This window comes from Nuphar pumila, chromosome 5 (assembly GCF_984573655.1).
Source record: "Nuphar pumila chromosome 5, dmNupPumi1.hap1.1, whole genome shotgun sequence".
In the NCBI taxonomy this organism is placed as follows: domain Eukaryota; kingdom Viridiplantae; phylum Streptophyta; class Magnoliopsida; order Nymphaeales; family Nymphaeaceae; genus Nuphar; species Nuphar pumila.
In genome coordinates this window covers 135021422-135165600 of record NC_143253.1, presented here as the reverse complement: position 1 = coordinate 135165600, position 144179 = coordinate 135021422, and the positions used below count along the sequence as shown (strand labels likewise).

The 144179-nt window shown below is 37.7% G+C and overlaps 4 protein-coding genes, 1 long non-coding RNA gene and 2 pseudogenes across 10 annotated transcripts in view; 5 read left to right on the top strand and 2 right to left on the bottom strand.

The window, feature by feature from the left end:
* Nucleotides 1–36015: 36015 nt before the first annotated feature.
* LOC149838884 (zinc finger CCCH domain-containing protein 18-like) lies at nt 36016–40027 on the top strand (annotated as a pseudogene). The gene is made up of 4 exons (XR_016432000.1): nt 36016–36141; nt 36824–37138; nt 38381–38441; nt 38880–40027. The product of XR_016432000.1 is annotated as a zinc finger CCCH domain-containing protein 18-like (transcript).
* A 765-nt stretch (nt 40028–40792) lies between these two features.
* On the bottom strand, nt 40793–48900 carry LOC149838883 (ephrin-A3 protein). Of its 2 annotated transcripts, none has more exons than XM_090006855.1 (2): nt 48662–48900; nt 40793–41426 (listed from the first exon to the last, which is right to left on the bottom strand). In XM_090006855.1, exon 2 carries the CDS (start codon nt 41390–41392, stop codon nt 41090–41092), a length of 303 nt encoding a protein of 100 aa, XP_089862981.1. In that variant the 5' UTR covers nt 41393–41426; nt 48662–48900; the 3' UTR covers nt 40793–41089. The 2 variants fall into 2 exon arrangements, with proteins under 2 accessions (XP_089862981.1, XP_089862982.1); XM_090006856.1 differs by having other exon boundaries at nt 40793–41408.
* Nucleotides 48901–54172: 5272 nt separating this feature from the next.
* LOC149838882 (uncharacterized) lies at nt 54173–59437 on the top strand (annotated as a pseudogene). Its single transcript, XR_016432250.1, has 9 exons — nt 54173–54549; nt 54684–54746; nt 55059–55502; nt 56254–56325; nt 57403–57528; nt 57662–57874; nt 58141–58194; nt 59010–59170; nt 59243–59437. The product of XR_016432250.1 is annotated as an uncharacterized LOC149838882 (transcript).
* A 5391-nt stretch (nt 59438–64828) lies between these two features.
* On the top strand, nt 64829–65752 carry LOC149838881 (uncharacterized). Its single transcript, XR_016431999.1, has 2 exons — nt 64829–64978; nt 65305–65752. It is a non-coding gene; the product is annotated as an uncharacterized LOC149838881 (long non-coding RNA).
* Nucleotides 65753–69690: 3938 nt separating this feature from the next.
* Nucleotides 69691–75012, top strand: LOC149838880 (uncharacterized protein At4g37920-like). 2 transcript variants are annotated; one of them, XM_090006859.1, is made up of 6 exons: nt 69691–70011; nt 70149–70429; nt 70939–71104; nt 71314–71558; nt 74129–74316; nt 74525–75012. In XM_090006859.1, the coding sequence occupies exons 1-6, from the start codon at nt 69912–69914 to the stop codon at nt 74739–74741; spliced, it is 1197 nt and encodes a 398-aa protein (XP_089862985.1). In that variant the 5' UTR covers nt 69691–69911; the 3' UTR covers nt 74742–75012. The 2 variants fall into 2 exon arrangements, with proteins under 2 accessions (XP_089862985.1, XP_089862984.1); XM_090006858.1 differs by having other exon boundaries at nt 70149–70474.
* A 1337-nt stretch (nt 75013–76349) lies between these two features.
* On the bottom strand, nt 76350–82469 carry LOC149838879 (HMG1/2-like protein). The gene is made up of 8 exons (XM_090006857.1): nt 82274–82469; nt 80070–80100; nt 79168–79272; nt 79023–79080; nt 78895–78939; nt 77232–77312; nt 77064–77132; nt 76350–76674 (listed from the first exon to the last, which is right to left on the bottom strand). The coding sequence occupies exons 2-8, from the start codon at nt 80090–80092 to the stop codon at nt 76663–76665; spliced, it is 393 nt and encodes a 130-aa protein (XP_089862983.1). The 5' UTR covers nt 80093–80100; nt 82274–82469; the 3' UTR covers nt 76350–76662.
* A 41692-nt stretch (nt 82470–124161) lies between these two features.
* Nucleotides 124162–144179, top strand: part of LOC149838878 (uncharacterized) — a 21270-nt gene continuing 1252 nt past the window's right edge. For both annotated transcript variants that reach the window (XM_090006854.1, XM_090006853.1), the window contains exons 1-4: nt 124162–125768; nt 137412–137491; nt 137606–137870; nt 137981–138257. In XM_090006854.1, the coding sequence (XP_089862980.1) occupies nt 124925–125768; nt 137412–137491; nt 137606–137870; nt 137981–138246 (1455 nt within the window). In that variant the 5' untranslated portion in view covers nt 124162–124924 and the 3' untranslated portion in view covers nt 138247–138257. The remainder of the gene's footprint in view (nt 125769–137411; nt 137492–137605; nt 137871–137980; nt 138258–144179) is intronic.

The window sequence follows — 144179 nt, the reverse complement described above, 5'->3', positions numbered from 1 at the left end:
CATGTCCAGCACTCAGTTTTGGCCACGACACTACGAAGGCCACCCCTCCCTATCTGAGCCGTGTGCTTAGACCGAGAGGTGCCTAAGGTTCAGTCTGAGCCAACTCGGTTCAGACTGAGAGAGAGAGAGAGAGAGAGAGAGATGATAGGTTCGATTAGGTGCAAGACCGAACCGCCACTCGAGCACTAAAGGGAAGATGGCAGCCTTGTTGTCGACCCTTCTACCATGTGTGGTAGCTGCAAAACAAGCAGACCACGCCCAGACCCAACAACTCCCACATAAATTAAAAGAAATACATGAACCCCAAAAGAAAACATAGCATTTAAAGAATAAGAAGATCATGCTACACCCCTATGCAAAGCATGAATCGAAACCACATACTACCCTTGTATCACATAACGATGAACAAGAGAGCACCATCATACATATTTTTCTTAAAAGAAAGCACAAACAGGCTAATGGAGGGTGGAGGAAATCTCACCTCCAAAGGCTTCAAAACGTCAAAGAGGGCATCCTCTTGCTTGGGCGTGTAGGGTGGAGTCCACTTAGTACCCAACCCTACACACTAGCAAGGAGGAGTAGGGGAGCTCGGCAATCAGGATGGAGGAAGAGCCCCACAGTTTGGGGGAATGAGGAGAGAGGGGAGAACAAGAGAGGAGAGAGAGAAAAGAGCCAAAATTGCACAACCTTCTCTCTCCTCCTTTTTTCAAAAGTATAAATACTAGGTTTGACTTAGAGGAGATAGAGGGATGGGATGAATCCCCCCCCCCCCCAAGCCGCCCAACAATCCAATCAAAATCCTCTTTTTGAAACCATTCAAAACCCTTTCAAAAATGCCATTCAAGAAGGTTTTTATTTGCCATTAAAGTTTTTGAAAAATTACAGGGGGAGCCCCAAGGTTGCCGCCCATTTCAGCTAATGCGTGTGTGCCCTTTTGGTACACTTGAAACTTTACGAAAATGCCATGGGATGCCGCCCACTTGGCCAACCCATGGCCAGCATTCAAAGGAAAGTTGGAGTATTACCTCCCTACCACCATCCAGACTGGTCAACCGCTTAACCAGTTGGTCCTCGTGGCCACCACCGTCTATTTTAAGGTCGCCCCATGGGTTTAGGTCGCCTTTGGTCAGACCCAACTCCAAAATGATGAGTAAATAAAAATAAAATGCTTATTTAATTATTTAAATAAAAATTAAAATTAGCATGACATCTTTTCATTTTAAATTTCCTAATTACCATTAATTTCTCAAAGCTCCTCTGTAAAATTTTCCATCATTTGCGAGAATTGCTCTTGTTACGACTCGTATACTATTGATATGCATTTTCCAGTAATTTACATGCACTGACGAGGTTTTTTCATCGTTTGGGTCTCAGATTCAAGGATTGTCTAATCCAATATATTATGAATTTATTATAAGGTTCTCGAAAATTTAAATTTTCATCTTTTGCGAAAATCGCTCTTGTTATGACCCACATCATATCGATATATGCTTTCCAGTTTTTCACATGAAATAACAAGGTTTTTTCCTCATTTGGGTCCCAAATTCAAGGGTAAACAACATATATATATATTATGAACTTACCTTAGAATTTTCAAAAATTAATTCATCCAAAATTGTACTCTTTCTACTTCGTACATCTTACGTGATTTCAGACCTCGCTCATCAATAGGTATATTATGAATCGAAATTCAAAGCATATTTCAACTTTGTATCTAATTATGTGTGTAACAACCTCGTAAACATATGAAAGTACACACCTCAAAATCACATCATACATTGAATTTCTCAAAAAAATCATGAGTCTTACAAATACCGTACCAAAAAATCGAGTCCAAATATGGTTTCACCTGAGTTCTGAACCAAACCTGACCCGTTGACACTAATGCTTTTAGCATAACTTGTCATGTCATAGGGCAAGTAGATACCGTAAAAAATGAGGAAACACATTCTGACGCACAGACTTTTCAAATAAACATTCATTTTATTAACAAAATATTAAAAAAATATTAATTATAAATACAAAAGTCACACCGAAAAATGTTCCAACTTGCAAGTGGAGCTCCGATCATTTGACAAGGGTGACTTGTCAACATCACAACTTTGAAACCAACAGGTGATGTCCTTTGTCGCAAGATTCAAGATGTTTTCTCTTAGGCAAGGAGGTCCTCAAGGGTTTGAACAGTTGTTAGTCAAGAAAGCGGAAGCGTGAAGCTATTTGAGAAGCAAAGTACTTCTATAATTTTAAAACGAGAAGACCTTAAGACAATTTATAAGTGAATCGATAATCATCTCGAAAGAAATAAGAAAAGTAAACCGAAAGTGATCTAAGAAGCTAACCGAAAACCAAAGCCAAAAAGAAAAAATCTTAAAATTGAGTAGAAAGTGAATAGGAATTGAGTGTTTTTAATATTAAACAAAAAATTTGTTGAATGTTTGGGGCCTTTAAAAAAAATATTGTCTAATATTAAGAAGCCAACTTCCCAATAATTGGAAATGTGTTTGTCATTTAAAAAGGTCATTTTCCCGCATATTTCAAAAGAAATGTGTTTCATGCTTTTGAAATGCATATTAGGACAGCGCTTTCCTGAGAGGTCTCCGTATGTGGGTCTGGGTTTTTTCATTAAATTATTTTTAAAAATAGTTTAAATTTCTTTTTTGTTATAATTTCATGACATGCACATACATTTAATTGAATTTCACATCATGTGCCAAAATCCTTGATCCGAAGAAGTTTTAGATATGGATCTAATTAAATCTTACAATGAAGATGTTGCACCAAAAATCTTGGAGAGCATGACAATGTGCCACAGGTATGGGACTTGGTGTGTGCATGCCACTGATAGTGCTCTATGCTGAAGTTGGCACTGAGCTGTGTAAAGGGGTATGGCATGTGCATGAGTGTGGTGCAACGCAGGTGCTAAAAAGGTGTGTGTGCATGTCACTAATTGTGTCATGTGCCTAAGCTTGGCACTGGATTGTGCAAGAGATGTGTGGCATGTGCACAAGCATGGTGCAGTGAACATGTAGAAGAGGAGTGTGCATGCAATGGATTGGGTCTTGTGCCTGGGTGTGGCACTAGGCTGTGCAAGGAGCGTGGCATGTGCACCGGCATGGTGCAGTGCAGATGCGACAACAGATGCACGAATGTGTGTGTGAGGTGTCGTGGAAGTGCCCCAGGAGTGATGGATTGGTTGGTTACAGCGTGCACGAGGTAGTTGGACCATCCCCATAGCAAACATGCTCTGCTCATGTGTGCAGAGCTTGGTGCGCATGGACAACAATGATGCCCCATGTTGCATGGGCCATTGTCATGTGTGATGCACTTGGTGTGCAAAGCACAACATGCGGTGAGCTTGGTAAGGACGTGGCATGTGCAGCAATGTGTGCACAATCTTTAAGCCGATAATCCAGCATGCATTTGAAGTTGTTTGGGGACAAGATCGAAGATTCACCGTGTAAATGGACTATGGGGAACACTTGGGTGAAGGCAGATTTGAAGAATTCCAAAGTTGAAAAATTTATGGTTCCCCAAGTGTTTTTCGGGTTCCTCTTGTTGGCAGGGGCCTTGCTCTTAAAACATCTATATAGAGGACCTCCTGTTTGAGCTGTTTGAGCTGTTTGGCACATGTTGCAGCAGTTTGGCATATGTACCCCCTATATCGCACGGGCAGCACTGGGAGTGCATGGGGGTGTTCGTGTGTAGTTCAAATCTCCCATGGAATGTAGGCAAAGGCCTTGGGTGCGCGGGTGGGCGGCTCTTGGTGTGGTCCCAACCATGCATGGTGGCATGGGGTTGTGCAAGTGAGTGCACAACGTCGGCGAATGAGTTTGGGTGGTGATGTTCGCTATGGCTTGAAATCATCAACTGGTCTTCGGACTGGGGGTCGAAAGACCTTGTCCCTTTGGTGGCGAGGTTATGGTAGGACTCTATGGCATGCGAGACTAAGGCATTATGTGTTGGTGGCATGGATGGTTGGAATTGAGAAAGGTTGGCTCGCAATGATAGTTGGAGGCATGGCATACATCGATTAAGGCTTTGGGATGTGACATGCTCTTCATGACCCATGTTGGATGTTGGTTAAGCCGGTAAATCCATGAAGGCACGTTTCAGCTATTGCCAACATGTGCTTGCTTGTGGGAGTAGTAAGGCATGGTTGGCTTGGCGGTTGAAGGTGCTAGCCGGTATGGGACGACTATGCACATAAGTGGCGATCAGATACGAGATGGACCATGTTCGAAAGGACTTATTAGAAAGATGAGTTTGCTAAGTTGACGTTCCGCTGGGTAAGAAATTTACGTGTGGAAAGCATGTGTTGTGAGACTGACTAAGATGCAAGGCCTAGTGCCGCACAGGCGTTCCTTGGCTTGAGATGCAAAAAAAAATTGGCCTTGAAAAAATTAGCCCGTGACAACTGGTATCAAAGCAGGAGCATACGAGTGCCTATGTGGTAAATGTGTTGGAGACCCTTTGGCCGGGTTTCTCTTCATGTTGCCAAAGCATGTTCGGAGCACTGAAGCCGGAGTGTGATGCTTCATGGTGGAGTTAACATGAAGGCTGGTTTGTTGGAGTTGGGTTTGGCTATGTGGAAGGCCAACTATATAGTCAGCTCGGGACAACAATGTGCAGTTTTTGTGTGGGCGAGAAAGATCTTTGTTTTCCTTCATGCCTCGAAAGCTTTGCGAGACACAATGGTATACAAAAGGTGTGTTTAAAAGGAATGAAGCCTTTGGGTCAAGATGACACTGAAGAGGGCAATGTTTACTTGTTACGAGCTCAACAACCACCAAGAAAGTGCCCTATGAATAAAGGCTTATGCGCAACAGAAGGTCGTTGTGGAATGCGGTGGACCGTTGTTGGAGTTGCTAGAGACATGCTAAGGTATGAGACTTAGTGTGTTCGAAAGTTGCAATAACTGTAAGTTGAAGCCAAAGTGTAGGCACGCCTTTGGGTTTGAGGGTGCCTTGTGTGGTAAGGGCAGTGCGAGGAGAAGCTCGATTGTCGTTCTGTGGCAAAGGCAGTACTTGAGCGTGATTAAACGACGACATTGCATTGTTTTTTGTTTGCGTGCTCAAGAGATTTAGTGGCGGTCTTGACTGCCATTAAATCTCTGGATGGAAAAACAATAATTAGCGACCGCACAAAATTGTTGCTAAATGTTACTTTTTTTTTGGAAAAAAAATGCATGACATTATGCCATGCATTCGAAGAAAAACCTGTTCAAAGATACAAGTTATATATGTATATATATATATATATATATCGCTAATGATAAGGTGCTCTCAGAGTACCTACCCACCTAATAGAAGCTTTAGATTTTCAAAAATTTTGGACTTTTTTTTGTTGATCATACCCTATAGATATAATCTATAAGCATTATTTAGTAGAAAACAAGTTTTGGATCATGTGATTATAGCATACATATATGTTTTTGAAGACCATTAAAAATCAATGGCTCATAATGTGTCAAAATTTTATGACTTCAAAAATCCTATTTTTATGTCCAAAAAACATGATCCAAAGCATGATTCTTATCAAATAAATTATGTTCAGTACATCAATAAGGTTTAACCGATAAGATACAACCTATAACCATGATTTCTAGTATGTGGGAGTAGGTATTCTAGGATCACCAGAGCTTTACTCTCTCTCTCTCTCTCTCTCTATATATATATATATATGTATAGATATAGAACGAGTGTGTGTAATACTCAGGGTGGACCTAGTCCAACATACTAGAAATCATAGTTGTAGGTTGCATCTTCACAATCAGACCATATAGATGTACTTAACACAGTTTATTTGATAGGAATGGTGCTCTTGATCACGTTTTTTGGACATAAAAATAAGTTTTTTAAAGTCATAAAATTTTGGTACAATGTGATTAGCTGATTTCTTAATATCTTAAAAAACTGCAAGCATGCAACAATCTCATGTTCAAAAACTTGTTTCCACTAAATAATGACGATAGATCATATCTTTATAGGGCTTGATAAATAAAAAACTCATTTTTTTTGAAAATTTGAACTGTCTATTAGGTGGAAATAGGTTCTCCGAGGGCACCCTATTAGTACTAACATATAGAGAGAGAGATGAAGATTTTTTACGTGAATCAAGCATTTTTGACAGTTTTTTTGTTTGCAAATCCGATCATGCGATTATGTTTGGTAAGGTATGCTTGCTAAGAATCAATTATTGGATGCTTGAACAATATTTAAAAATAATAATTGAGCAAATGATTTTCAAGTTGTAAAAATTCTTGCTTATGCTTGGTAATTGAATGATCTAAGTGTCAGCTCCTATAAACCCCAAGAGGATTTACATGGTGGGCTTGGGCCGAGTCCATCATATTGGGCAATCAAAGTTTGAATCCTATAGGCATCATATCTTGCGTAAGTCGACACTTAGCATAGCTTTGAGTGCAACGACCTTAGTGTTGAGATTGCGATAAGTTCTGTATAACCGTACATATTCGATTGAATCTCATTTGATTAAGGAAAATCATAATCTTACTTAAGAGTCCTATCAAATGAGATGTTGTAACCAACTAAGTTTTCTTTCTTTTTTTGTATTTCTACCTTCCTCTTATTATATATCTTGTAATTCTATATATTAAGCAATATACAAGAAATTCTTTCTTTTCATCTACGTTCTCTCAAAGTTCACGTGGTATGAGAGCGTGAAGAAATACCTGATCTTCTGGTCAAAGTGTGTGTGAATTAGGACCGAGATCAAGTTCGTTCGTTCACTGCTTCAACTTCATATTCCTTGCCAACTTGTTGTTTTTGTTTGTCGCTAACCTGGTCACATCAAGATCTATGCATCAAAGCCTCCTTGTCATCGATGTCCATAACCGTGAATCATTATTGGTGTCTTGATTTGTTGTTCATCAACAACCAAACCTGTTGCTTGTCAACAACCTTGAGATACACCTGACAAATCTAAGGCAAAAAAAAAAGTTAGTTGGACCCAGGTCGGATCCAGACTCCTTCTCTCGTGCCTATTTAAAGCAGTGAGGAGGGGAGGAGTTTCACATTTGAAACCCCTTTCCTCTCTCGCTCTCTTGTTCCTCTCTCAATCCCACATCCTCTCTCTCTTTGTTTCTCTCTCCCAAACTTTGACACCTCGCTCCTCGCCTCCTCTCTCACCCCCACCCGACCCCCTCTCCCACTCTCCATGTGTTTGCCGAGCAGCGGCCACCGGCGACACTCGCACACTGGCGACACTCCGTACGACAACCCCCAGGTATGTGTCTTCTTCTTCCTCAGTTGTCTTCTTCTTTTTCTCCTCCCTTTTTTCCTTTGGGTACGCTAGAGAGCCGACAAAAGGCCAATGCCCCCCTGTCGTGCTTTCCCTCTCTCTCTCGGTGCTTCCTTCGTGTCGGGGAGGGGTCGAGCCCCCTTCACTGAGTTCTCTTTTTGTAGGCAAGGGGTCGAGCCCTCCCCGCGCTCCCTCTGAAGGCAGGGGAGGGGTCGAGCCCCTCTCTGCTCCCTTTGTGGACAAGGGAGGGGTCAAGCCCTCTCCCTATTCCCTGTACCCCCTATATGCAAGGGAGGGGTCAAGCCCCTTCCCTACGTACCCTTTGGCAGAGATGGGGCCAAGCCCTACCCTGTCTTCTCGTTTTGCAAAGGAGAGGCCGAGCCCTCTCCCTGCACCCTCAGTTTGGGGGGGGGGGGAGCCCTCTCCCTGCGCCTTCTTCTAGTAGGCAGAGGTGAAGCCCCTTGCCTCCCCCTTTGTGATCAATGGGCAGAGGCCTCACCCTTGCCTCTTGGGTCCTCCAGCAGGCATGGGCGAAGCCCCTTGCCTCCTTGGTTATCTTTGTTAGGCAGGGGCTTCACCCCTACCTCTCTTTCACCTCGTTAGGCTGGGGTATAACCCTTGCCTACTCTCATTTTTGGATGGCAGGAGCGCAACTCTTGCCTCTGTTTGATCTCTGGGAAGGCAGGAGTGAAACCCCTGCCTTTGTTTGAACCATTGTCAGGCAGGGTTGCAGTCCTCTGCCTCCCTATTTTTTTTGGATGACAGTAGGTCAGCAGGGGCTCGCAGCCCCTGCCCTTGCTTCTTGCACTTGCAGTAGGTCTGCAGGGGGGGCGTTGCCCTTGCGTCTGCTTCTTTCATGACAGAACAACAACAGTGCCCCAGTCCTCTCTATTTTTTTAATTAAAATAACACGTTGACGTCTTGCTTTTGCAGTTCTTATGATGGATCCTTCTCATGCTCTGCAGCCTGAGCCCTTCATTACTTACGCACGAAGGCAAGCACAACTTCAAGACTCCTCAAGGTAGAAGAAGATTGCACAGAGGACTTGGAAAATTGAATTAAATTCAATTAATTAAGAAGATAATTAAATAAATAAATATATATGTATATATATTTATATGAGTACGCATTTAGCTCAAGGAAGCGGTTTCGCGATCTTGTTCTTTACTTTCTGTCATGTCTTTACTTTGTCGTCGTGCATTGTGCCTAGACTTTGTTTACGCATTTTTGCTTTTAGTCTTTCCTTTGCCCTCACGTTTTATGCATAGGCTTTACGTTTGCACTCCTACTTTCAGTATTTACTTTGTCGCCGTGCATTCAACCTAGGCTTTGCTTGCACATTCCTGATTTCAGCCTTTCCTTTGTCATCGCGCTTTGCGCACAGGCTTTGTGTTTGCACTCTTGCTTTCAGTATTTACTTTGTCACTGCACATTGTGCCTAGGCTTTGCTTACTCACTCCTTCTTTCAGTCTTTACTTTGTCATCGCGCTTTGCACCCAGGATCCTGCTTTTGCAAATGTATCGTTACCACCTTGCCATTGCACATGACGCTCATGATTTCGCCCATCGCATGCACTATTAGATGCATCATCGTGGAGTATGCATAGGCATTTACCACTCTCTCTCTTACGATAAGAGATGAGTCAAGGTCTTAAACGATACATCCTCGATTAAAGAGAGAGATCCCTAGCAACGATCCCGGCTTTTTGTGTGAGCAGTTCTGCAAAGTGGACTTAAGGATTTTGGGGAGTTGTGCTAAAACATTAAAGACAACCCAAGTCTATGCATTTGGAAAGGGGGTGTTTGTCTATTTCAGTTCATGCATCCGACATATCTCAGATAACCCCGAATTGGGGCTCGAACAAACTTATGGGTGGGGGTTCTATTGAAAAACCCGTATCCCATTCATTAAGGCCATAATCGAGTCATGTGAGACATGCAAATACTTCGATAACGGATGAGAGATTCTAGAAAATTGCATGTCATATGTTGGCACGAGTTGTTGACTGTTTCAAAAGATAAAGAATGTCAAAAGTAAAGTTTGAGAAACATTACATCTTTGCGAAACACTTATGTTGAAACTCATGTTAAGGAACTATATCCCTTTCATCATAGAGTACTTGTAGACGTGCACTGCTCATTAGTACTATGATGATTGGATGAGACAGTCATGTGACCTCGAACAATGCTAATTGCATAATGTTGTAATAACATAAAATAGTAATGGATCACCTTCACAAGCAAGATGATCGAATGGTTGAAAGACTAAAGCATGTAGAATGGGTCATCAGTTAAGCAATGCCTGGCACACCTATTTGCCTTCTATTTCTGTCAAGGGAGAGGGTGAATTGGTACAAAAACTCCAATGGATAGGTTGTTAACAACCGCCCCACGGGCAAAGATCTGACCTTCCTAGTCATTAGAGTTAGGGGAAGGGACTACCAGACATTATCCTAGGTGGTAGATCCTATAAACTTCTGCAGAAGTTGGATGCATCTGTTGCCATAATTGCCTTTGAAGAATCCTCTCTCAACCAAAAGTCGCCCCCTTAGAAACAGACTCAACTAGCTATTCGGGTTATTGAAAATATATAGAATAACAGATGCCCGAACTAGTCTCAGTTGTTTTTATGATTTGCGTCTACGCGTACCTACAAGCCAGTTGATATTGAAACATAAGTTTGTTTACAGTAGTAGATGAGTCATAAGACTTGCTAGTTGCTTGGTAGTTCACAACTTACGATTGAATGAATCGTTATGTTGTATTTGATAGTTATATTGCTTATCTGCCTTAAATTGTTTAGCATACTGAATCAAATATACTTAATTCAGTTTCATGTCGTCTCTCTTATGCACCTATCATTTTTTTGCAAAACTGGCCCATTTTAGAGGCACGGGTGTGTTATCATCGCAAAATTTTACTTTTGCAAGTCAAACTGACCTTTGAAAAAGATTTTGAAAATAACTCACCTCCATTTTAAAATGCAGGATAATTTCGAGGAATGTGACTCGCCTGTCGGTACGAGGTTCAACCGTTCTTGGCGCCTTTACCAAGGGTAATTGAACCAAGGATCAATTGTGTGCTTAGCTTTGCTCAACTTGTCTAAATCGTGTTCTATTTTCTAAATGCACAAAGAATCAAGCATGTGCTATGAATTTTCTGAAAATATAGATTTGAAAACATGATGTTTGCTCCAGAGTTGGGAAAATACTTGAAAAAGGAGCCCTTTGAAAATCGTGAATCATGATTGATAAAATGTTTCACAGAAAATAAGAATTGATTTCTGAAGAATCCAAGTGTTTTGTGAAAATGGATTTCTGAGGAATTTCAAGTAACATTGGAAAACTTGATTTTTCCGAATTCAAACTTTGAAATTGAATATATAACTTGGAAAATCGAATTTTGAACTTTGAAAAATACTTAAAATACCATTTGAAAGCTCAGAGTTTTGAGAAAATCGATTTTTGAGAAAGACTTGAGAAATTTTAAGAAAATTGATTTCTCTGAGTTGGAATTGGAATTTGCAAATGAATGAATATGGATTTGAAAGATATTTCTTTGAGGAATTGAGAAAATCCTTTTGTATTTTTGAGAAACGCAGTGCATTTTAAAGTTAGCCTAAGAGTGTAGGCTGAATGCGTCTAATACGAAGATTACAAATCTGGGTCTCATTCGTATTCTGACTATAGCCATAAATACAAATTCCACCAAGTTTGTCAACTCCATAAGAGCTAGTGTACATGCCATTCGTGTAGACCATAGTGAATTTGCAAAGAATATGCATGAATTGGCATACATTGCAGTTATATATTAAAGTTTAAAACTATATGCAATGCAAATCCTAGTCTAAGCAAAAATTGAAATTCTTATTCCAAATATTACATTTAATTTACATCACTAATTAAATTTAAATACAATAATTTAATGGAAAGTAAAGTCTTCAATGTCCCTGCAAAACTAGAAAAGTTGTTAGTGAAGAAATGTTGTCTTTTCTAGACTTATCCAACAATATCTAGAAATTGCTAGATTTTGTTAAATATAAGCCTTTTTCCATGATTCCCTTATATAAACTTGATAAAATATGAAATAAGAATGAATAAATAATGAAAATAAGATTTGAAAATTCGAAATTGGGGTCAAAATAACCAAAATACCCCTGATATCAAGACTATGGCCTTGAAATTAGGGTTTTCATAAAATATTTTGGGAAAAACTTTGGGTTTAGGGTTCAAATAAAGTCAAATGAACACCAAATTGATCATGAAACACCCTGACATGATTTTAAACATGACCAAACCCTAAAAATATGAACTTAGACACGAAAATCAAGAAATATCACAAAAAATCACAATTTTGGCAGTGTTTCTGGATCCTGTTTTGCAATTTAATCCATTTAAGCATCAAATGGATTCCAAATTTGATAAAAATCAACACCTGCACTTATTATCACCCTAAAAACATATTTTTGACATTATTTTAATTTAGGAATTGCATTAAAACCCTAAAATAAGCAATTTTCACCCATGTTCACAGACCAATTCCAATGTTAGACCCGAATCAGGGGCCAAATCACCATGAAAATTTCTGAAATTTCACAGAAGTAAACTAGACATAAAAAAAAAACCCTTTTTACATATCAGAAAAAACATCTCCGGTTAGGGAGAAACCCTTCCCGCAATCTGAACTAAAATTTAATAAATCTAACATTGGTTAAAACAGATACTTCGGGTTGAAAATACAGAAATAAATAGCAAACTTAATCAAAATTTTCTGAAATCTATGAGCAGTACAAGTCATGCATAGTAGATAGAAAAATAATGAAACTCCTTTTTTACAGATCATGAATCGAATCTGTGGTTTGAGATCTATGAGCAGTACAAGTCAGATTAGGGTTTTGGCAAACCCTAACGAGTTTTAAACTTAAAATCTGTTTCTCTGACAGAGGAAAAATATTAAACTGAGACCAAAAATTATTAAAATTTCACAGTAAATAGATCATCTCAACACGAATCCACATCACTTTACGGATCTCGAATCGGATATCAGATGAGAAAAATAACACAGCAGCAAGTTACATCTTGAATTTAAATAACGATTTTAAAGATTGAAAATCTCAGTTTGATGTCTGGTTTTTCTGATAGAGTTCCCGAATCCCAAAACATCCAAAATTTTTACAGTAGTTTACTGACATATCCATGTATCACATATAAAAAAATAAAAAAAATTCAGTGAGTTTCAATACGAAATAACATGTTCTTTGCTGATCCAAGCTTAAAACACACAAAAATTTGATAAAACCTAATAAATCATGCTTTAACTAATAAAAATAATATTTAAAACTACTAAACAGTAAAACAAGATTAATTTTTATGCTAAAATACATGTAATAAACATAAAGAAGTAAAAAAAATAAATAAACACAGGAAATCATTGGCTGGAATTCGATTTTACCTTTAAAACCATGGATTTAACCCATTAAAAGGGTAAATCTCATGTTTTATTGGTTAATAACATGAAAATCGATGCAATACTCGATTCTAACGGATTAGAATCTCTGTAAACACAGTGAAACAGAGTTAGATTACTTTCTTAAACCGTTCTTGAGGTTCTTGAACTTGAATCCATGGTTTAATCCATGCAAGGGTAGGCGCCAATGGCTAAATTGATGTTTAAATCAATAAAAGCATTAAATAAACTAAAGAAATTAGAAGAAATAATTACCTTGGAGTTGCAGCAATGGAGGAAGGGATGGAGAGGAGAGAGAAGCTCCAATAAATTCTAAAGAGGGTGAATGGAAAAATCGACCCCCTATGGGTCTCTATTTATAATAATTTTTTTAGGTTAAAAATCAAGAGTTTTATAAAAATTGGACTCTAAAGGGGGGCAATTTTTGGGTGGAGTTACTATTATACCCCTAACCTAATTAACCTAATTAACACCTAATTGAAGTCCTAACTAAACCTAAAGACCCCCAAATGTGGCGCCACTTGGCGTTTTTCCACTTTTGGTTTTTTTAAAGTTTTAACTAAAACCTTTAAAAACAATAGTTTAAAATCAAGTTTTAAAATAGGTTTTCAAAATGGATTTTGACTCTTTTAAACTTCTAAAACTAACCAAGACACTGACAAACCCTAGTCTAACACTGACTTTCTCAAATGTGGCGCCACCCTGATTGGGCCCCACTTGAATTTTCAAAAACGATTTTAAAACTTGAAATTGAGAGAATTTTCAAAAGATTTTCAACAGTAAACTTGAAATTAAAAGTTTTGAAATGGTATAGAGTTTCAATTGGGTCAGAACTCCTCTGAATATGGCGCCAACTGAGTGGGCCCACATCAGGTTTTGAAAAATTTGAAATAAACACTAAAAATATCTTTGAAAAGGGGTTAAAATCAATAATTGAAATTCAGAATTTTTGAAAATAGAGTCTCAAGCGAACTGGAACTTCGGGTTAGAGTCCTGAAATTTTAGGACTCTGAGATTTTGGATTTTAAAAAGCCAAATGATGGAGTTTTTGAAAGATTTTATCAAGAAATGATGAAATAAGTCAGAAAATGCAGTCAAGGTTAGACTCATAATTCGATCAGAACTCTGAAATAGAGTCCTGGATTAACTGGACTTTACAAAATAACCTAATTTTTTAAAACAAATAGAAAAGAATAAGAATGGGAGTAAAAACAAACTTCAAAACAGACTCCTGACTAGACTAGGACTCTGGGACAGAGTCCTGATCGGACTGAAACTCTAGATTTTTTGGTATTTTCTGAAAAATAGACGAAAGAAGTTGTAAAAACAATGTAAACAATAACAAATATTAAAATAAAACAGAGTTCTGATTCAACTGAAACTCTGGGGATAGAGTCCTAATTGAACTAGAACTCTCAGATTTTTGGATTTTCTGAGAAAACAAATGAGAGAATTTTGAAAAACAGTTAAAACTGGATAAAATTGAAGTTTTGGTTCAGAGTTCTGATCTGGTTAGGACTCTGAGAAAGAGTCCTGATTCGATCAGGACTCTAAGAAATTTTGGTTTTCTGATAAGTAAAGGATGAAATTTAAGCAAAGTTTTTGAAAACTATTAAAACTGAAGTGCAAAAACCAACTTTGGATAGAGTCCTAATTCGATCAGGACTCCGGGGTAGAGTCCTTATTTGATCAGGATTCTGGGATGAAACCTCAAAATTTTGAAATTCTTTGATAAAAGTGTAATAGTTTTGATAGATGGAAAGATTTTTGAAAGATTCTATCAAAATTGAAATCAGGATCAGAGTCCTGATCCAACTAGGACTCTCTGGACAGAGTCCTATTTTGACTGAAACTCTGAGTTTTTGACTCATTTTGAAAGATTTGGTTAAAAACAGGTAAAAATAGAGACAAAAGACAAAGTCTTAGTCCGACTGGAACTCTAAAGAAGAGTCCTAATCCAACTGGACTCTTGAAGAAGAGTCCTAATCCAGCTAGGACTCTGGGATTTTGGCCAAAATGAAAGATTTTGAAAGGTTTTCTCCGAAAACAGGTAGAAAAGGTATTAAAAAGTAGAGTTCTGATCCGACTGGACTCTAGAAAAAGAGTCTTGATCCAACTAGAACTCTAAGATTTTGGCCAAAACGGAGGAAATGGACAAGGGATATGACCATAATTGGTTTAAAATTAGAATGGTGTTTTAAAAAGGTTCAAAAAGATTCAAAAAGATGAAAATACAGAGTCCTGATCCAACTAGGACTCTAAAATTTTTGAGATTTTTGATAAATAAAGGAATCCAGAATCGACACCACCTAAATGGGTCTCATCTGAGAATTGAAATCAGTTGAAATTGAGTTTAAAATAAATCCAAATTATTTTTTGAGAAAAACATTTCAAAAAATAAGGTCCTAGGGATTGACAAATGACATAATATTGAGTAAAAACCCAGGTTTTAAAATTGATTTTGAAAGAAAAGTTTTAAAACTCGAATCTAGATTAAATATTTTGAAAACAGGAGTGCTGGATCTCGAAAATGAGATGCAATGCTATGCAATGCAATGAAATGGCATGCTGAATGCATGCAATAATATGCCATGACACATAAAATGTAAGCACTAGACAAGAGTGAAAATTTGGGGTGTTTACAGGGTGATGAATAGGTTGCGAGACAGGCGATGACGTGATTGCAAGATGATCTCAGGATCTCACTGTTTTTGTTAGCAGCTCGCGTTCTGGACTTTTGGGTTTTTGGCTAGGGTTTTCTCAAAAAAATTTAATTTTGTACTACTTGAAGTTATTTCTAATATAAATATATTATTAAAACGTTTGCAAGTTATATGTGTTAAAAATGTGGATTTTTACGCTAACGCGCCCAAGGTTGTCACCTTGCCTTTCTTATTCAAAGAACAAACATTTTCGCTGATTTGTTAAAAACTATAAAAAAAGAGATTTTTCTAGTCTGTTGACCATTTTGAAAAGGTTTATAAGTTTAAAATTTTGGGGCGTTAAAACTTGGTATCAGAGCATGAAGCAACGGTGGTTCTTGACCATCGAGCATCCGCATCACGTTGTAAGTAAACCCTTTTTCTTGGTTATAATTTGATTACATCGTTAGGCTAAAAGAACCTTGCATGTTTTAGTGAAGTTTTCTGCCTAACCATATAGACCCTTCTGACGGTGCGAGAAGTGGGTCGAGCAAAGGCGCACGATGAATGCATTGTCTCTCAGTTAGGGGTATGGGCCCTATGGTGGCAGGACATGATCGTCTAACTACTTGGTCGAAATGCTGGACCAAGAGGACACCCCCACCCACCTTCATTGATTCTTCAGGCTTTACACTTCCATAAGTTTATCAGACACCACTAGCTGTGACTTGGGCAGTGGTGCATTTTTTAGAGGATGGTCGCGTACCATCACATGTACTGCTTAGCTAGCCTATCGTACTAGAATCCTCCGAGGTGGATTCTCCCTGACAAGCCCAAGCAGAGTGCATTTTTTGTGGTGAAGACGGACACACGATGAGTGGTTGTCAACTCAAGGAATCATATGACAGAAAGGTGTCTGCAACACAAGATCTGGAGGACACATCTTCCTCACTCCCACCAGGTGCTTCAGGACTGCCTGGGACTGATGAGCTACTACCTCCCTCTGCAGGTCCTTCAGGCAATGTTTCGCCTACATACACGCCTTCACCTGACTCTCCATTCTACACCTCAGCTTCACCAACCTACGCACCAGATTCCTCTCCCAGATACACACTCACAACACACCTTCATGAGCCAGGGGTCTCAAATGCGGATATGCATTCCTCTTATTCTCGGTGCAAGTTCAGGCGCACGAGGAGGGAATACTTGAGACAGTTCACTAGTCGTCCCTGAAGGGAACTAGTACATGTTTTGAGTTGAAGTCTGCGAACTCCAAGTTTTGCGGATAATGTTTTCTCCTTCTACTTATTTACGAGTGTTGCTGGGTTTTTGTAAACTACTCAGGTTATACATGTACATTATGAATGTTTTGGCTTCTATCTCGAGCTTCTGGAATTCTAATTTTTGTATCCCTTGTTTACTTCAAGGATGGCGAGAAACTTGAATGAAGATTTTACTAACGAATGGTCAGATCAGCGAGGTTTCATGATGGATTCTTTGAGTGCCTTGATAGAGGAAATACGAAGCTAGGTCCGTTTGTAAGGGGGTCAAGCACCCTTTCTTGAGCCAAGTCAACATACGACAATATCGTATGAAAAGTTCTTGAAGCTTGATACCCCGACCTTTGCCAACAAGCCTGACCCAGACATGGCCAAGAACTGGGTTAAGGAAGTGGAACATGTGTTCCAAGTTCTGGCCATCCCCGATGACAATAAGACTTTATTTGGGACCTTCAGACTGAAGGATGACGCCCGCAACTGGTGGAATATGACCCAGAATGTGCAATTTTTGGGGAATTTCAGAGATTCCTTGGGAAGCTCTTAGAAAAGCTTTCTTAGAGTACTACTTCCCTCCTCACGCAAGAGAGAAGAAGAATGTTGAATTTTTAGAGCTCTCACAGGGCAACTCTAGTCTGGCGGATTACATTGTCAGCTTTCAGAGACTGGAGCGTTATTGCTCCAGCCTATTTGATGACGAGCGTGAAAGGATAGAAAAATTCATCCGAGGGTTGAAGGAAGGACATCGACCTAGGGTCCTCACCAGCATGCTAGCAACCTTCCCTGCGACAGTGGCAATAACCACACTCCTGAGTGAAGATTGGGAACGCTCCAAGAGCACCCAGAGTAAGAAACCACCTGCTGCGGGTGGCGACCAGAAGAAGATTCCCATTAGCGGCCAAGTCACACGGCAACCCTTTTTCAGGAAGAAGGATAGAGGTAGGAATCAAGCTCCTCCTTCCAAGCGACTGAGGTCGCAGGGTAGCCCCCCAGTCAGGCAACAGGCAGGTGACGTCTACCCCAAATGAGGACGATCTTACACTAGGCAGGCATGCCCGCTCGAGATAGGTGAATGCATGTATTGTGGCAAGATGGGCCACTACCTTCGCGAATGCCGCAAAAGGCAAATAATGATCTCAGGCAGAACAACAAAGCACCTCTGCTCCCACGACCACCACAGCCGCAACAACCATAGTCGAGCGATCAGAAGAAAGCACAAGGACACGTCTACACTACCATGGTCGAGCAATTGACCAAGGGCGAGCTCGTGCAAGGTACCCTTTTGGTTGCTAACGAAGCGACCTTTGTGTTTTTTTATTGCGGTGCCACACACTCTTTTATTTCGGTAAATTTTGCTGAGTTTTTTCACGTACCTATAAAACCCTTGCATAATGCCCTTGACATGTATAACTCTATTGGAAAAAATACAAATTGTGCGGCCTACGTACCAGAGTTGAACGTAGTCTTGGCAGATCAACATTTACCGGCTTGTGCTATCCTGCTAGATATGATGAAATTTGACGTCATCCTAGGCATGGATTGGCTGCACAAGTATCATGCAAAGATAGTATGATTGCCTTATCTCCACCAGGAATACCCATGGTGGAAATCAAGATCGTGAAACCTGTTCGGGCAAACAAGCTGATTTCGTCGCTAAAGGTACATAACTATCTAAGGAAGGGATGCACTGCCTTCTTGGTCAGTGTCATTCAGTGCGAGCCAACACGAGTCCCGATCAAAGACTTGGAGGTGGTTCAAGATTTTCCATATGTCTTTTTAAGGAGCTGTCAGGACTTCCCTGACATCGTGAGGTGCAGTTAAGCATCGAGTTGCTACCGGGTACCACGCTGATTTCTAAGGCTCCATATCGGATGATGTCAGTTGAGCTCGAGGAGCTTAAGAAGCAGTTGCAGAAGTTGATGGATCAGGGATTCATTCACCCTGAGAAGCACATGTTTTGTTCGTAAAAAAGAATGACAGATCATTGCGGTTGTGCATCGACTATCAAATGCTTAATCAAACGATAATAAAGAATAAGTACCTGTTACCACGCATCAAGGATCTGTTTGATTAGTTGCAGAAGGCTAGAATCTTTTCAAAGATCGACTTTAGATCTGGGTACCATCAACTCAGAATTAAGAGAGATGATATCTTAAAGATGACCTTTCAGACTAGATACGGGCATTATGAGTTTAGGGTCATGCCCTTCAGACTCACTAATGCACCAACAACCTTCATGGACCTTGTGAACAGGGTGTTCAAACCTTTTTTGGACACCTTTGTGATCGTGTTCATCGATGACATCTTAGTTTATTCTGAAAGTCGGGAGCAACATCGTGAGCACTTGAGCATTAATTTAGAAACTTTACAAAAGGCGCACTTGTTTGCTAAGTACTCTAAGTGCGAGTTTTGGTTCAAGGAGATTATGTTTTGGGGACATGTCATCTCCAAGAAGGGAGTGTCCGTGGATCCGGCAAAGGTGGAGGTTGTACTAAGCTGGCAACAACTGCGAAACATTCATGACATCAAGAGTTTTCTTGGATTAGTTGGGTATTACTGAAGGTTTATCCAAGACTTTTCTAAGATCTCTTTACCCACGACGAAGCTCAAAAAGAAAGAGGCTAAGTTCGTGTGAGACGATAAGTGCGAAAGCAGTTTCTAGGTGTTGAAGAAGTGTTTTACGACTGCTCCTATTCTGGCCTTACCTTCAGGTCAAGGCAGCTTCGTGATCTACACTGATGCTTTTGGGATAGGCTTAGGTTGTGTCCTAATGTAGAACGATAGAGTGATCGCCTATGCATCACGCTAACTTAAAATTCACAAGAAGAATTATCTGACTCGTGATTTGGAGTTAGCAACAATGGTCTTCGCGTTGAAGATATGGTGACACTACTTGTACGGGGAGCGGTTCGTAACATTTATAGATCATAAAAGCCTCAAGTACTTGTTCTTGCAGAAGGAGCTAAATATGAGACAACAACGTTGGCTGAAATTCCTCAAAGATTATGACTTTATCCTGTCCTACCACCCAAGAAAGGCAAACATCGTGGCCGACACCCTTAGTCGCAAGACTCCCAACATTTTTTATTAATTTGTTATTCGTTGTTTGGAAGCTAATCGAGGATTTGGTATTGTGGGAACCGTTTGCGGTCACTCAAAATTTGATCAGTCTATCGAGCATGGTAGCTCAACCTGAGTTAATGGCCAAGATCTTTATCAGGCAGAAGATTGATGCACAGTACGAGAAACGGAAGGCTGATACCCTCTTTCGTCTGAATAAAGAAAGAAGTATATGGCGTTAGGATCACCTATGGGTTCCAGAAGATTTTGTTCTGAGAGATGAGGTTCTCGCAGAAGCTCATAAGTCCAAGTACACGATTAACTCTTGCAACATAGATATTGGTAGAGAGGGATGAAGCGAGAGTGTAAACACCCCAAATTTTCTCTTTCATTTATAAAGTCTTTTTTTTTGCCACTGGGACCTACCCTCTGAAGCCTTCAGGGAACCAACTGATCGACATCCAAGGCAGAGTCATCCAGAACCCAAACTTTGCATTAATTTTCAATACTTCATCTTGAAATCAAGATTTGATATCTATTTTGGCTCGATTTGAACCATCAAATTTTACCTTCGAACAAAAGTCTTTGATTCTTTATCTCTTTTAGGGGTTTGCCTTTTGTATCATTTTGTAACATTCCATATCATTTCATATCATTTTATGTCATTTCATTGCATTGCATTGCATGACATTTTCGAGATCCAACACTCTAGTTTTTCAAAATACTTAATCGAGATTCAATTTTAAAACTTTTCTTTCAAAATTAATTTCAAATATCTGGGTTTTTAAATCAATATTTTGCCACATTCTTTTATTTCAAAATATCTTCTTTACAAAACGATCTGCATTCATTTTAAAATCAATTTTTAACTAATCTCAGTTTTCAGACGAGACCCATTTAGGTGGTGTCACTTATGGATTCCCTTATTTTTCAAATTTCTCAAATTTTCAGAGCCCTAGTTGGATCAAGACTCTATCTTCTTACATTTTAAACCCTTTTCAAAATTCTATTTTATTTTTAAGTCAAAGATATGCTTATCCCTTGTCCATTTCTGTCATTTTGGCTAAAATCTTAGAGTCTCAGTCGGATTAAGACTCTTTTTTCAGAGTTTCAGTCGGATCAAGACTCTATTTTCACTTTTATTTTTATCTCTTTTCAAGAAAATCTTTCGTTTTGACCTAAAATTTTAGAGTTTTAGTTGGACTGGGACTCTACTTCAGAGTTTCAGTCAAATTAGGACTTCATCTTTCGTTGCTATTTTTACCTATTTTTTAGGAAACCTTCTAAAATCTTTTAAAAGAAGTAAAAAACTTAAGAGTTTTAGTTGAACCAGGACTCTATTCCAGAGTCCCAGTTGGATCAAGACTCTGATCCTGACTTCAATTTTGAGAGAATTTTTCAAAAATCTCTTCATTTATCTTTTAAGAAACCAAACTTCAAAATTGTTACAATTTTATCACAGAGTTTCAAAATCCTGGGACTCTATCATAGAGTCCCAGTTGATCAGGATTCTGACCCCGGTCTCGTATTTTTCTCATCTTCACCAATTTAAGAAAAGATCTTTTAAAATCCTTTTGTTTTCTTTCAACCCCCCCCCCCCCCACCAAAAAAAAATAAAAATAAAATAAAGAGTTTTAAAATTTCATAACTCTGTCCAAGAGTCTTGATCGAATCAGGACTCTATCCTGATTTCATTTTCTTATTTCATTTTACTTGTTTTCAAGTTCTTTTGAAATCTCATCATTTGCTTCTCAGAAAACCAAAATTTCTCAGAGTTCTAGTCAAATTAGTACTCTTCCTTAGAGTCTTAGTCGGATCAGGACTCTGAACTTCACTCTAATTTCTATTTTATTTTCACCTATTTTTTAAAACCCTCTCATTTGCTTCATAGAAAACTCCAAATTTTAAAAAATTTAGTCGAATTAGGACTCTGTCCTAGAGTCCCAGTTGGATCGGGACTCTTTTATTCATCTTTCAAAAATGCCAAAATTCTAGAGTTTTAGTCGAATTAAGACTCTATCCTCAGAGTTTCGGTCGAGTCAGAACACTATTCTGATTTCACTGCTTGTCGCTATTTTCACTTGTTTTCGAAAATCCCTTCATTTGTTTGCCAAAAGAAGCAAATTTTTAGAGTTTCAGTCTGAACAGGACTCTATTGCAGAGTTTCAATTGATTCAGGACTCTATTTCAGAGTTTCGGTTGAGTTAGGACTCTAACCCTGACTGCATTTTCTGAATTATTTTCGCTAGTTTTGAGAAAATCCTTCAAAAATTTCTTCGTTTGGCTTTCAAAAATCTAAATTTTAGAGTTTAAGTTAGTTTAGAATTTTGGTCTAGAGTTTCAGTTCGCTTAGGATTCTATTTTCAAAACCTCTAATTTTCATTAAGTGATTTTAACTCTATTTTAAAACCATTTCTGATCTTTATTCTAACTTTTTCAAAATCCTGAAGTGGAGCCCACACAGTTGGCGCCATGTCTGGAGGAGTCTCGATCCATTCAGAACTTTAATGGATTCGAAACTTTCAATTTCAAAGCCAATTTTCTTTTAACCTCTTTTAAAATCTCTTATTTTCCAGTTTTAAAATCGTTTTGAAAATTAAGTGAAGCCCACTCTGGGTAGCGCCACATTTGAAGAAGTTAGGGTTAGCTCAAGGTTAGTCCATGTCCTAATTAGGTTAGGAGTTTGAAAAAGCCCAAATTGATTTTAAAACTTCACTTTACTTTAGTATTTTCAAAACATGTTTTTAACTTTTAAATTTAAACCTTTAAGAACCAAATATGGACCCAGAGGGGTTGGCGCCACATTTTGATAGGTTTTAAAGTTTAATTAGGACTTAGATAGATTAGTTAGGGCTAGGGTTAGATTAGATTTTTTTAAAAAAAATTGCCCATATAGGGATTATCCAAATTCACTTTAGAAAAGTTTTAAAAAAAAACCTAAAATTCTTTCTAAATCAGTGTTTTCAAAAATCTATTTAAAGAGGCCAAAAGAGGGGTCGACCCTTAGGCTTTTCCCTTTCCTTTTCTTGTTGTTTCTCTCTCCTCCCAGCACCCTCTCCTTCCTCCATTGAAGCCTCAACCCCCAAGGTAAATTTCTTCCACTTTATTTCATTAGTTTTATTAATTTTTTATGTTTATTTCATGTATCTTATCATTATCGCCCCTTGTGTATTGGATTCAAGCTTAGATTTCATTCAAGAACCATAAAATTGATTCAAGAAAGTGATCTAATGTCGTTTAAGGGCATTTTCCATGATTCTCACATGTTAAAATCATTTAAATTATTACTTTTTTTGTTTATGCCAAATAAAAGATGAGATTCACCCGTTTAATGGGTTGAATCCCTCTTTTCAAAGGCTAAATCAAATCCAACCATGTATACCCTGAATTTCTTCATTTTTTATCATGTTTATGTTTATTTTGGTCACTCAAATGCCAAATCCAAATTTGTGGTTTTATTTTCATGATATTCTTATTATTTTTCATATTCAGATTAGGGTTTTTAATGCTTTATCGATTATACATGGATTTTAATCCTGGGATTGCAAAAATCATATTATTTCATGTTTAAGTTTCTAAAAAAAAATATGATTTTTTTAGGGTTGGTCCACGGGTTTGTTAGTGACTTCCTGTAAAAAAATTGAATTATTTTGGGTTTTAAAACCCTATTAAAAAAACAGAATACCGAACCTTATTTTTTAAATCATGAAATTGCTGTAGGGATTCAGAAACAACTTGCAGATGCAATATCTCCCTTATCAGAGATCTGATTGATGATCCATAAGTTGAAGTGTTTTTGTCTTGATGTCTAGTATTTACTGTAATTTTTTTATATTTTTATGCATCAAGTTATTATTTTTCCTCTGCCAGAAAGTAAAATCAGTTGTTTAGAGCCTCATATACCTTGTTTAAACCCTAGATCGACTTGTGTCGATCGTATCTCCTTAACCAGAGATTCAATCGATGATCTGTAAAAGAAAAATCTTTCACTATGTATATTTTGTTTACTGCTAAAATTTTATAATTTTTTAATATGATTTATTATATTTCCCTGCACCCAAAACTGGATGTAATTATTTCAACTCGTTATATATTCGTCAAAATTTAGCCTATATTGCCAAAACAATATTTCCCTAACCGAAGATGGTTTTTTCGATCTGTAAAAAGAAAAATCTCTGTTTTTCTATTTAGTATATTTCTATAAATGTTTATAAATTTCTAAGGTGATTTGATCCCTGATTCAGGTCTGACACTATGTCAGGTATGTGCCCACAAGCAAAATAGCCTTTTAGAATCAAATAGGTTATATTCAATCCATACCTGTGGCCATGGTCAGGGATATGAGGCGAATTTACTTCATTGAAGTTCTATAAGGCACTTAAATTCTCTTTTTCAAATAGTTTTCTCAAAATTTCTTCAAAAAGAATGTTTTCACAAGATAGCATTCATGCATCATTTAGGTTAGAATGCATCATGAAAAGCTTTCAGAGGGCCACACGGCCATTCTTTTGATGTATTCCATCTCATAAAATCAATTTCCTCAAAAATCATATAAATTTCTTCAGAATTCGATTTTCTCGAAAAGTTCTCTTTTTCTTCAGAAATCGGTTTTTCTTTCTTCAAATTACTTCTCAAGTCCTTATTCACAATTTTTAATGCTTATACTTTTCCCAAATATTTCTAAGTACTTCAAGCATATATCATGTTTTTTTCAATCAAAATTTCTCTAAGTCATAGCACACACCTGATTCTTTGTGCATTTAGGAATAAAACACCGATTTAGACAAGTTGAGCAAAGCAAAGAACTGGATTGGTCCTTGGTTCAATTACCACTAGTTATGGTGTCAGAAACGGTTGAACCTCGTACCGACAGGCGAGTCGCATTCCTCGGAATTATCCTGCATTTTAAAACAAAGGTGAGTTATTTTCAATTTTTTTTTCAAAGGTCAGTTTGACTTGCAAAAAGTAAAATTTTGCATTGATAACAGAGACGTAGCCGAGTACATCTGAAAGTGCTTGACTTGTCAACAAATTAAGACCGAGCACAAACGACCAAGCAGAGTGATGCAACAGATGGAGATTCGATAATAAAAGTGGGAGGACATCACGATGGACTTCATTGTCAGGTTGTTGAGGACATAGAGGAAAAATGATGCGATTTGGGTGATCGTAGACTGACTCATCAAATCGATGCATTTCCTCCTTATCCGCCTCAGTCAGTCATTGGACAGTTTGGCGGACCTCCATGTTTGAGAGATTATGAGATTGCACGGTGTTTCAGTATCAATCATCTTTGATCACGACCTGAGGTTCACCTCAAGGTTTTGGGGGCAGCTTCAATTGCCTTTAAGTGCGAAGTTGAAATTCAACATTGCCTTCCACCCTCAGACAGACAGACAATCTGAACGTACGATTCAGACTTTGAAGGACATGTTGCGAGCTTTCATGATAGATTGGAAGGGAGAATGAGATTCTCATATTAGTCTTATAGAATTCGCGTACAATAACAATTATCATGCTAGCATCCGGATGGCCCCTTACGAGGCCTTGTATGGGAGACCTTGTCGATCACCAGTATATTGGGACGAGGTTGGTGAACGAAAGCTGGATTTGCCAATAGTGTTACAACACTATACTCAGCAAATGCAGATGATTAGGGAACGTCTTTGTTCTGCTCAGAGTCGGCAGAAGTGTTACGCTGATCGGCATCGTCGAGAACTTACTTTCTCGATAGGAGATATGGTTTTTGTAAAAGTATCTCTGACTAAGAGCGTCTTCAGGTTCGGGAAAAAGGAGAAGCTAAGTCCCAGATTTGTCGGACCTTCCGAGATCTTAGATCAGATCGGTGAGGCGACTTACCGTGTTGCACTGCCTTCTTAGTATGCTCAGATCTATAACATTTTTCATGTATCTATATTGAGAAGATACGTTCATGACCCATCACACATTATTCATTATGATGATATGGACATTCGAAAGGACTTGATGTTTGAAGAAAGACCAGTGGCAATCATTAATCATTGAGACCAAGTGCTCAGATCAAAAATGATTTCTCTTGTAAAGGTGTGTTTGCAGCACCATGAAATAGAGGAATGCACTTGGGAGCCTGAGTCCGGTATCAGAGAAAAATACCTTGACTTATACCTTGATCAATGAATCCAATAGAAATTTTGCGAACAGAATTATTTTAAGGAGGGTAGGATGTAAAATCTAAGGCAAAAAAAAAGTTAGTTGGACCCAAGTCGGATCCGGACCCAACCTGGATCACCCCCCCTCTCTCGCGCCTATTTAAAGCAGTGAGGAGGGGAGGGGTTTCATATTCAAAACCCCTTTCCTCTCTCGCTCTCTTGTTCATCTCTCAGCCCCCCATCCTCTCTCTCTGTTTCTCTCTCTCTGACTTCGACACCCCGCTCCTTGCCTCCTCTCTCACCCTCACCCGACCCCCTCTCCCACTCTCCTTGTGTTTATCGAGCAGCGGCCACCGGTGACACTCGCACGTCGGCGACCCTCCCTCCAGCACCCCCCCAGGTACACATCTCCTTCTTCCTCTGCTATCTTCTTCCTTTTCTCCCCCCCTTTTTTCCTCTGGGTACGCTGGAGAGCCGACAGGAGGCCAATGGCCCCCTATCGTGCTTTCCCCCTCTTTCTCGGTGCTTCCTTCATGTCAGGGAGGGGTCAAGCCCTCTCACTGAGTTCTATTTTTGCATGGAAGGGGTTGAGCCCTCCCTGCAGTCCCTCTGAAGGCAGGGGAGGGGTCGAGCCCCTCCCTCCTCCCTTTATGGGCAAGGGAGGGGTTGAGCCCCCTCTTTGCTCCTTTTACTTTCCAGCGATAGAGAAGGGGTCGAGCCCCCTTCCTGTACCCCCATGTATGCAAGGGAGGGGTCAAGCCCCTTCCCTTTGTACCCTTTGGCAGGGATGGGGCCAAGCCCTACCCTATGTCCTCATTTTGCAGGGGAGGGGTCGAGCCCCCTTCTTGCGCCTTCTTCTTCTAGTAGGCAAGGGTGAAGCCCCCTGCCTCCCCCTTTGTGACCAACGGGCAGGGGCCTCGCCCCTGCCTCTTGGCTCCTCCGGTAGGCATGGGTGAAGCCCTCTTGCCTCCTTGGTTGTCCTTGTTAGGCAGGAGCTTCACCTCTGCCTCTCTTTTACCTCGTTAGGCAGGGGCACAACCCTTGCCTACTCTCATTTCAGGAGCGCAACTTCTGCCTCTGTCCGATCTCTCGGAAGGCAGGGGTGAAACCCCTGCCTTTGTTTGAACCATCGTCAGGCAGGGGTGGAGTCCTCTGCCTCCCTATTTTTTTCGCTGACAGCAGGTCAATAGGGGCTCATAGCCCCTGCCTTTGCTTCTTGCACTTGCAGTAGGTCTGCAGGGGTGCGCTGCCCCTCTCTCTACTTCTTCCACGACAGAACAACAACATTGCTCCTATCCTCTCTATTTTTATAATTAAAATAGCATGTTGACGTCTCACTTTTAGAGTTTGTACAACGGATCCCGCTCGCGCCCCGCGACCTGAGCCTTTCATTACTTACACACAAAGGCAAGCGCAACTTCAAGACTCCCCAAGGTAGTGGAAAATTGCATGGAGGACTTGGATAATTGAATTAAGTTCAATTAATTAAGAAGATAATTATATATATATATATATATATATATAAGTACACATTTAGCTCAAGGACGCAGTTTCACGATCCTTGTCTTTTACTTTCTGCCATATCTTTACTTTGTTGCCGCTTATTGTACCTAGGATTTGCTTATGCATTTCTACTTTTAGTCTTTCTTTTATCGTCACGCTTTGCGCACAAGCTTTGTGTTTGTACTCCTACTTTCAGTATTTACTTTGCCATCGTGCATTGCTTCTAGGCTTTGCTTACGCATTCCTGCTTTTAGTCTTTCCTTTGCCATCACACTTTGTGCACAGGCTTTGCGTTTGCACTCATGCTTTTAGTATTTACTTTGCCACCATGCATTGCGCCTAGGTTTTGCTTATGCATTCCTGCATTCAGTCTTTACTTTTCCATCGCGCTTTGCGCCCAGGCTCCTGCGTTTGCAAATTTGTTGTTACCGCCTTGCCATTGCACATGACGCTCATGATTTCACTCATCACATACACTATTAGATGTATCCTCATGGAGTATGCATAGGCATTTACCACTCTCCCTCTTACCATAAGAGATGCGTCGGGGGCTTAAACAATACATCTTCTACTAAGGAGAGGGATCTCTAGCAAGGATCCCAGCTTTTTGAGTGAGCAGTCCTGCAAAGTAGACTTAAGAATTTTTGGAAGTTGCGCTAAAACATCAAAGACTACCCAAATCTACGTATTTGGAAAGGGGGTGCTTGTCTATTTCAGTTAGTGCATTCGACACATCTCGAGTAACCTCGAATTGGGGCTCGAACGAACTTCTTAGCGGGGGGGGGGGTTGTTGAGAAACCTGTATCCCGTTCATCAAGGCCAGAATCGAGTCATGCGAGGCATGCATATACTTCGATAATGGATGAGAGATTCTAGAAAATCGCATGTCATATGCTGGCACGAGTTGTCGACTGTTTCGAAAGATAAAGACTGTCAAAAGTAAAGTTTGAGAAATATTATATCTTTGCAAAACACTTTTGTTGAGACTCTTGTTAAGGAACTATATCCCTTTGATCATAGCGTACTTGTAGATATGCACTGCTCGTTAGTACTATGATGATCGGATAAGACAGTCATGTGACCTCGAACAATGCTAATTGCTTAATGTTATAATCACATAAAATGGTGATGGATCACCTTTACAGGCAAGATGCTTGAATGGTTGAAAGACCAAAGCATGTAGAATGGGTCATCGATTAAGCAACGCCTGGCGCACCCATTTGCCTTTTATTTTGGTCAAGGGAGAGGATAGATCAATACAAAAACTCCAATGGACAAGTTGTTAACAACCACCCCACGGGCAAAGATTCGACCTTCCCAGTCATTGGAGTTAGGGGAAGGGACTACCAGACATTATCCTAAGTGATAGATCTTATGAACTTCTGCAGAAGTTGGATGCATCTGTTGCCAAGTAACTGCCTTTGGAGAATCCTCTCTCGACCAAAATTCGTCCCCTTAGGAGCAGACTCAACTAACTATTCGGGTTATTAAAAATATATAAAATAACAGACGCCCGAACTAGTCTCAGTTGTTTCTACGATTCACATCTGCGCGTACCTGCATGCCAGTTAATATCGAAACATAAGTTTGTTCACACTAGTTGATGGGTCATAAGACTTGCTAATTGCTTAGTAGTTCACAACTTATGATTGAATGAATTGTTATGTTGTATTTGTCAGTTACACTGCTTATCTGCTTTAAATTGCTTAGCATGCTGAATCAAGTGTACTTAATTCAGTTTTTTGTCATCTCTCTTGTGCACCTACCATTTTTTCGTGAAACTGGCCCATTTTAGGGGCACGGGTGATGAATAGATTGCGAGACAGGCGATGACGTGAATATAAGATGATCTAAGGATCCCACTGTTTCTGTTAGCAGCTCGCGTTCTAGATTTTTGAATTTTTGGATTTTTGGATTTTTGGCTAGGATTTCCTCAGGAAGTCCTAATTTTGTACTACTTGAAGTTATTTCTAATACAAATGGCTTATTAAAATATTTGCAAGTTATATGTGTTGGAAATATAATTTTTTACACTAACGCGCCCAAGGTTGCCAACTTGCCTTTCTTATTCAAAGAAAAAATGTTTCCGCTGATTTGTTAAAAACTCTGAAAAGAAAAAAGAAATTTCTAGTCTGTTGACCCTTTTGAAAAGGTTTATAAGGTTAAAATTTTGGGGCGTTACACTACAAGCCCGTACTTCTTGCAACATTCAGGCAATCCAAGGACTGTTCTCATGTCCCAACTTTTTGATGGGGATAACTATGCTACCTGAAGTAATGCCAAACATAAGATTGACTTCATAGATGAATGTATTATAAAACCTAAGAATGGATAATCAGATTATCCTAAATGAGTTTGATGTAACAACATGATTATATCATGGTTGTTAAGCTCAATTTCTTGAGATTTGGCCAACAACGTTATTTATGCAACCACACGTAAAATCTCATGATTTTTTTCAATATTTTCATGTTCAAAAGTATAATTTTAATTAAATGATTACATTTATATGTCTAAAAATAATAATTAATTAAATATGGTTTGACGTCAATGCGAATCTAGTCCTGGTCTAAGGCCCATTGAAGATATCTATATATGATATGTGACACCTACAAATTTTATTTATTTCTAACTTTTAAAATCAAGTTAAATTTAAGTTAAATTCATGCAAAATTCGAGAGTTTAAAAAGATTTAGGACCCTAATTAGATCAGTTATGAATCGCGCATCTCATTAGAGATATGAATTGGCGATTTTAGATGTGGTTGGTTCAAAAATATATATTTTTCTAATTAGTCTAACCTCTATTTTGGGTATTTTTCAATTGGTTCATAGTCGACTGACCTATATACATTTGGGTTAACGTTAATATGGATCTGAACCTAGTCCAAGATCTGTATTGACTAGTGTCATGTATGAGTTGAAATCCAAATGGATATGGATTTAAATCATAAATCCAACCGAGACTCATAATACATCTATACCTTTTTAAACAAAATGAATTTAAAATTTTAACAAACATATATATATATATATATTAAAAGAAGTTATGATAGGTAGAGTTCTACTGTTCTACCTTGGATAGAACTCTACTCCAACCATGTCCATCTGGAAAGGGGTGTCACCCTTTAATGAGGGAGTCTGTCTCATTATAAAAAGAGAGAGGTTAAACCTCTCTAAAAAATATCAAGCTGGAAAATTAGAGAAAGAGAGAGAGAGAGAGAGAGTGAAAGAAGAGAAGAACATCTTCAATGTCTCCTCCTTCCTCTACATTTTCAGAATCCGAAGAGCAAGGAACAAGATTCTCTCTCTATTTTGATAAGTGGAGGGATTTGTGTGGACTAAATCAAGTATAGGTTTGAGAGAGAAATCAAATTTGTATATGTTTATACAGATCTATCAATTTTATCAAATCTAGAACTATGTTGGTTGAGTTGATCTTTCTATAACTCTCTCTGTCTCTCTATATGTTGTTAGTTTTAAACTGCCAATTTTTTTCAGTTAGTATAAACACATTTTTTTTAAGTCTGTGTGTTATTAAATTGAGTTAAAGTTGGAGGTATTATGACTTGTTAACCGATGTTTGTAAAGCTGACTTTTATTCACTATTAAAATCAACGTTGATTGAATTTGTGTATTTGTTCCAAAGTTGGTTTTATTTTTAGTATAAAAAAAGTATGATTACAATCTCATTTGGACTGGTGTTAGGTTTGATCTAGCGGCATGCAAACAAATTTCTAACATGACTAGGGAACTCGAGTTTTGTTAAAGGTATCTGCAAATAGACTTAAACAAACATGAGTTCTATTTTTTTAAATATAGTTTGACTCCTTTCTTGAATGAGGTACTCTATGACTGAAGCTCGTTCTGTTGGATCGGTGCTTCTGTTTATAAAATTAATTCTATTATATAGTCATAATCAATACATATTTTGTGATTAAAACTTTATTATTTTGATTAATTTGGATTCATGGTATGTATTTTACTTTAAAGATCTTGTATCTGACATTCCAGCAGAAAGGAAATTTATGCTTATTGCTTGGTTTATGATGAATTAGAAATCTTGTGCAGATTTTTTTTCCTGTTTTTACCCACTTGATTAAGTATGATTGGATCATAGTGTAAATCTGAAAGTTTAATCTATGTTTTTGGTTTATATCAGCATGTGTCAGTTTGCATAAAGAAAACAGTTTGACGTTGATCTGAACATAAACATATGGCATTTTGTGTGCTCTGATCATAAACATATGGCATTTTGTGTGCTTAAACTGATACATGTACCTTGAATTATCACGTCTTGGACTTTTTCCATTGTCAGCCTATCATGTGTTCAAGAAGTTAAGTTGAACGTGTGTTATTTTGAGAAATAAGTTGATGTATAGGTTGACTCTATTTAGATTTTTTTTTTTTGAAATATGCCATCTTTACAACACACATACACACACATATATATATGTGTGTGTGTAAAGTGTTGCAATCAATATATGCAAGAAACTTTCTGATGTATGATTCTTTTTACCCAATGATTTGGTTATGCATATTATGTTTTACTTTTTATTTTAATCAAGGCATGGAAAAAACTCAATTATGTGAATTACTATGTTGTCAATATGATTTCAGTGTTTATGTTTGTCATGCCTTTAGAAATATGACTATAGTAATTGTGGCATTGCACACATAATGATTTGTTTTATGTATGGGGTTTGCTTCCTTAAATATGAGTAAACTGTTTTGTTGAATGAATTAGAAATCATATATGAAAGGGTTTTTTGAAAACTAAAATTTTACTTATGTTATCCCTAAAATCTAATTTCTTTTAGAATTATTAAATCTAATTGGTCATGGGTATTTTATTGAATCTGAACCTAATGAGTGTCAAAACTGGTCGGTCTCAAAAAGTTTGGATTCTAGATCAATATAATAGATCTGATTGTGTTTTACAAAGTTTGTATTCACTCACTAGCCATGGATATGTTTTGGTGTCATGTTTTGTGAATTGTGAACATTAAATTATTCTTGTCTATGGATGGTTATTGTTACTGTGAGATGCACAATGTTATTTAATTCACGTAGTGGTTATGTGTGAACCACAAATAGGCTTTTAGAGGCCAAGAACATGTGTTGTTCATGCAGTAGTAAATTATAAAATGCAATGCAAAACTATTTTTGTATTGCTTATAAAATAATTATTGTAGTTATTCATGCATGTGCACTGATTCATGCATCCCTAAATGTTTGATTTAGCATGAAATTTTTTATTGTTTGTTTAAACTGCTTAGATGGTAAGTTTGTTTTGATAATATGTTACCTGTGATTCTTCTTAAATTTGTGTTTTATTTGATCTATGTTAATTTTTTTATTATTGGACTTTGAAAGAATCTTGTACGAGAACTTTAGTTCTTACCTGTTTTCTACAAATGTTTTTTCAGGTAATATGGCTCTGTGATGATGGGACTGGTTGTCTGGAGGACTCGACATTTATGGTCTGGTGGCACGGGTTCTGGCACACACGAGATTAGCTAGAGTTTATTTTGAGAATTTATTTAGAACTTATTGACATATTTGATTAAATAAATGAAGTTCAGTTCATGATTTAAATTTATTTTATTTATGAAATGGTTGATAGGTTGTTAATATTAAATCTGTAATGTGCCTCTGATCCTTGGGATGTTTTCCATAATTGTTTAAAAAAAATAATTTATATTTTGCAAGGGTCAATTTGGGATCATTACACCACAACTCACGAAGTCTAGGCAAATTTTCAAGCACCCAAGAATTGGTTTTCAAAATTTTCTACCACCTCGATTCAATATAGTTTTTTCCAGTTTAAAGTTGATTATTCTCTATTCACATTTTTTAATGACAATGTGTTTATAGTCGATTTGGTTTATGTGGATGATCTGGTGATAGTAGAAAATGATGATGCAAGTATCACTGGGTTGAAAAAATATCTAAATAATAACTTCTATGAAGGATTTTAGTCCATTAAAATATTTTTTAGGAATCGAAATATCCAGATCCAAGTCTGAAATATATTTGACTAAAAGAAAATACACCTCAGATATCTTAGATGAAGCAAGTATGTTGGGAGCTAAGCTACTTAATTTTCCAATAGATCAAAAGTTATCTTTGACATTCTCTAATGGTGAAAAATTGAAAGATCCCTCTATCTACATAAGATTGGTCGAACGTTTAATATATCTAACTATTACATATTTCCATATTATGTATGCGGTTCATATTTTAAGTAGGTTTATGCAGATGCCAAGAAAACCTCATTTAGAGGCCGCACTTCATGTGATGCGCTATTTGAAGGCCAAGGAATCCTATTGTCAGTTGTGTCTGATCTCCACATGAGGGCATATTGTGACTTTGATTGGGCTAGTGTTTAGAGTATAGAAAACCAGTAACTGGGTATTGTATTTTTATGAAAAAAGTTCAATTTCATGAAAAACCAAGAAGCAAAGCACAAATTTTCAGTCATCTACAAAAGCCCAATATCGGACGATGGCAAATGCAACTTGTGAAATAACGTGGCTGATGTTTCTTTTTAAAGACCTTCAAGTGAAGCTGACATGACCTGCTGATCTTATGTGCGACAAACAACTATTCACATTAATGTCAACACTGCTTTTCATAAGAGAACTAAGCACATAAATATTGACTGTCATCTTATTCGAGAAAAACTCATCAAAGGTGTCATTCAAACATTATATGTGCAGTCAAAAGATCGGATTGCATATCTTTTTACCAAAGTTTTGGGTTTCTCGTAAACAGACTGAGAGTTTTGGATATGCACTCTTCAGTTTGAGGGAGAGTGTTGAGATTATGATAATTTTTGTGTAATCGTACATATCTGATTGAATATTCTTTGATTAAGAATAATCATAATCTTACCTAAGAGTCCTATCAAATGAAGTTGTAACCGACTAAGTTTTCTTTATTTTTTTTTTGTATTCCTACCTTCCGCTTATTGTGTATCTTGTAATCCTATATATTTTGATTATATTTTATGATAAAGCAATATACAAGAAATTATTTCTTTTCATTTAAGCTATCTTAAAGTTCACACTTAGGCTCTTAGCCTCGTAGTTTTCCCCTCTCGATATATGATGTAGTTACTATTAGGACAAGAGTTTGTGTGCTGTAAAAAAAAGACTGATTATATAAAATCAAACATGTAGAGGACATCTAAAAACGTAAACAAAAAAACAAAATAACCCATAAAAATCTCAATTCACACAAAAATCTCTTAATAGAATCATACACCCTTTTCAAGAAATCTGTAAAGTTCTACTAGAAAGCGATATGTCCTTATGAATGGGTAACGTGCAAGCACACATCAAATATGATGACTGCAAATCTAGTAATAGGGATGTATAAGGTTTGGATTCGGGTCAGATGTAGCCAAATACCTTATCTGACTAATCCGATGTTAGCTAAATGGATTCCAATTCGAATTTGGATTTGAACAATGAAAATCTCATACCAATTATGTTTTTTTCATATAAATGGATTCAGATTTTTGTCAAATCTTGATATCCACGGATTCACTAACAAATAATCAAAGTCAAAACCATATCCATATCCGACTATAATCATATATAGTTTCTGCTTACCAAATCCAACTAAAAGGAGTAGGATTCAGTAGGGTATCAAATAAAATCTAATATATTGGCATCTCTCTAACGTGTAAGATGGGGACAAAACTCCTGTCAAAACCAGGACAAAACAAATAAAAATGCCCTCTCAAAAGTATTCTCTTGTTTGAATCAAATGGACAAGTTGTCGCATTTTCTTTCCTATTTGCATTTTTTCTAACTTTTTCCTGGTTCCAATTATAGCTAGATTTTCCTTTGCTGAGAAAATCTCGACGACAAGATTTGTAATGATATTTAAAATATTTCCATGACATAGGAAACAATATTCTAAACAAATCTTGAAAATGTTCGTGAAATGGATATAGAGCAATGGCATTCAAATCCATTGTTTGTCATTGCAAGATCCAAGCTTGAACTAAAATAAGGAACATGCAACTACGGTTGTCAATGGGTTGGGTACCCAACCCATCTGGGTATACCCAAACCCGGTCAATAACAAATTATCGGGTTCGGGTTTTGTTCGTTCACGAAAATGGAATTTCAAGCTTGGATTCACAGAGTTTAATAAAAAAAATATTTTTATTCAAAAATACATATAAAAATACTCAGGTCGGGTGGGGTATTGGGCAAAAAAGCCAGGTTGGATAACGTACTCGACAAAAATCCTGACCCAAACCCAGACTGCATACTGATCAGATTGGGTTCGGGTCAACCCAAATATTATTTTGGTCAGCATTTTCAATGGTCATATCCGAAAATTTTGGCTCAGGTCGGGTATCTGATACAAATCCGATCCATTGACAGCCCTACCTGCAAGCATCGTAAATCAAAACCAAACTTGGCCGATCAGGCTCAGGGTGGAGGCAATATCTCGAACCCGAACCGAGCTCCACAACACTATAACGAACCAAGAGGCAAAGAACGACCCAAATTAAAGATCGGATTGTTTCCTTTAGACCCGAAACCCAAACCAAGCCGGTTTCCCTTTTAAATATTTGGACTACGTTTTTTCCCGCATTCGCGTCTTTCGCGGAATTCGGAATTCCCATTTGAGATCGAGTTGCAGAAGGGAAGAGGCGATGGCGGAGGAAGACGACGAGGGCCTGGAGAAGCTGCTTGAGGCCCAATTGGTGGAGCAGCGGGAGACCCTGGCCTTTGTCGCCGATGCCCTCGCCGCCGACCCCCAAAACACCGAGCTCTTGAAGGTACCCTGCTCGCTCCCCCAATTCTAGAGTTTCTATCGCCTTCTCTTTTGCTTCTCTGTGCAATGGAATCTATGGTTTCTGTTTGCACTTTTTCTCTTCCATTTTTGTATTCAATGGCGAATTTCTGCCCGTTCTCTGCCCTAGTTTGTATCAAGCAGTAGATGATGATGATGGCGTAGCCTGGTTTTTTGGTTTCTATCGGTTCCTTTATTTGTGAAATTGGTTTCGAATGAATCTCTCTCTCGCTCTCTAGCTTGAGATTTGTCGATCTGATTCATTACCTAATGGATTAGGGTGTCATCACATGGTCTCTTTTGGATGTGCTGAACCGATTGTTGTCAAGATCAAAGGAATCAGTAGTGAGAACTTTAGTTGTCAAGAACGTCACTTATCATGGATTTCATCCCGTGCGGCAATTGATTACGCGTTTTTGTTGACGGGGGATTGTTATATGAATCTTGGTTTTCAATTCAATGTTTGCAGTTTCTGTTTTGCTCGTGTTATCGTGTGGGTTTTGCCTTGGATCGTCAATTGAATTTCTGGATAAAACGCTTGTGTCTTGATAATTTCAATTTGAAGGTTGAAATTCAAGAGTTGGAGAGTTTCTGGAAGATACTTTGTTCTGGATTTTGATTTTTTACTTTCCGGGTGTTTGATGTGCGTGGATGGTTTCATCTTGAAGGTTCTAGAGCAGCTTGTGCAAGCAATCAAGGATTCGGAAGATGGTCTGCTCGAATTGAAACGGGTACGCCTTTCGCAGAAGGTGGACTTAATTGCACGAGGTGCCCTCGAAGATTTGGTGAGTGAAGATGTGAAGCCAGAACCTCTACAACAGAACAGTGTTGAAGCGGAATCGCTAGAAGAAGGGTTTACTGTCGGATCAAAGTGTAGATTCGGTCGCACAAACGGTGGGTGGTATGATGCTTCTGTGCTGGGAATAGAAGATGCACGTTCTGCAAGGATCTCGTTTTTGACGCCTACGACTGAGAATATGCTGGTCTGTATGCTTGATTTACCTCTGCTCTCAAATATATTTACTGAGTATGAGTTAACTTCTCTATGTCTGTGAACGGCCTTCATATGCATGTTGTTAGTTTATCTGAGGATGGTGTCTTGTGAAGAGTTAAATGTTATGTTCTCAAAAAACAATTCTTGTCTTGACCCCCCTACCGTCGTCAGTTTTCATGCTATCTGAAGTTGGCACTAAGTTTTTAGTTATCTTTATAGTTTGTCTTACTGGAAGTTTAATTTTTTAGTTTTCTTTTGTGGTTTATCTTATTGGAAGGCACTGGCTTTTGAGTAGCTATTATCTGCTCTCTTAGATCTTATCATCCATCTGGTTGATAGTTGCTTATTTCAATATTTCTGGTGTAGTTTTTTATATCCATTTCTCTAGAACGGCCTCTTAAGTCTTAAATATCATCCATGCTCATGGTCTTGCATTTCGTACATGGACAAATATGCCTCTTAAGTCTTAAATATCATCCATGCTCATGGTCTTAAGCCATGTAGACTACAGTTCCCTACTTCCGTTCTAGATGTTCATTGAAAAAAATGATCTGACTTGATTACTAGCTTGCCATGAATCTATGGGGCTTTGAGAAAAAATACGACAGGTGAGGTGCGAGGATGTATCCTTCAAGTTGCAACTCAAACAACAAACATTCTAGACCTAAATTGGTTTCTTTTTATTTCATCCAATGTTGAGAACAAATCCAGATGTCTGGCAGAAACTACCTGATATAAATGGCGAATCAAAAGAATAGTTTATTTAGATAGAGGCACCGGATCCTGAAGCATAGAAGTGCAGTTTGCTACTCCAGTTAGAAGCTGCCTTTTGATTTTATGGTCCAATATATAATTCCCAGAAGAGAAATTTATACGGCCATGGGCATGAACAAGAACAGGGCAATGATTAAACGGCACTATGAAGTAGTATTGTTAATAATGATAATGCAGCAGTCACATTAGTATCAGTAGCAGTAATACCAGACCTAGTTTATCCTTTATATTTGCCTTTCCTAGTGAAACTCCAGTCTAAGATTGAGCCTTAGATAATATAAATTTTATGGGCTTTTTTAATATATTTTTCCTACCTAAGTTTAGCACCTTCCTTAGCTTCGTAGGAAGCGCTTGTCCTCATGCCTCTGTTGGTTTGATTCTGTTTTTTTCTTATGTTGTTGGAGATGTACTCTTTTAGTTAAATTGGCCAACTAACATGGTCTGCCCCAAAGTGCAGATGTGCAAGTTCTTTCTACAGAAGCGATGTCGGTTTGGTAGTAATTGGCGCTTGTCTCATGGTATGTTATTGTATTACTAGTATCTCAGTTTTGGATTAGTGTAAATTTTGGCAACAAAAGAAATTATGGCAATGGGAGTTCATTATTGCAATAGATGGTCATTATCAAAAGTTCCCTCCAATGTTTGACTTGTTTTTATTTTCATCCTCGAAACTCCAAAATCACAGCATAATATTCACAGCTAGTCCATTCACTGTTCTGTGTTCCACATGTCATTGTTTTAGTATTCTTCAAACCCTGGAATTATGGTTTATTAGATGCCTGTTTGTTTGCTGGTCCATCTTCGATAAATATACACTTTAGTGTTTCTTTGTGGGTTTGATACATGTGCCATGTTTGATATTGTCAAGTCCTGAACTCATGGATTGCTGCGCCGTGGTGGTCTTGTTTTTGCTTGCTGCCCTGATAAATACTTGAACAACAAGAACTCTTGTACAGGTATTGATGTACCACTCTCCTCATTGAAGCCATATATTCCAACAATATGGAGTCCATCATTTGTTGGGTCGAGTGTTTTTGCCCTGTCTGAAAGCAGTGCTGGTATATGGAGGGAAGCTGAACTCGAGTCTTGGGATGATGAACTCAAACTGGGTGATGTTGTTTTTAGGGACAATGGAAGTCGTGCTAATCTTGGATGTGAAGCTCTCTCTTTGAGGGAGTACACTCAAGATAGTGAAGAGACAAGTTCAGAAGAATCTGAATCCGTTGAAAGTGATGAAGATTCTGAAAGCAATCCTCAGGGTATTGGCTTTTTGAAAGCCAGCACCATGCAGCAGGGCATACAAACAGAAACTACCATGTTTGACGAGTGGGAGCTTCATACTCGTGGCATAGCTTCAAAGATGATGGCTAATATGGGATACCGTGAGGGGATGGGCCTAGGTGCATCTGGGCAAGGAATTGTTAATCCAGTTAGTGTGAAAATTCTCCCAGCAAAGCAATCGCTTGATTTTATACATGAATCTCCAGAAATGATGCAAATGGCAGCAAGAAGGGCAAAGGCCGAAGTAGGGGGGGGGGGGGTAAAAGGAAGCGCGAAAAGAAGTATGCAGAAGCTGCACGGGCATTGAAAGACGAAGAAGAGTGTGGTCCAGATGTATTTGATTTCATCAATAGCCAACTTGCCATGCAAAATAGAGTTGAAAGGGATTCAAGTGAGAAAAGAAGCAAGAGCGCAAAACCGGAGAAGAAAGAAGACCGACGGTAGTGGAAGTGAAAGAATTGCGAATACGGGTTGGGAAGCTGGAAGAAATGGTGAACAGAAATCGTAAAGATAAAGCATTCTGTGAAGCAGTTTCTCTAAAGTTGGACGAGACTCACAAGGCTTTGGCGGAATCAGAGGCTGCTCATGCATCTGCATCTCATGCGGTGGTTAGTAAGGAAAAGGAGAAGAAATGGTTGAAGTTTTGATGTCAGTCATGGTGCACTTCCAATGAAACCAATTTTGGAGATCGTGGTGGGACCAATCTCTGTTTTTATCTGATAGCCTGTTTGAGATCATATGGAAGAAACTAAGAGATGTCTTTATAAAGTTGAGTTGAAATCACCTACCAATGCAATACAATTCATGCAGACGTCAGTGAAAATGACCAATTGTACTTTAGCCGACAATAGTTTTATATGTTAAGCGGGCGGTATTTTTTTTAATGGGTGCTTCTATGGTGGTACTGTACTTGATTTATGTATATTTAAGCTCCAAATGCAAAATTTAACTTTTGGATCATGTTTAACATGTTGTCTACTATTTTCATGTGTTAAAGTTTACTGAAATATGATGTTTTATGCTATTTTTAAACCACCTTTATTTTCATTAATTGTGAGCCATTGATTTTCACCATCTCAAAATAATATCTTATGATGTATTGCATGATAAAACTTTCTAACATAGCAAAATAACCATTGTAAACAGGCATCCGTCTACTAGTTTCCAAACAGGGCCTCACAGACATCCGTCAGGCAGGAATGGAACACTCTGGGGCAGTTTTGTTCACAGTCATGATTCATGAGCAGCTCTATCAACAAATAGATTTGTGCATGATGTTGACTTGTACATGAAAAAGACTAATTTTAAATAACAGCCCGTAAGGTTGGTTCATCATACAAAAAAAGGTTGCCTCTAAACCATTGTCGCCAATCTTGTTCTCGAGAAAATCTCTGCAGTATTCTCAAGAATCTCAGTTTGCTTGCCTCATGTAAACAACTTAAAAAGTTCAAACCATCTCAATATCCTCACCAAAAGATTACCACTACTATACAGAAACTTACAGCAAAGGAAAGCCTTGCAGTATTTTCAATAATCTCAGTTTGCTTACCAATATGAATATTTATAAAGCAACCCTCATGCAAACAACTTCAGGTTCAATCCATCACAATATCATCACCAAAAGATTACCATTACAATACAGAAACTAACAGCAATTTATGTTCGGGTACAAAGACAAGTATATTATAAATTCAAGACACCACCATAGCTCCAAAAGTCTGCAGCCATATCTATAAGAGGAATACCAAAAGTATAAACAGTCAAATATCCTATCATATGAATAGGCTAACCAATGGGGACTTACAAACTTTAATGTCCCAATTATCCAAAAATGTGACTTTTGTTGGCCTGAACATTTAAAAAGAGAAGAAAACAAGGGTGGTCTTCAAGAGAATCTCAGTTTGCCCCTTTTGATTGAAGATTTTGCCTGTGTTAAACGGCATGATGCCTTCTGAGCGCCACTCATGCCAGAGCAAGGTTCTGAGGCCCCTAATGTTACTGCAAAATATAGATAGATGGTGCATAAAAAGCCCAGCACCACAAGCATTGTTAAGAGAAAGCGGTGCCGACGAAGCAGAGTTGTCCATCCCTCACCATCATCGCGAGCTCGAGTTTGCTTCTTCAATGCCGATGAAAAAGTAGATGCTGTATTCTGTGATCTCCTGTGTGGTGATGATAAGGTGTCCATGGTTGTTCTGGCCTCCCTGAATTAACAGATGACCCTGTTTAACAATCTTCAACATTACAATAAAGGACACTTGAACAAATCTACAAGTATTAAAACAATTAAAAAAAATCCATGATCGAAAATTAAGAAAGCATAAATATGTTTATATAGTTCAATATATTGTTTCATACTGATGAATGATGAGGCAGAACGCTTGTGTTAATTGACCACAATGTCAACTATAATCTATCAGATCAATAATAGATAGATTTGGTTTTACAGCATAACATAAAATAGCAGAAAGTCCATGCTTCACAGCCAAAAAGCCAGGGCCTTTTAATGACACAGTTAAAATATATGCTTAGCAATAGCTCTATATAATGAGAAGCAGGTAAAATGGAAACAGCACTGTACATAGGGCTTTGGCCTGTTGATATCTTCATGGTGAACGGAGAAGATTAAAATTGCACATGGAAAATGCAACAATGACATCTAAGCGACAAGCAAGAAAATGAACATATGACCGAAAAAAAGGCCTGATGTAAATTATAGTAACAGAAAATAGAAATATAATCCACACTCAAAGACATTTCGGGATGAACTTGTTAACATACATACATGTAACTATACATATATATATATATATAATATTCAATAGGGGTATTTCAGTCTTTTCACATAGTAGTTTTAATAAACAACTATGTAAATAGATTAGGTTTTATTTATTTATTTATTTATTTATTTTTTTCATTTCACGCCAAAAGGGGCCCCTCCATAGAGACGTTGGGGCTCCCAACAGTCACAAAAGTGACCGTTGGGGGCTCCCAACGACTCCATGGGAGCCCCCTTTTGATCCTCATTTTGGCCCTCCTTCCGAGGAGATTCTTTTTGTATAAATAGGGGTGAACCCCTTTGTATTCTTTAAGCCTTAGCTCTCGCTCTCTCAATAAAGAGATTTTATACTTATGTATGTATTGTCCCATAGTCGACTTGGCTATTATTCATTTTGTGTATTAGTCCATTGTTGGACATTGTGAATGCTTTTTAGCATTTTTTATCTTTCCGCATACTTCATTACATGGTATCAGAGCCATTCGGTTCATAAAAGAAAATGCATGATATTCATCTTTACATTCATTGTCTCTATTCTTCACACACTTTGGTGGCATCTAGAATCCAAAATCTACCTATCCTTCAAGCTCAATGGAAAGAACTACATGATGTGGGCATCGGCAATAGAGAATAACCTCAAAGGTAAAAAACTTTGGGGCTATGTAATGGGTTCTATTCTGGAACCTCGATTAGAGCTCACCAAGATTAAATGAGGCCAAGAAAAGGCTCTTGAGGGAGATGCTTGTCTCAAAGTCATTGAAGACCAAAAAAAAAAATTGAAGATTTAGAAAACAACCACGCCAAGATTCTTGCTTTGTTCATGAACAATGTTGAACTCAAGGTATGTACAAATATAGCTAAATTTTGCCAAGCCAATGAGGCTTAGTTCTTTATGAAGAGTATGTATACCCAAAAAGACCTTGCAAGAGCATATTTTTTGCAAGAAAAAATTAGAACCACCAAACAAGGTGATTCAAGTATACAAGATTATTATAGTGCATTAAACCCACTATGGGATGAGTTAGCTCTTTTAGAGCCAAAATGGGTTGCTATGGAGGATGTCGAACTAAGACAAAAACAAATGAATCTTTCTCATCTAATGGTTGCTTTGTACAGGATTTCCAGTCCGAGAAGCAGATTGGGCAAGGCCATAGGAAGGGGGACCTCTATTATATGGATCATCTAAACCTTCTGCCAAACTCTTTTTGTACTTATGTCCAAGATAAAAGCATTGAAACTTGGCATAAAAGACTTGGACATCCAAGTTATTCTAAAATGTATCTTTTTTTCATTTGAAAACAAATTTTGTAAGGAAAAAGACATTAATTGCAAAGATTGCATTTTTAAGAAAATGAAGTCTATTCCATTTCCAATTAGAACATTTTTTTCTACAAGACCTTTTGAATTGGTGCACTCAGATGTTTGGAGTCCATCTCCGGTCATGTCTAAAGGTGGTTACTCTTACTATGTCACTTTCATCGATGACTTCACTAGATATGTTTAGATTTATTTTCTTAGTCATAAATCTGAAGTGTTTTCCTTCTTTAAAGAGTTTCATATGAAAATACATAATCAATTTCAAAGTAATATATCAATTCTTAGATCTGATTCCGGTAGAGAATATTTGTCTACCGAATTTCAAAATTATTTAAAATAAAATAGAATTTGTTATAAAAAATCGTTCCCTAGAACTCTACAACAAAATGGACTAGCGGAAAAAAAACATAGGCATATTATTGAAACCGCTAGAACGTTGCTTGTCTCTAAAAATATTTTCAAAATTTTTTGGGCCAAAGCAGTCTTGACCTCAACATATTTAATCAATAGAATGCCTTCTTCTAAATTAAAGAATATCTCTCCATATGAAAAACTTTTCAAATTTTCACCCGACTACAATCGCCTTCGCATCTTTGGTTGTAACTGCTTTGTCCTCTTACATAAGAGAGATAAATTATCTCTAAAGGCGATTGAATGTGTTTTTTTGGGCTATGGGGAAAATAAAAAAGGCTATAGATGTTTTGATTTCAAAAATAACAAACTATATATTTCAAAAGACATAAGTTTTTTGGAAGAAGAGAATGAATTTGAAAACATAGGAAAACAAAATGAAATTGACTACATATTTTTACGTGATCTTATAGATGATATATGTGATGATTCTATGAATCATCTAGAAAATATAGAAGATACTTGTGATGTATCCAATATTGATATATCACCATATCATGGTAATATCAGTAATGCCAATATTAATGTTTATACCCGAAGAGACCAAGAAAGGCCTATTAGTGCCTTAGAGAAATTTTCTCAACTTACTGAATCTTTAGAAGAACCCCATGTTAGGAGATCTTCTAGATAATCAATTCCACCCAATAGGTTTGTGTCATATGAGTCTCTTACACCTAATTATCGGGCTTGTCTGATAACAATACATTCATATTATGAACCCGCTCATTATAATCAAGCCAAAACTATATCACATTAGGTTGAAGCAATGAAAGTAGAACTAGATGCCTTACAAAAGGTCAATACTTGGGAAATAGTCAAACTACCTTCACATAAAAAACCTACTGGATGCCGATAGGTCTTTAAGGTTAAAACCAAAAGCGATGGATCCTTAGAAAGATATAAGGCCAGATTAGTAGCTAAGGGATATTCGCAAGAATATGTAATTGACTACGAGGAAACATTCGCTCCTGTAGCCAGAATGATACGTGTTAGAACCTTAATAGTTGTCGCATTAATCAAAAAATGACTTATATATCAACTCGATGTGAAAAATACATTTTTAAATAAAAATCTAAATGAAGAAGTATATATGGATACCCCACCCGGAGTTAACATTGGACAAGGTCAAACCCTTAAACTTTTAAAAGCTTTATATGGTCTTAAGCAAGCCCCAAAGGCTTGGTATGATCGATTTAATGCTATCATGATTAAATTGAGATTTTGTTCTTGTTATATTGACACTGCTCTTTTTGTGAAAAGTGTAGGTACTAAGATTGTTATCTTATTACTTTATGTTGATGACATGATTATCACAGGAAATGATCAAGATAATATTGTTAATGTTAAAAATATGCTAAAAGATAGCTTTGACATGTCTGGTTTAGGTTTTCTTAGATATTTCTTTGGCATTGAAGTTGCATATTCTCCTCGAGGATATATTTTGTCACAGATGAAGCTTGCTGCAGATATATGTACTAAGTCTGGCATTTCAGATGATAAAAATGTAGAGACTTCAGAAGTAATAAATGTCAAATTAAGGTTGAAGGATGGGGTTCTTCTAGAAGATCCCACACCCTATGGACAACTCATTGGATCTGTCACATATCTGACTATCATCAAGCCTGACAATGCTCATGATGTTCACTCTGCTAGCCAATTTCAGCATGCTCCTAGAACTGTACATATGGGTGTTGTGCTCCAGGTCACCCGATACATCAAAAACACCATAACTAAAGGGCTATTCCTATCCTCATCTTCTTCATTAAATTTACTTGCTTATACTGATGCAGATTGAGGAGGTAACCCTAATGATGGAACCTCAACTACTGGTTTCTGTGTTTTTCTAGGAGATTCCTTAATTGTTTGGAGATGCAAGAAGCAACAAAAAGTTTCACTATCCTCTACTGAAGTTGAATATCGGACTATGGCAACTACTACAATGGAACTTGGCTATTATTCCTTTTGTGTATTAATCCATTGTTGGACATTGTGAATGCTTTTTAGCATTCTTTATCTTTTCACATACTTTATTACATAACTGAATAAAATTCTATGTTGCATATAGTCAGTACATAATAAGCTTCCCACTATTGATGCCAATAATTTTAGCCAAACAGGAGATAACTCCACATATTGTTGAAAGGCAGTTCAACCTAGCACACTGGCATAACATGTTTTACAGGATTGATTACAGATTGCTTTCTACACTAATATTATTTATGAGGTTTATTTCACTAACTCTTAGAATCTGATGTGCTAGCACACACAGAATATCAAATGTAGACTGTCTGAAGCTGGATCTTTCCCTTTCATACCTCACAGACTCGTTTATTCTTAAGCTCAAAAAAAATCTTGTCAATAAATTGAAAGTGGAATAAGGTTTAGGAAACCGGCAGTGTTTTTTTACTTTTATTTCTTGAACTTTTGTACAAGCCAAGCATTCTCAGTTCCACCACAGGATTTGAGAATGAATGCATTTTAGGCCACCTGGAATGGGGTGAGCCACATGCAAGAAGAATCATATGCATGGTTTTAAGGGGATCTCTCTATGATGTAGCATTGGATGGAATGCTAGCTGCAGTGTATCATCTGAACAAAATAGCTGATATTTTGGGATATCATAATAAAAAAGTGATATGTTAACGAGTGACAAAAACCCCAACAAAAAAAAGAAATTAATAATTTAATTTATCATGATTTTATTGGTAAAATGAGACTAACAAGATGATGTGGTGATGGTAAAAAGGACTATCAAGATGATGTGGTGATATGTCCATATTATCAGCAATATATTAAGCACAAGGGACAATTTCTGACTAATTCTTTTACTGTTTTTCACACACACACACATTTGGAGGGTGAGGGATGTCTATTTTTTGTCAAAAAACAAGAAAAAATTATTATCAAAAAGAGAAAACAAAGGCCAACAAAACGTAACACAGTTACAAACCAAAACAGTTTATCAAGTCAACACAACAGCCCCACTTGAACCCACCAGACTCAACCCATGAAAGCCAGCATTCTGCCCAGGAGCCTGAATGCACAATCGTAAGCTGGCTGTGTTCTACACATTTCTGACCCCATCATGAACAAACTTTAAGGACCTTAGAGTTCATTTCCAGCCAGATACATCATTACACATTAAATAGCCACAATCTTCAGATTTTAACCCACTTCTTTGCTTGATACCTGGTCCAACGAGCCAGTATAAGTCATATTAGATGTATTGGGTGCAATCTCCCACTGTCTACCAACACCTTTGTTGAAATTGGTGGAAACCTCAGAATAGATGATTGTCAATTTCCTCGGCTCTGAAGCATGAAAAATACATACCAACCGGCACAACCCCCCTCTCTTTTTTAGACTGGCTATGGATGTCACCAACTGTAAAATAAGGATTTGGTAGCATTCCTTATTTTACTATGATAAAAAATAGCAGCATTCCTCTATCAACAAATTGTTCAAGGCAGCAAGGTTAATGGTGCATCCATTGATATCCAACTTCTACAGGCTAGGAAATAGATAGATCCTACCAGCCAATCCCCAAACATTGAAATTGACATTAAAGAACCTAGGTCTGACATGGATCAGGATTGACAATGGCATGTGATGAATGAACAACCCTTCATCTCAAATCTCAATCTGGGGTTTGACAGTGCCACTATCTGCCATGAACCTAGTCTTCTTAAAGAATCCAATGGCACAGCCATCTAACAGCACCTAGTCCTAGTTCTATGGTGGCAATGGCTTCAAACTTCACTACTTTTTAAAGCCTCAAAGACCCATCAATGCACATAAAAAATATGCATTAGGTTAAGTTGTTGCTTTTTCCCATCTTGACTAGGAATTTGACTTGTATACAAGTGCACTTCATGTGTGTGCCATTGTGTACATGTGTGTATGAAAAACACAGAATCAAACATGCAGCCATGAACATTTTGATAAACTCAAACCTTCCAATTATAACAAATTTCTTTTTTATTTTTTAAGATAAAAGACTTAACGGACTCCTACCAAATAATATGCCCCAATTGTCACAACATGGCTCATGAGTCATGCACATATTCCTCAGAAAGCCAGACATGCATGCAAAACTCAAAATATAAGAATGCACGCAATAGTAACTGAAGATCACCCGTGATCAACTTGAAGAACTGCATTTGTTTCCCAACCTAAATTATGCATAAAACGGAAAAACAAGAGAAAATGTATGTCAGTCAGATTACGGATGAAATAACGTTTAATAATGCAACTACCATAGCTCACGGACCACTACTCTTCTTAGCTGCCAACCTTTTCTACAAGAAAGGGAAACAATCAAACAAATGAATTTACTCATAGAAGCTGCCGAGAAAGGGAACCGAAAAAACAACTAGACACCCACAATAGCCAATGGATTTACAGCTAATCAAATGCTCTCTAGCTTAGATCCAGTGAGATCGCGAATGCGCTGCGGTGAACGGTAAGAAATTAGCAGAAACGCAAACGCTTGAGTGCTACCCATTTCATTAGCACGATGAAAACGCTGTACATCATAACATACTCTGTACTGTTTGATTTGCAAAAGAAATTTGTCTGATTTATGCGATCCAGTATCTAAGGTTACTGCAGGCTCAAAATCATCCAATAACTAAACAAAAACCCTCTCAGAAAACAATAGCACAAAATTTGCTCAAAGAAGGATGAATCCCAACATCTAAGATTTTAGGTGTTAGTAATTTTTCCTTCGTAATCGCTTCCAAATGCGTCCGAGTTAGCAATCCGATATATTCATAGAAGAGATCCATTTAATCACACGAAAATCAAGCAAAAGACGAAGGTGGGTTGTTCTCATTCGCGCAATAAAGATAATCTCGAGATGACCACCAACCAAAAACCCCATCCACCACCAAGATTGCGAAAAGCGAATCAAGAACGAACAAATAGAATCAGCTACCGCCGTACACCTACCTTGATTGCGAGATCTGGAGGAATAAGATCGTTTCAAATTAGCATCGGAACCCCACAAGAATGAGCTAACGAGATCGGACAAGAATCTTTAAGATCTCCTTCACCGTGAGAAGAAACGCATAATGGGACTCCTGTTGGCTGCTCTGGATCGACATGAACGATTTCTCTTGATATAGAGAGACAGGGAGACGGAGAGGGAGGGAGAAAGGAGAAGGCCAGAAATAGCTTCACCGCTCACCGCCGGCCAAGCAAAAAAAAAAGGAAAAAGCAAATAAGGAAGGCCACTCACGCGTTTTCAGCGTCTCACTGACTCTTCACCGATGGGTAACGCCTCTCTCTCTGAGGTCATATGGCATATCACCGATTTTTGGGTTATATTCAATCTCTACCGTACATCTCACTTGAATGGCGGATGTATGTGAGAGCTCCACTTTCACGGTTCCCAATTGAGATTTGCTATGGAGACTGACCGGCAATTTGTTACATACAATATGATTTGGACGGATATAAGTAATAATCAGCTACAAAAAACAATAAATAAATGATTAGTCAAAGCTTTGCATTTTTTAATTAAATAAAAATTTAGGCAATTTTATACTATATTTCATAAAACGAATTATAAAAAAAAGGCACCTGAATTATTTACAAATAAGTACCTAGCATTTCAATTATTACAATTAACTGCCTTGTTCTATAAGCTATATTTCAAAGACACGCCTGACCTTGAATCCAGTGAATTAAACCTGACTTAATAAATGAAAAAACTAAACTACCCTTGTTTTTTTTAAAACCACCAGTAATCACCGTGTCGTCAGCAGGGTCCTGTGTACTCACGATCAAATCCTGCTAAAGCATGAGGGCGGTCGTTGCGATATCATGGTTGAGGCACGTAAGGTTGGGTGGTCATGTTCTCAACTTGGAATTTGACCTCGCAGTAAGGTGAACTCACTAATTGACATCCAAGTGAGGGTTTTCCTTTGTCATAAAATACACAGAACGAAAGTCACCCCACCATTTCTACTCCATTGTCAATAACCATTATTGGAGAGAGAGAAAGAGCGTGTGGTTTATTTGGTTGCCTCACCACCACCACCGTTGCCCTCATCTTTGAGAGAGAGAGAGAGAGAAACGATTGCCTCATTATTATGCTTTGGTAGAGTTTAGACATCATGCGGTAAGAGTAAAGGTGAAGATGATAGTGACTGTAGGATAAATTTGATGAAGGCTCCAGATCAAACCCTGTGTCAGCTTTTAAAGGTGGGCCATATAAGTAGGGGTGGCAAAATCTGACATGACTCGCCAATCCGTTTCTTAGCCAGGTTCGAGTTTAACTTAAATGGGTTCGTGTCGTAAACCGGTCAACCTGCTTAACCCGATTATTAAACGGGTTGGGTTCGTGTTAGGGGTATGCCAACCTGCCAACCCGGCTGACCCATTTAATAAATGGGTTAGGCATGCGGGTCAAACCATTTACCCGAACCCGACCCGCTAACTCACCCGCCAACCCGTTTACCCGAACCCAACCCACCAACCCGCCAGCTAACCCGCCAACCCGTTTACCCGACCTGACCCATTTATTAAACGGGTTAACCGTGTCATGTCGGGTTACCCATTTAATAAATGGGTCAGGTTCGTGTTTGCCACAGCCGACCCGTTTAATAAACGGGTCGGGTTCGTGTTGAGGTATGCTGACCCGACAACCCGCCGACACGGCCCGCCAACCCGACCCGATTGCCACCCCTACATGTAAGGTGATGGTCGGGCCCCACTCGGGGTTTTTCTCGTTTTGTCATAAAAAAGAGAGAGAGAGAGAGAGAGTAGTTTGGTCTATTTTCTCATTGAGTCAAAGTCAAGTCTCTGAACCTAAAACCAAGTGTCTTTGATACCATCGGGAGGTGATTAAATCTAATAACTGAAATGTTAGGTGCATGTTTGCAAATAGCTGATTAGCTATGCACTTTTATTATAATATGTTCTTTTGGTTATATAGACTGTAACAAAACATAAATTTAAAAAAGCTACAATTTCTTTGGCGTTAAAAATTATTTATCACAACAAAGAAGTTTCTTACAAAAAGTCAGTCATTTCATGCTAAAGAGAAATTCATGACAAAATGTTAACCTCGTCATTTCATATACAAAAAGAATGATTAACGCGTTAAAATCGACTTATTAGGTTAATGTCTGCATTAACTGGCCTAATTGTTGGCAAATCATTTGTCAATTTGCCGATTTAATCAATAATTGAGCATTTTGGACATACGTAACTTCCACATGCTTTTGTTTTCTCCTAACGGTTACGACAATAGACATGACTCGAGTTCGACGTGCATGTTTGAACTTTTTTTTTTCAAAAAAAAAGATATTATCACAATTTTTTAAAATAATTTAATCAATAAAAAACTATTTTTAATGTTTTAATATATAAAACTATATTTATGCTGAAATATCATTAAAAAGTAATAAAAATAATATTTGAATTGCTAAATTAATGTCTATACATGTCATCGCCATGTCGGTGTGTCCACGTCGTGTCACTCATGACACACACCCTAAATGCCGTGTCATTGTGAGTTTGTGATAGGTTTTCTCAGTTCACATCTTTTACTTGACAAATGGCACCTGGATTATCTAGGAAGCAGACCCGGCTACTAGCCTGTTGCAGCAGAACATACAGGTCCCGATTGTTTTAGTCACAGTTGAGAGAGTGGAAGGTGAGAAAGTAGATCACAATTGTTATTTACTTTCACAAGTTTCAAGGCAAAAAGAATCACATATGGCAATCACAATCACTACTTTTTCATGTTTCAATAACGTTGAAAAAGTATTGGGGTTGTGATTTATAATCACAGGAACCAAAAAATCACAGGGCATTCCAAACATGCACATAGGGTCCAACTGAGTGAAACAATGTCTTAGTGATCAAATCTGTCACATAAAATATTAATAAATAAGTAAATCGATATTTGTGTGTGTGAATGGGTGTGTTCGCTTTATGAGTATTTGTTTGCGTATATAAATATGGTTCTAGTTGTTTTTATGATATTTTTTTGATATTTACACAGAGAACAGACCCCAACAACATAGACCTAGTCCCACTGGATCTGCCTGCCGTACTTAAGGTCACTGTCCTGTCAGTATAAAACTCGGTAGGCTTACCTCTTTTTTTAAGAATATGCTTGGCAAGAAAAGTATATATATATTTTTTATTTATTTATATGTGTCTAAGAGTAATTGGTTCCTCTTAATGGTAGAAGGGTGCAAACAATTTTAAGTTTTTCTTTTTAATGTATAACTTTACATATGTGATCTACATGGTCTATTATGTAGGATTACACTTTTGGATCATTTGATTATGACGTGAGTATGTCTGAATAAGATTTAAGAAATCAACTGATAAGTTTCATATAACTAAAGGCTCAAAAAAACCCAAAAAAAATTACAATCAAGCAGCTGATTCCTAGCAAATAAAGCATGAACACCCATGTGGGATCAAATGTAGCTTTAAGAAAAAGTGATGGAAGTTTCATTGGATCTTTACAACAACAACAACTATGCCTTCATCCCAAAACAATTGGGGTCGGCGATATGAACCAACAAAGAAAATCATTCTGGATCTTCCACATGAATCCTTCTCCTCCAATCATTTCTATCAAATGCCATGTCTTCGGTGAGGTTCAAAGCATTCATATCCTTTCCTATCATCTCCATCTAAGTCTTTCTAGGCTTACCTCAACCTCTTTTAACTAATATATTTTCTCATTTCTTCATCCTTTTAATTGGAGCATTATTAGGCCCTCACCGAATATGTCCAAACCACCGTAAACGATTCTCTCTCATTTTATTTTCAATGGGTACAATGCCTACCTTCTTACGTATCTCCTCGTTCTAAACCTTATCTTTTATTGTATTTTCACACATCCATCTAAGCATACGCATGTAAAAAAAGATGCATTTTAAATCTAGCATTTCCATGGCTTTACTCAAATATATTCATATCTAAACCTAAGATGCCTCAACATCACCGTGAAAATGTAATTAACAACTCTAGTAGTCATAACGTGCAAATAGACATGGTACATCATAAGAAACACTAAATCCCATTGTTAGTTGTTAATACATACCGGTTGCATATTCCAGCGTGTTGAGATCAAAGAAACCACACCCCTTCCCCCTTCGAATTTACCAATCGCACATCAGCCAATCTCACTGATTGATAAAATCCATGACCAGAGCTGGTAAATGAACCAAACAGTCGCAACCCGGTTAATCATGAGCTCATCCGTGATCGGCTTATACAGTTGGTGAGCTGAGTCACAAACAACTTATTTAGCTTAAACGAGTTGAGCCCGAACACAGGGTGTTCAGCTTTGGTGAGCTCATATAGTTTATATATATAGAAAAATATACTTTTTATGTGTGATACATATGCATGAAAATTATCATGCAAAATATGAACAATTAAGTTTAATATAAAAAATATTTTAAGTGATATATATATATATATATATATATATATATATATATATATATATATATATATATATATATATATATATATATATATGATGCTTCTACGATGATAACTTATGATAGTACACACTTGATTTTCATAGATCTAAACTCCAAATGCAAAATTTAACCTTTGGATGGTGTTTAATATGTTTCATTTACTATTTTCAGTATTAAAGTTGACCTAGATATGATATTTTATATTATTTATAGAGCACCTGTATTTTCATGGATTGTGAGCTGTTCATTTTTATTGTCTCAAATTTTCTTTTTCTTTTTTTGGAGGCAAGCTGTAGTTAGTCTGAACCGTACCAGTTATACAACTATACCAATGGGTATTGAACATGCAACGTCCCACACAAGGTGACATGTACTAGCTGCTCTTACAAGACAAGCGGAGCCCCGATAGTTCAAAAACAGAATCTTATATGCATTAAGTAAATAAACCATGCTACACACATCAGTAAAACTATAGCAAAATTGTAATCTTATGATGTACTAAACATGATAAAACCTTCTAACATAGTAAATAAATCACGCTAAGCACATCAGTAAGGCTACATCTACCATTTGGATTTGGCATCATGGTATAAAACCACTTTAATGTGTAAATAATATGAGATATTTTTACACAAGCCAGCTCGTGTTTGGTTCACCTGGTTCAGGGATGAGGCCAGTTTGAGCTCAATTCAGATAAACATGAACATGAGTCGAGCCACAAGGTTGATTTATTGGAAAACAAACCAAGCCCGAACATGCCTTGTTCAGTTGGTTCGGCCCGTTTAGCAGCCTTAAGGTCTACGAGGTTAAAAGCATATTGACCGAATCCAAGACCTAAACGTGGGTTGGGCGTGTCTCACGAATCATGACCAGGCTCACGGGTCTAGTTGGGTCGGTTCTTAGTATAACATAGGATCCGACCCGTTCCACCCCTTTCCCGCGTTCGGCCTTCACGTTATAAATATCCGACAAGCTACTAACTCTGTTCGAAACCTTATCCATGGCCGCGAAATCTTCATTCCTCTATCTCCCTCTCCCAAATTTCAAGGGTTTCTCGACGATCTCTGAATCGAAGCACCCGTCGTCGTCTCCATCGCTATCTCCGCCTTCTTATTTTTCTTCGTTGTCGTCGTCATCGTCGTCTTCGTGGAGAATTCTCTGCGCGAAGCGCTCTGTAAGAAGGGGGAAGCAGAGGTATCCATCGGAGAAGAAGAAGCTAGATAGGCAATTCAAAACCCTAACTACCGTGGATAACAAAGAAGATGGTTACTGGAGATTCTACAAATTAGGGGTTCCGTGGAGAAGGACCCCGGGAAGGACCACGTCGGCGTCTCCGACGGCCTCCTCGAAGCCATCGCTAAGGTTCTCAAGTTCCCGGTAATTGAATCACCAGCTCCGTAGTTCACTCGTTTTCATTTCGTTATGTTCCCCCCCCGCCCCCCCCTCATACTTTAGATAAATTGATCGATATATGCTCCTGATTTCATGCCCTGATAGGCTTCTTGTTGAAGGTTGCTTCGTTGTTGCCCCACGAGGCGTTCTCCGTCGTCCGAAAATCATTCGATGCCAGAAAGGTTATTTCATGTCGATCTTTCAGATCTGGAATGTTCTTGTTTTTCATTTTCATCTCAAGATCTGCTGCAAGAAAGAACAAGGTTATCGTTATTCGGATGATTAAGTTAAATGACATTTGTTTGCATTACTCTGTGAAGTGTGAACCGTGTTTCAAGTCCCATTTCTCAATCACATGGAGCTATTATTTGATTGGGACTATTGGTTGATGGTTACAGTTAGATGATTTCCAAGATATATTCCTGGTGCTCTTTTATATCGTTGTGCTTGCCTGAAGTATCCCACTGATCTTTTTTTTCGCACTTATTGTTCAGGTAATGAAGGAACCCAAGTTTGTATACACTGTTGACATGGATACAAAGAAGCTACTGAGTTTGCAGCCTCGTGCCCATGACTTTGTCTCTCGGTTAGAGCCTAAAGCAGCGCTTGTAGAGCATTTGTCTACTGAAAAGGATACTGGTGACTTGATGAGCATGTTAAATGATTATAGAACAACCCATGCTAGTGCTGAACCAGGGAATGGAACACAAGGTACTCAGGCACATTTTTCTCGCAAATTTCATGTTGAAAAGAAGCCAAGAATCGCTGTTGTGGGTAGTGGACCCTCTGGCTTGTTTGCTTCTCTTGTTCTTAGGGAGCTCGGGGCTGAAGTTACTTTAATCGAAAGGGGTCAAGCAGTCGAGCAAAAAGGTGGTGATATTGGTGCTTTGGTTGTTCGACGGATTTTACAACCAGAAAGCAATCTTTGCTGTGGCGAGGTATTTGTCTCCAATCATCTATTTCACTATTTAATCCTTTTCATTTTTTTTCCGTGTGTTATCTCTTTTTCATCTTTCATGATAATTTGCATGTTAATATTCTACAATCCATGTATTTGTGTTTGCTTTAAAATTTTGAGTTCCTCAAACGTGGATTATGTTACTAGAAGCCTACTCAGGGCTAGCAAGCTCACATTGTTAAAAGTTCATTTTGAGCAGGAAGCTCATGTGCATTTGCAGCACAACTTTTTGATGACTTGCTCTTACTGCTTCCATTTCCCATTGTGATACCTGCTGTTGTGGTCCTACTTTCTGTATTGTGGAACCGCTTTTCAATTTGTTTTGTTTTCTTGTAAACTATATATGGCATAATCTTTTTAGTAGTCCATAGGTGCTACAAAATGCATTATATCCATTATTCAAGCTAATATTTTAAACATATCTATACTGATAGCATGATTCAATCACGTGCTCTTAGCTTTTATTGCTATCATCGATTCCATTCTGCGTACATTTAAATCTAGTGGGTGTGTCATGTGTGCCTTTCTTAGCAAGCAGCCTCATTCCTAGGTTTTGGAAGTTGGCGATAGTAGTAAGATAAGTAGTTGTTGCATTTTTAATGGGAATTTATTTCGGGCCTTACCGGAGAATGGAAAGTTTTTATAATTTTTTACTTTAAAACAACACATAGATTTTTTGTTATTATTTTGAATGATCAACGATGATTTGTTATGGACTTAATGCATGGCAGGGTGGTGCAGGTACTTGGAGCGATGGGAAGTTGGTGACTAGGATTGGGAAGAACAGTGACAGCATCCAGCCGGTGAGATTCAGGATCGTGTTCCAGTGGATCTTCTGTTTCCTTTGCTTTTGGGTGACATTATCAAAATGAGGTCCAATATATTGTGTGAAACCCTTGTGGGATACCACTGCACCCCTCTTTGCTTTTAGAAACTGATGATGAATGACTTTATATAATAGCCTGTTTTCTGAACTTGTAGTTTGGTACAAATATGAAAGCAGTAATAAATCGATGTTGAAAGGCAACTCTTTTTTTTGGAAAGATGCTCATGACAAAATCATCTTTTCTCATTCTATTAACATTCTGCATTCATGAAAAGCCAGCAGACTTGAATGTGATTGAAATTTATGTCACATGGATGCAGCTGTAGATACGGGGTCGTGACTGGTTTATAAAGTTTTCCAATATGACTAGTATTCAAAGGAATAAGGTCCGGAAGCAAAAGTGATTTGTCCATGTGATATAGGGTTGAATAAAAAAGTGTTTTTTATCGAATGATCTTCAACATTCATATAGAGTTCCAAAGAGGCCTCTTGTCATGCAAATAATGGACTCAGAAACATAGTCACAAATATCAGTCTTGGGCCTCTTGACTACATCTTGGGAAGGCAATTTCTCGTGATAATATAGCTTTTTGTTGATAAATCTCAAGAAAATCTTGGTGCTTAAAAATTAAAAAAATTATAAAATAGCAGAAATAAATAAGAAAATAACATGTTTAAATAATAAAATATACTATAATAAAAGAATAAGTAAAAAACATAAAAGAAGAAAACAAATGGTTAAGATGCAGAAAAGAAAAAAGTAAAAGTAACTGATAATATCATGATATTATTGTGATATTATCATGATATTAGCATGATATTATCGTGCTATACATAAATTTTCAATATTTTCAAAATATTGTGAGATTTTTCCTTTAGTATTTTATCAATTTACAGAGATATTTGAAAATAACTCATATATATGTGACTGCTCAGAAATAATTTTCAGTAGAAGACCGTGGAAACTACTTTTCTAGATTTGATTATATCCCTTCCAAATGTTTCTCTTTATTGTATGAGCTGGTTTAGAGTCTGACGAATCTTTTGCCTGCAGGTAATGAAAACTTTAGTTCAGTTTGGTGCTCTTCCAAATATCTTGGTTGATGGAAAACCTCATTGGGGAACTGACCGGTTGATACCATTGCTCCGGAACTTTCAGCAACATCTGAAAAGCCTTGGGGTAGGTCACTACTTTGAGTTCTGCTTATTCCAGAACTTCTTGACTTGCACATATGCAGAAATACAGTGTTATTTTTGCCTTATTCTAGTAAGTGATCCACTGCTTTTACTATGGCATTATTTGACAAATGCAGGTTGATATCATGTTTGGAACCAGATTAGATAATCTGCTTGTTAATAATTCCCGGGTTGTGGGAGTCGAAGTCTCTGATGCAAGGTCTGATTTACATACTGGCAAAAGGAAACTGGAGTATGATGCTGTTGTTCTTGCAATTGGGCATTCAGCTCGTGATGTGTACCAAATGCTTCTTCAGCATAATGTTGGCCTCAAACCAAAGGATTTTTCTGTGAGTCAACAACCCAACCATCCATTTTCCTCTTACTCACCATATTGAATCCAATTGTTCGTTATTTTGCTTAAATGTTTTTATGATACAAGCATGTTTATGTGTAATGGCATGAGTCTTAACTTTCTGATGTAGACCCTCATTGCTCTGTGAGTGGCATTAATAGAAAGTTTTCTGCATTTGTTGAGTTTTTGGTTGGTTAACTTGTAATATGGTTATTGTTTTGATAGTTGTGACTGATGCTTAAAAATATTATTTGGAAACAGGTTGGTCTACGAATTGAGCACCCACAAGAACTAATAAACCGCTTACAGGCTAGGGTATTTGTCCATCCTTTACTGACGAATTTGAATTCATCTTATAATATGTTTCAGGATTTGCCTGCCTGTTCAGTCTTATTCTTAGTGTCCCTTGTTAGAGTTTTGTGATTATTCAGGTGAACCTACTTGCTAAATGAATTGTCCTGTTTCAAGTGCACACTGCACACACAAACATGCATACTTACATATATCCATACATAGTGTATATGATAATATATCTCATTCATTGTTTCATTACTACTGCTATTTCCTCAAGTACAGTTTAGTTATTTTATGCAAGTAATGGTATCACTTATAACTGCTAGAATTGGAGTGCCTGACCCTCTTTAGTTCAAGAAATCTTTCTGCTTTCATCTGGAGATGATAACTCATTCTATTTCTTATGCCATCAGATAATTAAAAAGAAAGGAAAAAGGAACTTAGGAATTCTGTTATCATTATTTTATATCATTTTTCCTCTGAACTTTGGCTTCTTCATGTGGAATTGGTTGGCACTTCAGCATTGGTGATTCTCAGACATTGCATTATTATGTTCTATTGCTGCCCTTTGTCTCTTCATGTGAAATTGTTTGGCTCTTCAACACAGTGGTACTCTCAGACATTGCATTATTATGATTTGTTGCTGACTTACAATATTATCGAGATTCTGTACTGGTATTTGACCTATTCTGTTAGTGATGTTATGAAGTGATACATAAACAACTTTCCTTGATTGACGTGGTTAATAGTTCATATGTAAGGATCTGCTTTGTGGCATTCTAAACAATTGATAGGAATTTCTTTGTAGTTTATACTTGACTAATATCATTATACAGTATGCTTGGCTGGCTTCAGAAGTTCATGGAGAACCTGGAAGAGTACCAGTTGCTGATTCAAGCTAGTAAAATATGTTGGTGAAGATATTGTTGAAACAACCAGTGAGTTGGATGAAAGGAAGCATAGTTGTTACTCATTCTGCATGTGTCCTGGTGGGCAGGTACATTCCCTTTACTCTTTTCCTCAACATTATTTTCCTTTTTTATGATAAAATGTAATGAAATGCCGGCAGGTTGTCCTCACCAGCAGTGACCCATCAGAACTTTGTATCAATGGTATGTCATTTTCTAATCATGCATCCAGACCGACAAATGCAGCTCTTGTTGTTACAGTCTCACATAAGGACTTTGCTGATCTTGGCTATTGTAACAACCCAAAACTGACATTCAAAAATTTTGCAATTTTTTTTAAAATGAATAAATAATTTTAAACTATTGCGAAAAGATATTCCAAGGTCTCGGGACACATTATAGATTTAATACATACGATCCAACGATTATTCTACACATAAAATAAATTAAACTATGAATTTATATTGAATTAAATTTAATAAAATAATCCTAATTTAAGGTTTAACAAATTATCCTAAAACAAAAATTTCAACTCTGTCAGAATTCGAGCTACTAAAACTATAACCTTCGCTCCCTCCATCAAGTCGGTTCTTTCATCACTAAACCTCAGTACTTGAAAAAGGTTTTTAAAAATGAGGTAAAAACCGAAGTTCTCATTAAAGAACCTTTCAAAATCTACCATTAAGGAAATTAAAATGAATCAAATCAAACATAAGTTTAACATGACTCTACAAATATCACATATTCATAACAGACTTGCAATATAAGCAGTTCAATTCAAACAACCAGCAATCTCATGTTAAATTAAATGTTTTAGAGATGCATGAATTAATGCAACATGCATGGATGACTTTTTAACTTTTATTATCAGTATTGTTTTTGCATGTATATCCCTATTTAATGCACACAATTATGTTTTTACTTTTATAAAACCCACTGTTAGTCAAAATTGGTCAAGTTCTCAAGGTTAAAGGCAGTTCTCAGTGGTGTTTTAATACACAATTTGTATTTTATTAATTGAGTCTTATACACGTTTTCAACCAATGTCAGGATTCAACACCATTAATCAGAACATTAGGAATCAATATTTAATGTTAGGACGACAAAGAAATCAATATTCATTGACGCCATATTCTCGATATAGCAATAACTGTAGCTGAGTTTAACAAGACCACTCACATGCAAAGTGGCGGGAGTTTCCTACAACCGTGACCGAGAACACGAACCACACATCCGGTTATTATGGAAAACAATGAATACTTAAGTTTAGTATCCTTACGGTCCCCCATGACCACCATCTGAGGTTCTCATCCTTTTAGAGGACTACCAAAGAAGAAAAATTTTACACTGTTTGGTCTCTTTTCTCATGTTAAAACAATTAAGAGTTTTTTATACAAGAACAATTATGCAAATCAACATGCAATAACAAATTCGGGCCATTGTCTTATCAATTTCAACAGTGTATTTAATTTAAAAGTAATACAAAACAGTTTTGCAATGCATTTAAAACTTATTATTTCATGAACAACACATGATTGTGGCCTTCAAAGATCCATGTGTGGTTCGCACATTACCACTACATTATTTAATGTAATGTCATTTCAAATTTTTGATGAACAATAATCATTCATAAACGAACACATTTAGTATTTACAATACACAAGACATGACACCAAAGTATATTCATGGCTATTGAAAAAATGCAAACTTTATCAAGCACATCATATTTATCACATTAGCCTGAAATCTAAATTTTTTTGTTACCGACCAAATTCAACACTGATTAAGTTCGGATTAAATATTCGTAACGGACCAGATTTTATAACTTCAATAACAATCAAATTTTTGGACAACATATGACAAATTTCAGTTTTTCAAACAATTTTTTCAAATTAGATTTTTAATTCATTCAACAAATTAAATTTAAACCAAATTGAATGAAAAACCCAATTCCTACCCACCGAAACAGGTTTTCATAACTGATTGCAAAAATAAGATTTTTTTGGACTTCATGCTTGGACATACTAAAAAAAATATTCAAGTTTAAGGAAACAAATCTTATATATAAAATCAATCACATGTATGCAAAGCCCCAAATACCACAATCAAATTTCTTTAAGGTTTGACAAACTAAATTCTAAAATCAGATTTGAAGCATAGTAAGCACATAACTAAATTTGTATACGAAACATAGGCTAAATCATTTCATGTATAGAAAAATAAGATATGCATAATCAAATCATTGGATAAAGAATCATATTTTTTTTTCCAGCTGAACTTGGACAAAAATGCCAAAGTTCACTGTCAACATATATATATATATATGTATATGTATATCAAAGTCTTATTAGTTGGCACGCAAGATTTAACATCTGTCTTACTCGCATATGCGAGTTCTTATATATGAAATCTTTGCGTGTTCAATACTGCAAACAGTCTAGAAAAAGGCTAGGTTTTTAATAGATTTTATTTTAGTCAAAATTTTAGTTAAAAACTATATAAATTCTTATTTTTTCTTGAATCTGAAAAATAAAGTTTTCAGCTATGTCACATAGGTGAGGGTGCGGTGCGGCGATGCAGTACTTCAAAAAAACTTGAGTGGGGGGTGCAATAGGGTATATATATAATTTTTAACAGTTAAGAGTAACATTAATGAAATAAAACCCAACACTAGGTGGTTGGGAGGCAGAATACACACACAAATTATATGGATGAGTTCTACGTCATCACCCCATAGAATAGAGGCCTTTATAGCTTTTTATACAATGAAAAAATTTATCATCCAAATTAGATCACCATGCAGTGGCAAAATTTAGTAAAATGAGGGGGTGACTGTGGTATATAACATCGTAAATTCGTAACACTTGAGAAATAACCACATGATAAAAAAAAAGTGTGCGAGGAGAGAGAGAGAGAGGGTTTAGCCGAGAAGAGCGAGAGAAATGAGGCGAAAGAGATTGAGAGAGAGAGAGGTACACAGAGAGAGGGGGGCGGGGGTTTAGCTGAGAAGAGAGAGAGAGACGAGGGGAGAGAGATTGAGAGAGAGAATGGATACATACCTCCTTGCAGTGCTAGAATCTCCACGTGGACCAGTCACCTTGCCGCTGCTGGGTTAGAGACGGAGAAGAGGAGGCGTCGAGGTCGGAGGAGGGGGCAAAATGTTTTTGCCCTAATCCCCCTCAACCCATTTCATCAGGCAATGTTTTTTCTTTTTTTTTAAGTCAAAAAATTGGACACTTAAGACATTGGGTGCGTTGATCGCACCGGGTGCCGCACCTGCACCCTCGTTGCATTGTGTTGACACGGGTGTGACACCCGGCTGGCCAAAATCCCTCTGAAATAGGTTTTCAGATATTACAGTTAACAAGTGTCTTGGGGGTGTGGGGTCCAAATTTAAGGTTTATTGAGTGGGTTTAGGTTGGGTTTTGACTATACTTAAGTGAATAGGTCAAAACATGCTTGGTGCAATTGGTGACAGTCAAGAAAAAACAGATTTCGGTACTAAGACACCTTTTAACTGTAATATCTGAAAACTTTATTTTTCAAATTCAAGAAAAATGGGGAATCGGTACAGTTCTGAACTAAAATTTCGACTGAAACAAAATTTTTAAGATCCCATTTTTTTGGACTGTTTCCAGTGTTGAACATGGACAAGTTTCAGATATAAGAACTCACATATGCGAGTAGGGCAGATGTTGAATCTTGCCTGCCAGCCGATAAAACTTTGATATATATATATATATATATATATATATATATATATATATATATATATATATATATATATATATATATATATATATATATATATATATATATATATAGTGAACTTGGTAGTTCTGTCCCAATTTGGCTAAAAAGGTAAATATGATTTTTTATCCAATAATTTGACGATGTATATCTTAATTATTTTCCTATGCATGAAATTATTTAGCCTATGTTTCGTATACAAATTTAGTTATATGCTTACTATGCTTCGAATCTTATTTTAGAATTTGGTTTGTTATGCCTTAAAGAAATTTGATTGCGGTATTTAGGGCGTTGCATACATATGATTAATTTTATAAATGAGATTTGTTTTCTTAAACTTGAATATTTTTTTAAGTATGTTCAAGTGTGAAGTATGGTAAAATTTGATTTTTAAATTAGTTATGAAAACTTGTATCGGTGGGGGTAGGAATTAAGTTTTTCATTCCATTTGGTTTACATTTGATTTGTTGAATGAATTAAAAATCTGATTTAAAAATTTGTTTGAAAACTAAAATTTGTCTTATGTTGTCCAAAAATTTGATTGTTGTGAAATCTAATCGGTTACGGATATTTAATTCGAACTTAATAAGTGTTGAATTTGGTCGGCTATAAAAAAATTTGGATTTTGGACTAATGTGATAAATATGTTGTGCTTAATACAATTTGCATTTGTTCACTAGCCATGAATATGCTTTGGTGTCATGTCTTGTGTATTGTGAATACTAAATGTGTTCGTTTATGAGTGACTATTGTTCACCAAAAATTTGAAATGACATTATATTAAATTATGTAATGGTTATGTGTGAACCATAACTTGACCTTTGGAGGCCAAAATTATGTGTTGCTCATGAAATAGTAAGTTTTAAATGCATTGCAAAACTGTTTTGTTTTGCTTTTAAATTAATTACATAGTTGAAATTGATAGGGCAATGACCAGAATTTGTTATTGTATATTGATTTGAATAATTGTTCTTGTGTAAAGAACTCTTAATTGTTTTATCATGAAAAAAGAGACCAAACAATATAATTTTTTTTCTTGTTGGTCTTCTGAAAAGGTGTGAACCTCGGATGACGGTCATGGAGGACCATTAGGATACTAAACTTAAGTGTGCATTGTTTTTCCCAAGAACCCGTTGTGTAGTTCATGTTTTCGGTCATAGTTGTCGAGAATTTCTGTCACTTTGCATGAGGGTGGTGTTAGACTCAACTGCAGTTATTCATATATCGAGAAAGTGGTGTCAATGGATGTTGTTTTTTTGGTCATCCCGACAGTAGGTGTTGAATCCTAATGTTTCGATTGATAGTGTAATTCCTGACTTTAGTCGAAGAACATGTGTAAGACTCAATTAATAAAATACAAATTGTGCGTTAAAATACCACTGAAAACTGCCTTGAATCTCAAGAACTTGACCCGTTTTGAGTATCCATGTGTTTTATACAAGGGAGAACTTAATTATGTTCATTAAATAGGGACATGTATGAAAAAATAATACTGATAATTAAAGTTAAAAAGTCATTTATGCATGTTGCATTAATTAATGCATCCTTAAAACGCTTAATTTAACATGAGATTGTTGGTTATTTGAATTAAACTACTTATATTATAAGTCTTTTCTGAATATGTGATGTTTATAAAGTCATCTTAAACTTATGTTTAATTTGATTTATGTTAATTTCTTTATTGTTGGATTTTGAAAGGGTCTCATCCTAGAACTTCGGTTCTTATTCTATTTTAAAAAACTTTTTTTAAGTGCTGAAACTTAGTGATGAAGGAACCGACTTGCTGGAGGGAGCGAATGTTATATTTTTGGTGGTTGGGATTTTTGCCAGAGTTGAGATTAAGAGAACTTGTTGAACTTTAAATGAAAATTATTTTATTCAATTCAATTCAATATAAATTCATAGTTTGATTTATTCTTTGTGTAAAATAATTGTTGGGTTGTGTGTATTAAATTTATAATGTGCTCCGAGTCTTTAAAATATCTTTTTGCAATAGTTTAAAATTATTTATTCGTTTAAAAAAAATCACAAAATTTTCGAAGGTCAGTTTGAGGTCGTTACAAAGTTGGTATCAGAGCTAGTTAGAACCACCATCATAAAATCTTAAACTCGTACTCTAGAAGCAGTATCCATATCCCTGATACGAGGTAACTTATGAATTTTTGTTTTCTTATTGTTCTGAAATTCTGAAAAATTATTATTTTGGCAATATGGACAGTAATCAATGATGATTTACTTTTGCATGCTTAATGTGATTATGTTTTTTTTTGGCGTGATCAATCCTTGTGGTCGCCGTAATATGGTGGTATTTTATTTGTTGATGATTTCTGCTTAATTCATTGCAGAATTTTATGTTTGCTGTTTCAAAAAATGTTGAGTGTAAATTGTGGTTAAATAGGTGATTTTTCTCATAATTGCATCATTCCTGCAATCTTTGATCAGTATTCATGCTATATCCGGCTAAATATTGCAGACTAGAACAAGTTCACCTGTTCAGATTCCACGATGCAATGATACCTATGAGTGCTTGTCATTGAAAGGGTTGTATCCGATTGGAGAAGGCGCCAGCTTTGCTGGTGGAATTGTTAGTGCTGCGGTGGATGGCATGTACTGTGGGTTTGCTGTTGCAAAGCATCATAATTTTTATGAGGGAGATATTGAGGCAATTCTTGTCCAAGTGCACAGGGTGACTGGATTCGTAAAGTACTAAGCCATTTCCTGCATAATGTCATGATGCGAGGAATAGCAAGATTTTGGTTCAAACACCCTTTTATCATTCATCTTTCGGAAGAATTTTATTTAATCTCTCTCAGCTGTTGATGTCCTTGGGTTGTACTGGCTATTGAACAATCTTTTACAGCGGCTAACAAGTGTATGATTTCTAGAGTGATACTTGAGATTAAAATGCAAGTGGTTGTGCTGGAATTACATCTCGAATTTGCTTCGCCTTACTTTAAGAGCTTGCCCAGTGGTAGGGGTGCTCTGCTGCTAGCCTTATGCAGAATTTGGTGACTTGGATCTGTTGCACTCTCTCAAGGCCAGGCTTTCTGTTATTATACTGAAAAGAAGAGAAGAATCCAATTTCTTGTCTGTCCACTTTCCATCACTTCTACAAGTAAAATGTTCATTTGAATTCAATATGATTGATTAAGTTTACCCTTTGCAGATATGGGTTTGTTTCACGAATTTAAGACATTAAAATTTGAAGGCTGAACTTGGTTCTGAGATCTTGTTTATTAAAATTATGATTTTAGCTTGTTGTAAAAGTCCAACCTTGGAGGCTGCATTTAGGAGAATAAATGATAACCGAAGATTGAATTTGGATATGAACTGAATTAGTTAAAATGAACTACCAGGGAACCAGGTCAGACGTTTATCGTTTGCATATCAAAACAAATTGTGCAAAAAGGAATTGTTGAATTTCATGATCCTTTACCCAGAGAGAGAGAGAGAGAGAGAGAGAGAGAGAGAGAGAGAGTTTGTGCAAGCACTAATCTTGAAACAAAATTTATCCCAAATCCAAATATCCAGAAGATGAAAAATCTCATTTTTTCAAAATTCAGCACACTCCCCTTCAAGACAATACCACTTCCAAAAGAGGGATATATTGGTCTTAAAAATAAGTATTTGAAGATGATGATGGCGGGAAGAAGTGTAGTTTGCTGTTCTAAAAGCGGGAACTGAAATGCAGGAAAAGGAAAAGCAACTGAACTCAGATGATGCCATTCCAGCGATGAAATGATCAGAAGGGACTGGAATTCTGATGACCCAACCGAATATCATCCCTTCAAACCTTTGCAGCAACCATTACCTGTTGTTCAACACCACTACTGATATGTGCGTGCGTCCTTTGCAGCAACCAATTCACTCGTTTTTCGTTCACACCAGTTTGGTGACAGGTTTCTCGAGAAAGAAGAATTTGATTTCTCGTTTCTGATCCCTTGTTTTCTCTTTTTTGCTTCATTTTCTTTTATTTTTGGTTTTTGTAGAGAAGAGAACGATTGCAACAATGGGGTGTCGAAAAAACAATTTCCTATTGAGGATAAGGATTCTTCCTCAGAAATTAAAGAGTCCCACCGTTCGAAAATGGAGAATTCAGGTAGGATTCCTAGCAAGAGGTGAATGTATGCTCAGTACCATCTGGAGTTGGGGCAATCTGACTTCTTCCTGGTTAGTTGCTCTATCTGTGGGTTGAGCTATTCTGGAGGGGACGAAGAAGATGAGAAGCTTCACAGGTTGTTCCATAAGAACTACTATGGGGTCCCATTCATGGTACACATTTTTTCCCGTGAATTGTGCATTTGATTCAAAAGATCTAATGAAGGAAAAGGTATCCGATTTCAATTCTATTTCCTTTTTCTGAAGGGTTGGCGAAATGAGTGCGTCGTCTTCTCCCTTCTGAATGACGGGGAATGTGGTGTTTCGGTATCGGATGGTGACCCTCCTGCTCATAGAGAAGGTTTTTTACAACCACAGAATATGTCTCTTAGTTATGAATCAGATTTCGGTTTATCTTATGGAGACAATGAGTTTGAAAATTTACAAGTTCTCGAGGTAGCTAGGATAGTGGAAAGAGATCTTGATTTGAATGTTGGTTGGCTTCTACATCATCTTCGCAAGGTGACTTCCATGTGCACGTGTTTGTGAATTATGAAAGATCAAAAACTAAGAGTAGTAGCAGGTCCAAACCGTTCTAAACAGTTTAAAAGAGAATAGTTGCAGGTGTTGCTTAATCTGAGCTTACAGGTGTATTCTATATAACTTATTTAGTAGAAAACATGCACCAGACAAGGTATTCTTCATGTTCACGTGTTTTCAAAGCAATCAGAAATCAACGGTTCATACAGGGCATGTTTGGTTTGATCACATGAGAATCACTCTCAATAGAATGAATAAAAGTGATTCTCATATGGCTCTAAATCTCATGCCCAACCAAACAAAAAAAGGTGGTTGGTGTGAGAAACTGAATCAAATATGATTTGGTTTCTCTTTACCCGTGAGATTTGAAATCTCACATATAAATATGATTTTGAATCATATGGTTCAAAATCAAAATGGAATGTGAACGTTGGGGCTCTCAAAGCCCCCAACGTCTCTCTCTTTCAACCCTGACGTCGTCTACTCGCCGGACTCGCCGAAGACCAATTTTGAGAGCCTAGAAACCACCATCGACAACCAATCACCGTCCCCTTCTATGCCTGTGGCCAAGGGTCCTTTCCCGCAGCCATTTCCTTACCATCTCCAGAACCGCATGAGCCACCTCTTATTCTTCTATTTTTTTCTTTTCTTGGTTGCATGGTGGAGCTTGCCGGAATCTCGATTCCGATGAGCTCCACTGCCCCATATACGATTGAACAGGGGGCTGTTGTTGGCAAGCCCCTGTTTCGGTCATCCCCATCTTGTTCGTGTTTTTTTTGTGTTTTCAATCGATAGGTAGGGCAGCCAAAGGGGGGGGGGGGAGGGGCTGTTTCGGCATGGACCACCTCTTTTTTCCTCGCACCAACCAAACATGGGAATTGGAATCACATGAGGTTCCAAATCACATGATTTTGAATCTCATGATATTCCAACTCATGTGATTTATTTTCACTTTTGAAAAACACAACCTAACATACCCGAGATGTTCAAAACTTACCATATTAAACAGTTTCAAGCTCAAAATTAGTGCATAAATAAACTTATGATCGAAATTAGATTGATCTCAAGAATGCCATTTTCCGATATCCCTCAAATCATAGAAAGCTACATGTATTATGAATAGTCAACCCTTTGACAGAAGAAACACAACATTTTGGACGTATGTTCCAGTTGCCACGCTTGGACACATGGATTTGTACAGCCTATATTTAAATTTTTTTAGTAATAATTTATTATTTTATAGCATTTCAAATAAAAGACATTTTTAAATTCTAAAAAATTAGAAAATAATTTATAAAATATTACAAATACCCACTCAACTTTTGAGGTACTTACAATTACAAACTCAGCTTTTTAAAAATTACGAATGGGCTTTCAGGTTTAGAAATTAATTTTCGTCTTACCTAGTGTCATAACAATGGTGGCCCTAGGTTTGTCGTTTTGAGAGAGGAAGTATATAACATTAGGGTTAGATAAGGGGGGGGGGGGTTGGGTGTTGAGAATTAATTTATAAAAATGAAATCTTATTCTTAAATTTTCAATAATTGAGCGTGTATTTGTAAATACTAAAGCTACTAAAAGCTTCTTAGATAGGTGGGAAACTCATTTATCAGAAACTCGCTTGGAAGGCGCAATACTTCTGGCCTCTGAAACTTGATGAAAACCTTGATCCCCATGCTTTTTCTTATGATTTTCACAAGCTTCATCAATTCTTCTTATATATTCTCTTATCTTTTATTGTTTTTTTATGTATTTTTTCTCATTCTTTTCACTCACTTTCACGTGCTTTCTCTAAATTGGTAGTCATCATTTTTAGATTTTGTTAAAAATGTAATTTTTATATTAAAAAATATGAAATTTAATATTTATCACTTTTAGAAAGACATGGATGGAGGTGATAGGAAAGGATATGAATGCCTTGAACCTCACCAAGGACATGGCATTGGATAGAAATGAATGGAGGAGAAGGATTCATGTGGAAGACCCAGAATGATTTTCTTTGTTGGTTTATATCGTCGACCCTAATTGTTTTGGGATGAAGGCGTAGTTGTTGTTGTATCACTTTTATTTTAATTTTTTATTTGTGTTTCATTTTTATTCTCTTTCAATTCTTATATACATATATATTTATTTCTCGCGCTTTTTACACATTTTAAAATGCATCGCTTTTGTTTTTAGCTTCGGCTTTGGCAACCTTAGTAAATACTTCAAAAGATGAGCGTGTATTTGTAAATTTTTTTAATTTATTAATTAAAAACTAAAAAAACTTGTGTTCTCGTGTCTCATTTTTTCACAAAAAAATCGCACTTTGGAGTCTACTCGAACCCATGCCCCATGTCATCGAGTCCACGAATCATTGTGACATTCTATGCCCTTTTGGATAAGTTCCGCTTGTGACATAGCACTCCCCCACTTTGTACCAGTTCAAAGCAACCCAGAGCAATGGCTGCAGCCAAGTGCAACCTCATGCATTTCATCAGCAATCATCATCTCAAAAGGCCGCCCAAGCTCTCCATGCACCAAATGAACCACAGAGAACTTGGTATCTCTCTCTCTTTCTCAACTTGATTTTGGGATTTTGATAATTTGTCTTCAGCTCGTTCACCCATATGCGATTGATGGGTACCGTCCAAACCTCCTTTTTGTCACTGCATTTATGGGGTTTCTTGATTTTTTTAGGTTGTTCAAGGTACGTGCTTCATGGGGTTGTTCAAAAATTTGGTGTCAATGCTTTAGCAACTAAAACTACGAGTCCCCAACTGGCGGAAGAGGCTGAAGTCGAAGTTGTTGAAGGATATACCATGACCCAGTTTTGTGATGAAATGATTGAGGTTCTATTGAACGAGAAGACGCAAACCAACGATTGGAGGAAGCTTTTGATGTTCAGGGAAGAGTGGAAGAAGTACAGAGAGAGGTTCTACAGTCGATGTCAAGAGAAGGCTTCTGCTGAGAAAGATCAGGTCTCGAAGGATAAACTAGCTACTCTCGCCAGAATGCTTAAAAGGGTAAAACTTAGCAACGGACCATTTCTCTCCCTCTCTCTCTCTCTGTCTAAAGAAATTTTCGTTGATAAAAACCGTCTTTGATTACGGTCCCAGCGGTAGCTTTCCTCCGCTACTCAATTGTTTGCCTTTTTCCCATGAATGTTTACCAATCTAAAGAATTCTCAAGCTCCACATTTCCCCAGAACTAGGCCGAATGGCGTTGTCTTGGAACCTTCCACAATAAAAAAAAACAATTCAAACGCAGCCGAGGAATTTTCTTTTCCTCTTTTTTGATGTATGTAGTTTTAGACTACTGCAATAATGAACCCATTTCAAACGCAGCCTGAGGAATTCTGTTTTCCCATTTTTTGTTGTATGTAGCATATTTAGCATGTGAGTAATGGGTTCTTTTTTTGCCGGTTTTTATTACCTTTGCAACAAATTTTTCTCATCTTTGATACTGTTGGTGGTCTGCAAAACTGTAGATTGATGATGAAATGGAGATTCATGAGGACCTTCTCAAACAGATCCGGGAAAATCCAAGAGATTTGAATTTGGTTGTAGCTGCACGGCGCAAGGATTTTAATGGTGGTTTCTTCAATCATCTTAATATAATTGCAGACATAAATGACGGATTGGAAGATCGTGATGGTAATAAACTATTATTTGTGTTGAGCTTTTTTTTTTTTCAGATATACAGGAACGTATTTGAACAAATATCGCCATAAAAACTAGATCGCCTTCCTCTCTTATCATTGCATAAAAATGATATCTGGTGCTAGTTTCAGTTGAAGAGTTATGATTTTTGTTTAGCTTTGCAATTTCAGAGATGGCTCACGGACCATTCAATGTGTGACCAGAAATAGCTAGGCTTGCAACCAGGTGCTTGTCTGCCGTATCAGCATATGATAATGCAGTTGAAGATGCGGAGATGTTAAATGCTGCACAATCAAAATTCGATGACATCCTGAACTCCGCTTCACTTGATGAGGCATGTGAAAAGATAAGCAGTCTTGCTAAGGCTAAGGAGCTGGACTCCACTCTGATTCTGTTGATAAACAGAGCATGGGCATCTGCAAAAGAATCAACTACAATGAAGAATGAGGTCTGTATAACATTATGAATACTTGGTAATTAGGAAGGTGGACGTGATAACCATTTTCCTTTTTGGTATCTTCATATAACAGTGACCAAATTTTCTCCATCTTTTGCCTATCGGAAAGCTCAATAAGACTTCTTCACATGTTTCCTCTTTTGGACGTGAGAGGAAGGCAGATGGAATGGATGTTTTGATAAAGATATGGTGAAAGAAGCATAACCAGAAATGGTGTTTTGAAGATAGATTAAATACGAAACATTGTAGTTATTAGCCTTTGTTCCATCTAAATGCTGTGCACAAAAGATATGGCATGATGTTTCAAACGATACATTGGATTGAGGATTGAGGATTGATGATAGAATAGTCCAAAGAACAAGGATACATGCAATTGAAGGGAAATCAATATATTCTACTTGACCTTTAAAAACAAAGCAATCCAATCCAGTTGGGAGCACAGCTCTTCTGTAACAACATGGACGTCCACTATCCTATGTTATACAGATACTCCATTTCGACTCCTGTTATATATTAGTCTTACGGGAAAGTTCAAAAAAGTGGTCATATCCCTGTGTGTACGGCCATATCCATATGACAGCCACTATCTTGTTCCTTCCTGTTTACTTCTTAGATTCCTAACCTGGTATCACAGCAGATGGACCATCTGGGTAGAACTTGATACCTTGATACCATTCTAATTCCTTGTTTAACGCTACATGCAGTTTCTATTTCGTGTTCTTAGATTTATCCATTCTCAGTTGAGTCATCAAAATCTTTTCTCCTAATCTCCCTCTTTTAGTCCATTCAGTTTTCTACATACTGTATTCTTGGTTAATCACTTCAGTCACTCTTACTCTTTAATTCATTTGCTGATATTTGTTCCAAATCTTCTCATTTATTTTACACACGCGTGCATGCTCATTCATTCACTCTTAATTGATTTATCCCAACGATCCTCCTTTATCTCGAAATTATCACTGTTATAGGTAGCTTCTCAATTCAAACAAATTACCAAAGAACTTCATGCAAGCTTCATTAAATACTCAAGAAACTATTTTCTTGAGCATGGATATTGAAGGGAAACCATTCTAAACCTCTAATCCGACATAAATATGGTGTTTGATTTGTTACAATGAAGTGGATGCTGCAATTCCCAGCTAACCTTGACCTTGTCTCGAGCTCTCATTAATTCTTGATTCTATGACACAGAAGATAAACTAATAGTTAATTCACAAAATATGAGTATACCAAGAGCCTCACAATATCATGTTTATCATTTGGATGCTTCATTGGCATTTTGCTGGTGATTTTTTTTAATTGATATTTCATTGGAGCACTGATAAAGATGTGTGTTGTTAATTGAAGAGCAAGGGGTCCAAGGCTTGAACTATTGTCATTTGAAGGACTGATAGCAATATGACATTGATAGAATTTTTCGGTAGCTTATGATCATTTAGTTGTATCTGTTTTTATTCACATCATGATTTAGATCCTGTAGGACCTGTTCTATTATGGGATATAATTAATTTAAAAACTTCTATGAATTGTACTATGTGTGTCACAAATGGCAGATTTAAATCACTGGATGTTTCTTTTATGCACCTGTCTGTCTTTTTTCCTCCAACTGCTTTTAGCTTTGCCATAAACACATCACCAAGCTAACCTAAGTACCTTTGGATTCTTGCTTTATCTCTTACGGTTAAAATGAAAGGAGGAAGAAGGCAAGTTTTTCAGTGTATCCATCTCTAACTGGAATTGACACCTTGCTTAGTGTTGCCTCTTCCTGTTAAGGGTGTTTCTTATGTCACTTACAGTTACTTTTCGCTATGCTTTTGTCAGGCATTCTTCACGGATAGAATCATAGAAGCTATTTCTCAACCCATTTTGAACAACCCTAGAACATACATCAAACTCTATTTTGAACTAGACATCTGCTGTTGGTAAAGTTGTGGAGCTCCGTCTCTGAAAAGTTCATCTTTTCAGCCTGTTGCCCAGCAGAGGAGTCAACGGCTTCAAATTTTTCGTTAATAAAGTCCATTTCATCTAGATCACCTATCTCTAATCCCTTGCCCTTATAATTGTGTACCACCTGTGAATTTCAACACAAGAAATAGCTATACGTTGGTTTCTGCTTGTCTCTATAATTTGCCACTAAAATTACTTCAATTATGTTAACTAAGCAATCCTCTTCTTGCTGTGAAATCATATGGGACTCAGTCAACGTAGCCTTTGGTTTTACCATGATCAAAGGGATCTTTCACTTGTATATTCAAATATCCATTTTTGCATATATCAAAGGTGTGCAAAATGGTGCACGCTCATTGAGTGTGGCACTTAACATTTTTTCCCTCATTTCCCCATAGTGTTTTTTCGTGGAATATCTATTGGGAAAAGGCAATCAGTGCAGACAAGAAAACCAGAAATGGCTTTATATGAAAGCAGAGTTAGCTACTTTTTGTTCACGTCTGTTAGTGTCAACCCAGCTACAGTTCATATAGTTTTCATGTTAGCTTCAAATGTGGCATTTATTGAAACAGAGATGTATACAGTAAGTTTTCTTAATCTATTCATTTTTACAGGTCAAAGACATTATGTATCACATATACAAGGCCACAAAATCTGGCCTTAAGGACATTGTACCAAAGGAGATAAAGCTGCTCAAGTATCTGCTCAACATTATAGACCCCGAAGAGCGTTTCTCAGCGCTAGCAACTGCCTTCTCTCCAGGAGATGAACATGAGGCAAAGGTCATGGGTGCACTGCATACGTAAGGCTCAACCCCCTGTTACTATATGCTATTTGGTTTGTAAGCAAAATTTTTGTTTTCTGATTAAGACAGAATATACAAGATCATGATGTAGCTGATCTGCTTGATTAGATGCGGCCTAAAAAGGCCATCTGGTTAATCTTGTCCTGCTAACCATACATTTCACTCATTCATACACGGGGCTCGCATTAATTTCTTTATGGCACAGAACTCCTAAGGAACTACATAAATGGATTACAATCATGCTGGATGCGTACCATTACAGCAAGGAAGAAACTGACCTGAGAGAAGCAAGAAAGATGGCACAGCCGGTGGTTATCCAGAGGCTTTTCATCCTCAAAGAAACCATCGAAGAGGAGTACATGAGGGAGAGGACAACGGAGGCACAGAAGGATCCAGAATCAAATGAGGATGATACTGCCTGACCAGTTTCTCAAGCATCTGTCATGACTCATGAACAATGACTACAAAAGATGACACGCCTAATGGACAATTTGTCTAGCACTCCAAAAGCCCTTCAATTTTTCTCGGTGTGGGGTAATCTTCGAATCCATATATAAGGACATACATACTGTGACCAAGAATTGTGGAAATTCCACTAGTTATGAACTGTTTTCGGTGAGTTTTGTAAAGGTGGTTTATTGTTATTGTTCCTAGTTATGAACTTATAAAGCTATAGAGGTCCCTCTCTTACCATCACTAATTGGTCTGAATTGGGAAAAACAGAACCAGAGGTTTTCTGCAAAGGGGTTCATTTGTTAAGGGCACATTTGCTTGCAAGAGATGGGCTCTACCCATTGTCCCGCTCGGAGACCACAGAAATGAAGTCCGACCAACCTCCATTGGACTTCATTTCTGCTGAAAACATAGGGCTCCCATTGAAATTTTTTTTTTGACAGAAAGCTGGGATTAGGCAGTCCCTTACCAGTTACACAACCATATACCATTGGGATTCGAACTTGCAACATCCCAACACAAGGTGACTTAAAAAAATGAGGTGTTTTCCTTGCAGAAAGAAAATCACAGTTCAAAGAGAGATTGTGGGGCCTGCAGATATGCATGAACTACGCCACTCTTCCTGGGGCTTACAAATGTGCACTGAAGGGCACGCTTGCTTAGATTCTTTTGAGAATCACTCTCCAGTTTTGCAGGCAGTCTCAAGAGAACGAAAGTCTCTCTTGATGATAAGAAAGTCCTGGATAGGTGCGTAAGAGAATGGGAGAAAAGGGAAAACGATGCCAGATTTTGAGAGGGATTCTCTTTTATTCTCTCTCTCTCTCTCTCTCTCTCTCTCATGTTTGGAACATGCACACCTACGTGCAAACACTACGCTAGACTTAAAATCCTACAAACTGTTTCCGCATCTTCAACCAATCCAGACTAGCAGGCAACTATTTCTATTCTACTTGCAATACTAAATATCAAACAGGTATGAGACTTAAAAGGAAGAGGGCTGCCGGAATAAGCCTTCAGCGTTCACCCATCAAGTAAGCCACTCGAATGGTAGCTTGCAGAGAATAAACATCGTCTAAATCAAGGAATTCAAACTATTGTCCAAAGTTATTACGTAACAGCAACCACACAAATAAGTAATCGATAAATACGTAAAGACATGCGCACTCAATTTGTAGTTTGTAGGTGACTTTGAAATAGCGGTTGGATTAGATATTTTTCTATAGATGCACACCATCCATCATTGTCACAACCAGAGTCAAGCGCATCTTCAGAAAGAAGACCCAAAAAACATATGGATTACAGATCAAGCATTTACAAACCACAAGGCGGATAACCTAGAGTTACTACTCTGGAACTAGACAGACTAGTTTCAGGCATAAGAGCAAGCTGAAGCTGTAAACTCCGGACACCTATCAGGAATGTCTATCCGCAGCAGGCAGGCTAGGTTTTCCAATGAATAATCAGACATTCCCAGATTCATGAGAGAAAGAAACAAAGGTTAAACCTTGAAGTTAAAAAGATCAACTCACGCCATCAAAGATTGCAACAAAAGACAAGCAAAGAATAAAATCAGAGCATTCCATGAAAAGATACCAGCTATATGGAAATTAGAACATCTAAAAACCCCCAAAACAAGTACAAACAAGAGTGTGTATGTCAGCTTCTGACCCGATTCACATACAGTTTTCCTTTCTAAATTTGCTAAGAGTTTTCATTAGGACACTTTCAGCATGAAATTCACCAGAAACCTGAGGACTTTCAGAGATTGTGTTAGTGAAACGCCAGACTGTCCAGCAGCGTATACAAAATGAGCAAAAGAGTACATTTTGGAGATGACCAGCAATACAGACAAAACTAACAGTCAGCGCCAGCAACTACCACCGTGGTAGTTTAATCTTCTTCCTGCAACACACATAAAAAAAGTCCAAAGAAAATGAGCAACCACCCATGTTTAAGGAACTAAGTGAGAATAGATAACACCAAGGCAAGAATACTTTACTACAGTATCTAGAATACTAGTCATAATTAGAACATTTTGATACACTGGATATGCATTGACGACCTGTCTCACAATTGTTAACGCCAAACATGAATATTGATAATTAATAAATCATAAATGTGTCTGCTAATCGAACAATCATTTCATGACACTAACAGCCTTCACATTGACAAATGACCCAGACATTTTGAGTCTTCAACCAAAACTTGGTTTAAGTAACTGTGCGTACACCACACACAAACAGGCAATCTTCTAGAGACCCATAAAAAGACGCAAATAGCATAAACAATACCTCATCTCCACTTTGCTCTGGCCCGGAGTCAGACTTTTCATGAGAACCTGATGCATCTCGACCAGCATCCTGTTGGATTAAAGGGCAATCTCAAAATCTTAGAAACAGAAGACATCAAAAGAACTACAGCCATGTAAATGCAATGCATTTGAATCCAAACCAACTTACCTGTTTCTTTTGATAATCTGCCACAGAGTCCTCGTACTCGGCCTTTCTCTGTGTAGCCTTTGCATTATATGGAGCCTTCTCCTGAACCAAAGACAAACATAACCCATAAAATATCTATAACACAAGTTTGGTGTAATAATATGCACATCAGCTGTATGAATGCTACCAGACCAGACACAACCAACTAAATCCTGTACGACCCACTTTAGGGTCTGCTCATAACCAATTCACCAGACAAAAGAAAAACTCCAGATATACTTGGGGGCAATAATAAACCAGAACTGCCAGGACACTAGACCGAAATTGAAATTCCATGTCAATAAAAGAAAACTTATAACTCTGAGCAAAACACAAAACACCCAAGACCAAAGGAGTTTTTTTAGGGGGAAAGTTTTAGTAGATCATCAGGTCTTATGATTCATATATCCAGCATAGTTGGCAAACCCGGCAAACTGACTCAGGAATTGTCCAAGTCGGATCGGATTGCCTAGCAGTTGGGCCACCGATCCAGCCCAAACCTGTTTTAACCAGGTTCGGGCTGGAATCGCTCAGGAATCAGCAACTCACCGAGTCAGTGCTGAATCGGGTGATTCAAGTCAGTTTCAAGCCAGCCGGTTCTGACCCAATTCACCAGGACGAACCGGTTCTTTATGATACGAACCGGCATGTGTGCCGGTTCGTTCTGAGACAAAAACATGGGGGGGGGGGGGGGGGGGGGGGGGGGGGGGGGGGGGGGGTTGAGTTTCTTGACTATTCCCCTCCTTCCCCCATTTCTGAAACCCTAGGGCCCTCCATTTTTTGTGGCCACCGACGAACTCTGGTGACCTCCCACGCCACCAGGTTCTCTCTCTCTCTCTCTCTCTGCAAGGCTCGCAACAATATTTAAGTATTATTTAAGAAAATACTAAAAAAATGGTCTTAACCCGTCCGAGTCAAGGGTTGGGCAATCCGAGCACGAGTCACAGGTTTGCCAACTATGATATCAAGCAAATGCAAAAATACCTTGAAGGCCAGGAAATCAACCAGACAAACAAAAACTCACATAAGACTAGAACAACTACTTTCGGCGTATCTAAATTCTATATACATAAATGCATCTGAGCATAATCGCCTGGATGGACACAAATACTTGATAGTGAAGACAGTAAAAACAGTCCTTGGAAGAAAGAAAGGGCACGAGGCTTGCTAGCTTTTAGAAACTCTGCCCCTATTGGGCACAACCTGGCCCAATAAGCTGAGTCCAGATCACCCAGAAGCCACCATAGTTAAGTAACAAGGCTGCCATCTTGCCCTGGGCCAGCCAGCCCACCCACCTACACACACACACACACAGAGTAGCAACTCAGTTGGATGGGTCAATAAGACATGGGCATGTTGAGGTCTAGGGCTTGAATCCCATACACGGCAATCCAAGCAGAAAGTTTATAACTTTTCCGTAGTCTGTACTTGCAATTGTGTCATTCAAAATAGCAGTGATATAAAAATGTCTTTTTAACCTAAAAGGCAGAGCCTGTGTGGCTAAGTCTCTGATCCTGGGGATGGTTTCTCCGTGTAAATATAAAAAAAAAAACATACATTGAACATTTTGAAGGATTCAAGACATACAGTTAAGTAAGCACAGCACAACTGCTCATTGATATCTCAAACAGCTGAAGAAGCATACCTGTTCACTCATCGATCTCCATTTTGCACCACAAGCTTTTACAACCTAGAAAAACAGGGATGCAGCAATTCACAGAATGAACTAAAACAACGAAAATTAAAGAAAATTATTCAACAAAAGGGGCTTACAGCAGTCACTCCCTTCACATTAGGGTTATCTCGCTTATATTTCTCCCGAAACTCCTCCCTGTTCAAACATGTAAGAGGAAAACGAATCAATCTTGTGCGCAAGTTGCTCAAGTCATACTAAATCCACAGACTTTATTGTCATTACAGGAAAATAAAATAAGCAGTGGGTGGCTTCTTAGGATGAGCAGGATCTTTCCCTGTCTTTTGCTTCTTCACTGACTTCACATTTTTTTCAGAATCAGATCTCTTCCTGCATATAAAAAACAGTGGGTGGCTTCATTGTTTGACAATCAGAATCTTTTGAATTATTCAAAAAGAGGAAAAAAACCTTCAACTCTAAAAACTCATCTTTATAAAGAATGTGATTTATGTCCATGTAATACTCTACCAGTAAAAAAAAGTACTATATCTTTCAGACTAATTTTTACAGATAAGAGATCCAGATAAATTATGAAATATGTAAACAAAGATGTGAATGCATATAAGGAAAATAATGTAACAGATAAACAAGCTTAGCAACAGGAACATTGACTCTTTCATCATACTAACAATAAATCCTCCAATAACTGAACATGTGGGAACCTCCATGACAGATGAAATCCATATAATAACAGATCAGAGTTTCTAGTTGCATGATCACCCAAGAGACTTCGCACAAAAGGTGCAGCAGAAATTTGCTGATATATCCACCAATAAGTTATATGAACAGACCCATATGCATTCATGCAGCATATGCTCAAAGCTTCATGATATAGAGCTATTCGGGATGGCAAAACAAACACGAAAAATGCATGAGTTCTGGCAGTAAAATTCAACATCTTCATACACCTCCAAATCCAATAAATATTCCTATATCCAAGTTTAGAGCAGCAATTGTATTTAACATGAGCTACTGCCAATAAAAAATATATTACATGCAAGCACAACTAGCCAATACTATTTTGACAACTCAAGCCACAAGGGAAAAAAACAAAACCATGGAAAGCTATAATTACATTTGTACATGAGAAAAAATGCAAAGATAAAGATGATGGTTAGACATCTTACTTGTCAGCTTTTGTGTTCTTCATTTTTGCCCCTGTTAAGTAGAGTTGAAAGTCAAATACTAAATAAAACAAAATAAGACTGAAGGGGAAAGAAGAAATTTGCACATGTTTAAATACAGGTAATTGGACCTTACAAAGCAGTAACACAGCCCAGAACAATTAAAAAGTGAACATGCACAAACACACATGCATGTGCACGCATGCCCCGTGCGCCCACACACATAGATCTGTCAATGATTCAGGTTTGTTTCGGATACCCGGCCCAACCCTGGTCTATATTACCGGGTACCTGACCCGGTAGAAGAAGCACCAGATAGAGTATCAGACCCACCTAGCATACAGGTCAAGTTTGATTTTACATAAAAAGTAGATGGTTCCAAGGGGACTTGAACCCCTAACCAAATTAAGACACATGCAGAGCACTAGCCAACACACAAAGGTACCTTTGTTGTTATTGTTGTGAAAAAAAATATATATTTCTCAACTTTCTAAACCTATATCTTGAAATCAGCCAAACCCAACACCAGCCCGACCCATTAATAAGTTAACCAGGTTTGGGATTTTGAAAAGAGTTATTTAGTAGGATATGGTTTGTTTATTCTTGACCCGACAATAACCCAAACCCGGTTATTAGCTATATGGGCAGGTCCAGGTCAACCCTAACCCAACCCATTGACAGCCCTACACACACAACAACAACATATCGCCATAGACATGGACACAAACACATCTACACAACCGTGCAACTTGCACACACGAACTAACTAAAATCTCCTGAGTCATGACAGTCCTAACTACAAAAAACATAGTTGCAGTGGATTTCGGCTATTCGGAACATGTAGATGTGTTCATCATCACTTATTTACTGGAAACTAAGCTTCAGATTGAATTGATTTAAAAAAAAAAACTCCAACTTTTATCATCTTCTAGTGAGATATGAGTCACTGAATTTTTGTATACATAAAAATACCGCACTAAATACATCTTTTCCACTAGGTAACTTCTAGAGAATACATATGTAGATTCAGATTAAGCAAACACCTGAAGTTTTTGGAGCAGTTTAGGACCGTTAGAAGTAATACACGCCTCTGATTTTCATTACATTTCAAAACAACTAGAAGCAACAGATATGTGAAAGCACGGATCTATAAAACAAGGAAAGAAACAATCTACATGAACAACAAATTCACATCAATGAAGTTAAGAAAATTGCTCAAACACAAAAATGAAACGCTTTGAACATAAAAATGAAGAGTGACCAGATTTTTTTAAGCACTAAAGAAACTCGACTAAAATGTCCAAGCAAACTGTGGCATGCTTTTTCTTCGTGTCAGAAAACCCAAAGAGAAAAGTGTCCACATAAGTGTTTCACCCATAAATCTGTGAAAAAAGGAAGGAAAAGCAGAAGACGACGTAGTCTTGCCCAAAAGAATTAACACATAACAAAAGGGAATACCCCTTAAACGCGTAGCAACACAAAGAAAACACAAAAAATAGATGAAGATCAAGCGAATGCCGAAAGAGCACAGTTTTCCTCATCTAAAAACCTAGTCAACCAAATAAAAAGCTCCGTCCAAACACAAACGAGTCAATGACCACAAATCTGTGAAAACTGTGGCACGTGTTTTCTTCGTGTCAGGGAACACAAAAAGAAAAGGTTCCATATACGCATTTCACCCAAAAATCTGTGAAAAGATAGAAGAAAAAGCAGAAGATCACGCAGTCTTTCCCAAAAGAAAGACACATAACAAGAGGGAATACCTTTTAAATGAGTAGCAACACGAAGAAAACTCAAAAGTAGCTGAAGATCAAGTGAAATCACGAGTTTTGCACAAACCAGGCCGAAAGAACACATTTTCCCTCATCTAAAACCCTAGTTAACCAAACAAAAAACTTCGTCCAAACAGAAATGACCATAAACGACATCGATCACGAGAAAACAAAAAAAAACCACGGCTGACAAAAGCCAAACGCTCACAAAATCTTCACATACAGCCACGAAAAAACGCCCAAAATCTATGTTTTTCTTCCCTAAAACCCTCTACCGCGAGAGAAAAGCTCTGTGCGGGCAGAAAATGCCAGAAACGTCAAAAAAACACGGAAATCTCGCTGGAAAAAGACGAAGAGGAGACGATTGACCGGAGAATACCGTAGAGCAGACCACGAAACATTAAAGAAATAGGGCGAAGGAAGGGGAGAGTATACCTTAGGGTTAGGGTTTCTCTCGCTTTCTCTTCCTCTGAGCTTCCCTCTCTGCGGTCCTTCCGAAGTAGCGGATCTGAGATGAAAAAAAGGGCGGGGAAAGGTATTTATACGCGGTTTTTGAAAAGGGTGAAGGGGAGAAATAGGGGAGAGGGATGACCGGCGGAAGGCTTTAGGGCAGCGGGGCTTCCATCGGCCAGGACAAAGGGGAGTTGCTTCTGTCTGTTTGAAGGTGACCGGTTACCGGCTGGGTGACGGGTTTCGCCTGTCGCCACGAGAGACCTGTATTGCTGTCAATGGGTAGCTCGTCTCTGACCCGTACGTGGCGCAGTGCTATTGGTTCGATGATGCTAACGAATAGATTTGCCACTGGCTTTGGTCAAAATTGCAAAAAACCACTCAACTGTTGGCTCTCTCGGGTTGTTGACTTTTGACTTCCACTGTTCGGTGGATGGATCGTCCCGACCCGGATCCGGGATTTATGACAATGAACCCTCGCCGGAACAAGAACCTCGGGTGGGGCCCACGACACCCTGTTTTACGTGGCCCACCTCTTATAGCTACGAGCACTCGTGCATTAGTGGGGTTTGATCTGGCGTCTTCGTATCAGAATCCTAACAACCACCTCACCCCGCCGTGGTGTCAATGAGAACTCGACCCAAACCAAACCCTATAGGATTCGCGTATGCTGATAAATAAGAAGACCGGACTTGAAAGTTCGATTAATACATGAACCCGGGTATAGTTTGTAAAATTTTATACCAGACCCGAAACCGACCCGTGTTTTGATTAAGACTTGCAAATTTTCAATGTAAAAATGATAAAAAAATATTACTTTACCGGGTTTGGTTCATGTAGTTTTTATTGGGTCCGGGTATGATTTCTCTTATAGTAGACCCGATTAGATCCAGGTTCAGAGGACACTATACCATACCCGAAAATCTTGTCCAATTCTGGTTCCACCTGGGTCCGAACCAAACCCTACCCATTGACACCCCTATTTATGGATAGTTTGTACATTCACTTGTATCTCTTGGGTACGGGTGGACATAGGACTAGGTGACCCGGTGGCTGTCAGAACTTTTGGTTTTCTCTTTTTCTCGACTGCAATTCCAATCGCTCAATCTTTCGGGTCCTGGTTTCAGTAGGCCAGTATCAGGCTGGATTGGGTCCATGGCTCTTGGGCCGCGCAAGTCGGACTCCATTGACATATTATCGGGGGCCGGGGCATGTATTTTGTACACAACTGTATGCAACTTGCATGTTTAAATATGCATATTGCCACATGCAGAGCGTGTAGAATTTATAGATGTTTAAACGCCATAAAATATGTGGATCACAGTCATATCTAATTTGTTTTTGGCCTTGCAGTGATTCGAAGTCGTAGTGAGGGATGTAAACGGGTTGGATTTGGTTCTGGTGCAAGCGTTACTGAATCCAACATAATCAGATGGCTCCGGTCATCTGGCTAACGGGTGACTTGCAAACATGACCAAGTTGCAGGAACGTCGTGAGTACGGAACCTATCGTGCAAGTCTCTCAACCCAAGGCCAAAGCTGGGTGTGATTCTTATGAGTAAGAGGAGGTGGGTTTTTTCTTTTTCTTTTTCTCTTTTAAGAGGAAGGAGGTAGGGCTTTATAGCTATGAATGCTGCAAAGAAAGAACATTCAACTGATTATACTTCCAACGGAGAGAAAATCAGCGGTCATCCCAAACCATTCTCACAAAAAAAAAATGGAAAGGAAAATTTTCAAAAAGAAACCTAAAGTTTAGGCATCAATGAAAAAGAAAACCAAGTTTTGAAAAAAATGCACCTAAAAAATGTCATGGTTAATTAAAAGGCCCAAGAGTTTACTACTCTCAAGTTTGTTGTCAAATGTGATGTAGAATTACCATTTTACATTCAGCATCATATCTTAAAAAAAATGAACGAGTCTTTGAAGAGTTAACCAGTAAATTAACTCACTTAACTCATCTTGGATGACCTAGGTAGATGAAAGTTTGTTTTTTATTAACCGTACAAAAAATTAAGTGTCTTTTTTAAAAGTTTTGAAAACTTATGTGCATTTTTTTATTAATGCCCAATCTTTAGGTGCATTTTTTGAGAATTTCTCAAAAAGCAAACTTATCAAACAAATTTAGGATTTGGTTGGATCTCAAGGCCATAAGGGCATGTGCAGACTTGCTGCTTCGCATGTCCCACTGGACGGGTTTTTTCTTTGTACCTACTTTCCTGGAATGATGTGGATAGGAATAGTGCCCCGTTTGGCGGGTTTTTTTACCTAGCCCTGAAACCATGTGGACAATGTGTAAAGTTTGCAAACTTTTTAGAATATTGAAATGAATAAAATAGAATTTTCTGTAAATTATTCTGGTATTTGATTTTGATTAAATACTATTAACTGACATTTTAATTAGTTGATATTGTTTGATTAATTGGTGACTATTTATCGATAATATTTTAGCATTTATTCAAAATATTGGATATTTAATTGAGGATTTACGAGGTTTTGTACAAGATATTTGGATCTGGTCCCAGTGAAGATCCAAGATGATCAATCGACACAAAATGCAAGTTTGAACCGTCTTAATGAACACATAGACATATGATCCACTAGATCTTAAGATTTAGATATCCGAATGATCTGGGTCAACCCAAATAGATTTGGGTAAAGTTTAGACCCATGTTGAGATTAAACATGATATAAAAATGATTTGAATCCATTTAAAAAATCAAATGGATCTCACTAAGAAAATAAGATTTTGGGTTAATTGGAGACTCAAATGAATCCCCTTATGTAAAAAGTATTTTGAACCAATTTGGAGACCCAAATAAATTTTATTAAATAAAACACGATTTTAAATTCATTTGAGATCCAAATGGATCTCATTTAAATAAATAGAATATGGGTTCACTTGAAATCCAAATGAACCTAATTATATATATTAGATAATATATTGAATTTGAATTTAATGAAACCTAAATGACCAAATCCAAATCCAACCCACTCATTTTTTTCCCCTCTCATAATTTAAAACCCAAAACTCCCCCCCCCCAACCGTTATTTCCCTCTTGTGTTTCCTTAAACAAACCTTGTACGCACAATGATTTTCAAAAGTCAAAACCAAAAAGTTTTGGTTTCATTTCTCTCCAAGTATTTCACTCTCCTTTCCTTTTTTGACATATTCATCAACTTACGTTCTCCCACCCACCAACCCAACGTCGAACCATCCTCCTCCTTGCGTTTTCAGGTGGCAGCCACCACCTTGTACCACTACCATTCATCGCCACCTACAGCCCACCTGCCAGTGGCGGAGCCAGGGGTGGGCGGACGCCCACCCTAAAATTTGAAACCGAGTCGACTCATCACTCGGAAAACCGAGTTGAATCGGGACTCGTGAAACCAAGTCGACCGGGACCCGAGCTCTCGATGAGTCTAGAGCCTGTCAAAAGGGGCGAGGGGTAAAACCCTCGCCAATTTTCCTTTCTTGTATGTGCTCTGCCTCTCTGTTCCGGCGTTCCCCATCTGTCATCGGCAACCCCATTCGCCGACTCTCCTCTCCTGTGCTCTGCAGTGTCGCCGGCCTCCCTTCGGTGAACCCGCGGTGCCCCCCTCCGAGCTTCTCCCTCTCTGCTGCAATCTCTGACGACGCGAGGCGCCGGTGTCGCAGTCAGTCGGACCTTCGCCATATTCCTTTCGTCGGCGACCATCGCTAGCCGTCGGTCGTCGCAGGTAACCTCCCTAGTCCCTACCCCCTCTCTCTTGCTTTTCTAGTCGATCGGCAAACATGATAACCCTGTTTGCGGTTTCTGAGAAACCGAAGCCTTCAGTTTCTCAGAAACCGTAAAGCATCAGACGACCCATGTCGCCGACCGAAAGACCTGCCGGCAACGACCGCCAACACGACGCCCAACCATGCCCACCCCTGGCTCCGCCACTGCGCCCAACGGACTTCGGCGACATCTGATCCCCTATACTTTCCGGCGATGGCAGCTGGATGGCCGGCCAGAGCTTAAAAGTTAAAACCCCCTTGACCTTACAGAGGAGAAGCCATTAAATCTCCGGTGAAAACGGCGACGCCCAGCGATAGAAATCATTGTTGGCTCCCCAACGACGATCCACATAATTGTTTGATGATTCTAAGGATTGTACATACTGAAGAGCCCAAAGGCACATTATATGGCCCCACAAAATTGTTTCTCTTTCATGCTCTTGTCTCTTTTCCAGAGCATTTTTTGATAGTGGTGGTTCTTTCAGTTTATGGTTTGTATGAATTTCTTCAATTAAAATGGAGAAAAAGGTGGGTGTCACAAGTGGCAGCATCCTCCTTTTAGAGAAAACTAATTCAAACTTCAGAATTACCTTTGATATTGAAAATACATAATCCTAGAAAGTCCTACCCCAGGCTATTTGTCTACTGCTCGTTATTTTCCAATGGTTTTGGTATTGGCATGGTGCTTTGCTTTGATTTATCAGTCATTGGAGATGCACAATTTTTTCTAGTATGAGTTCATTTTCCATCTTCATGAAATGGATCTTAAATTGGCATAATATATGTTATCTGGATTTAGGATCCATATTTATCTAAATTTCAGAATACACTAGCATGCATTTGATCAGCAGACTTTCTCACTTCATGTTGATTCGAGATTTTATATGTTAGTTATTAAGCATTTTTTATATCATAAGCGAATGATGGCTTTCTTATTTCTTCTCTGCTTTGCAGTATGGAAAAAATATTGCAGAATGCTTACGACAATCTATGGCCAGAGTAGGACTGGATATGTGTATTGCTGCACTAGTATGATTGGGCGTTGTTGTTTGTGGCTTTACTTTTTGTATGTTTGTGTGACTTCTGCCAGAAATGCCTTTTAGATATAATGAATTGTTATGTCTTGCTATGTTGTCAAATTAGGACAAATATGACATGCATGTTAAGTTAATTGTTTTTCCATTTTGTTGGTATGATTCATCAAACCTTTGTAGCTAACTTTTGGTAGATGATTTAGGGTCAAAAGTTTGCCTGGCCTTGGGATGTTCTAGGATCTTAACAACAAAATATTGGGTTAAATATATAAATCCTTGGTTTGGACCATATGACATCTTGTTTCTTCTTTGTGTTTTATGACTAATTTGATGTTCATAATTTCCAAAAAAGGGCCGCCATGTTTGGTTGGTGATACCAGGTCTACCACTAGAAACAACTAAGATTGGTTAAAAAGAATCCAATATTTTACAGAGATCTCATATCTATCACGGAAAACAGCCAGTAGTATTCAGAGAAAAGTCTTATAATTAAGTAAACAAGTATTGGCTAGCAAGCTTATGTACCTAATATTTCATTATTTTGTTTCTCTAGTTTTAGGCTCAGCCTTATTTACTTTTATGAAAAAATGTTATTAAAAGTTAAGAATTTGATTGAGTTCTGTTGTAGGCTATGTCACATGGGTACTCCATTTTGATTGTTGTTCCATATCCCTTTATATACAAGTCATACTGGAAACTTCATAAAAATGGTTGTATTCCTGTATCTGCAGTCGTATCCATGTGACATAGGTTGTAGGCATTCTGACAGCTTGTTATGAAAGAAGGTTAAACCTATTTATCTTGATTTCAATGGCCAATTTTATGTGTTATGAGTTGGCTAAATGAATTATCATTCATCAAGAACTTGATTTTTTGGATTGACACTGGACTTTGCTTCCACTGCCTCCTCTGATTGCCAACAGGGGGCTTCGCCTCCTGCCTTGTTCTTGTTGTCATTTCATTTTACTCGATCCTTTTTTGCAATGAGATTTGGCTTATATAACATTGTCATATTTTTTTTTCGTTGCATAAGAATGGATAAGTTTATAACGAAAAGGTGAATCTTTGATAAATCATCTGTAACTCGAGAAGGAGAACCAAGTTAGAAAATATATAAAATAGAAAATGATGAATCAGAGTTACCTGCAGACCCTGCACTTCGTCCTTCTATTTCTAGTTATCATCCTAATATCCAATATAATGTTCGTAGAACATATATGATCTGAGGTCCTTGTCAACCTCGAGATTGTATGTTTCAACTAAACCACAAAAAATGAAGGTTCATTCCAGCTTGGTATGATGAGTATAAGGATTGGTTGGAGTATAGTACAAGTAAGCATAAAGCCTATTATTTGCAGTGTTATTTTTTCAGGCCAAAAAGCACAGAAAAGATTAGTGTAGAGGCATTCGTATCTGAAGGATTTGATAACTGAAAAGACAAGAAGAGGTTTGATAAACATGTTGGAAGCTCTGGCAGTTTTCACAATTCAGCACAAATGAAGTGTCAAAATTTGATGCAACAAAAATAATATATTGATTCTATACTTTATCAACAAAGTGTTCGACAGAAAGATGAATATAGACTTCGCCTTTGGGCAACTGTTAATGCAATCAAATACTTGTTAAGTCAAAGATTGGCATTTCGAGGGCATGATGAAGCTGAAGAATCTCTTAATAGAGAAAATTTTATTGAGTTGTTGAAGATATTTGCAAAGATCAATGATGACATAAATAAAGTTGTATTGAAAAGTGCTCCAGAAAATAACAAATTGACATCTCCTGATATACAAAAGGATATTGTCAAGGTTGCTTCTATACAAACCACAAATGTTATTATCATGGAACTTGGAGATACTTTTTTTTCTATTTTACTTGATGATTCTCGTGATATATCAACTAAAAAACAAATGGCTATTGTTTTACAGTTTGTTAATAAAAAATGTCGAGTGGTTGAGCGATTTCTTACTCTTGTGCATGTTCTTGAAACAAGTTATCTGTCACTCAAACAAGCAGTTGAAAAAGCATTCTGTCAGAATAAATTAAGCATATCAAGTTTGCATGAAAAGGGTTATGATGGAGCAAGTAATATGAGAGGGGAGTTTAATGGATTGAAAAGTCTTATATTACATGAAAATGCATCTGCGTATTATATTCATTGTTTTGCACATCAACTTCAATTGGCATTAGTTGGTGTTGCTAAAAAAAAAGCATTGCTTGATGTGTTTTTCAATATATTAGGCAGGTTGTCAACTTTTTTCTCCACTTCATGCAAGAGATCTGAGCTTATTCGAGAAGCAGAATTTATGCGAATTGCTGAAGCACTTGCATTGGGTGAACTTGAAACATGACGGGGATTAAATCAAGAAATAAGTTCCAAACGACCTGGTGATACTCGGTGGGGTTCTCATTATGATGCTTTGGTTAATTTACTCAGTATGTATTCTTCTGTTATTCAAGTGTTAGATTTCATTGCAGAAGATACATATTCAGAAAAAAGTTCAGATGCAATTATTTTATATCATCAGTTGCAAGATTTTGAATTTGTGTTTTGCTTACATTTGATGTGTAAAGTTTTGGGAATAATTGATGATCTTTCACAAGCACTTCAGCGAAAAGATCAAGACATTGTGAATGCTATGAGTTTAGTCACTATATCAAAACAATGCCTTCAAGGTCTGAGAGACAATGGATGAGACTCTCTCATAAACAAAGTGTTCATATTTTGTAAGAGATTTGATATTCTGATTCCTGATCTAGGAGACTCATATACACCTCAAGGACGACCAAGACGTAAGGTTGAAAAGATCACCACATTGCATCATTATCGTATTGATGTGTTTTATGTTATTATTGATTTGCAACTTCAAGAGTTGAATGATCGTTTCACTGAAGCAAATACATAGCTCCTCCTTTCAATGGTATGCTTGAGTCCAAAGAATTCTTTTTCTGCTTTTGATAAAGATAAGTTGATTCGTCTTGCTGAGCTTTACCCTATGGACTTTTCTAAAGTAAACATAATTAGACTGGAAAATCAATTGGATATATATATTGCAGACATGCGAAATAGTGATCAGTTTTCAAGTTTAAAATCTTTAGCAGAGCTAGCAGAGATGATGGTAGCAACTCAAAAGCACATTGTATTTTCTCATGTGTATCTATTGATTAAGTTGGCATTAACTTTGCCAGTTGGAACAAGTGTTGAAAGAGCATTTTCAGCTATGAACAATATCAAAAGTCGTGTACGTAATAGAATGGGAGATTAATGGATCAATGATGCTTTGGTTACTTACATAGAGAAGGAGACATTTGATACCATCAGTGATGATGCAATTATGAATTGTTTTCAAAATATGAAAAATAGAAGATGCCAATTGTAACATTTTCATGTATTTAGTTGCTTGTATTTCTTAAGTGAATAATTTTTATTTTAGTTTAAAAGTACAATTTAAGGTTTTATCTTATTATGTTCATAAATTTAGTTGTTTGTGTTTGTAACAATTGTTATTTTAATTCAAAAGCTTATTTAAGTTTTATCTCTCCACGAATGACTGTTCCTCCAATGAAAAAATTTTGGCTCCACCACTGATCCAAATAAATGGATCATCCTTCAAGACCATAGCATTGTCTCCGAGACCCGAAGTCTGCCCACCCAAGGAAAAACTTCTGGCTCCGCCACTGCCACCTGCCACCCTTCATCACCACCTAGTGCCACCCTCACCTTTCGTTTTGCCCCAGTCGCACCCCCACCTTCCTCTGTTGTTTTTTCTACAACCAGTAGAAGATGCAACCGGCTGAAGCCGACTGCGCCCTTCTCTTCTCTGTTTGCCGGTAGGCCACTTGCCCACCATCATCAACCCTTCCTCCCTACTCTTTCTCCACGAAGGTAGAAGGCACCACCTGCCGCCTCTCCCCCTGCCTCCCCTACTCTCTATTTTCCGACAACGGCTGTAACGCCCCAGCGTCGCCTACCTCTTCTCTGCCCAGTTGGGGCTCAGCAGAGCCTGACCATCACAGCCGAGCCCGCCCCCTCTCTGCTATCACCACCTCTGGTGCCGCCTTCCCAGCACAGCTTCTACCGGAGCCTCCCTGTTGTGCGCAAACCCACCACTGGGGACACCACCGTGACTCCAGTCGGCGACGTCCTCCGCTCTTCTCTTGGGGCTGTTGGACATAGAAAATAAAGGGAAAAAATGAAGAAAAAAAGAAGAAGAAAAGAGGCGGCCTATGAACCGCCGTCGCCACCGGGCCGAGTGAGCCCCACAATCGGTACCATTGCATCACGATCGTAGCTCCCTCAAGAATTGTGCACTACCTCAGACACTGTGCACCACCTCAAGAGCCCCACAACTTGAAGTGTGCATTGCTTCAAGGTCTGTATCATCGTTGCCTCGCCGTTGGCCCCACTGCGAGGAATAATATTTAAATAGTTAACATGCATAGTCTTTAGGTATGCATGTTTTAGAGTATGCATGCATGAAAGGTTCCGTATTTTAAAATATGCATGTAAAATGTTTTAACTGTACTATTGCACAACTTCAATTGTGTGAACTGTGGTCACATGTATATTGAGTTCTTTGATATGCATTGGAGAAATATAGATTATCTCGACTTAAGATTCAATTAGTTTTTAGAATGTAAGCTAGATTTACCAATATACTCAAACTGGTTTTTGAATATGAATGAGTTATCTTTTGGAAAACTTGAATCTATATACTTAATGCATGATGAAATGTTATATTGCATGTGGCTAAGTTATGATATGTTTCTGCTTAATGTTGAAATACCACATGATGTGAATGATGTTCACATGCAATGAATGTATAAACTCATGATGAAGCTATGGTTCACAGAACCTTATCGACTATGATAAACATGTTTTATATGTTAAAATGCCAAATGATATGATGTATGCTATACATGCATAAAGTGTTTATGAGTCGTAAGGGAGCCTACGGTTCAAGAAACCATATTGGTGTGTGTGGCCGACAATTGTTTGTACTGTAACAAGGCACCGGGCTATGAACAAGTGGGGGTTTGATATGAACCCACGAGGTGCAATAATGCACTAGGCTATGAAAAATATAACACATTATGTTGGGATGCGGAATCGCACCCGATTGAATATTGATGGGGTAAAGAGTTCACACCCATCTTTCTAGAAAGAATATTGTTGGCAATGAATGCATTATATTTAACAGAATGGACAATTGCATTATTGAATGCATGAGTGTGCACCTGTGTTATATGAATATGTCACATTGGGTTTAGTGTTGATATTGAACTAAATACATTTTGTTCACCCTGATAGACATTGTTGATTCATATCACGAATATATGATGACTAAATTGCATGATATATAAGTTTTGTATAAGTTATATGTGAAAGTATGATTGATATAGTAATAAATGATAGCATGTTGTATTACTTTTTGAGTAATGTGTACATGTGTTGTTTATCTTGACTGACTACTTCCATGGATATATGATTTAATGTATAGCGATATCATGGAATTTGAATGTATATTTTAATGTTGTGTGATTATATGTGATTTGGTGTTTACCTATCATGCTTTCACAAGTTTGACCATTTTTATAGGATTTCACGTGATGATTGATGAGTTGTACCTTAGATGGCAAGATGCAAGGGCGACGTTAAAGAGCTAGTCATTTTCTTTTCTCGAGAATTAAGCTTTTGGATTTTCAAATTTTGTAATTACTTTGTTATGAAATGAAATTATCTTGAGAAATGTTATCTGCCTTAAACTCAATATTGTGATTGATCGATCGTCCTGTAACCTGCTCAAGATTTTGACCCAAAAGTTAAAAACAACCCAATAGGACAGTGTCTTGGATATGACAATTGTCCTATCTGTTCAGGACACATGTTTTGTCTAGACTTGAACAAGAAGTGTTCGAGAGAAGACACATCAACATAATGAAATTGTGGAGAGAAAACATAGACATGTTTGAGAGACATGCATGAGTGTTTTGATGTATGCTTCCCTGAGTCATAGGTTTTGGGTTGATGATTTTGTACTATAGTTTACTTAATTACTCATCTTCTTAATCCAAACTTGAGCAAGAAGTCCCCATATGAATTATTGTTGAATCATGTTCTTAGCTATGATCATCTTAAAATTTTTGTATGCTCGTACTACCCTTATTTAAGACTTTATGTTAATTCAAAACTGTTGCCTAGATCCAATGTCTGCATTTTTATAGGATATGGAACCAATTATAAAAGATATATTTTTATGACTTCATGACCAGGAAAGTCTTTATTTTCAAACATGTTATATTTGATGAGTCAAGAATTTTATATGATGAAACAAAAGATGTTATTGTAGACAGAGAAGTTGTATATTGGATCTAGGAACAAAACAAGACAAATTATCATTAGTAAGTCATGTTAGTGTCCTACTTGAAATTACTACAAATGTCAAACTTCTTGAGTTTGTTTCTCCAAACCTCAGTCACGCTCTATCGCAAGAACCTATGCTCCAAGGTGAAGACCAAAAAAATATGAGTCCTGGTCTCAATTCCCCAAGAGAGTCTCTTGTTATTCCCAATCCTATACCTAGTCTTGAACCTCTTGAAACAAAATTTGAAGTCAATAATCAAGGTCAAACTAGAACTCAATCATATGTTAACTAAATCCCAAGATTGAACATTGAAACCAAGACTATTCACCACCATGAAATAGCCTATTCATCTCACTCTTTTGAGTGAAGTATTACAAGAAGAAAAGGAACTATATGATTTTGGCTAAGCTAGATAGGAACTAAAATGACAACACGCTATGGAAGAAGAAATTAGAGCTTTACATAAAAATCATACTTGGACTTTTAGTATCTCCTTCATCTACTCATAACCTAGTAAGTTGTAAATGCATTTACAAAATAAAACGTCATGTTGATGGATCTATTGTCAGGTATAAGGCTCGAGTAGTAGTCAAGGGGTACAATCAATAAGAGGGTATAGATTATTTTAAAACCTTTAGTCTTATAATCAAACCTATATAAGTCAAAATGGTTCTCTCCATTGTTGTGAGTTGTGGGTGGCATATACATCAATTAGATATTAGCAATGCTTTCCTACATGATTCTTTAAAAGAGAAGGTCTTTATGGTGCAACCCCTAGGGTTTCAGGATAGGCATCTTAGTCATGCCTTATACGGTTGAAACAAACCTCACGTGCATGGTTTGAGTGGTTGAAAGTATACCTAGAGAAACTGAAATTCGTGATGTCCTGAGCTTACTTATATTTGTTCATTCGACATGATAATGAAATAAAAATGTTCATCTTGATATACGTTGGTGACATTATTGTTACACGGAGTTCCTATCAAGAAGTAAAAAATATTATTCAAGCTTTTGAACAAGAGTTCTCAATTAAAGATTTGAATAAATTGCATTATTTTTTTAGCATTGAAATTATTCAAGAGTCATTTGGAGCTATTTTGAATCAGAGGAACCTTCTCATTAAATTAAGTTGCTTTCAAAATATTATGGGGAACCAATGGATAATGCCACACAATACAAAAGTATTGTGGGTGCTTTGCAGTATGCCACATTTACTCAGCCCGATATTGCTACTCAGTCAACAAGGCATGCCAACTTATACATGAGCTTGACCATCAAACTCATTTCAAACATATACGAGATATCTTAAAGGGACTCTTAAATTTGGCTTGCATATTAAACAATCTACCCGTCTTAGATTTTCAAGATTCTAAGATGCCGATTGAGTTGGATGCCCAGATGATCAAAAGCTCACCAATGGATATCTTATCTTTCTTGGAGTTCATCTAAGAAACACAATGTTGCTCATTCAAACACAAAAGTTGAGTACAAGGCCATAGCAAGTGCAATTTTTAAGCTAATGTGGCTTAAACAACTCTTGAAAGACCTAGAATATGGCTCACCTCAATTCCATGTTCTCTGGTATGATAATTTGGGGCCTAACTGCCAATCTGGTATTTCATGCCTGATTAAAACACATATAGATTGATTTTCACTTCGTCGGAGAGAAGGTTGCTCATCAAGACCTTGAAGTTCGTTTCATTCGTTATGAAGATTAGATAGCGGATATTCTTACCAAATTAAGCCCAACCTAGTTAAAAAATTTAGTAATTCAGAGACAGGCTTAATCTTAGAGAGATTAGCTTGAGGGGGCATGCAAAGATAAGTTCAGATTCAGATCCAGTAAGCCTAGATCCTGATTCGGTAAATGATCTTCATCAATATGGTCTACACGTTAAAGTCGACTCTCTTCCTGATGTCCCATGTTGGACTCGTACAAGATCCAGTATGGGTCCAACCCAGAATGAAGTGCGGGGAGGGTTTCATTAAAAACGAAACCCTCTCGCCCCTTTTCAGTTTAAAGGTTTTTTTACGTAGGTTCTCTCTCTATCTGTTGTTTTTTTCTGGTTTGCAGGACCTCACCACTGTGCAGTGGGTCACTGTCGAGTAGGTCATCATCGTGAGGATGAGCTCGCTGTTGGACCTCGTCGTTGCTGAAGAGCCGTGGAGGAGTTCGCTGGACCGTCGAGGCTCTCCCATCAGTGTGCTTGTTGTCTGGTCCTTGTTTTGCCGAAGCCTTTCCCCTTCGGCCTGTTGAGCTGGTGGACTACATCGTCCAACCTTGTTGAGCCAGAGCTCCTGCAGTTCCCCAACCTTATTGAGTTGGGGTTTTGTTGGAGAGAGAGGCTAGCAAAGGAGGAGGTATTCCACCATTTCAGTTTGTATGGTGAGGATTTGGATTATTTCACCCAAATACAAATAACATTATATTTTTTCTTTGATTATGTTTGTATTCCTCAAGTTTTGGGCGGCGTATGTACTATTTAACACAGTGGGTTCTAAATTTCAGTTTGCCCTGTGGTTTTTCCCTCTCTGTTGAGAGGATTTTTCACGTATATCTGGTGTTCTGTGGTTTGTGCTTGTTGATCTTTTTTTTTTTGTTTTTCTTTTGATTCTTATTAAATTTGTTGTGGTTCTTCCCGAGTTGATTTTGTGACACACATATCTGGTTTTCTCCCCTTGTATAAGCCCAACACCCCACACTCTAGAATAAAGAGTCCTTATCTTCCACAAGAAGGAAACCTACTTTACAAGGAGACCAAGAAGATAGAAAGGAAGAGTCCTACTCTGATTGTATTAATGCAAGCTTAATAAGGAGTCCAAACAATATATGAACTTGTATTTGAGAAATTATGTACATCATGTAACTATTGAAAGCATCTATAAAAAGTGAGGAGGCCTCCTCACTCTCATGTGTGTTAGAGAGAAAGAGAGAGAGGGACCCAATGGTGGACGTAGGTCACGTTTGGATCGAACCACTATAAAATCATTTTTTTTTGTGTTTTTGTTTGGTTCTTTCCCTCAAGAGATCTAAGTTTTTATAGCATGCACAAAAGGACCAGGAGAGGAAAGCTTTGATCGATGAAAAGAACAGTGCAATCTACAGTATCGAGAAATGCTTGAATGACTACAGGGACAAGATTCCTGCAGAAGTTGCATATGAGATAAAGTCGGCAGTAGCAGATCTAAGGGAGTCTATGGCTGGTGTAATAACGTTGATGAGATAAAGGCGAAGATTGATGCTGAAAACAGGGCGGTCTCAAAGATTGGTCAGCACATGCATTCAGCAGGCTCTACTGGCGGTTCTCAAGGGGATCATGCACAAGAGGCAGAATATGAGGAGGTTAAGAAGTGAGTTGATATGATAATTGTCTCTTAGAGTGTCAAGTTTAGGATGTCGGTATGCATTTTCTTGTTTCTTTGTAAATAGGACAGAATGTGCTCGTTTCTAGACTTGCAGCACAATTCTGTATATATTCTATAGAGAGTTGTAAATGGTAGGTCTGAAGGATCTGTCTTTGTAGGGTTTATATACTCTAGTAAATTAGTAATCCATTTCAATCTGAGAATGCCAATGCTTGAAGAAAATAATTAAAAGATTCCCTTTCTTGGGATGCTAGGGATATGATAACGAGGGTCATGTTTGCATATATTCATGTGAGAAACAAATTTTTTTCCAAGTTTTGAGAGAACGATTCTTAGGAGGGCCATTTTCTCACGTGATTGCAAACGTCTGATTATATGAGAGAATGACCCAAAAAGGAAAATGATTTAGGGTACGTTTGGTTGCACCTTTTTTTTTTTGAAAGAAAAATAATTTCATTGAGATTGCAGTTTTCATATCACCCAACTCCGGTTATTCAATCTTGATGTGCATTCCTTTCAGGTAAAGGACAAACATAAAAATGTTTGGTTGCTGTGATTTGGAATCACATGAGATATAGAAAGTGAATATCGAGAGTACCTTAAGAGCAATAAACCTAAAAACACGCATTGAGTCAACACGGAAATTCACTTTCTCATGAGGTCCCATGAGATAATCTCATAAGACACTTTTGAACAGTATTTTCACTTTTCAAAAACACATCCAAACGTAGAGTGGCTTTGATTCCAATGAGAAAAAATAGTAAGTGATTCAAAATCACTTTTGCAAAGTGCTTCCAAACATAGCCAAGAAGTTGCTTTACCTTTTTCAACTTCATTATTAATCCCTTGTTTGGAAGCTGGAGTTGAGAGGGGAGATGGCGATTCACAATTACAATTGCTGCTGTTTGAGAACCTAGATTTGAGAGAGGGGAGTAGAAACAGCATCCCATCTCCTCATTTTGACTACGGCCATGATGTAGTTGACAACTCTATTATCTTCACGCATTTTCACCTCCACTTCCACGATCCTTATCTCTTCTCCAACCCTGGCTTCCACAGAGTCTAGCATTTTCCAATCTCCCAAACAAGAGGTGTCTGAACAACTTTTTTTATAACACCAAACTTCATTTTTTCCATCCGAGTTTGGGACCCACATAGACCAGTCCTACCCAAACCCCAAAACCATATTTGATTTTTTACGGTGCTTTACTGTGGATTTGAATTTTGAGCCACAATGTAGGAATTTTAAGGTAAGGAAAACAAGTTTACAGGGAGTCACTAACGTTGCATTAGGGGAAAGAATTGGCAGGCAAGAGAAGTCCCAATGCCCCACAATTGACATATTGGGACTAGAGCTGGTAAACAAGCCTAACGAAACAAACAAGGCATGTTTGGGCTCGGCTCATTTACCTGCAGTGAATTGAGTTCATGACTCAGCTCATGTTCGTGCTTAGCTGAGCCAAGCTCAAAATTGGCTCCTCCATAAATGAAACAAGCTGACCACAAGCGGACTCTTGTAAAAACATTCCATGTTATTTATAAGTGAAATATATGTAGTTTTATATATTATACTTAATAGTTTATATTTTATGTATATATTTTTCATTCATCACTCTCTTTATATATATATATATATATATATATATATATATATATATATATATATATATATATATATATATACACTACAAGAAAATCATGGATTAGCGACGGCTTATATCCATCGTTAATCCGTCGCTAAGCCGTCGCTAAACAGTTTAGCGACGGATTAGCGATGGATAGAGGCCATCGCGAATTTTTGCTCGCTAATTAGCGAAAAAACTTATTTGTTGTTAATTCCGTCGCTAATTTGCGACAGATTAGCGACGGACATTATCCGTCGCTAAATTTAAAAAAAAAATAAAAAAAATGATCCCTGTCGGGCGGTATTCCGGCAGCAATAAGCCGGACTTATACTGCACCCGACAGGCATCGTTGTCCTCCGTGAACCGGCGTCACCGTCGTCCTCCGTGAGCCGATGCTCTCCTGCGTCGCCGTCCTCCATGAACCGGCGCCATCATCTTCCGTGAACCGGCGTCGCCGTCATCCTCCGTGAACCAGCGTCGCCGCCCTCTGTGAACCGGCGTTGTCGTCTTCCGTGAACCGGTGCCAACATCCTCCAGCGATCGCCGACCGTCCTTCGGCGTCGCCGTCCTTCGTGAACCGTCCTCCGTGAATCGGTGCTCTCCGACGTCGCCGTCCTCCATGAACCGGCGCCATCATCTTCCGTGAACCGGCGTTGCCGTCATCCTCCGTGATTAACCAGCGTCGCCGTCCTCCGTGAACCGACGTCTTCATCCTCCGTGAACCGACGTCGACGTCCTCCAGCTATCGCCGACCGTCCTCCGGCGTCGCCGTCCTCCACTCTCATGTACATGCTCTCCAACTCACTCTCCAACGTCGACGTCCTCCGAAGAAGTCGGTTTAAATCGAGTGCGATCGATTTAAATTTCGAAAGGGAGAGAGGGAAAATTTCGCGCTCGGTTTAAATTGAAAATTAACGAGGGATTTAGTGACGGAATTTTTCGCCGCTAATCCGTTGCTAATTAGCGACGGATTAGCGAGGGAAAAATTCCCTCGCTAAAATGTTTTTCTGGTATTGAGAATTAGCGACGAAACAATTGTTGTCGTTAATCTGTCGCTAATTAGCGACGGATTAGCTAGAGAAAACTTTCATCGCTAATCCGTCGCTACTTAGCGACGGATTCATGAAGAAAGTTTTCTCTAGCTAATCCGTCGCTAATTTGCAACGAAAAAAATTCGTCGCTAATTAACATTTTTCTTGTAGTGATATATATATATATATATATATATATATATATATATATATATATATATATATATATATATATATATATATATATATATATATATATATATATGGAAAAGTGGTAGCCTACCACCAGTGAATAGGGTTGTTTTTCGCAAATCTGACCATGCAAATGTGTTCGGCATGATCAATTTGCTAAGAAATAACACTTGGATCATGTTTTTTCGATACAAAACCTGATGTTTTAAGCATTGACTATTTTTGAAAACTATAGATCATTGATTTTTAAATCTTAGAAAAACTTGTGTATCGGAATCAGATGATCAAGAGTCAATTCCTATAAAATCAAGCATGTAGATCACATATGTAGGGTCATCTTTTAGAAAAAATAGAAAAACCCTTCCAAAGCCCAGTAAGCCCTAGGCTAGAAAAATGGTAGGCAGCTTACTGGGATTATATAGGTAAAAGGGTAGGTGCCTGAGCCTTTTTGAGCTTACTGCATGCCTACGGTGCTTGGATAGGGATTTTCAGTTGTAAAATCTGACCCTACATATGTGTTCTGAATGATTGATTTACTAGAAAATCACACTTTCATCATGTTTTTTTGAGAAAAATATATTTTAAAGCATTGATTATTTTTTACATTATAGACTGTTGATTTTTTAATTTTATAAAAACTTAACTTGGTGTTGAAATCGGATGATTCCAAATTTGATTCTCACAAAATCAAGCACGTAGATCACATCTGTATGGTCAGATTTTAGAAAAAATAGAAACAATCTTTTTAAAGCCCGATAGGTGGTAGACACAAAAAAGCATCAGACACCTCTCTTATATATATATATATATATATATATATATATATATATATATATAGAGAGAGAGAGAGAGAGAGAGAGAGAGAGAGATGCTTAATGCATAGGTGCTGAAGTCATGCTTAACCCCGTTGATCATCCATTGTGTGCATTGATGGACGACCAGCGCAAAAAAAGAATTGCGCCAAAAAATTCTAAACAATGCCAAAACACGCAAAAAAAGAAGGTTCTACCTGCGTTCAAAACTGCCACTAAAGGATCATAGGGATGCATGTGGCATTACAAATTTTTAAGGCTGCATGCATCCTTGTGACCCTTTAGGGGCGCTTCAAAAGCGCCACTAAAAGATTCTTTTCACGTTTTGAAGCTTTTTAACATTTTCTTTTCCATTTTTTATTCGCTGACTATCCATCAACATGCACTAGTTCAGCACCTATGCATTTTCTTATATATAAATATGAGTTCTCCCAAGCTGAGCTGAGCAGAACACCCTGTGTTCAGGCTTGACTCGTTTAAGCTAAATGATTTGCTCATGGCTCCCAGTTATACAAACCTATCACAAATTAGCCAAACCTAACCGAGTCACAAGCTGCACAGTTTGTTTACCTACCTTAAGTGGGGCTATCCAAACGTATTTACAATAAGAGAGAGAGAGAGAGAGAGTTGGATCAGCAAACATTTTCAGTCTATTACCAAGCTTGACCATTAATGAAATAATCAGAACACGTTCAAAGAAAATTTTTGGAATCGAAATCCCTTTTTTATTTGAATTTTTTTATCCACAAAGATTGACCAAGTAATGGCCATGGCCTTTTAATTTGTCTTTTATTTTTGTTCACTGTAAAACGGTCAGAGTCACCACAAGCAATGCATGAAAACAATGTACACGCATATATGTCGGCCCATGGTTGTTCATCATCTGGCCTACTTATGAAACAGGTAGATGTAGAGCAATTTTTCTCAGATCGAAACCTTCCACATAAGACTTGCAAACATGTGTTTTGCTTCCTCATGCAAAATGACTTAAAAATACCCAAAAAAAATCATGTGAGAAATTTGACTGAAATTGTCCACCATTCCCCCCATGGAAAACAATTCTCACTTCCACAAGGCTTTCTCTCAGGCAGTTTTTATAAAGATACCTATAAATTAAAATGGTTAAACATTATATGTAAATCAATCAATATTGTACAATAGTTTTTCAAAAATTATAATATTTATCACTTTTAATAAAAAAAGTGTCTTTATTGATTGAATTTGTTGTTTTTGTGCAAAAATGCTAATAAAAACAAACTTAGATGCTCATTTATAATGTAATAAAAATATACTCATATGTTACACATTTTTGAAGTAATTGAGACAAATTTCTTAAACATTTGGTACTTTGGTTTATGGTTTCAAAGATGAGTTTCATACTGATATATGATATTGGTAACCCTGATACGCGATCCGTTAGGGTGTATCAAGTACCAATACAACCATGGTAACACTGTCAGAGGTGCCTTGGATCAAAACAATGAACAAGCTCATTGTGAGCCGCTTTTTTAAACCATTCCAGTGCCGTCCATGCGAAATATGAACATCGGAAAAAAAAAAGTGGGGCCCATCCAAGTGATGGGCATCCCATCCATACAGATTTTGGATGCCGTTCGTTTAGAGATCGACATCCAGAGGTGCTCTGACCCGATCCCATCTCTTTTTGGTCAGTTGCTTCCTACCATACCCTTATTATTTTTCAAAAAAAAATTATGGGTTAAATAAATAAGTAGGCAAAAATTACAGTTTACCCAACTGATATGCAGAAACCTAATGTAGAATCTTCATCAATAGCTCATGCCAGTCACACAAATTTAAGTTCAACAACTGACAATCAAGAAAACGGTAAACGATGACCAACTCATGGTTTTGTGGATATGCACACAATGGGATGAACCCTAGCCCTTTGTTTTGTGATCAATATTCGTCCAGGTCGCATTGTATCCTTTTAAATGCACAAAGTTAAAAATTTTCAGTCATTTCATGTTTCTCAACAGAGCATGTCAATTGCCCTGAGGAGTTTGGTGCAGTGGAAGGGGCCATGGCCACTAGACAGGTAGTCAGGGTTCCATTCCCATAAGTGTCGAACCTCTTGCATCAATGAGAGCAAGGGATAAAAGTCAAGGTATATAAGCCCTTGTTTATCCCTTGCTCAGCCGAAGCCAGGCAATTTCCTGGGTGCATGGGGTGTACCACGGGTTTACCCAGCGTGACTAGGTCTCTGATCCAAGGGTGGTTCCCGTCCTTCATAGAAAAAAAAAACAGAGTGTCAATTTAGTTTCATTGAATATGCAAACAAACCTTACATTTTATTTAATAAAAGGTGCTTGAGTTTGAAACAGTTTCAATAATCTAAAAAAGCTGAACTTTAAATGGACAATTGGACATTTGAGATTTGACATCTCATTACGTAAAATGGGGTGGGCAGTAAATTACTGCACGCTATGAATATTTGCAAATACAAAACTAACAAAAAGAAGTTATGCAAAAAAATATATAATAATTAGATGCTACTGCTTTCTAAAAGAGGTGCATATATAATGATTGATTTGTCATACAACAACTACAACTACGCCTTCATCCCAAAACAATTGGGGTCGGCGATATGAACCAAAAAAGAAAATCATTCTGGGTCTTCCACATGAATCCTTCTCCTCCAATCATTTCTATCCAATGCCATGTACTCGGTGAGGTTCAAAGCATTCATATCCTTTCCTATCATCTCCATCCAAGTCTTCTTAGCCCTACCCTGACCTCTTTTAACTAATATATTTTCCCATTTCTCCATCCTTCTAACTGGAGCATCATTAGGCCTTCGCCGAATATGTCCAAACCACCGTAAACGATTCTCTCTCATCTTATTTTCAATGGATGTAACGCCTACCTTCTTACGTATCTTTTCGTTTCGAATCTTATCTTTTATTGTATTTTCACACATCCATATAAGCATACGCATCTCAACTACACTCATTTTTTGAACATGATGTCTCTTGGCAGCCCAACATTCTGTACCCATATAGTAAAGCGGGCCTAATTGTCGTCCTATAAAACTTTTCCTTCAACCACAATGGCATTCTACGATCGCACAACACTCCAGTTGCACTTGTTCATTTCATCCACCCAACATTTATCCTATGATTTACATCTCCATCAATTTCTCCATACTTTTGAATGATAAATCCCAAATATTTGAAACAATCATCCACCGGTATTTCTTGCTCACCAAGCTTCACTACACTCCCATCACTACTTCGTTGCTTACTAAACCGACATTCTATATATTCTGTCTTACTCTTACTCAGCTTAAAACCTATTGCTTCCAATGTCTGTCTCCATAATTCTAACTTAGCATTAACCCCAGCTCTAGACTCATCAATCAACAAACAACATACACCATGACACATTTTCTTGAATTGATCTCGTAAGCTCATCCATCACTATAGCAAATAGTAAAGGGCTTAATGTAGATCCTTGATGTAACCCAACCGTTATAGGAAAACTGGTTGTCATCCCTCCACAAGTGCGGACATTGGTTACTCCTCCTTCATACATATCTTTAATTATACTAATGTACTTGAGAAAAATATCTTTATTCATCATTGCCCACCAGAGAACATCCCTAGGTACTCTATCACATGCCTTCTCCAAATCAATAAAAACCATATGCAAATCTCATATTCCTATAAATCAAATCCAAAGTCTGTTAAGAACAACCTGCACTATAACAAGAAATGCAACAGTGAGCAGACTAAATGTTTTCTTCCTATTTTCTAGATAATTTGCCTTGACCCCCTTCTCCAAAAAATACCAAAACCAAAAACCCAGAAAAAGAGGGAAAAAGAGTAAATGACATGGGCTACCAAAGCATGCTCGACACAGATTGGCAACCACCAAAATTATATGCTAAAAAACATTGATCAAAGCACAAAATTCACAATCAAAGAGATTATGTAGATGCAATTGTAGGTAAAAGGCCATTGTGTCTCAGCAAGGCATCTGGAGATGGCTCCCGCCCACGAAAGTCCACAAAAACCTGAAGTGCAGACACCCAATATGTCAAATTCAATAATCAATTAAATAGAAATATGACACATAATAAAAAAGAAATAAATTTAGACAGTTAAGAAATTATAGATAAAGGCTTGAGAATTTAGACAACCATAACAAAGTCAGTAGTTCACCAAATGGAAATATCAACCATGTATGGAAATGACTTTTGCATGCCAATGACAAAGATATGGCTGACAGCAGTGATCCATAACAGAATGGTCCATCTGCATGGACCATATCAGAAATGGTTGTTAGCATGCTCTTTCTTTGGGGTGCTCAACAGGGAGTTGGTTGCATATCAGGAAATCACTTGGTACATGCAGTAAAAATTCCATGGAGTAGATTTATTTAAACCACAGGGGTATTACTAAGCACCCATTTCATCTCCCCCCACCCCCCCTCCCCCCAAACCATTTTGAATACTAATCTAGCTCCACATCATTGTTGTTCCTAGACATCATCTTCAACTGAATTTAGTTGATAAAGCAAGAATATACAAAGATTTCCCCTGTAAATGATGTGAAAGATAATGAAAAGAGAAAAAGACATCCTAGAAGCAGAGGCTACATGATAAAAAGGAAATCCAACTATATAATGCGAAGAAGCAAAACCAAATAGATTGAAGCACACTTAACAAAACCATTCCTTTTACAACATAAATAACACTGACCCAAGATGTGTCATTGTTCCAAACATCAAAATAAGCAACACAAATTTTGGTGTGAGAACTAATGCAAATAAAGTGGCACAATGCTACTTCTTTATGAAGTTATTGATAGTTCTCTTGCAGTTTCCAAGATCTCACCGATTGTCAAGGAGAGCTAGCATTAATTTCAGTAAAGAACATGTAAGCCAAAAAGATATCTAATTAGATCGATCTTTGAGCATGAACAACATAAAATTTTGACAATAGAGAACATTCCCTTAATATTCTTAAAAACAATACATTTCACCACAATCTTTCAGCAAGAGATCATATCATCACTCGAAGAACAGACAAAACCTGGTAAATAAGGTGATGAGCAATGAATGAGAATCGATGCACGACTATAAATACCAAAGGCATTATTTTGATAGGAACTTTATGGCATCACCATTAACTGTACGAAGGCATTGCGAAGTGAAAGTGATTTTCCTCTTTAGGGAAAAGAATAAACATGAGATGAATCAAAACTATGGATAGCAATTCATCCAAAAGACCAAAATTTGACTAAAAAAGTTGTGATGCTGCATAGTTTCTGTTGTTTACTTACTTGAAGAGGCGACCTTCCACCTCCAAGAGAAAGTATAGTTTCTCTGAACCTGCGACCAATATCTTTGATAGCCTGATACATGAAAAATCTCTTGCTAATCAGAAATCTGATCAAGTCGACAGTTAAGCAATAATGGTTTCAAACAGAAAAGAGGTTCAGTTCATCTTTCAGCTAAGAGCACATCAATCTTTTAAAAGAATAAATTATAAATTTTCCACCGTAGTACGTTAAGCATACAACACCCAGATAACTTACAAGTTACAAACTAAGCATGGATTAAAACACATAAATATAAGGCACAAAGATGATTTGTTTTTTCAATGTCCTTCAAGCATCTATAGTTGTTTACCACAAACATTAAGGAACTCAATTCATCAGCATTCCCTACGGTAATGTGGCTAAACTGGAAAGTTGATTATACTGATGACCATAATACTTGAACACATTCATCCAGTTCAAGCAATACAAGTATTAACAAGTGATTTCCAGTTCACCATACCTAAAGCAATTGCATAAACAACAAAGTAAACAAACTATCAGGTAAGAACTGGCCTCAACAAGACCAAGATCTTTTTATTAAATATAAAACCCTTGAAAATAGGTGAATCCCATGAGAGTATGCATCTGAGGAGATTCTAAAACGATGCAGGAAAATCAAGAATAGTTACCTAAAAGTTACAGTAATGCATTTGAACACACACTGCCAAGAAAAAGACCCATGGAAGTGTGCAAGCACAAGAAAGCAATTTATAGGGTTAGTGACCTACTTATTTTAGGTATAAGAGAAGTGTAATGATCATAAAATAACCTGCTCAAAAAAATTAAGAATAAATGAACAATTGAATAAACAAACTATACAACTAACAATGTGAATAAACAATATACAAAAAATAAAATCTTGTAAATAAAAAAAATTTAACAACAATAGACAAATAAGAAGAAGAAACGAAAATTGAATAAACAAACCATGCAACTCAGAAGTGACAATGTAAATAAAAGGCAACTACATAATTTAAACACAATTAAAGTCTTAACAATATTAAATTCACATCCACGCCATACTAAAATGTCATAAGTCATAACTGAACTACTGATAGTTCATGATAACTAAAAACATCTCATTTAACCAACGCCTCATATGTTAAAATTCATCTCTAAACTATAAGGATTCAAAAGCTAACTTAGAAACAGTCAACCAGAAATATAACTCAGAAACAACCAAACAGATTATGTATGAATTATACATACACAATATATATATATATATATTATAATAACTGAAATACAAAATATATAATATAACTGAAACATAAGATTATCAGTTATATATATAACTGAAAAACATAAATTATAGCAAAAACAGAAAGACCGAGAGAGAGAAATGGGAATAAGAAGAAAAAAAAACAAGATAGAGCAAGCCGAAAGAAAGAAAAAAACAGGAAGAAGAAAAAAAAGGAAAACACAAGAAGAAAAAAAGGAAAAACAAGAAGAAAAAAAGTGAGAGAGAGAGCACGAAAGGGTGCACCTTCTTCTTCTTCTTGTTGCAAGAGAGAGAGAGAGAGAGAGAGACCCTTTTTTATACTTTGGCTTGGTTGACCACTTGGTCAACCAAGTTTAAAAAAAGATAAGTATAGGCTTAAAGCCTAGGTGGTAAAATAGAGCCCCACAGCCCAAACCCAAAACCCAAGCGTTGGGGTTGCGCCTAGGTTGCCTAGGACACCTAGGCACACATTTGACAACCAAGCATACTCTAATACTTGTTGATGACACAAACTAGATGGGTAATGATAAGGAAAAAGCTCAAAGATGAAAGGGCTGCTTATGCAAGATCTTTGATATAAAGGATCTATGGACTGACCATAACTGGTTGATTGCTTGATTGGACAACAAGTTCTCAAAGGTGCACTTGATTTCTAGAAGAAACCGACACTTAGAAAACAAAGTCATAGTTCAGAGGCAAAGGCTGCAAAACATTCAAGAACTCTAGTTGCTTCCAATGACTAATTGGATACTCACTTAGAGCACTATTTTGAAAACCCACTTTGATTCAATAGTTTTCTTTCCTGGGGGCAACTTGGCAATAGTCCAAGCATTATTTTCTTTAAGTGCCTTCATTCCAGCTTCCATGACATGTCTCCATTTCTCATCACCCATAACAGATATGAAATCTTTAGGTTCACCATGGAGTGAAATGGAAGCAAGAAAGGCAAGGTGATTTTGATTTTTTTTTAAAGGATAAATAATGGCAATGTAACACCCCAAATTTTGTATCTCAAAAATCGTGTAATTTTTTTAAGCGGTTTTATAAAATTATATCAAAAAATTCAAACAGGAGAAAAACTTGGTATGTTACTTAACGAATACATCTTTTTCATACATGCATTAAATTTAAAAAATTAAACATCTATAATTGAATTAATGTTCATTACATGTCAAATTTAAATAATGACAGTTTATTTAAAAATTAAATTATGACTCAGAGTCTTAAACATAAAAGAATGCTCATAATCCAAAACAATTGAAGGAATGGGAAAGACTTGGCTTAGTCTCTATCACAACCTCCCGCCATTGCTTGTGAACTCACTCGTTATCTAAAAACAATTAAATTCAATAGGGTCAGCCAATTAAGTCTCAGTATGATAAAGTTATTCAAAATATATAAATTAAAGCAAGTATACATAAATTAATTCAATTTTTTACACACACGAACAAGATTAAATACATCAAAATTATATACATGGATTTCGAACATGTTACTAAAGCATACAATCACGAAATTTATTTAAATTAATCATCTACTCAACTACAAGCAATTAAAAATGCATGCACTTACCATTGCAGAAGTCAATTGTATGCATGAGTTATTTATTATCTTTGATTAGATTTTCTTTCTTATATGATGTATGTCATACCTAACTAGTATGAATCACTTTATTTTTCAATTCTTAGCCCTGTGGGTATTAACACAAGCTTAAACTTGGATCAAGGCCATGACACATGTAGTATTTTTAAACAATGATGGCTTTGCTTGGTCGGGAACCTTTCACCAGTTCGACGGGTGAGGGATCAGTGTATAGAGAGAGCGCTCCCAACACTGTCATCCCGATGCATCATTTTTTCACTAATGAGTTTCTATACTCTACGCCTCAATCTAATATAGAGATTTATCCTATCTCTGTGGTAGGAGATGAGCAATCTTTTGTGCTTAAATCATTTTTCACAGAGTCGAAAGTATCACTTGCCCTCTCATTGCAAGCATCGACTTTTAGTGTTACATGTATAAACTTTTAAATTAATTACTTTACATGCAACACTCACATATGAATCCACTTAAAGGGATTTTGCCTCTTCAGAGCCCATGGATGCATGCTTGTAATGACACAATTCAGTATCAAAGCACATATTTTTTTTATTTCAAACTTAAGCACATATGCACAATAAAACAATGAGTTTCTTTTACAACTAAATGCATCCAATCATTCACATCATCATAATGTACATGTGAGTCATATAAAAAAATAGCATGCATGTTCTATTAACGTTCGCATTTGATTCGCAAGGCAAACTCATCCGTCCCATTCATTGGCAAGAGTCCACGACGACAAGCTAGTATATTAGCATATTATTCAATTCATGCATCATAATTGCCACTTAGCTTCTTTCAAAAAACTTATTTTTAATAGTTTATATTCATTACAAAGTTTATTTGCAAAAGCGCACATGAAACACAAAATTCACAAGCATACGCTAACCGGGTCTTGGACCGGTTTAAAACTTGTAAATACTCAATCCTGTCTAACTGTTACAAAGGTTACAAAAAATTTTACCATCGTGAGACAGAGCTAAAATTTTTACAATTTTTAGATAATTTCATCATCTTTTTTATGTCACAAATTGTTCATAAAAATTTCTTCGGATAAAGAAGATACGAACGGTTTAGTGCACACCTATACTTTTTTGTTTCGACTGTCACAGTTCAGTGCTTAGTCTAAGAACAGAGATCAAAATTTTATAGAGTTATAAAATTCTATTAGCTTTTCAATGCAATAAATTGTTTAAAAAAACTTCTTCAGATGCGGAAGATATGAACGATTTATCGATTGGGTGTCAGACAAAAAATATGCATTATCGGGAAATATGCATTCGGGTGGTCCAAAACAGGTCACCTAAATTCATATTTCTGAATTTTTTTCACATGAACATATTAAATACAACTTCAAAAATAACACCACATTAATTTTAAATAATCTACCATCGACAAATCTCATTTTTGTAGTTGTTAGGATAGTAAACTGATTTGTCTCTCTGAACCCTTACCTTAGAAATAGTTTCAGTATTTTTGCAATAAAACACACAATAACACATATTTTTCCTTGACAAAAATAATGAAAAACATGTCAAGCACCACAGTACATGTTCATGAATATTAGACTATGATGCCTAACTCAATTTTTGCAAGAAACAAATAAACATTACATAATTCCTAAAAACTTACGATTTTTACTTCTAACAAAACCAATAGCATGTGCTGCCTTATTTTGGTTCGTTTTTAAATTTTAGTAGTTCAGCTATTAGGATTAGAACCAATTTCTTCTAAGGGGAATCAAAATCATCCCCCCTCTTATTAGATCCAATTTGAATTTTTATAAAAAAAATCCTATTTTTTATAATTGTTTAAATTAGGTTCAAAAACCCGATTTTGGTAAAAATGATTTAGAGAGGGTTTTTCTTATGAAAACCCTTTCTATTATAATTTTTTACAAGCCCTATGCCAAACCCACGTATGAGGGGTGTGGTATAGGGTTTGTACTTATAAAAAATTGGAAGAATTTATGCCTACGAGTTCCGATTTACGTGTAAAAAATAAAACCCCATGCCTCTTTTACGAAAATATTTTCTTAGGTTGCAAAAATGAACTTCGCACGCGAACCAACCATTCGCTACGTATGGTGACCACATCAATGGACTACTCACACTCCAAACTCGCACGCGAAGGCCTTCTTAGTTGAATCAAGAGGGAAAACACAAGGGGATGTAGGGAAAAGAGAGGAGAAGGAAGAAGGAATAAGAGAGAATAAGAGAAAAAAGTGTGCATCAATTACGAAAGAGGCAAATATGGGGGGTCGTGAGCTCCTCTCATGCATTTATAGGGAGTTTGGGGTTTGGTCAAGGGCTGAGTTAATCTCATCCCTTAATCTCTTCCATGCTCTTCTTTCCTTTTCTTTATTTTTTCTAACTTCCTTTTCTCTTTTTTTTTTCATTAGTATCTTATTTAGCTTAGGTTAGAATATATATTACAAGTATATATGTCACATTATATATAGTATACCATATTAAATAGAGAGGGGATATGGGCTGGTTGACCCCCATGGGTTCAACCTTTTCATATTCCTAAACTTCCAAGACTTTCAAACTTGTTTGCCAAGCAAGCAAGTTTGATTAGTCAAAATCTATTTTATTTATTTATTTCCTTTTCTCATTGCCACCTTCCACACTCTTCTTCTTGTTCCAGCTTATCCATCCTATAAATCTCTAGGATGGGGCCCCCCGTCTTGGGAGGCTTCCCTTTGAAATGTCAAGTTTTGACTTTTAAGTTTTCTTGTTTGATTTTTGGAAAGTTTTAACAACTCTTATAATTTTAAAGTTTGATTTTCATTTTCAGTTTTTAAACGTGAAAATGAGTGCCACATAAGATGGGACGACCCACTTATGGACTCCTATAAGTTTATTAAATTTAGTTGAGCTACATTTTTCATTCTATTTAATTATTTTCTAATTAAATTAAATTTTATAAATTAGATTTCAATTCTTTCAAAACTAGAATTTAGGTTTAAGTGAAATGACTGTAAATAAAATTTAAATTAGTTTCAAATGTATGAGAACTTCTTCTAAACCAAAATTCATCTAGCTTAATTATTTATTTTTATAATAAATTTTAATTTCTCAAAAATGAACTTCGAAAGTGATTTCCACTAGGGTCGGCAGGACCCATTGTCGTTTTGAGTATTTTATTTTATTTTTTTGTAAATTGGATTTCAAACTCATGAAACTAAATTCAAATTTATTTAAATTATATTACATACATATCGAATTATTATAATTTTGTCTGAAATCATATCCGACTTTATTTTGAAAAAATTTATCAATTATTTTATTAAATTCTATCTTTTTCATATATTTGATTCTCAATGTGAATTTCACTAAAATTAACTTTAATCAACTTTAATTTTTCATTAGATATTTCTTATAATTCATCTTAGGCTAATTTGTATTTTTATTTTTTTTCTTATAAAAATCTTTATTAATTATTATTTTATTTATTATAAATACTCTAAAGAATCATAGGTATTACATCCAAATTCAATTTAAATTTCAAACTAAATTTCGATTAATATTTAATTTATTGTATAATTTAAACTTAAATTAATATTCAACTAAATCTTAATTTAGATTCAATTCAAACTCAAATTTAATTATAAAATTTTAGACATATTTTTTAAATCTGAATTTAAATCCAAATTTGATTCAAATCCAATTTTCCAAATTAAAATTTAAATTCGATAAAACTCAAAAAATTGAAAGCAAAATCCAATGAGACTCCAAATTCAAATACACACTCAATTTGAATTTGGACTAATATTGAAATTCAAATTAAGTTTAACTTAAATCCATATTAAATACGATTACAATTCAAAAGCCTGATTCAAAATAAATTCTCAATTTAAAATTTATTCTGAATCCTAATTAATGCTCAAAATACAATTTAATTCTCACCTTAATTTCAAATAATATTTTAGCCTTAAATTCACTATTATTTCTTGCAAAAATATAAAAAATTTGCAGGTTTTACAAGCAAAGAGAAAAAGATGACCCACTTGAATTGAAAAATGATGTACATGCGTAGAGTCTTGCATGCGAGTATTCATAATCCTTCAAGTAAGTGGGGGTGAATTTGTCACCCGTGGATCTTCTAAGGATGGCATTGAAATAATTTATTTCAGAGATATCATGATTTTCACAAGATTGGAGTTTCATATTGGCTTGGATATGGAGTTTGAACATTATAATTTGAAGCCGCCTTTGGATCAATTATATTGGGAGTGACCTCATCAATAGGAAAAGGAATCACAAACTCATTACGGGAATGGTTAACACTTTGTTGATAAGGAACATTTTTTTCATAAAATATAACCTCTACTCACAAACATAGATGGGTTTCAAGTTCAAAGACCTTGTATCCTTTTTGATCGAGCGAATACCCAATAAACACATTTACGAGCACGATTATCAAACTTGTGCTCGTAATGGACATTATGAACATAGCAGAGATACCAAAAAATATGCAAGTGTTTGTACTTGGGTTCAGATTTATAAAGAACTTCATGAGGCATCATATCCACTTCTTTATTCAAAATTGATGTACAATTTATAAAGTAGGTTGCGATGAGAATGCATTCGCCCTATAATTTTATGGGTAATTGAGCTTGAAACTGCAAAGCTCTACAACCTCAAGCAAGTGCTTGTGTTTGCGTTCAAAAATCTCATTTTGTTAGGGTGTTGAAACACAACTATGATGGTGTAAAATGCCATTGTTACGAAGAAAAGATTTAATATAGTGAAAAAAATTCAGATCCAATGTTCAATTGAACACATTTAACTTGTGAACAAAATTGAGTTTTTACCATCATAACAAAAGTTTTAAAAAACTCTTGGGTTTGGAATTTGAAGCGATAAGGAACACCCAAGTAGTTTGACTACAACCATCAATCATAATTAGAAAATAATGGGCGCCAATAATGGATGGTATAGCCAAATATCAAAATAAACCAATTTAAAAGGATGTGAGAAACGAGTCACTAGAAGGAAATGGCAAATGTGTTTGCTTAGCAAGAGGACAAACATTACAATGACAATTATTGAAATAAATTAAATTGTTAAATTGAGACAAACTTTTATGACGCTGAATAGAAGGATGTACCAATCTCCAATGCCAAAGATCGAACATTGGAGCTTGGTCAACGATGGTGACAACAACCTGATTTGAATCCACATTAAGAAAATATAGGCTCGCACTCACTCTACCCACTTCAATCTTTCTCTTCGAGTGAAGGTCTTGAATTTCACAACGATCAGAAAAAAAAAGCATTACAATCAATGGATTTAAAAAGTTTATTGACTGAAATTAGATTGAACTTGAATGATGGTACGTAAAGAGCGTCGATGAATTCAATATTAGGAGTGACGAGGGCTTTTCCTACATGGGTGACAATAGAGAAGGATCCATCCAGAAATTTCATGGGTTTGAACAATTTATAACTTTCTATGGATAATAGAATAGAGAGCAAATAACACACGTGGTCAGTTGCTCCTATGTCGAGAATCCAAAATTTAGATAGGAAAGAAGATGAGATTGGCCGATTACTTGACATATTGGCTATGAGTTGTTGATTACCCGTTGGCATGAGAGAAAGAAGTTTGTTGACTAGTTCCATGGTAAGCTTGGATGTCACTGCTTGAGGCCAGTGTTGTGAGAGGCGTACGCCTCAATACCTGAAGCGTACACCTCAGAGGCGAAGCACACGCTCAAGGTATTGAGGCGTTACAGTGAAGCGTTTCAGGCTTGAAACGCACGCTTCACTCATGTGAAGTGCACGCCTCAAGTCGAAACGCGCTTCGCTTCTAAGGCATGCACATCATGTTGAATGTCGTCTCTGATTCTCGATTCTGTTTCGAAAGAGATCAGAAGAGGTGAAATTGTTGCAGTGAGGAAGCGATGGCGTTCGCCATTTTTGCTAGAATCGTTAAAGTTTCCCGACGGAATTTGGGGGTGTAAGAGAGGTTGTTTAATGGCTAATAGAACTGATCCGACGACCAAGAGCATCCACGAAACGAACCCTCAGAATCTCGTTGAGAAGGTTTTGAGGTCTAAGATCTATCAGAACACCTACTGGAAGGAGCAAGAAGGAACAATGCTTCAGTGTCACCTCGGAAACCCTCATCGACAAGGCCATGGAGTTGGACCATTCCGGCGGAACGTATGGTGGGAACAAGAAGGCGACTCCTTTTATGTGTTTGGTGATGAAGATGCTTTAGATCCAGCCAGAGAAGGAAATCGTCGTCGAATTCGTCAAGAACGAAGATTATAAGTAAATGCCCCAACTTGCTTTTTTTTTTTGCTTTGTTCACTTGTTATTATTATTATTTTTCTTTCTTGGGATCTATAAAGGTTTTGCATTTCTCGTTCCATTGATTTTAAGGGTTTTCCTCTTGTAGCGAATGATTGGCTTTGTTTGTCTTCTAATGCAATTGCTAATGGTGAAATGAATGTATAATTGGTGCTTCACCTTCTCTTTTGTTTCAAAACAGAAAAAGTGTGGTCCGGTGGCAAGAGCAACGCGCGTGTGTGCGTGCATGCACCCTCACAGTGAACTCGAATAACTCATTCTTTCATTTTTTTATTCACTTTTGTTTTTTTGGGATTGTTTACCGGTTTATTTACGTGCTTCAAAGAAGAAATTGTCTATTTATTTTTTTACTTATCTTTTTTTGGAGCTGTTGGATCGCTTGGCCGGAGGGTTGCCGGCAGTGGAGCACTTGCGCTTGAGGGTAGAGTTCCAGTGGTTCTTGATGGATTTGGAACTTAATTGATCTTGTGAGGACATAAATTATTTTATACTGTCATTTATTATTAGTTTTTATTTAAATTTTTCATTATTTTATTAATATTATATATTTTATTATTTTGATCATGAAGCTTACGCTTCAACGCCTCGAGGCTTACGCCTCGCTTCATAACAGGCTCAATGCCTCGCTTCGCCTCATCGCATTTAACAACCTTGCTTGAGGCATTGTTCTCCACCTGAACTTAGGTTGCATTTGCTTGCCTTTGAGGAAAGTTGTGCAAAGCATGACATCGTATGAGTTTCCCACAATGGTCACACTTTGGGTGTTCACTAATTTTTTTTCTTTTGAAATGTCCTTCCTTTTGGGATTTAAAACCTCGACCAACACTCTCAACCGTGGTAGTGACGTTCATTTCCATGTTGGGTTCAACACGTAGTTTCCTCTAGCATCCTTCTTGCAACAAGTTATATGCTTTGTTGATTCCTGACAATGAATCTATTATTAGAAACTGGCTTATGACGAAAGCATATGATTCATTCAATCCCACGAGGAATTGAATAAGTATTTGTTGCTGGTATATCTTAGTGAGTGCCTTGGCAACCCCAGATGTCCATGCAAGAAGGATAACATAGCATATAACTCGTTTCATAATATTTTTATTTTGGTATAATATGCTGTTATTGAGAGATTTTCTTGTTGGAGAATCACAATGGCCCATTTGATTTGATATATCCTGGGTTCATGGGTTTGAGAAAATATCTCATGGTGAACATTTCAAATATCAACAACGGTCTCTCCGTATATTATCGATACAGAGAGTTCACGGGATAAAGAATTTAAAAGCCAGTAGAGTTTTATGTTATTGCAACGAGTCCATGCTGCAAAATTTGATGCCATTAGATTTGGTTTTCTCACAAATCCATCTATGAACCCCATTTTGTTCTTTGCTAATTGTCTTGGGTGAGTACACTCTACACCAAGACCTGTCCTGGTTGTCCGAACAGTGTAGATAGAAGGGGTTGTCGATGGATTTTGAAGGGAACTAAACTTCGGTATTACTTTTACTATTCATCCTGATGAAGATGAAGCCCACTCACTCAAAATAACGTCAGCTGTGATACCATGTGAAAAGTAGATGACGTGAGAGTGAGAATGAGAATGAGAATGTGAGAGAAACACAATGCTGTGAAAATGTATTCATAAGTGATGTGTGAGATATATATCTCAACCGAAAGATAAACTACATTAACAATACAAAATAAAAAAAGAAAGTTACAATACACCAGATGCCGATATTCAGAAATCTAATCCCACCAATTCCGCTGGTTGTTCCCACAAAATGTGCTAGCTGTTACGAATCATTTGAATTACCTTATCATCTTGAGATCATTTAGTGGTTACAAATCACCTTAAGATAACCTTGAATATCAGCTTTCCTGAATTTACATTTAATGCGACAACTTACTAATTTTATCATACATATATATATATAGAGAGAGAGGCATCCAAGTGCGTGACCAGGTTTGTTCGGGTTGGGTTGTCAAACCTGTTTTTTATACGGGTCTACAAATTAGATTCGTGGTAATCTACCCTTATAGGTTAGACTCTTAAGTCTTAAGAGTGACTGAAGGTGTAGGTTATATGGGCAAATGAGTTTGGGTATATATTAGGTCCAATAAAATGGGTCAGACTTTTAAATCGATCCTTTTAAGTGAACTTCAAAATTGGATATGAACTCAATCCAATTGATTTGCGTTCAGGTTCAATACTAGGTGTGACAACTATTGCTGACCTGAATATATCTTGTTGAATTAGCCAAATCAGATCTCCTATATATGTTCGACAGGGTAAAAAATCGACCTTTACATTGAATTTTTTCAACGTAAAAATATTGGTAGAATCATGAAAATTTAGTATATTGTAAGTCGTTGAAATTTCGACCCTCAAGAGCTCCATTTATCTGATAGGGCGACTTGTGAATGTTACCAAGTTGAAGGGTCTTCACACGTTCCAAAGTCGCCGGTGACGTCCCTTGCTGAAATTGTTCGAAGCTGAGTGTACTCTCCGGTGGGTAGGGAGAACCTCAAAGGTTTTACCGACCAGAGGCCAGCTAATGTGTGGCTGGATCGGGCAGTTTTCACTTGAACTACCCCCAAAAAAAGTCATTGAATTTTCAACTTTTGAAAGAAAGACTTGATTATATGTTAGGAAAACACGATCTCCCTGTCACAAAATTTTGCTCTCCATATTCCCATCTCAAAATAGCTGTCCTCCTTCCTGTACCCGTCTTCGTCCTCGTATCAAAATAACTTTATTCTTATTTTAAGAAGAATAAAAAGAAAATAAGAATGAGACTAAGGGTTAGAAATATATATGTATATATATAAAGGTATATTAATAATTTCATTAACGGGTCCGAGAATGAGGGCGGGGCGGTGGCAAGAGTAAATCCATCCCCGCCTTCATCATCGTACAGGTTTTGATTTTCATTTTTATCCCCGATCCATTCTCCGTGTTATGTCCTCCATCTCTAGGGATGGCAGTGGGGCGGGGCGGGGGACAAGGTCTCCACCCCCGCCCTGCCTCAAGATTTTATCCTCCATCCCCGTTTCATGTCCTCCATCCCCGGTTCAAACGGGGATGAGGCGGGGCGGGGCAGGGATATTGCGGGGAAAAGTGGTCGGGGCGGGGACGGGGCAGGGCGGGGAAAAGTGCACGTCCATCCCGGCCTCCACCCCCGGACGGAGATGGATTTTAACCTTCGTCTTCGCCTCCATCCCCGTTTCATACCCTTCATCCCCAGTCCAAACGGGGTGAGGCAGGGCGGGGCCCCGCTTTCCCCTGGTCCACTGCCATCCCTATCCATCTCCTGTCCAAACGGGATGGGTAGAGATGATACCCGTTTTTTCACTGCCATCCCTAAACCAAATGCAAAGGTCACATGAAAATGCTCTGACTTAAAAAGAATAGTTGTCTAAGAGGTCTTTTGGATGACAAGGGGGAAACACTTGGTGTCAAGTTTTTTGGCTAACAAAAAATTTAGAAAGATCATAAAAAAAGAAGGGCATCAACCGATCATTTTCCAAACACCCACCAACTGGAAATAACCCGACGATCATAAGGTGGAGAAGTAGGGTTGGTGGGGGTGGAAGAGGGCGGAAAAGCCCCTCCCCAGTAAACCAAGTTTTCAATTTGGTAGTGAGTGTTTTTTTTTCATTTAACCAGGTTTGGCGTCATCCAAATGATGCCAAAACGTTATTTTTTCACCCAAAACTTGGTTTTAAATTGAGTTTTGGGCGTCATCCAAATGGTACTTGAGGTTCGTTATACATACAAAAGGCAACAAATATATACAGTTGGACAAACGCAATGGACATGCAGACATGTATCATGTGTTGATTGTGTTTGTCCGCGCAGCTATACCCCCAATATGTGTGTGTGCGCACACGCAATACTTAGGGGTGGGCAACGGGCCAGGTGGTTCGATGGTACAAGACTTCTCCGCCCACCATGGGCTGGGTTTGGGCCATGATTTTAGGCCCGGCCCAAACCTGACCCGTTATATACATGCGGGCTACTGGGCTGCCTTGATGGGCCTGAGTTATTTATTAATTTTTTTAGTCATATAATTTTTTTCAAAATTAACTATTACATAGTAACTTGATAATTATTACTGTTTACCTAATTAATTGTACTAATTAAGAATTAGGTTTTGATATCCTATCATGAAAATAAAGATAAATAAATGAGTTTGGGCCTGGCCGGACTGAACCCATCCCGCTTCACATTGACTCAACCGACCAATGAGCCATGGGCTTATCTTCAAACCTGAAGCTCTTTAAGAACTGCGCCAAAACCAGGCCCTTAGTAAATGGGTCAGGCCGGCCCGGCCTGATGCCCGCCCCTAGCAATACTACACGTGTTTGGCATGGTCAGTTTGTTAGAAAACTATAATTGCCCATAAAAATCAAATGGTAAAAAAAGTTTATATCAAATACATCTACATTGAAAGTAAAAATAATTAGAATCACAAACATATTGAACCCAGACCGGGATCAAGATGGGTTGAGTTTGGATCTAATTCTTAGACCCAATTAAAAACACGTACGTGTATTGAAGAACAGTCCAAATACATACCCAAACCTGTTAACTTATATGAGTCCATAGTTTCCAACTGCACCTCGACCAAGACCCAAACTTGAGTTAAATTGAGTTGAGTTTTGGTCTAACTTTTAAAGCCGATTTGGAATTGGGCCTAATAAAACCTGACTCCAACCCGACACAATTGTACCACTAAATTGTCAATAACTAAAGGCCTTGACAGTTATGCTTGGGGAATGACCAACCCCATGCATACACGTTTTTCTTTTTATGGCCAATGAGAGAGAGAGTCCATCGCCAAATAGCTGTTACGTAGAGAGTCCTCATTTTATGCCTGTTAAGGAGGGAGAGCCGTTTTGAAGAGAGAGAAAAAAGTTTCTCTGTTTTATAGTAATTAAATAAGAAAAAAGTTTGTCTATGCAAGGTAAATCTCCCGGTTGAGGACATGACCACCATAAGCCAGTGAGATTCAATCTTGGGCCTTCAGCTTGACACAGGACCCACTGACATCTGTGGTACAAATTATGAAAATTCTATGCTAAGGCCGGCTGGTTGAGGCGACCGCCTAGGGCCTCAAATGATAAAAAAAAACAACACTTATATTTCACATGCTGAGGGACTCCAATAAAACATGGCACATGCATGCGCCTCGTGCTGAGGGCCTCCAATGAAAAAATCATAATTTTATTTTTATATAATTAATTTAATTTTCAAATAGGTTTTTTTCTTTTTCCAATATTTTGCTGATAAAATGCAATAAATATAAAAAAAAAATCAATTTATCGCCAAAAATTGGTATACTTTGCCTTTTTAAACGTTTGCCACTATGGTTACATCAATCGTCAGCACCGACTTGGCTCGTTCTGAAAGGGACCGCCATGGGCCGGTAAGGACCACAGTCTTTATTATGAGATAACTGTACTTTAATGCACGGATATGTACATCCCGAAAAAGGAAAAATTCGCACCCAAACAGATCACCTTCACGCTTCTCATCCTCATCCCCCACATAAAATAATAATAATAATAATAATATCTTTTTAAAGAAATTACCAAAATATCTATGATGCCTTAGCCAACTACAAAGAGAAATGTGTGCAAAAACCAAAATTACTTTTATGTAGAAACTGACATTTGGATAAATATATATGTTGGGTTGTACGAGAGTTAAAAAATCAACGGCTTACAATGTATCGAAAATTCAAATAACAAAATTACATATTTTTACCTAGGTGGTAGGTATCTCATGTCGTAAGCGGGGTCCTGTGCCAAGTTTTGCCTATAAAAGTTTTTGATATGAGAAACTTTTTCAAACAAAAGTTTTTACCTTGTTTGTACGGCATGAGAAATGCATAATGGGAAAATGTAAAAAAATGAGAGAGAGGAGGAGAGTGGTGGTGAGATGGATGGTGCTGGTGCTGAGATTGGCAGTGGAGAGTATTGGTATAAAACATTCTTGCCCCCCCTCGATGGAGAAATGTTTTATATAAAAAAATGCACTTTTTAGAAAAACTCTCTCATCCAAAAAGTCTTTTGTTTGGAAGGGTCAAAAAATCTGTATAGAGTTTTCATTTTGCATCAATTTTTTTAAATCTTAAGGCACGCTCGGAAGAGAGAAAAATTTTCCTCTTTTGATATAGAGAAGTTTTTCAAAAAAAGGTTTTTTGCTTGTGTAGTATAAGAAAAACAAAGTGGGAACATATGAAAAAATGAGAGAGAGAGAGAGGAAGAGGGTGGTGGTGACGGTGAGATGGTGGGTAGCGGTGAGATATGGTGAAATGGATGGTTGGGGGTGTAAAAATAAATTTTCTTTTGGTATAAAACATTCCTCCACCATCATGGAAGAATGTTTTTGATAAAAAAAATGTATGTTTTTAGAAAAAACTCTCAGCTAAAAAGTCACTTTCATTTGAAAGGGTAAGAAAATCTGTACAGTTTGTTCATTTTACATCACTTTTCTCGTATCTTTCTGGCTTTAAAACGTGCCCTTATTGTGCATTCCAATGCCTCAGATATGATGTGACATAGGAATGTTGATGCTGTGATAGTGTGGCAATAAAATTTTGGGTTTTGCAAACACTAAATCTCAGATACAATGCTACCTCAAATTTCAGATCCTCACTTTTTATGAGACATAGAAGAGAGTGCTTTGAAATGTGATGACAGGGTTCGGACTTCAAATCCTCAAACGCACCCTCGTGGTTTTTGTTCAATTGGAAAATGTACTCAGCTTGTACCTTTATAGTAAGGGACACTTAATAGATTTTTAACTTGTGACGTTCCGTCAACTTATAGGCATTCACACATTGCTTCCTGTGTTACAATGACACAACTAAAAGGACACAAGACACCATCAAAACACCATTTTTTCTGAAATTTTCTATTAAGAATTGTATACCTGACACAATGCGGGGGCACGTTGAAAGATTATGAATAAATCACCTGATAGTTAAAAAAAAAACTTTGCTTTTAAATAGGTAAAAGCTAGAGTTAGGCAAACTCCTACCAGTTATATATCTATAAAAATGGGATTTGAATTTGCAACTTCCTCACACAAGGTTATGTGAATTCATTGCTCCCCTACCAAACGACTATAGCCCCCGTTTGTTAATAAAAAGTATTTTCACTCAAATAAACATCTTTAGGATCATTGACCTAACCGGTCTGGTTTTACTTGTTGTACTATCAGTAGGGGAGTAGGGGACAAATAAGATGCCTAATGAGTGGATGAAGAATACTTTGGTGCCTCTATATAAGAATAAGGGTGATATACAAGATTGCACAAACTATCGTGGTATAAAACTTATGAGTCATACTATGAAACTTTGGGAGAGGGTGATTGAGTCTAGGTTGAGGAAGATTGTCATGATATCAGAGAATCAATTTGGTTTTATGCCTGAAAGATCTACTATGGAAGCTATACATCTTCTTAGACAACTTATTGAGAGAAATAGAGAGAGGAACAAAGATTTGCATATGGTTTTTATTGATTTGAAGAAGGCTTACGATAGAGTACCTAGGGATGTTCTCTGGTGGACAATGATGAAGAAAGGTGTTTCTCTCAAGTACATTAGTATAATTAAAGATATGTATGAAGGAGTAGTAACCAATGTCCGCACTTGTGGAGGGGTGACAACCAATTTTCCTATAACGGTTGGGTTACATCAAGGATCTGCTTTAAGCCCTTTCCTATTTGCTATAGTGATGGATGAGCTTACGAGATCAATTCAAGAAAATGTGTCGTGGTGTATGTTGTTTGCTGATGATATTGTTTTGATTGATGAGTCTAGAGCTGAGGTTAATGCTAAGTTAGAATTATGGAGACATACATTGAAAGCAAGAGGTTTTAAGTTGAGTAAGAGTAAGACATAATACATGGAATGTCGATTTAGTAAGCAACGAAATAGAGATGGGAGTGTAGTGAAGCTTGGTGAGCAAGAAATACCGGTGGATGATTCTTTCAAATATTTGGGATCTATCATTCAAAAGTATAGAGAAATTGATGGAGATGTAAATCACAGGATAAAAGTTGAGTGGATGAAATGGAAGAGTGCAACTGGAGTGTTGTGCGATCATAGAATGCCATTGCGGTTGAAGGGAAAGTTTTATAGGATGACTATTAGGGCCGCTTTACTATATGGTACGGAATGTTGGGCTGCCAAGAGACATCATATTCAAAAAATGAGTGTAGCTGAGATGCGTATGCTGAGATGGATGTGTGAAAATACAATAAAAGATAAGATTCAGAACGAGGAGATACGTAAGAAGGTAGGCGTTGCACCAATTGAAAATAAGATGAGAGAGAATCATTTACGGTGGTTTGGACATATTCAACGAAGGCCTAATGATACTCCAGTTAGAAGGATGGAGAAATGGGAAAATATATTAGTTAAAAGAGGTCGGGGTAGGCCTAGGAAGACATGGATGGAGGTGATAGGAAATGATATGAATGCTTTGAACCTCACCGAGGACATGACATTGGATAGAAATGAATGGAGGAGAAGGATTCATGTGGAAGACCCAGAATGATTTTCTTTGTTGGTTCATATTGCCGACCCTAATTGTTTTGGGATGAAGGCGTAGTTGTTGTTGTTGTTGTTGTTGTTGTAGGGAGTAGGGGTTGTCAACGGGTCGTACCAAATCTTATTGGGTTCAGACTGAGTCGCGACCCAAAGGTTCATTAATACATGGATCCGAATATAGTTTATGAAATTTTATACCAGATTTGTGCTCGATTTGTGTTTCAATTAAGACCTGCAAATTTTCAATGTAAAAATGATAAAAAAATATTATTTTACTGGGTATGGCTCGGATCTGATTTATGTAGTTTTTATAGGGTCCAAGTATAATTTCTCTTATGGTAAATCCGATTAAACCTTAGTTCAGACCTGATACCATGTACTAAAATTGATACCAGGTCTAGTTTCACCTGAGTCCGAACCAAACCCGACCAGTAGAAAAAAACTTGCCATAACGTATAAGGATACTTCAGTCATTTAGCACTTAGCAGGACATCAGGATTAAATATAAAAAAAATTATTTTTTTTGGCATGTAGGGGTGGGGTATTTAAGTAATTCCCAGTACCAGTACTATTTCCTATTGAAAAGGGATTCAGATTAGGATTGGGAGTAGTTGGTTGTTCGTGGGTCTCTTGTTGAGGAAATAACGAGGAAAGTGCGGGTGGCAGAACTGGCGTGCAGTTTTGTCTCCAAAGGGAATCGCCATTCAAAAAAAAATTACGCGCAACAAAACTCTTCTTCTTTTCGGTGTTTTTTTCTCTTGTTTTCTTGGTGTATTTTCTATCGTTTTACTTGTTCATTGTTTCCATTGTCGTCTACAAAATTTTAATCATTATTTTGAACGAATTCTTGGAGTCTGGATCATTGGTCTTTTCTCATTGTCTTTCCACGGGAAGAAACTAAGTAACCGTGTATTTTTGGGCTTCGCTGTGAGGTGGGTGTCGTTGTTTTTGACCAATTGGACAAGGGGCTTTCGTAATCCAGTCAGAGGAGGGAGTTTTGAAGATTTGTTTATCTGAATGAGAGGGTTTTCTGATGTTGGTAATTCGAAAAAAGTCGATTTTTGGATGTTGAATACCGTTAGTCTCATTGTGTGAAGTTTCCCCCTCTGAATTAGATAGATTTTTGACGTTGGTGATTCGAAAAATATCGATTTTCTGACGGTGAATACCGTTTGTTTCATTGGCCAAGTTTCTCTCCCGGAATTAAAGGGTTTTGATTTTGGTGATTCTAGAAACATCGATTTAGGGACGTTGAATGCCGTTTGTTTCATTGGTTCAATGGGAAGAAACGAAAGGTTGGTGTTTGGGCGTTCTATTCTCGATATAGATTGATGGGTTATCGATAGTCTTGAATTGAATCAAAGAGAGATTTTGAGAATTTCTCGTTTTGGGGTTCGAGTTTCACGCCGATGGAGCTCGTCAGAGAGGATACGAATGCAGATATAGAGGAGATGGAGGAGCTCATCAGAGAAGATACAGATGCAGATGCAGATGCAGAGATGGACACAGAGGCTTCCGTCTCTTCCCCTATGAGGGGAGGGCGCATCTACCGCACCAGCTTCCCGGGCGCAGTGAGGCGGACGGCTTACCATTTCGACGGGTTGGGCAGCTACTTCACCAAAGAGTGGGATCTCGTTGAAGGCCGGGGGAAGGAATTCTGCTGGTACCATGTGGAGCTTCCCAAAGAGAACCAGAAGCTCTCATTGTCCGCTCGGCATCTGATCGACGTCCTCTGCCCGCCATTGAAACTCCAAGACATTCTTGCGTTGGTTAGCAATGGACCCTTCTGCGGCTATGTTGACGGCGCGCTGGTCTTTCGCGTTAATTCCGCCGGTCCTGCAACTAGCAAGTTCACGCATCGGCTTGCTGCAAGAGTGACCAAGAATTCTGTCATCACCGTTTCCCTTGGCCGGGTTCCTAGATTGGGATTCAAACGGACGGAGAAATCCCTGCTTTATGAGATTCCCAGAGTGGAGATTCCCAATTTGAGGTACGACGAAGCGAGGGCCGGATCGAGCGTCACTGTGATATCTGAGAATGGGCTTCAATCCGAGCCCAGCGTGACTGTTATCAAGGAGCATGTGCTCGAGTTTCTGCTGACGATGAACCACTCCGAGGAAGCAGATAATCCAGTGCCCAGGACAGTTTCAAACCTTATTGTTCATATTGTTGATACCCACATGGATCAGCTGCAGGATATAGTGACTACACTTGAGTTGGAATTGGATACGGTCGAGCTCGAATTGGATAAAGGTGAGTCTCTTGCACAATTGGAAGTAAATCCGGCAATTTATTCTCTTGATCATGCAACTCATTGCTGTTTTGGACAACAATTTGATTTCCACTGCGAGATTCCATTTGTTGTTTTATCAAATGAAAAGTGTGGAATGCAACGGAAACCTTTGGTCTAGTTGCCCTCTGAGGTCACACGGACCTCATCCATTGATTTGTTACTAACAAAAAGAGGAGAGATAGGTTTCTGGGAATAATGAATGTATTATTCACACACGTTATTTGCTAATATTTTAACGTTCATTTATACGTGTACATTGTTGTTACATTTGTGATAACAGTAAAAAGGATAATATTTGATAATGTCTTGTATGATCTTCAGCTAACGACCCAAGTGTGACAGCTCACATGAGCCCACGTTATCTTCACATGATATCCGGTGAGCGGATTGCATTTCCTGCTTTATCGGCAGCATATGTGTTATCGATAACACCAGTATGTGTGTTATTGATATCCGGTGAGTGGGTTGCATTTTCTGCTTTATCGGCAACATATGTGTTATCGATAACACCTGCATGTGTGTTGTCGATAACAGCTTGATCCATATCGCTGATAAGCCCCCTCAAACTGGGTTGGGGAGAATTCCACAAACCGAGTTTGGGTCGTAAGCTCACAAAGGATGGTCGAGTGAGAGACTTGGTGAAAATATCAGCAACTTGAGAAGCGCGTAATTAACTGATGGAGAGCCACTTTCTCTCACACAAAATGATAATCTAGTTCGATATGCTTAGAGCGATTATGAAACACAGGATTGATAGTGAGATGAAGAGCTGAGAGATTGTCACAAAACAGAGTGGGCGGATCTGAGAGAAATAACCCAATGTCGCGCAAAATGAACAACACCCATGTTAATTCAACAACGACGGAAGCGAGCGCACGGGATTCTGCTTTAGTACTAGAGCGAACTACAGTGGCCTGTTTCTTGGAGCTCCATGAGATACAATTTTCACCTAAATAAATACAAAATCTAGAGGTGGACCGACTCGTGGTAGGACATCTTGCCCAATCTGTGTTAGAAAAGCGATACAAAACTGTAGGGTTTTTGGATAGGATACGAATCCCATGACTGACATAACCCTTTATGTATCGAAGAATGTGTTTGACTAGTTGAAAATGGTGGTTCGTCGGGGCATGCATGTATTGGCAAACATGAATGACACTGGAGGTAATGTCGGGGCGGGTGAAGGTGAGATATTGGAGGCTCTCAACCAGACTTTGATAGTAATGGGGATCAAAGAACATCGTATCGTCCGTGAAAGTATAAGGCTTTCCGACCATGGGCGTGGAAATGGGCTTGCAATCAGTCATGTTGGCCCGATCAAGTATGTCGAGAGCATACCGGGATTGATTAAGAAAAATACCGCTTGTAAAACGATGGACTTGTATACCAAGGAAATGATATAAATCCTCGAGGTCCTTTATGGCAAACTCGGAGCTTAACCACTGAATGAAGTCAGATAAAAAAGTGGGATGATCACCGATGACGATGATGTCATCAACGTAGAGGAGAAGTAAAATGGTCCTTTGTGCATGATGGCAAACGAAAAAGGAGGAATCAACAGTACTACAATAAAACCTCAGATAAAGGAGGTAGTCGCTGAACCGATCGAACCAAGTGCGCGAGGATTGCTTTAGACCGTATAATGCGTGTTTGAGTTTGCACACGTGATGAGGCTTGATGGGATCTTCAAAACCTAGTGGCTACCGCATGTACACAGGATCAACAAGAAAGCCATGCAAGAAGGCATTTTTGACATCGAGTTGACAGATTGTCCATCCATGAGTGACAACTATTGACATGACAACTCGGATGGTTGTCGGCTTAATCACTGGTGAGAATGTTTTTAGAAAATCAATGCCGACAACTTGGTTGAATCCTTTTGCAATGACAGGTGCTTTGAAACACTCAAGAGAACCATTGGCACAAATCTTTGTTCTAAACACCCATTTGCAGCCGACAATGTTCATGTGGGACGATAGGGGAACTAATTCCCAAGTCTCCGTTTGGTGGAGAGCGCACATCTCATCTGTCATAGCTTCGAACCAGCCAGGGTGCTTGAGTGCTGCTTTGACGGACTTAGGTTCAAGAGGAATCGTAAGAGTGGCCATCATGAGATATTTGGGATTATGTTTGAATTGAACATGCATGTCTGTGAACGGGTAGTCATGGCATGAGTAGCATGGACAACTGCAGTTGGTGGGCTGGCAACAACATGATCATGGCCAAGTTCAGGTTGCTGCTGGTTGACCGGTCCTTCATGTTCCGATGCAAGGGTTTTGATCTCGGCATTAGGGAGCCCGTCCATGGTATGAGGTTGGTCTTGTTCGACAACGTCATATAATGGTTGTTGCAGGACAATGTGTTGTGGCACGTTGGTGGATGGCAGATCGAGAGTGCCTGGAAACCAAGATAAAAATTCAATCAATTTATGCGGTGGTAAATGTTGAATGGGCGTCGACTTGGGATCCTGAAATGGCATGACGCTCTCATCGAATATCATATGTCGTGATATGTAAACGTGCCCTGAAGGAATGTGCAAGCAACGATAACCCTTGTATTGCTGACTATAGCCAATGAAAACACACAAGGTTCGTGGATTAAGATTGTTCGAGGAGTAGTCCCGTAGGTATAGGAAACATCTGCAACAAAAAATTCTCATATATCCATAATCCGGTATCTTACCGTTCAATTTCTCAAATGGTGATTTCAGTTTCAAATGTCAGCTAGGAATTTTGTTTATCAGCCAAACGACAGTTTTGAAAGCTTTGACCCAATACTTTTGAGGTATGTTGGCTTGAAACATCATTGAGAGACCCAACTTGGTGATGTTTTGATGCAAAGCACGTCCCAGATCCAACAGGAAACAGGAGTTGTCTCGGGTCTAGGACCGGACCCGAGACCCGGATTCAGATGAGGCCTTTAAAAAAAAACACTCCTAGGGTTTTGTGCGGGGGATGGAAAAGTTTCAGCGCAACCTTTTGTTTCAAACTTTTTTTTTTTTTTTTCTGCTTTAGTTTTTTTTGTTATGGTTTTCTTTTCAGCCGCACGTCCTTTGCAGTTTTACTTCTATTATTCCTTAGTCACGTTCAGCTTTTTGCAGTAGCTTTCACTGTCATTCCTCTTGTTTTCTTTTTCCTAATTGTTATTACATTCAACTATTGATTGTTTGGTTAATGAAAATAAACCGTCAGCGTGTATTTTCACGGTGACCTTCATTCTTCTCCTTCAGACTGTTCATCTGGTTGTTCGATTGAAGTCTCATTAGTTGTTCGATTGACGTTCACTGAAATACAGTTCTGCACCGTTTTTCCCGGTGAATCTCTTTCTTCTCCTTGCATACTGCTCGGCCATAAAGGTCGTGCCCTTATCTGTCGAGGCCAGCGTGAAGGTCTACCCTGCATCAAAGAGGTGACGTCGGTCCTGTCGCTGTGTTAACAACCCTCAACCCCGGCATCCACACGACAACGGTCAAGCTATCACGTGCTGGTTTATTTCTCTGTCGATGCATCGAAGAGCATCCTTTGGGTACCCATTATCGTGAGAATTGATGAGTTGTGGAGCCTGATTCACTGTTTTTGCCCTTGCAGGAAGGGGGGTCCGGGGGCTTCCCCCGACGCGGGTCCCGCTGCGTGGTCAGCGGGCGGGGGTCAGGGGGGGCCGCCCCTGGCGGAGGGTTATAGGGGGCAGCGCCCCCCCAGAAGATTTTTTTTTGGGACTTATGTTTGGGACCCGGTTTTTAGTGAATCCGACCCGATTTGGTTAGGGTTAGGGTTGTCGCCCTTGCCTTGTTTGTATTCTCGCTTTTCTTTTCCCAGCTTGTAACTGTCAGTGAAGAGTAATAATATTTCTCTCTGGGCGGCCGTGGTTTTTTACTCTCTCTCTCGAATTTGAGGAGTGGTTTTTCCACGTAAATATGTGTTCTTCTTGTGTTTTTTGTTTGATCGTTCTTGTTCTTTGTTTCCTTTTGGTTGTCTCTTGCTCGTGGTTTTCCTAACAATAATATCGTGCCCTCACTGCATCAAATGATATCCGAGCCCAGCCCCTCCTCCTTCGTCAACGACATGCCGCAAGAAGCGAGAAACGATCCTATGAGCGAAAATGCGCGAGAGGAGATCATGAAGCGGCTACTCAACAAGTTGACGAAGATGCAAGAAGATATGCTATGCCTAGAAAAGGAGGTAGCCGGTCTGTCGAAGCTCATGGATGGGATCGAAGCACAGATGGATGCACTTGAATCCAAGGTGGATGTACACACAGTGCAATTGAATCATTTAGGCGCGTGCGCGATTAACCCTGTTGATACTACCGTCGTCGATTTAGCTCCGATGATGCTCTAGCACACGATGCGACGAGAAGGCGTTGAGGAAACCTTGCACAGGGATGCAGGTTACGACAGTTCTCCCCATCCGGTACCTACCCTCGATCTCGAATCAGCAGCGACCCCGGGTGGCCCATGTCCGAGTACTCTCCAACTGAACCGCCAAGGGATGCAGCGGGTCTCGGCGACTGCATTGCAGGTCGGGCCTGAGTTGCAGGACCACAACGTTACGCTGGGTCTTGTCCCAGGCCTGGGCTAGTGGCCTCGCACCATGGGGATCGCGCCACAGTGTGGGTTGGACCTGCGGGGCCCCGGCGTCCCACTGGGCCTTGCTGGGGACCCGGGTACCTCTGTCCAACCCCGGAAGGCAGTAACCTTCCCCCTTGAACCTGTGCGTGGGAGCCATAAGGCGGCACACCCACGAGTGGGAGCAGGGGGACCCAGGTGGACGAGTCTCGATGCAATTGTGGCTGTTAATGTTCATCTTGGCGACATTCAAGAAATCTCTTTAGTATTGAATCAAGCTTCATTACAGCGTGGCATGTTTAGGGCTGAGCATATCAGAAGTTATAAATCTGAAGTTGACGTTGTGAAGGAGACAGGGGAGCATTGCAAAATGAAAGGGGCGGTAGATTTTGGAAAAATGCTCCGTGGGTATGGTAGGGTAACCAACCTTGATGATGATGGATTCCCATTTATTGGTGTCAACTTGCAAGCTGGAGATGTGGTCATTGGTAAGTTTGCAGAGTCAGGAGCAGATCACAATTTTAAATGAAAACGCCTATCTTCGGTGTGTCTGACCTATATGCTTACTGTGGGGAAGATCAGTCGTCAGAGCCGACTTCTTCCCAACCAGGTGAGAATGATGCAGAGCACGTCCCAGATCCAGCAGGAAACAAGAGTTGTCTCGGGTCCAGGACCAAACCCGAGGCCCGGATCCAGATGAGTCCTTTAAAAAAACCCACTCCTAGGGTTTTGTGCGGGGGATGGAAAAGTTTCAACGCAGCCTTTTGTTTTTTTTTCTGCTTTAGTTTTCCTTGTTATGGTTTTCTTTTCAGCCACACGTCCTTTGCAGTTTTACTTCTATTATTCCTCAGTCACGTTCAACTTTTTGTAGCAGCTTTCACTGTCATTCCTCTTGTTTTCTTTTTCCTAATTGTTATTGCATTCAACTATTGATTGCTTGGTTAATGAAAATAAACCGTTAGCGTGTATTTTCATGGTGACCTTCATTCTTCTCCTTCATACTGTTCATCTGGTTGTTCGATTGAAGTCTCATTAGTTGTTCGATTGACGTTCACTGAAATACAGTTATGCACCGTTTTTCTCGGTGAATCTCTTTCTTCTCCCTGCATACTGCTATGCCGTAAAGGTCGTGCCTCATCTGTCGAGGCCAGCGTGAAGGTCGACCCTGCATCAAAGAGGTGACGCCGATCCTGTCGCTGTGTTAACAACCCTCAGCCCCGACATCCACACGACAACGACCGAGCTATCACGTGATGGTTTGTTTCCCTGTCGCTGCATCAAAGAGCATCCTTTGGGTACCTGTTATCGTGAGAATATTGTGCCCTCACTGCATCATGTTTCTATGTTTGCGTTCTGCCTGACCATTTTGTTTCAGTGTGCCAGGACACGAGATACTATGGTGTATCTCATTCTCTAAAAAAATATGTCATTTTATGGTTAACGAATTCCTTGTCGCCATTAGATTGAAAATTTTTGATCTTTTTCTCAAACTATGTCTTAACCATCTTTCTAAAATCATCAAAGCAATCTACAAAATCTGTTTTTTTTTTAAGTGGATAAATCTAGGAAAATCGAGAGTGATCGTCTATCAAAATGGCATAGTATTGAGAACCTGGTTTGATCTTATGGGTGCAAGGCCCCATAGATCACAATGAATCTTATCGAAAGCATGTTTACAGGTAAAATCAGATTCTATGAATGGGAGTTTACATGCCTTGGCCATGGCGCAACTGGGGCAAATGCTTTTACACTCATTGGAGAAACTAGTACTGGTTATCAATTTATTTTTCTTCAAAAAATTGGCGACGTACATGTGAGAGTGACCGAGCCTTTGTTGCCAATGATCATCACTGACAATCCGAAACCAAATAGAGAAAAATGCTTCTTGAGATCTTGGTTCCAATATGTATAAGTCCCCGCTCCTATGCCCCTTTGTGATCACTGATTGTGTGTTCCTGTCCTTTATCAAAAAACCATCAACAAAGAATTCAACGATTAGTGGTTGTTCTTCTGTCAACTGACTGATTGAAATCAAATTCCTTTTTATTTCAGAGACTACCAACACATTTTCTAAGTGTAATTCCTTTTTGTCAAGTTTAATATCTGTTGAACCAATGTGAGATATTGCCAATTTATCGCAATTTCCGACCATGATTTTCTTTGGTCCCTCATATTTAACAAGATTTTGGAGTTTACCTGGATCCGATGTCATGTGAGAAGATGCACCAGTATCAGGGAACCATGCATGATCATCCTGATTGTTAGAGATGCCCATGGCTGCCAAGGCTTGAGGACCGTCTTCTGCCTGTTAGGTTTGGTTGAACCGATGCCAACATTTGAGTGCTGTATGATTGAGCTTGAAAAAAATATTGCTGTTATTGGTGTGGTTAGCCTGTTGATGAGATCTTGCTGAATTATTATTTTCGCTGGAACCGGCTCTTTGGCGGGATGTTTGTTGCCCAAATTGAGCAAATCCTCTTCCCTTCGAAGAGAACCTTTTGTTTGGTCCTCATTTTCCTTGTCGCTGCCCAAAGAAGGCAACATTGCTATTTGCGGCCTTTGGGTTCTCCATTGTAGCATGGAAATTCCTCATGGTTTCGTGGCTTTGAAGTAGAGAGGGATGATCTCCGTATATGATAGAGTGGGTGACTTCAGCATGGTGGTGACAAATGACTCATAACCTGATCCGAGTCCATTCAGGAGATTGAAAACTTTTGTTCGGTCACTTACCTGTTTTTCAATCATTGCCAACTCGTCACAGATGTATTTAAAACTTCTAATATATTCGGCGATGGATGAATTTCGCCTGCGATACATCTGTAATTGTTGGATTAGGTAACACTTTCTTTCATGAGAGTCAAGAGTGAAGGATTCCTCCAACGTGGCCCAAATTTGGGCAGCGGTTCCGGTGATCCATCCCCTTAAAAGCCGATCCGATCTCTTCCATGCCTTGAACACTGGGTTTTCTGATGTTTTTTCAGGAAATTCAGGTGTGGGGGAGCTGATGATAGGTTGTGGCATAGGAGTTTCGCGATTGATGAAACCAAGAAGATCTTGGCTTTCTATCAATCCCAGAATTTGGGTCTTCCACATGAGGTAATTGGATTGACTTAGCTTGAGGGAGACGAAATTCCCCACGTTTAACGTGGATGGGTAGGGATAACTTGGCTGGAATGGTGCAGGGATCGAAGAAGAAGAGGAAACCATATAAGATAGTGAGAATGATAGCAGACTCTGTCTCTATCGTAGCTCTGATACTATAACAAAAAGTGGAGAGATAGGTTTCTCAGAATAATGAATGTATTATTCACCCATGTTATTTGCTAACATTTAAACGTTCATATATATGTGTACATTGTTGTTACATTTGTGATAACAGTAAAAAGGATTACACTTGATAAAACAACATTTGATAATATCTTGTATGATCTTCAGCTAACGACCCAAGTGTGGCAGCGCACATAAGCCCAAGTTATCTTCGCGTGATATCTGATGAGTGGGTTGCATTTCCTGCTTTATCGGCAGCATATGTGTTATTGATAACACCAGTATGTGTGTTATCGATATCTGGTGAGTGGGTTGCATTTCCTGCTTTATCGGCAACATATGTGTTACGATAACACCTGCGGCTTGATCCATATCGCTGATAGTTACGACCCAAAATCCTCTCAATTTGTTATATTAGTTGTTTCTATGGTATTTTTGATAGCTTAACTTTTTCCTTGTAAGATTCCAAGGTAGGAAGCAGATGCCTAAACATAGAGCATAGTTCATCGATCATTTTTTCTTGGTTTTCTGCTGTTAGGCCTTTTATGCCAGAAGATTCTAGCCTAGTTGAATTGTGAGAAGAATTTCTTCTTATTATTGTTGTTTGTTTTTGCTGGAAGGATACTTTCAATTGATTTACAACCACAGCACATAGAATCTTGTCAATCCATTTGTGTCGAAGAAATTATTAATATGATTAAGGTTCTCTTATTCCTAATGGAGAAGTATAAGCTTCTTCTCAGTAAAGCTTGCATTTGTTCCATTTTGGATTAATGCATGCATGCTTCGCCTTTCCTTTGAGGTTATTGTAATGCATACCCTTTAGTTATGTAAGATATATTTTATCATCCATATGACCACGAATTCCCCATTACCATGAATATTTTTTGTCTTACGCCTTGCTGCTGCTCAGATCCACTGACTTGTTAAAATCAGGCTTGTCTTGAAGAATACTTTCTCAAGACTGCAATCTGTATCTTTGTAAGTGTACCATGCCTTTATCATAATTGTTGCAGTCTATGGTGCAATGATTTGCAAAGTTGGCCCATTGGGCTGTTGGTCAGATTGACCCTAACTTGACAGGCTGCACCCTTCTGTTGGTTAACCTAAAAATGTTCTCTATAAGGACATGGTAATCATTCAAATAGTGTTACAAAATGCCACAAATCTTGAGTTGGGAAAAAAATGAATCAACCAATATCTCCTGATTCCTGAATTGATTTACAAGTTCAGAAGTTGGCTCATTGTTGAGCATAGTGCAAATCAGCCTGCTGATCAGTGGTTCAGAACTTTTTGCGACCTAGTACCTTGACCACATGATTTATATATGGAACTTTGCTATGATTTTTTTGTAGAAGTTAGTTTCTTAGATTCTTGGAAACAATGAATCAGCATTTGAGTGCATGATAATGCTGATTATGTAGCTTCTGTTGTTCCCTCTATCTCATGTGGCAGAGGTTTAGCTAGTGAGCCTTGTAAGGCCTTGAGCTGGTAATATCTGTGTCGACATGCCAAACCAATTCTTGGTGTATCTCGTTATGCCCTATCGGCAGTTCTAGTTTCTTACCGTATAGATCACTTGCTGCTAGGATAATCCAAGCCATATTGCATTAGGATAGAACAGTTTTCTAGCTAGCATGATTTAATGAGTAGATTTTGGTTGATAATGCTAAGATCTAGCTTTGACTTTCTAGAAAGATTATATTTCTTCAGCAATGACCAAAATGTCAGTGCATCTTAGTTGTTGCTTTAATCTTTTAGGTGGTTGATAGTTGGGGATTTTTAGAGGCTGATTGTTCAGGTAAGGCCATGGGTGCCTCATGGTACCATTGCGTGGTTCTTTTTCATATAGTAGTTGTAGTGAATTCATTTTATTGCATGTTATGCAATAAAAGTTAGCTTTTGATGTATGTCATAATTTTCATTTTGCATTGTTTCCATTAGTACCTTCTGATATACATTGACTATTTCCATTTTCATTTGAAGGGAGTGCAATTAGTATATATATATTGCCATTTCTTGGTGTCTTTTCTCGTTATAGTTGTGTATTTTTCGTGATTAAGTTGTACACTGTGAGGCATTATGATCAAATTCTGCAGGACTACTTTTTTCATGCTTTTCTTAAGTTTTTTACTGATAATGATGACTTTCACCATTGTTCTTGCTCTAAAGCTCCTCAGCTATGTCACATGGACTCGCCAAATCGGCCACCGCACCCGTGTTGACGTAACGCGTCGTGGGTGCGGGTGTGGCCAATAAACCCTGGGAGTGGGCAACCCGCACCCAGGGTTTTGTCCAAAATGGTCGGTCACAAGTCGTGTTCGAGCTCGACCCGAGCCTGGACTGACCTTGCTCGAATCTAACTCATGTCGAGTACCGAGCCTCACCCAGCCCGGCTTGTAAGGGCTCTGTGCAACAGACCGAACTGAGCCCAAGCGCAGCAGGCACACACAGAGAGATTGAGAGAGAGAGAGAGAGAGAGAGAGAGAGAGAGAGAGAGAGAGAGAGAGAGAGAGAGAGAGAGAGAGAGAGAGAGAGAGAGAGAGAGTTCCCTTCAATCAGGAAGAATGAGAAAGAGGGAGAGGAAGAACGAGAGAGAGGGGAAGAGAGAACGAGAGAGAGAGGACCTCCGCCGTCGCCGCGCTCCACCGTGCTCCTCCTCCGCCCAACAAGAGAGAAAGAGAGGAAGAGAGAGACAACGAAAAAGGGGAAAGGGGAAGAGAGAGAGCGAGAAAGGGGAAAGGGGATGGGGCTCGATAACTGGCCCATGGCTCGAGAACCTGCCCGGGGCTCAGTGCGGGGCTTAGGGGGGGGGGGGGGCTCAACTACCGAACCTTATAAATAAATAAATAAATAAAAGTATATAAATAAATAAATATATATATATATATATATATATATATATATATATATATATATATATATATATATATATATATATATATATATACCCACCTGCACCTATGTGACATAGCTCCTCAGCTATATGGAGTTGCTAGAATAAAATGATTTTGATTGAAGATATCTGTTATTCCTTGTGATCGTGCCATACCTGCATTGATACTTGGATACTTCGGTCGTGACCCATTTTACCCATCTTTTGATCCAATCATCTTGCAGATGACACTTGGAATCAAAAGCTTCCAGTGTTGCCTATATAGTTTCTGATTATTATTTGTTAGTGAATTAGATATCTTTGACATGTTTTAGATTTTCACTTCATAATTGACAGTCTACAGCTCCATATGTAGCATTTTGTAAAATGTAGTATGGTAGTGTATTTTTCTATACTCCCCATACCCATCATCTTAGAAAATTGTGCCATACCCAATACCTGCACCTTTACCTATTTGACATAGGTGTGCTTGTTTTCCTCACACATTGGGTTATGGTAGTCATCCCAGGTGTTTTATTGATACTTTGGACCATCACAAACTCTCATAGGGCAATGTCATGACCTCTTCTTGGGTTCTTGTATGATCTTTTGTTTTAGTTCATCATCTTTTGTTTCTCCCTTTGGTTGTTCAGTTCAGTACTTTTTCTTTCTCCATTTTTTTGGGATGAAAAAAAAAGAATTTTGGGATGAAGGCGTAGTTGTTGTTGTGTCCCTATAATTCTATGAAAGTGCATTTCTTCATATCTGAACACCCCCTTTGCTTTGTTTCTTCAGGTGCATATTCTTTTCTATTATGAATATTATACTTTGCTAACTATGGTTAATATTGCATAATTAGACTAAGATACTAACGTGGAAGGAATATCTTCACTGTAGGTGGCTTTGCACTGAAGAAACAAATGCTGGATGACAGAAGATTTCCTAAAATGCATTTAAACTTGCAGCGCCTCTTACAGGTATTTCATTTCTATATATCTACACACACATATATTATATATGCGTGTGTGTGCATGTGGTGGTCTATCTTAAATTTTTTGAGTTGTTGATGAATATCCTTGATGATAAAATAGGTAATTGCTCATGGTGAACAAGTTTTTCCTCGTGTCAGAGAGAAGTGTGCTTCAAAGAGTTGGTTTGCTAGTGAAGATGTTGTTGCCCTTGAAGAACTGATTAGCTGCCTCAGGAGGCTAAAAGAAAACGTGGGCTTTATAGCAAATCGTGTTACAGCTATTCAGGCAGGTCTAGATAGTTGGCAAGCAGAACAAATCAACCGGAAACTTTACTATCTTTCTTTTCTCTCACTCATATTTCTTCCTTTATCAGTTGTTACTGGAGGTGGGTATAACTGTGTCAAAGAAATTCATAGGACTAGTGTCTAGTTAAATTATTCAGAAAGTGAAGCTAATATCCATTATACTGATAGTTATCTTCTGATATACTTGTAGTCTTTGGGATGAATGTTGGAGGTGTACCATGGACAGCACAAAGAGACCCTGTTACGAAAGACGGGTTTCGCAATGTTTTGTTACTTTGCTTTGTGTTGGTTCTGCTTCTACTATTGTGCTTCAGCACACCATATCTCTATACTCGCATATCTGCTTGGAGACGCCAGGGCACATTAAGAAGGACCTTGTCTATGAACTGGAAATCTCTCTCAAGGAGAAACATTCTTGGTAGTGGGTACCAGTCTGGAGGTTATGTTCGTCTGTAAGGCTTTTTAAGGTCTCTCTCTCTCTCTCATGTTGTGAATCATGTCTGATCCTGTCGTCTTATGATGCATGTTGGTGTTTTTTTTTGAATTTATAACTCGAAGAAACCGCATCCGGCACGAAGACCTGGTCACACTGGCTCAGCCTGCCATACCTACAGTTGTCGTGCCGACAGCGTAAAACTCCAAGGCTAGGACCCCTGCCCCTGGGGCCTATGCTGCACATTGGGTTGCGCAGAGGGGCGATGCCCATGAGAATCGAACCTTGACTGCCCATCTAGCAGCCAAGGCCCCACCCCACTACGCTAACCCCCCTTGGGGCAATGCATGTTGGTGTTTGTTGGGGTTATTTGTGAAGTAACATTTTAAGGTACGGTGATAAACCAAAATCTATTCAAAGTTGCATTTACATTCAAGCTGTGTGTAATATTGTTTATTGATGCTACGTTGCAATGAAAAAGCCAAATATTTAGCTTGAAAGTTGACCTTATACTTCAACGTCAATTATTATTTGCAAACCGGATATGGAGGCGTGCACAAGCCGCACATCACACACACACACACAGCTCTCTCTCTCTCTCTCTATATATATATATATATATATATATATATATATATATATATATATATATATATAATCAAACACACAGGTGTCTTTATGCATGTATACAATATCCTTATTGTAAGGAAACGGCTTTGAATATATTAGGTTCAATAATGAACCAATACACATGCACATGAAGTGCGAATATACCCACTAAAGGGGAAAACACAAGCACATAATGTGCTAACACATAAACCCACAAAGGGGCAAAAATGCCTATAAGGATAAGTTGATATTATTGAAAAGAGGAAGGGTGTAACACCCATTACATGGAGCAAAAGCTCCTCTAAAGGAGTAGTAAATACCAAGGGGAGAGCCCCTATTTATACACTCTCAAAGGGACCACCTTGGGGGCTCCCAAAGGAGACGTTGGAGAGCCCCCAACGTCTCTATTGGGAGGCCCCCAATATGGTACGGAAAACAAAAAACAAAAAACTAAAAAACAGAAAATAAAAGAAATATTACAATGCATATTCCAATTGGAATATGCGTAAAATGACAAATTACAAGAATACCCTTGAGGGTATTTTAGGAAGAGAATATATATATATATATATATATATTTATATATATATATAAATAGATATACATATACATATATATGTATACGTATCTTTATATATATATATAAATATATATATATGTACATTTAAGGGTTATATTTCAACATACATATATGTGTACGAGTACATATATTTTAACACCCCCCCCTCAATCTTTGCGGGGAAACGAAAAGATTGAAAAAAGTCGCAAGACTCCAAGAGGCTTCGATAAAGATGCTATTGAAACTTGAAAATGCTTTCCTCCAATTGCCTTTTAATGGTGAACACATTTCCCGATCCATCCAGGATATTTCTTTTTGTCTTATCTCCAAGATCATGTGAAATAACAACAAAGAACAAGTAAAAAATATCTTTGCACTTTACTCAAATGGAACATTCCTAACAAGGTGCAAAATTATAACTTATGCATAGAAATTTGAAGCATATGATAGGATAACTACTTTAGCATGAAAAGAAAATTTAGAAAACCAAGGTTTCAAAATCATATATCATGTTAAATAGTGAGCGGAAACGAATTGCAAAAATGCATAATGCATTCATAAGGTCCAACATTGGACAAACACAACCCCATAATGGGGAATAACAAAATGGTCCACTAAGGGACACCACAATAAGCCTACGAAGAGGCATAAGCTACATATGCTTTATTGAATGAGGGCCTAAAAGGCCATAATGAGCATATGCATATACTATCATAAAATGAATTAACACTTAAAGAAATCATTAATGAATATGTTCCAAACATACTTTAGTCAAAATGAACACGGATACAAATGTTCAAAAGTTTTGAGGAATATGAGCTTCAATAAGAGGGGCTTTATAAAGGTATATTTAACATGCATAGATCAACAATAGAGTTTTTCACATCTTTAGGGAGAAGATCTATGTCAATCAAATGTCATATATAAGAAGCATGATTTGACTAAGTATATTAAAACATCCACCCAAGATTCAAGAATGAATATCATTTGAGACAAAAGACTCATTTTGCATATCAAATACAAAAGTGGCCGAAAAACTGTAAGCACTTAATATATAGATTAAATGCTAAAATATCAATTTGATTTAAAAACATATCATAGATATGATTCACTTGTATCTAAAAACACAAGTTATGAATGAAATTTTGTAATTTTCAATAGTAGTTCATCCATTACAAGCAAATACCTCATTAGTCCTCAAAAACCTACAAATCAAGTGTATAAGCTACTAGAACAAGAACATAACCATAATGCCATTAAAGGCCAAAATACACACACAAAGGTGTATAAAAATACCTCTTGTCTACATGTAATAATACTTGAAATGAGTGTATCAACGACAAGAACAAGAGAATACATGCCAACATGGACCAAAAGCATCTCTTGTCTACGTAAAAAGACACTAAAAAACAAGTATGTTCAGCTACTAGAACAAGAGTATCAAGCCAACCATGGACTAAAACACAATACATCTCTTGTCTACATAAAATGACACTTGAAATGAGTGAAAGAAGCCAACCATGGGCATACATTGCAGCGACTAGAACAAGGACACAAATGCCAACATGGACTAAAATCACACACCATGTTGTGAATCAACGTGCCTTGTCTACATATAATAACACTCAAGACAAGTGTGTTCAGCTACTAGACCAAGAGAACAAAAGCGAATAAAGGGATACCAACACACAAATGTGTAATAATATGTCTTGTCAACATATGATGACACTTAGATAAGGGGCATAAAAGGAGAAGACTTTTGAGACAATAAAACTTGTAATGACGAACATATAAATAAAACCTTGAATCAATAAAACAATATTCCTTTTAAAAAAAATACCCATAACAATAACATTTTGGAATAAATGTGTGAATACCTATGTCACATGGGTGCGGGTGCGGGCGCGGGTGCGGGTGCGGGTGCGGGGATTCAGTGCTTCCAAAATACTCGGGTGCGGGGGTGCGGCAGGGGCAAAAATGTAATATATATATATATAAAAGGGGGTCGGGGTTTCCCCGCAGGTTTTTCTGCTGTTAGCTGCTGTCAGCAGCTGTCTGTCAGCCCTGACAACAGCTTTTTTTTAAAGACAGACAACAGCTGCCTGTCAGCTGCTGACAGACATCATCTGTCTGTCAGCCCTGACAGACAGCAACTGTCTGTCAGCCCTGACAGACAGCAACTGTCAGCCCTAACAGCAGATTTTTTAAAAAAAAAATTCAAATTCGCAGCCCATTTCACAGGGCAATTTTTTTTTTTAAAAAAAAATCCAAAAAACAAATGGACCTAAATGATCCTGGGTGCGGTCAACGCACCCAGGATCGGGTTGACCGCACCCGGTGCCACACCCGAACCCGCACCCGCGTCGAGTCACGTCGACGCGGGTGCGGCACCCTGCTAGCCGAATCCCTGTGACATAGGTGAATATACACACACCAAGAACACTTGGAACACTTGTGCACAAAACACGAAATCACAAATGTGCAAATGCACTCATAAGATTCAATAATCCCAAAAACCTTGATTTTAATATACCTTAAAACATTTAAGGTTTCATACATCCATCACATTTACATATAAATGAGAGCATCCACTAGATCAATGGCCAAAAGAGGAAAAACGAGTGACACACTCATAATTAGAGATCATATAACAAATCATTTTAGAGTTCCCACCTCAACAACCATCTTTAATATGGCAAGTGGACAATCTAAAATGACATAAGGTGCCCATAACTCACCTCAACAACCATCTTTAATATAACAATAAGGCCATAAAAGGATTGATGATCATATAACAACTTGTGATGGATAAAATAAGTGCCATAAAAGGCAAAAATACCTTTTCAACAAACATAATGACATAAAGAAATCATCTTCGGATAATCAAGAGAAGATAATCATGCTTTTAGCAAAGATATCACAAGAACCGTAATGGTTCGCAAAGAGAGCTTTAACACAATATCCAAGGAAAAGATATTAAAAAAATACTTGAAAATTTATAGAATTGGGATTAAATCCTATACAACAAATTTTAATATTCTTTGATTGTGATGAGAAATGTGGAAACGTACAAAGTGCCATAAGCACTTACAATGTTTTATAATGATTCAACAAAAGAATCAATATCTAAATTCATTACACTTTCACCAAAAGAAATGTGCACAAAAGCTCCATAATGTGAAAATATCTCAAAAAGGAGATAAAGTGTGCGATAAGCACACCACCACCAATGTGCACAAATGCACAAGAACACTTAGAACAAATGTACACGAAGGTACAATAAAGAAACTCAAATGCACAAAGGCATACAAAATATAAAGAATTTTATTGAGAAGAATGGAGAACAAAAGCTCCAAGAAGTAAAAATGTCTACGAAGAGACAATACCATGTAAAATTGTCTATGGATAGACAATACGCATACAAGCATGAATACTTTATAAAAGAAGTGTTCACAAACACTCTCATAACACTTGAACAAAATACACAAAAAAGCGTAAAAGTAGTAAACATGCAATAATGCATGTATTGAATAAAAAGAACAATTGCTTGAGACTCTCAAGCTTTTAATTATGCAATTATATGCTTGATAAATGCAATTTAAGACAAAGACGACCATATTATGGCCAATGTAGGCATCCTTAGAGATACAATCAAGAGGTTTTGAAACCTTATGTGAAAAATACAAACAAACATGTTTATAAAGTTGCATTATTAGAAGAAAAATAAAAAATTAATGAAATCTTTTATACCAAAGGATGCAATAGATACACTATGCATTCTATATAGTGTGAGAAGATTTTTAAAAGATCTTTCCTAATGAACACAATGGTTCATACAACATATTTATCACAAACAATTTTTCAAAATTCTTTAAATAAACCAAAACCATTGAGAGACTTTTAGGAGTTCATAAATATTTATCATTAACAAGAACTACTTAGGGTTCATAAAAAAGTAAACTACAAAGATTTAGATGTGAGAAATTCTCATACAAGAATTATACCAAAATATTTTTTTTTTCACAAAAAAATGCACTAAAAACCATACAAGAGTTTTTAAGCAAAGATCATTAATTTAGCAAGAAATCATATATAAAAAGTTAACTTATAGGTTAATCACGAAATTCTTATGGAAAAATCATAAATCTCACATAATTGAAAAATAATTTTGCAAAACATAAATTACTATTATATGTGATGAGGAATCGATAAATATATAACCAAGAATTATATATTTGGACAATAAACAAGTTTACCAAATTCAAAAGGAGATATTTTAAAATATACGAACACGCGAAATGTGAAAGGAAATGATTCAACTATTAAAAACACTAAATGTGCAAGAAAAATAGTTTCATAATGCATAATATGTTAAGAAAAGAGATACATACCGAAAACTTCTAAAAAAGAAAGAAACAATAAATACTTCACCATTTCTTGAGCACCACACTTTCTGTTGCACTAAGAGACAACCCCATCGTAACCTTGCTCTGATACCATGTAAGGAAACGGCTTTGAATATATTAGGTTCAATAATGAACCAATACACATGCATATGAAGTGCGAATATACCCACTAAAGGGGAAAACACAAGCACATAATGTGCTAACACATAAACCCACAAAGGGGCAAAAATGCCTATAAGGCATAAGTTGATATTATTGAAAAGAGGAAGGGTGTAACACCCATTACATGGAGCAAAAGCTCCTCTAAAGGAGTAGTAAATACCAAGGGGAGAGCCCCTATTTATACACTCTCAAAGGGACCACCTTGGGGGCTCCCAAAGGA

Bases quoted from the DNA above. Each gene is read 5' to 3' on its own strand.
- LOC149838883 (XM_090006855.1), bottom strand. From the start codon at position 41,392: ATGGACACCTTATCATCACCACACAGGAGATCACAGAATACAGCATCT.
- LOC149838880 (XM_090006858.1), top strand. From the start codon at position 69,912: ATGGCTGCAGCCAAGTGCAACCTCATGCATTTCATCAGCAATCATCAT. The intron at 70,475-70,938 runs GTAAAACTTAGC...GCAAAACTGTAG, and splicing joins TCGCCAGAATGCTTAAAAGG to ATTGATGATGAAATGGAGAT. The intron at 71,559-74,128 runs GTCTGTATAACA...TCATTTTTACAG, and splicing joins CAACTACAATGAAGAATGAG to GTCAAAGACATTATGTATCA.
- LOC149838879 (XM_090006857.1), bottom strand. From the start codon at position 80,092: ATGAAGAACACAAAAGCTGACAA. The intron at 78,940-79,022 runs GTAAGCCCCTTT...CTGTTTTTCTAG, and splicing joins ATGTGAAGGGAGTGACTGCT to GTTGTAAAAGCTTGTGGTGC. The intron at 77,313-78,894 runs GTATGCTTCTTC...TCTTTGGTTCAG, and splicing joins GGAGATCGATGAGTGAACAG to GAGAAGGCTCCATATAATGC.